This window comes from Narcine bancroftii, chromosome 1, assembly GCF_036971445.1.
Source record: "Narcine bancroftii isolate sNarBan1 chromosome 1, sNarBan1.hap1, whole genome shotgun sequence".
NCBI lineage: Eukaryota > Metazoa > Chordata > Chondrichthyes > Torpediniformes > Narcinidae > Narcine > Narcine bancroftii.
The window spans coordinates 229,551,926-229,696,104 of NC_091469.1; the positions used below are offsets into that span (position 1 = coordinate 229,551,926).

A 144,179-nucleotide genomic window follows, 5' to 3' on the forward strand; every position below is an offset into this window, starting at 1 on the left:
CCCCCGCACCCCATCATTGATGATAATAGAAATACTGTTGGGTCGGGGGTGGGTGGGGGAGGTCCACTTTCCTCTCTTCTCTTTGCTGTGGCCTTTTTGCCAGCTGTGTACTGGCCTTAGTGACCTGCACCACTGAGGTGCCATTTTCTGTCTTTGCTCTCCAGAGCATATCCATGTGGACTGAAACTTTTCTGGGGTCACTGAAGTCCTTGTCGGTGAGCAAGAGTTGGCTATCCTTGGGCAGCTGCTCCAGGAAAATCTGCTCGAAAAGCAGGCAGAGCCTGTGCACCTCAACAAAGGTGAGCATCTTGTTCATGAGTACGGATGGGGCCCTGTCCCCCAAACCATCCATATGGAACAATTGGCTGTCATGCTCGTGCCATGAAAGCCTGAAAGCATCATATTTGCCTTGCTCCAGCGGCTGCTGTAGGAAGTTGACGACCCTTGCTGAGGTCTGCCCAGTCGCTGTTTTCATCAGCCATTTTGTGTCCTGGTTAGTGGGCCGCTTCTATCAAAAAATATCTGAGATTATCCCTTGCCTGCATAGCATTTTGAATGAAGGGCAAATTATGGATTGGTGTGTCCATATTTTTATGAAGTGAATTATTGTGCTTAACATATCAGATAATGGAATTGCCTTTGTCAGAGTTTTCCCAGATAGCAAAAATGCATTTGCTCTTGTGTTTCATAATGACTGGGCTGATCTGATGCCTTTTGCAGTCTCACCTACACTGTGTTTTTTTTTCTGCTCCTTTCAATAGTTTTTGAGCTGCTCTTCTCAACCAGAGTTCAGCCTTAAGCCTCTGCGCTGTCTGAGTCGAATGGTCATGTTCTTTGACTGCATGACGAGCCTCTGAGCCCTTTAGTTTCCTCCCATATCTCAAAGGTATGTTGATGAACTTGCAATGGTGTGCTTGCTAAGATGTATTAGGCCACTGTTATTGATCCCCGGTATACGGGTGAATGGTGGAATCTGGGTGAAAGCAATGGGAATATGGGAACAGTGTAAATGGGTTGGTGGGGACCTGATGGAGTATGTAATGAACTTTTCTTAGGCTCATGCCTGTTTACATGCTGTATGACTTGTTGTAAACTCTATTGGCTAGTGAACAGTTGAGTAGACGTATGCGCAGATTAGAAGATCCAATTTTCATCTGTCTGCTCGCTGGAGTGGGAATTTTGATTAGTCTCATTATTCTGCACTTGAGTGCACCTCAGTTTACATTGTTGTCAGTTTACCAAAATAGGCACTTCATTCGTTGTCTGTGTGAGATTAGACTTGATTGCAATCCCGTTCCTCAAGGGAAAAGAAAAAGAACTTTGTTTCTACTTGCTCCTTCATGATCTCAATGTGTTTTGAAATACTTTATAGCTGCTTAAGTACTTCTGAACTGTTATAATGTGTAGCAAATGGTGTATTTAATTTGTACTCAGCAAGGTTCCACAAAGAGAAATGGGGTAATGATCAAATAATCAGTTTCTTGGTGATAAACATTGGGCAGGACACCAAGGCTAATTCCTTGGCTCTTTGAATTAGTGCCACAGGAGTTTTTTTTTTAATGTGCATTTCAGATTGAAGTGCCAGTTGATGAAGTAGACAAAGATGGTGTGGTCAAACAATAATCATGGCTTTTATTAGCAGAAACTCATGGTACAATAATGAAAGACAATAGATGCATATATAGTTATATCCAAGGGGAGTGTCCTTAACAGTAGAGATAATGCACAGCCAATGTTAGTTAGTACAGCAAGGCTCGCCAGAGGGGGGACAGGCAGCTTGGCAGACATTCACCACACAGGTTCAGATTTCAGAAATCACATACCACTCTGAGATTCCTCTTTCCTCCAGCGCAGCAGAATTACCACTAATTGATAGTGTAAAAAATAAATTTTATTTACGCAGCACAAACATGTAAACAAAGAACTGTAAACAGATGATAAATGTAAACAAACTAACTGTGCAATACAGAGAGAACAAAATAAGAAAATCAATAAAGTGCACAAGTAAGAGTCCTTAAATGAGTCTCTGATTGAGTTTGTCTTTGAGGGGTTTGATGGTGGAAGGGTAGCAGCTGTCCTGAACCTGGTGGTGTGATTCATGTGGCACCTGTACCTCTTTCCTGATGGCAGCAGCGAGAACAGAGGGTACGCCGGGTGGTGTTGGTCTTCGATGATTGCTGTTGCTCTCTGATGGCTGCGTTCCCTGTAGATGTTCTCGATAGTGGGGAGAGTTTTGCCTGTGATGTCCTGCTGTGTCCACAACCTTTGAGCTGAAACTTTAAGATTGTTTCTCTCCCCCCACCCTGTCAATAGATATTGCCCAACCTGCAGAACATTTCCAGGTTTTATTTCTGAGTAAATATTTGATAGTCACTTAGGCCAAGTACAGAAAGGCAGCCATTGCCCAGGAACCAAGCTACAGAGGGTGGAAGTGCCATCAGGATGAGTTAAGAAAAGCTCATTACATACTCCTCAGCTTACAGATTCTGACAACATTTTCTTTTTTCCTCTCTGTTTATCTCATGCCCTCATCAAAGCAGATGTCAGTTGTTTTTCTTTGGATTTGTGTCCTCATCTTTTTGCTGTTGGCACTTTTTTTCCCCCTGCTCCTTTGGTTTGCCATTTGAATGGTTTCCCATAGCTCAGTGAGCAGAGTGATTGGAGTGGCTCCAATGACCTGCTGGGGGAAAGGATTGGGTCAGCCCTGCCATCAGATGCAAGAAAGGCACTGAATGTGGTGGATATTATTCATGAAAGGGAAAGGTTTTCCTGTCCCCTTGTAGCTGCCACTTGCAAGCAGCCAGCGGAAAAGTAAACTACCCAATCTTCCCGTTTAATCTTAAACACATTAGCTTTCTGATCCGAGAAGAAAGTGTTTATTCGGAATTAGAGAAAGTTCCATTTGTATTTACCAGCAATTTCGGAATATCTCACTGATCTTTATTGTTTTCTGCAGAGATTGGTGGGATAGCATCCATTCTCCAGCTGTCTGTTGTGTTAAAGTGGCTGAGCTTGTTTTCTAATAAGAAACACAATTGCTTTGATTGAATGCCATATGATGTGAGATTTGTGGTGATGGGGTTGGGAGCAGTGTCCTGGTACAGTCCATTAAATCTCCTCTACTCTTATGCGGAGAGTTTCAGATTATTAGTTGTGCTATCAAGAAGAGACCAGATGCTTCTGAGCAGCTGGGAATGGAAAACTCGAGGAGAGGTTAACATCTCCCACCACAGGGCGCACTCACAAACTGCCAGCTGACTAGATGGTAAGTTGCACAGCCAGGAATCTCAACCCTGCAGTGAATAAACAAAGCACTTTTGGTGCTCTGTTCATTGTTAAATATTGTGCATAAGGTATTGAATAGAAAAAAATGCCAGCCAATCTGGACAACCCCCCCCCCCAATGTGAGTTGGAAAGAGAAATGAAACAATAAATACATCACCATCTGGCAAAAGAACCAGAGGAAAGATGAGAACAAATATTTTTAAGCAGATAAATATTATGATTGGACTTGCACTGCCTTAAAGGGAGATGAAAAAAGTTTCCTGCCTTAAAGGGAGATGAAAAAACTTATTTGCAAGTATATTTGGAAAGGAAAATAAAATTCAAGGCTATGGGGAAAGAGGAAGGAACTGGAAGCAATTGGACAGGGGTCTTAAGGACCCAGCACGGTGAAGAGTGGCTGAATGTACTCTTTCTTTGCTATTACATTCCAAAAAGATGAAGTCCTGCTCAAGGAAGCACAGAATTCCAACTCTATTCTCTTATTTCCTCTCTCACTTGCACACAGCTCCCTTCACACATCTATATTGCTTTTGATCCATGATGTTGGATTCCATTGAAGAAGAAAAATAGAAACTCTTTGACGGGCACTTGTTAAGCCCTTGATTATTTGTGGACTTTCTGGTAACTTAATGAATAGTTACAACAGGGAAAGGGACCCTTTAGTACGTCGTTTCCACAATGCCTCACTATCGGAGCAACTCACTCATTCCACTCACTTGCCCTTTCTCCATAAACCCTCAATTTTTCCCTCAACGTATATTCTTTCTTGCAGCCTCAGTGGCTGTGGATTCTAAATTACAACAACATGCTGAGTTAAAATGTCCCTATGTCACAATTAATTATTTTCCTCTTTATTTTACATCTGTGGAATCTAATCCTTGATCCCTCCACTAACAGGAGCAGCTTCCCACTATCTACTCCAGTGGTTCTCAACCTTTTTCTTTCCACTCATATACCACTTTAAGTATTCCCTATGCCATAGGTGCTCTGTGATTAGTAAGGAATTGCTTAAGGTGGCTGGAAAGAAAACATTTGAAAATCACTGTTTTAATCGCACGGTTTCAGAACTCCAGATGTAAAATATACAAGTCCTGGTGAGACTTGTTACAATATCAAACCAGCAACCACAAAGAAGGCATATCACACAGGGGTAAAGATGAACAATTACTTCATTAACAAAAATTCACCTTCAAGCTTTAATTCAAAATCCCCCCTTTTATAACAATGCCCATTGGTCACTATGCAAATTTCTATAACAATGTAAAACTAATAAATACCCCAGCCTAAATATAACATATGCATTTAAAGTCTAAGTTATATTTCCAACCAGCCCACAGAAAAACTTAGACACAAAACAAACACAAAATACACAAGACTCACAAAACTTCGATCTCAACTGAAGCAAAGATCATAAACAAAATTCAGTTTGTTTGGTAAACTGAAGCCAAAAGATCTTTGAGACAGAGCGAGCACAAAATTCAAAGTTGTCTTCTTGTGTTGTTTGCAGAGAGAGGAACAATGGCTTGGTACGGATCCTTCTGGCTGCCTTTGGAATGTCCATCCCTTTTGAAATGCCCAACATTCTAAACTGTCCTCCAGACCATGACTCTGCTTGGGCCTCCTTCCATTTCACAGCCACACCCAGTGGTGGTTTGTCTTCCAAGTCCAGAAATTTCTAGATCATTTTCTGCACGTCTAGTCCGTCTCCCACTCTCTCAGCAGTCCACCTTCAGCTTGGATCTTAAAGGCAAACTGTCACTTTCCAACACAAAACCACACAACACATATACCAATACACAACACAGATTTAAAAATTATTTTCAAGCAAAATATTTCCATAACAATTGGGTCTAGAGCAGTGGCTCTCAACCTTTTTACCCACCCATATACTACTCTAAGCAATCCCTTAATAACCACAGAGCACTTATGGCATAAGGATTACTTAAAGTGGCACGTGAGTGGAAAGAAAAAGATTGAGAAACACTGAACTCTATCCATACACCTTGACATTTTGCATGCTTTTTTCAAATATCCTCTGCTTTCACTTTCTGTATTTTGGAATGTTTCAATAGTTTTCATACAACAGTTTTTGTGCATAAGCTATTGTCTGATAGAAGCAGAATGTTTGACAAACAAAAAATCTCAAGAGAGTATTATTTCAGAGTGGCATACTGGCTGAAAAACTTGCAGCCTTGTGCCTCCTTCACTAAAGAAAAGGAAATGGGCCTTGGATCAACGTCATGTCCTTTGAACAAAGCATCAAAGAGTGTCTCACCTTCTCCGCACCACACTGATATCAGGTGAGATGATTAGTTTCCAAAAAGGTTTCATAACCCCTGCCCATTATGAGAAATGTGAAACATCCAAATGATCTCTTTCAGTGAAGAACATAGGCAATGCTTGCAAATGAGCAAAAGCAGAAACTTGAGCAACACAGGTATTTATATCAAAGGTTTCATTGTTTATTTCGCATACACTTCAGCCTGTTGTGACAGAAATGATAATTATACTGATAAAGTGAGAGCAATTGGTAACATCATTTATTTGAATTGCCTACCATTACTTTTTTTTTCTCAAGTATTTGTATTGGAAGGAAATTTGTAGGGTTATCTCTGCATTGCACAATGCTTCACGGACAAGTTTCTCTTGTGTCTTGGTGTGAGCTTGCAGGCGCCTCAGATTGAAGAGACTGCCATCCGTGTGGTACCGGATGTAAACAGCGTCTTCATTGTTGGGGTCTTTCATGGCTTGGTTCAGCATCATGCTGAAGAAGATTGAAAAGAGGGTTGGTGCGAGAACACAGCCTTGTGTTCTCTTTAGTTGCCCATTCAGAGCCAGCTCTTCAGCGCTTGACGTCCTGCTTTGCGGAAACTGCCAAAATGTTTGGCCTGGAAGTCAGCCTGAAGAAAACTGAGGTCCTCCATCAGCCAGCTCCCCACCATGACTACCAGCCCCCCCACATCTCCATCGGGCACACAAAACTCAAAACGGTCAACCAGTTTACCTATCTCGGCTGCACCATTTCATCAGATGCAAGGATCGACAATGAGATAGACAACAGACTCGCCAAGGCAAATAGCGCCTTTGGAAGACTACACAAAAGAGTCTGGAAAAACAACCAACTGAAAAACCTCACAAAGATAAGCGTATACAGAGCCGTTGTCATACCCACACTCCTGTTCGGCTCCGAATCATGGGTCCTCTACCGGCACCACCTACGGCTCCTAGAACGCTTCCACCAGCGTTGTCTCCGCTCCATCCTCAACATCCATTGGAGCGCTTACACCCCTAACGTCGAAGTACTCGAGATGGCAGAGGTCGACAGCATCGAGTCCACGCTGCTGAAGATCCAGCTGCGCTGGATGGGTCACGTCTCCAGAATGGAGGACCATCGCCTTCCCAAGATCGTGTTATATGGCGAGCTCTCCACTGGCCACCGTGACAGAGGTGCACCAAAGAAAAGGTACAAGGACTGCCTAAAGAAATCTCTTGGTGCCTGCCACATTGACCACCGCCAGTGGGCTGATAACGCCTCAAACCGTGCATCTTGGCGCCTCACAGTTTGGCGGGCAGCAACCTCCTTTGAAGAAGACCGCAGAGCCCACCTCACTGACAAAAGGCAAAGGAGGAAAAACCCAACACCCAACCCCAACCAACCAATTTTCGCTTGCAACCGCTGCAATCGTGTCTGCCTGTCCCGCATCGGACTTGTCAGCCACAAACGAGCCTGCAGCTGACGTGGACTTTTTACCCACTCCATAAATCTTCGTCCGCGAAGCCAAGCCAAAGAAAAAAAAAATAGCACAATGCTTGGATATCACCAAGAATGTGCTGATAGTATGTAGAATGGACAGTCAACACTGTTAAGCAGACCACATGCTCTCACCTTTGACAAGGGCAGCATACTTATTTAGCTTGGTTGACATAACAACAATCATGCAAATACATTTGAATGTCAATCCAATATATTAAAATTTTTTTTTAAATTGATCTGTGAAATGATCTGTGTTAAACTTGCTACTCAAGGGAGCAGTAAAATTGTTTTTATTAAGAAGTGCGGGTAAACTGTACCATTCCGATAGTGTGGTTAGCAAATGACTAAGATATTCAAGATCAGTTTTTGAGAACAAGACCAGGACAAAAGATTCAAAGATCTGTTTGGTAATAACTTGAGACTAAATCGAAGAAATACAATAATCTTCTATCCAGACATTTATTCTCTTGATTCCATTTTAAGCAGTCGCTAAACAGTATGTGGCAAGGAGAGAAGAACCTTAATTTTCCTTAACTTAAAGTGAAATAGTGGCAAAAAAGTAGAACAATCAGCTGAACACACAGCCTCATGTGTGCTCTTGTGTCTTAAGGCCCTTTCATGCAGTGAAAAAGCCCAAATGTTAAGGCGAAGATTCTCCACCCTTACGTCGGGAGACTTACCTCTATGAAAGCGCCATGGCTGGCTCCAAGGTGCCACCTGCAATCCCTCTCATGGAAGGATTATTGGCGGAGCGCCGCACTCCATCGCCTCACAGGATTGTTCAGCTGCTGCAAGTGGCTAGCTAGAGGCGGGCTGATGATGTCGCATGCGACCCATCTCCCCACTCTCTCCCACCCACTCACCCCTCTCTCTCCATAATGCCCTCAAGGTCAGAGGCGGCCGTCAGCTCGGGGGTGGCCGGCGGGGGCTGTCAGGACAAGGGTGGCCAGTTGGGGCCATCATGGTGGGGGGTGGCCAGTGCAGGATTTGTCGGCTCGACTGGCCTTTCGGGGCTACTCATCAGTGGCTCAAAATGCAGCAGAGCAATGGCTGCCTTCTCTACCCATAATCCCCCATGCAGCTGGAACTGTTCTGGGAAGCACAGAGTGGTTCCAACTGCGTGGGTGATTATGGGTAGGGAGGACAGCCATTGCCCTACCGTGTACTTATGGCACTAGTCGCCCCACTTCCATCAGCTCCGGAGTGCGCTATGAGCCACCACTCGACATGAATGTGACACAGCAGCATCCTTTTAGGGCTGCTCCGTGACAGGTAAGTTTATATTTTCCCTTCGTGCTTATAGCTGGCCTCCAGGTGGAGGCCTGGCATGAAAGGGCCTTCTGTCACTCAACGCTGTAGGGTCAGCCAGAATATTATCTTAATGAGAAAGCACTCTCCAAACAATGATTACCTGATGAAAAGATAATGAATGGATATTATGTTTTTTTTTGTATGTTTGTTTTTTATTTAATGACTGAGTGTTTTCTCAATCCATTAAAAATAGAATTCCAGTTGGCCACAGCCTGGTGTAACAACAGCAGTCAGATGCTCCTTCATACTTTACATTTTTCCACATACTTGGTTCTTTATTTCACAACCAAAGTGTTTCATATTATATGCCTTTCCTATCTTTTACCTATACTTGTATTAAAATGGCCACAGGAAGTGGTAAATTGGGGAAGAAAGAAGATGTGTCAACTAATCTGACCACAGAGGCTATTTTTCAGTGACAGTCAATACAGAGAGTTGTTAGATGACGATTTTAAAGATATCTTAGATCAGATTAATACTAAACTTGACTGGGATTACCTCCGGATTAACGTTTATCATCTTTGGACCTGGGATTGAACAACTTGTGCAAGCCTGTCGACGAAGTCGAAAATGTACACTCCAAATTAAGTGACAGCAATTCAAAGCTAACAGTGAAAGTTGTTGACTAAAAGGCAGGAGCAGATGGTCAAATATATGTACTCTGGGCTTGACTGAATCTACTGAAGGTGAGAAACTTTAACATTTTTTTTGGATCTACTGAAGGTGGGAAACTTTAAACTTTTTTTTGGAGTTGCTTTGCATGGTTTTTAGGAAGGAGCTGCTCCCATCTCCACCAGAGATTGATATAACTTGTCACCTAAGTCGGCTCTGGAGCAGAGATTGTGTTCGGTCACTCTTCAGCTATGTCATTACAAAATAAAAGATTATCTGATTCGTGAAGCTCATCGAAGAGGGAAACTTGAATATAGTGGTCAACAGATCAGGATTGTTGAGGATTATGGTCCAGAAGTTTTGAAGCAGCGTGCTGAATCCAGAGAAGTAATGCTGAAGTTGTACCAGCATGGTTCCAAGCCTTCCTTGTTGTACCCCGCACATTTCCATGTTACACTTCCCAATAGTGATAAGAAGTGGCTGCGCTCAGTTAAAGAGACTCGTATCTACCCAGATGGTCTCCCAACTACATCGTGCCCAGTGTGAATTTCTACTCAATGACTGAAGCTAATTGATTATTGTTATTTTAAGGTTTCTAACATTTGTAATAGAGTATTTGTTGGGTGAGGACTGATTGGCTTTCTTTGCTTTGGCAACATTTTATGGGGTAATAAACCCACTTGGGTCGTGTCCTGTAAGTATTTTTCTTTATATTAAATTCATTGAGCTATTGCATTTTTTACTAGAAGAATTATATATTCATTTCTCTCAGTAAAAATAGCTCAAATTTTACTTTATCTACTTTTCAAACTGTAGAGAAATTTTAAAAGAAATTTTTTTGAAAGTTGTAGTCTCAACATAATTAATATTGTTTGAAAGTGTTGAATTATATTTACATTAATAAGAATGGAGCTAGCGATAACATGTCCAAGAGGAATATTTGTTTGGGTGAAATGGATCATTTTGAAGAGTGTGCTGTTGGTGCCTTTCACAGCTGTCTGGCTTTGGGCATGGGGGAGGTGGGTGGAGGGGAGAGGGGTTGCTTTCTCAAGGTTGTTATGGCTTTAGGAATCTGTACAAGTTCTGACTTTGACCTTGAAAGATCCACTTTCAATTTATTACTAGTTTCAAATTTTTGCCTCGAGGCTGACACCTGGAGTTGGGATATGATTTGTGTTAATCAACTTACATTATTAATAAAAAAATTGATACTTTTATTAATTTCCTTAGTTGGAATATAAAAGGTTTAAACCATCCGGTTAAGAGAAATAGAGTGTTTTTTTTTTTTTTTACATATTAAACAACTTAAACTTTCTATTGTATTTTTACAAGAAATGCATATTCATAGTGGTGATCATTCTCACTTCATGATAAGGTGGACATGGCAGCATTTTCATTGTTCCTTGCATTTTGAAAATGCGAGAATATTTCAGGGATTTGTAGGAAAGGAATTGAACATAAAGTTTCCTTTTATGAGGATGATGTCCTGCTTTTTATATCAAGCCCTGACACCTCCTTACCTTCCATGTTGTCACTACTTTCTTAATAGTTTTCAGGCTATAGATTAAATCTGCATAAAACTGTTTTTTTTTCCTTTGAATGCAGTGTACACTAATCCTCTTTTTAAGATTGTGGAAAATCAATTTACTTATCTTGGTATTACAGTTACAAAGATTCAGAAGTATCCTTTTAAAGAAAATTTCCTTACTTTATTTAAGCATCTTTAACACAATGGTCACCCCTTTCCATATCTCTGGTTGGTCATATTAATTCTATCAAAATGAATATCTTACCTAAATTATTTTATATTCTTTTCAATCTATATCAATTTTTATTCCCAAATCATTTTTAAAATTTACTTGATTTGAATATATCATTCTTAAATATGGAAGGTTAAACGCCCTCATCTAAACAAAGTATTTCTTCAAATTTCTAAAAGGAACAGAGACATGGTGCTACCTAATTTCAGACTGTATTTTTGGGCAGTCAACATATGTCAACTTATGTTGTGGTTACATTTCATAACCGAGTGGACCATCCAGTATGGGTAGCAATTGAACTGAATTCTGTTAAAAACATTTCCATTTCAGCCCTTCTTGGATTCTCTCTTCATAAATCATTCCTATTAGGCACACTGTGAGAGTGTGGGTGCAGTTCAGAAAACTGTTTGGACTTCATGGTTTTTCCTTTCAAGACCTATTTTATCCAATCCTCTTTTTCCACCTTTTTTGCATAATTTTGATTTTCATGAATGACACAGATTGAGTATTGAATGATTGTAAGATTTTTTTATTGATACCAGTTTTGTGTTATTTGAAAAGCTTTCTGAAAAGTTCAATTTACCAAATACTAATTTTTTTCAGATATGTGCCTATCAGGCATTTTATTCAATATCAGATACCTGATGTCCCAGGGACACCTGACGGGAACATTGTTGATGTAATTTTTAGTTTACAACTTTCTCGCAAAGGTTTAATATCCATTATTTATCATAAGTTGATGGGTTTGAGACATGCCCCTCTAGTTAAAATTAAAAATGCCTGGGAACAGGATTTAGACCTTTCATTGTCGGGCGAGGTTTGGGATTCAATTTTTAAAATGGTTAATACTACATCCTTATGTTTGTTACAATTAAAAGTTGTACATTTGGCCCATATGTCTAAAGTATTCATTCAAATGTAAATTCTTCTTGTGGTAAATGTAAGAGAGCAGAGGCTTCTTTAATTCATACATTCTGGACATGTCCAAGCCTTGAAACATACTGGAGGGATGTGTTTCAAACTTTATCCTTAATCCTTAATATAGATCTAGAGCCTAATCCATTGGTCGCTTTTTTTGGTACAAAGAGGATGATGTTCTTTTAACTCCAATCAAATGTCGCACTCTATCTTTTGCCTCTCTTCAGGCCAAATGTGCAATGCTTCCCCACCCACCCATGCTCAGTGGTTGAAAGACATTATGTTCTATTTAAATTTAGAAAAGATTTGTTAATTAATTAATAACTCAAATATAAAGTTTCAAATGTTGTGGGGGCCATTCTTGAATTATTTTCACAATCTCTGGGCATAATATAAATCATGAATTGCAGTATTTTGTAATTTTAACACAGGAGCAAAGTACATGTTTTTACAGTCCTTCAACACTGATATGGGGATGGGGTTCAGAGACACAATTATCCGCGATATTATTAGATGTGCTTTTGCATTATGGATGCGCTCTATGTGCCTTTATATTTTGCTGAGTTGTGCAAACTGTCACTTTTATTGTCCATTCAATAAAAGTTTTGTACATAAACATTTCTTTGTGTAAAACTAATAAAAATATTAAAAAAGAAAAATAGACTTTATAGTGGGTTCAAATCTCTGATCATGGAATTAACTGAATTACTCTGTATAGATCAAATAATATCCCAATAATTTATTAAAGCATAAGAATTAGATGCAGGATAGGCCTTACAAACTCTCAAACCTGCTCCATAATTTAGAATGGCGTATTTGTTGAATAGCTTCAGATCCATTTTCCTACATTATCTCTTGTCGTCTTTGGTTTCCTTATAGTCAAAAATCTCTCTCTGTTGTGAACGTATTTAATGATCGCACTTGAGGTACTCAAAGGTCACAGACAAACGTCAAGTCAAAAATAAGTATCTGCTCATCTCTCAGTGTCAAAATAATGAACGTCCTCTCCCTCAGAAACCTTTGCCTCAGGATGATTTCAGACTTGATAATACTTATCATCCCTGAATGTTCTTCCCTTCACTTTATACAGATATCCTCTGTTGTTTACTATTCCTGCCCTGGGATAAAGATGTTGACTGTCTACTTTATCTATGCCTTTCATAATCTTGTAAACTTCTATCATCTCCTCTCATCCTTCTCTGCTCACCTTGCCTCATAAGACTTGTTTCCTAATCCAGGCAACATCCTGGTAAATATTCTCTGCACTCTCTCCATAGCTTCTGCATCCTTTCAATAATGAGGTGACCAGAATTGAACACATTACTCTAAGTGTAGTCTCACCAGTTGAAACATGACTCTTGAACTCAATCCCCGACTAATGATGCCCAGCATCTCATAGGCCTTCTTAACTATCCTATCAATATGCACGACAACCTTGAGAGATGTATGAATTTGGGCCCAATGTCCTTCTGTTTCTTCACACTGTTAAGTATCTGTCCACTAATCCTGTACTCAGCCTTCAGGTTTGACGTTCCAAAATGCATCACCTCACTCTTATCCAAATTGAACTCCATCTATCTCTTTTCCACCCAGCTCTACATTCTGTACCTTTTGGGACCTACGACAATCTTTGGCAGTATCCACATCTCCTCCAACCTTTGTATCATCTGCAAACTGACTGACCGATCCTCTGCTTCTTCATCTAGGTCATTTATAAAAATCTGAAAGAACAGGGTCCCAGAACAGATCCCTGCAGAACTCCAACCGTCAGTGTCCTCCAGCCAGAATAATTTCTGTCCACTGCTACTCTCTGCTTTCTAACAGCCAAGGTTCCATAGATCCTATGCCACATGCCTTTCTGAACGAGTCTTTCTTTAGAGATCCTGTCAAATGCCTTACTGAAATCCACATCTACCATCCTACCTTTACAAATTTCTTTTGTTACCTCCTCAAAATCTCAATTAGTCTCATGAGGCATGACATTCCCCTCAACTTGGAACTACTTCTCATTCTGCAGATGTCTTCTGTCATTTTTCACCATTTAAGTGAGGGGGAAGGTGATGAAATTGCTGATGAGGGGCAGGGGGAGGTGGGAATTGGGCCATGTGTTGATTTGGAGCCCATTTTGGGCCACAAACACACCTATAGTTTGCTTGGCTGAGAGTTGTGCAGTATATTGTCTACAACAGCAAGAAAGATGTTTGACCCTTTAAATAGGATTGAGTCTGGGTTTTAACTATATTCAAAGCTGCCTCTTCTGTGAATTAACAAATGCAGTCATGATTTGGACCAAAATGGATGAAAACTTTCCTGGATTTGAATTTTTATCCTTGCTCTAATTTGGGTGAACTGACTGTCAGAAAATATGACTTTAATGTGTGAGAAATTTTCTCACTCAAAACATCATGCATTGTTAATGAATGCCAAACAAAATTGATAATTTCAGTTTCACATGATTTTCACCAAAACAGTATCTGGCATCAAATGGATGCATTTCTGGGCTGAAGTATTTAAACACAACCTTATGGATTGGAATAATAAAGTTTACGGAACATAAATCATATAAACATTCAATTTTCATTGATTAAGTTTCCATGAATGAATGGATTGTGTAGCTAAAGTATTATTTTCACTGATGGGAATATCACATGGAAGAAACATTAAAGTATAAAGCCATTAAGACTTGCCAATTATTAATTACCAGTGCCTGTGTTATGTAATTGTGAAGATAGAACCATAGAATATGACAGCACAGAAAACAGGCCCTTTGGTCTTACAGGCCTGTGCTGAACTCCTATTTTGTTTAGTCTCACTGATCTGCACCCATTCCATATCCCTCAATACTCCTTCCATCCATGAACTTTCCAAATTTTTCTTAAATATTAAAATTGAGTCCATACTCATCAGTTCAGCTGGCAGCTCGTTCCATAAATTGTGAAGAACTTCCCCCTCATGTTCTCCCTAAACTTTTCCCCTTTCACCCTTAACCCATGTCCTCAGGTTTGTGCTTCACCAAACTTCAGATGAAAAAGCTTATTGGCATTTAATCTACCTAATTTAGTATAATTTAGTATATCTCTATAAAATCTCCTCTCATTCTTCTAAGCTCCAAGGAATAATGTCCTGGCCTGTTTAGCCTTTACTTGTAACTCAGTTCCTGAAGTCTGGGCCACATCCTAATAAATCTTCTCTGCACACTTTCAAATTTTATTGACATCTTTCCTGTAGTTAGGTGACCAAAACTGCACCCAGTACTCCATATTTGGCCTCACCAATGTCTTATACAACTTTACCATAACATCCGAATTCCTATGATTGATACTTTGATTTATGAAGGGCAATGTGCCAAAAGCTCCTTTTACCTGTATTATAAATCTACCTGCAAAAGCACTTTCAGGGAATTAGGCATCTGAATTTCCAGATTCCTCTGGTCTATCAAACTCCTCAATATAAAGGCCCTACCATTTACCGTTTAGGCCCTATCTAGGTTTGTCCTTCCAAAATGTAACACCTCACGTTCAGAAGCCTCTGTAATCATTTAAAGCGTTCCTCACTGTCCACTATACACTTCCAATCTTTGTGCCATCTGAAAATGTGCTGATCCAATTTACCAGGTTATCCTTGAGATTATTGATGTACCGTAGATGATAAACCACAATGAACCCAGCACGGATCCTTGAGGCATGCTATTAATCACAGACCTCCAGTAGGAGAGTTGAACATCCACTCCCACTCTCTGGCTTTTCCCAAAAAGCCAATGTCAAATCCAGTTCACTACCTCACCATGACTGTACCCTCCTGACTAACCTCCCATGTGGGACCTTGTCAAGGGCCTTATTAAAATCCACAGAAGCAATGTCACCAACTTTCCTGGTAAGATCCTCAAAAACTCTATAAGATTTGCTAAACACAACTTACCATGCACAAAACCATGTTGACTAACCCTAATCAGTCCTCGACTTTACAAATACTTGTATATCCGATCCCTCAGAACATGCTCCAGTAACTTGCATATAGCCGATGTCAGGCTCACCGGCCTATAATCCCTTGGGTTATTTTTGGAGGCTTTTTTAAACAATGGGACAATATGAGATACCCTCCAATCTTTCGACACCTCACCTGTGGGTAAGGACATTTTAAATATATTAGCCAAGGCCCTTGCAATTTCTGCATTAGCCTCTCTCAAGATGAAGATGCCCCCCCAACCAACTTCCAAGAGTAGCAGTATTAAGCCATCCCCACTCCAGTTTCTCAGGGCCTGGGGATTTATCCACCTATATTCATTTTGACAGTAAGTATCCTCCTCCTTTTAAATCTATATAGGACCTCACTCCTTATTTGCCCCACTTCCCTGCACTCTGTGCCAATTTCCTGAGTAAATACAAATGGCAAGTCCCATTTAATATCTCCCCATTTCTTCTAGCTCCATACGTAGCTGGCCACCCTGAGGATCAATTTTATCCTTTCCTATCCTTTTGCTCTTAATATACCTGTAGATGCTCTTAGGGTTTTCACTTTGTCTGCTAAAGCAACCTCATGTCTTCTTTTCACCCTCCTGATTTCCATCTCATTTTTTCCTGTATTTCTCAAGTACTTCATTTGCTCCTGCTCTACATCCCTCTCTTCTTTGAAATAGATTCCCAACGTCCCTCAAAAACCAAAGTTCCTTATGCCTGTTAACTTTGCCTTTAATCCTTACAGGATCAGACAAATTCTGTACTCTCAATATTTCACCTTTGAAGACCTCCAAATTACTGTGCACATCCTTGCCAGAAAATAACTAAGTCCAATCCACGCATACCAGATCTTTTCTCATTTCCTCAAAAGTGGCCGTTATCTAATTTGGAATCTCAATCCAAGGACCAGACCTATCCTTCTCCATAATTAACTTGAAACTACTGGCATTATGATCACTGGACCCAAAATGTTCACCTACCCATACTTCTGTCACCTGTGCTGTCTCGTTCCCTAATACGAGATCCAGTATTGCACTCTCTCTGGTTGCTACCTTGACACATTGTTTTTGAAAACTTTTCTGAACACATTTGACAAACTCTAAGGCAGTTTGGGAGTCCCAGTCATTATCACAACCTTGTGTTTCCTGCAGCTGTCTGCTGTCTCTCTACAGATTTGCTCCTTCAATTCTCGTTGGCTATTGCGGTCTAAAATACAACTTCATGAATGTGGTCATATCTTTCCCATTCCTCAGGTCCACCCACAAAGCCTCAGTAGACAAGCCCTTTCATCTGTTCCATCTGAGCACAGCTGTGACATTTTCCCAGAGAGCAATGCTATTCCTTCCTGCTCTATCACATCTGAAACTATGGAACTGTGGAACATTGAGCTGTCAGACCTGCAACTAAGTTTCACTAATGACCACAGTGTCATAATTCCACGTTTCAATCCATGCTCTAAACTGGACTGCTTTCTCTACAATATTCCTTGCATTTAAATAGATTCTCCTGCAAACATGATTTCCATAATGCACAACCCTTTGATTTCTGTCTTTATATGCAGTCATAACATTATCTTGTTCCTCCTCCACTCCGCTGCCATTCTGGTTCCCATTCCCATGCAAATCTAGTTTAACCCCCCATCAAGAGCAGCACTAGCAAGCCTCCCCCCTCCAGTTTCGATGCAAACTGTCTCGCCAGTGGAGATCCCACCTTTCCTGGAAGGGTCCACAATGATCCAGAAATTAGGATCATACTTTCTTTCCACTCTCTTACTGCCTTAAGTAATCCCTATGCCATCGGTGCTCTGTGATCAGTAACGTATTGCTTAAGGCAGTATGTGGGTGGAAAGAAAAAGTTTGAAAACCATTGTTTTAATCGTACCTAATTGAGTCGTTATGTGCATGGTTTCATAACTCCAAAGGAAATGGGTCAATGACAATTTTTCTCAAGCAAAATATTTCAGTAACAATTGGGTCAAGAGCAGTGGTTCTCAACTTTATAAATAACACTTTAAGTAATCCCTTACTAATCGCAGAGCACCTATGGCATAGTGATTACCTATAGGGAACGCTGCCGTCGGAGAGCAGCAGCAATCATCAAGATGGATGTTTTGGTCATTCTGTTAGCTCTTTCAAATTCAACGCTAAGCTTGAAGTTACATTTTTAATCACAGCTTTGTTTTAAAAAAAAAGACAGTGACCCTGGATTTGGTTCCCTAATTGTCCAGAATAACTTATTACAGGCATAAATAACTTGAAATCTTGGAGCAAAGATGTTGCATTTCCCTCAGCAGTATGCCGAGAAATTTAAAATCTGGTATTCTTGGAACTTTGGTTCCACAATGCAGATTATATTTGGACTATTGGATGTTAATTCACATTTATAATGTAGTGTAACATCGTAGCTAAGGACAGGGACCAAGGCCTCATAGAGTAAAGAGAAAGGTGGCAAATATCCCTAGATACTGAACTATTGGGAAATGTCTGGATTATTAGAGTTTACTGTATTTACAGACATGGAGTATTATCAAATGTATTGAAATTTCCCTCATTAGGACGTGTTGTGTCATTAAAAAAAAGAACTAGCACAACTGGAACATCAAACAAGAAATGTTTCTGGAACCTTTTTCTCATATGTCGTTCAGTAATAAATAAAATGTGCCTAGTTTTCAAAAAAAAAAAAAAAAAAAAAAAAAAAAAAAAAAAAAAAAAAAGGATCCACACCATCCAGCACCCACTCTGTAATCACTGCTGCCATCAAGGAAGAGGTACAGGTGCCATCAGGTTCAGGAACAGTTGCTACCCCTCAACCATCAGACTCCTCAACAACAAACTCAATCAGAGACTCATTTGACTCTTTTGAACTTAAAAAAAAAACTCTTAGTATTGCACAGGAATTTTGTTTACATTTCTTTATTTGTTTACGTGTCTGTTGAGTTAGTTTTGTTTTGCACTGCCAATAAGAGGTAATTCTGCCTCACCCGTGGAAAAGGTTTCTCAGAGTTGTATCTGATGTCATGTATTTCCACTTTTTATTTTTTAAATTTTTTTATTTCACACTGTGAACCATATCAATCAAAATACATACAAATATTTCCCTCTTAAATATACACAGAGGCATTTTCTCCCCTTTTTTCCCCCTTACCTTCCCTCCCCTATTCCCACCCCCCTCCAAACCCATTAAACATTAAACCCAATAAAACCATTAAAAAATGTCATCACACAATGAAAATAAACCAGAAAATGTGTCATCTACACACTGGATCAAGTCATTTTGTCTCCTTATCCCTCTCTGTTATGTTCCATGTACAGTTCCCAAATTTGTTCAAATAATGTGACTTTTTAATTTTTTTAATTATATGTTATTTTTTCCAATGGAATACATTTATTCATTTCCATGTACCATTGCTGTACTCTCAGGCTCTCTTCTGATTTCCAAGTTGGCATTATACATTTTTTTGCTACTGCTAAGGCTATCACAATAAATCTTTTTTGCACTTCATCCAGTTTGAGGCCTAATTCTTTACTTCTTATATCACTTAGAAGAAAGATCTCTGGATTTTTTGTTATGTTGTTTTTTTGTGATTTTATTTAATACCTGATTTAGATCTTCCCAAAACTTTTCCACTTTCTCACATGCCCAAATTGCATGTACTGTTGTTCCCATTTCCTTCTTACAGCGAAAACATCTATCTGATAATGTTGGATCCCATTTTTTTAACTTTTGGGGCGTGATATATTACCTGTGTAACCAATTATATTCTATCATGCGTAACCTCGTATTTATTATATTCTTCATAGTTCTAGAGCATAACTTTTCCCATATTTCATTTTTTATCTTTATGTTTAAATCTTTTTCCCACTTTTGTTTGGGTTTATAGCTTATTTCATAATTTTCCTTCTCTTGCAGCTTGATGTACATGTTCGTTATAAATCTTTTAATTATCATTGTGTTTGTAATCACATATTCAAAGCTGCTTCCTTCTGGTAATCTCAGTCTGCTTCCCAATTTGTCCTTTAAGTAGGCTTTCAGTTGATGGTATGCAAACATTGTACCATCAGTTATTCCATATTTGTACCTCATTTGTTCAAATGATAATGAATTATTTCTCAGAAAAACAATTTTCTATTCTTTTAATTCCTTTTCTCTCCCATTCTCTAAAGGAAAGGTTAACTATTGTAAAAAGGATTAGCTGATTTTGCGTCAATAATAATTTTGGTAGTTAGTCATTTGTTTTTTTCCTTTCTAAATGAATCTTTTTCCATATATTGAGTAAATGATGCATTACTGGTGAGCTTTTATATCGTACCAGCTTTTCATCCCACTTACAAAGTATATGTTTTGGTACCTTCTCCCCTATTTTATCTAGCCCTATCTTAGTCCAATCTGGTTTTTCCCTTGTCTGATAAAAATCTGATAAATACCTTAATTGTGCTGCTCTATTATAATTTTTAAAGTTTGGTAACTGCAAACCACCATGGTTGTACCTCTCTGTTAATTTATCTAATGCTATCCTCGGTTCCCCCCCTTTCCATAAAAAAATCCTTATTATTCTCTTTAGTTCATCAAAGAATTTGTCTGTTAAGGGAATTGGTAATGATTGAAATAAGTATTGTATGCTTGGGAAGAAATTCATTTTAATGCAGTTTACCCTCCCTACCAATGTTAGCGGTAATTCTTTGCAATGTTCTAAGTCTTCCTGCAATTTATTTATTAGTGGCTGATAATTTAATTTGTAGAAGTGGCTTAAATTATTATCTAATCTAATACCTAGGTAATGGATTGCTTGTGTTTGCCATTTAAATGGTGATTATCTTTTAAATTCTGTATAATCTGCATTACTCATTGGCATCACTTCACTTTTATTTGCGTTGATCTTGTACCCCGATATTTCTCCATATTCCTTCAATTTCTTATGTAGTTCTTTTATTGATATTTCTGGTACTGTTAAGTATACTATGATGTCATCTGCAAATAAACTGATTTTATACTCCTTCTCCTTTATTTTTATTCCTTTTATTTTATTTTCTGTTCTTATCAGTTCTGCCAATGGTTCTATTGCTAAAGTGAACAGTGAGGGAGATAGTGGACATCCCTGCCTAGTTGACATATTTAATTTAAATTGGTTCAATATATATCCATTTATTGTTACCTTCGCCAATGGTCCATTATTTAATGCTTTAATCCAATTTATATATTTTTCTGGCAGATTGAACCTCTGTAATACTTTGAATAAATAATTCCATTCTACCCTGTCAAAGGCTTTTTCTGCATCTAATGCTACAGCCACTGTTGACTTCTTATTTCCTTGAGCTGCATGAATTAGATTAATAAATTTACAGGCGTTATCCGCTGTTTGTCTTTTCTTAATAAATCCAGTTTGATCTAGTTTTACTATTTTTGGTATACAGTCGGCCAATTTGTTTGCTAATAATTTTTCTATTATCTTATTATCTGAATTAAGTAGAGATAATGGTCTATATGATGCTGGTGCTAGTGGATCCTTCCCCGTCTTTGGTATTACTGTAATTATTGCTGGCTTATATGAATCTGGCAAGTTTTGTGTTTCTTCTATCTGGTTCATTACTTCCAGGTGAGGAGGAAAATTAAATGTTCTGTAGAATTCTATTGGGAATCCATCCTCTCCTGGTGTTTTATTGTTTGGCAGCTTTTTAAATATATCTTGTACTTCCTCTATTTCAAATGGTTTTATCAGTTTGTTTTGTTCCTCCTTGCAATTTCAGCAGTTAAATTTTAGCTAAAGACTCTTCTATTTTATCATCTTTCACCTCATTCTCAGTTTGATACAATTGTTCATAAAATTCCTGAAAGTTCTCATTAATCTCCATTGGATTATATGTAATTTGTTTGTCCTTTTTCCTTGATGCCAAAACAGTTATTTTAGCTTGTTCTGTTTTATGTTGCCAGGCTAATATTTTATGTGTGTTTTCTCCTAGCTCATAATACTTTTGCTTTATTTTAATTATGTTCTTCTCCACCTTATACGTTTGTAATGTTTCATATTTTATTTTTTTTGTCAGCCAATTCTCTTCTTTTTGTTATATCATCCCTTCTTGCTAGTTCTTTTTCTGTACATACTATCTCCCTTTCCAACTGTTCTATTTCCCGATTGTAGTCCTTTTTCATCTTAGTTATATAACTTATTATCTGCCCTCTAATGAAGCCTTTCATTGCATCCCATAATATAAATTTGTCTTTCACTAATTCCATATTTATTTCAAAGTACATTTTAATTTGGCGTTCAATAAACTCTCTAAATTCTTGCCTTTTAAGTAGCATGGAGTTTAACCTCCATTTATATCTTCTTGGTGGTATGTCCTCCAGTTCTATTGCTAATAATAGGGGGAATGATCTGATAGTAGTCTTGCTTTATATTCAGTTTTCCTAACTCTCCCTTGAATATGGGCTGACAACAAAAACATATCAATCCTTGAGTATATTTTATGCCTACTCGAATAATATGAGTATTCCTTCTCCTTTGGGTGCTGTCTCCTCCATATATCAATAAGTTTCATTTCCTGCATTGATTTAACCATAAATTTGGCCACTTTATTCTTTTTGCTGGTCTTTTGTCCAGTTTTATCCAACATTGGATCCAAATTAAGGTTAAAATTCCTTACTATCAATATATTCTCCTGCCTATCTACAATCTAGAAAAAAATATCTTGCATAAACTTTTGATCTTCTTCATTAGGTGCATATATATTAATCAAATTCCAAAATTCTGAATATATCTGACACTTTATCATTACATTCCTCCCTGATGGATCTATTATTTCCTCCTCTACTTTGTTTGGTACATTTTTATTAATTAATATAGCTACACCTCAAACTTTTGAATTATATGATGCTGCCACTATGTGCCCTACCCAGTCTCTCTTTAATTTATTATGTTCCAATTCAGTTAGATGGGTTTCCTGCACAAATGCTATGTCTATTTTTTTCTTTTTTTTCAGGAAATGTAATAGCCTTTTTCATTTAATTTGGTTATGTATACCATTAATATTTATAGTCATATAGTTCAACATGGCCATCTCATATCCTGTTTACACCTCATTTCCGCTTCCTCAGCACCACCATCCCCCTTTTCCCCATTTTTATCTCTCAGATTTCCCTTTTTGAACTCAATATATGACAACACATTTAAAACATAAAATACTTCAACAACTCCCACATCTAATATTCCCTTAACTCCAAATGTTCCCCCCCTCCACCTCTGAGTTGCCCCTTATTCCTTGCCAGGCAACCACAACTCCCCTCTCCATTTGGATTGTGATCTTGCTCACAAGCGTCAACTGATTTCACAGTGATGGTTATTCTCTCCCACCCAACCCCCTCCAGAAAAGGCATTTTTCTGCACATATAACAAAGCTCACCCTATTTTTTTTACTCCCTTACTTCCTTTCTTCCCTTTTCTTTCCCTTCTTTAGTTCTTACATATACATTATTTTGACATCTTCATTTTTGTAACAACTCTTCAACTCTCCTTCTGTCCTGCTGGCATTCTGCAAATTCTCGTGCTTCCTCTGGATCCGACAACAGTCTGTTTTGCTCCCCAAGGATAAATATTTTAAGCTCAGCTGGATATCTTAACATAAATTTATAACCTTTTTTCCATAGGATCGATTTTGCAATATTAAACTCCTTCCTCTTCTTTAAGAGTTCAAAACTTATGTCTGGGTAAAAAAATATTTTTTGACCCTTGTATTACAATGGTTTTTGTCTTCTCTAAATTTATTCTTTGCCTGCTCCAGTATATTTTCTCTTGTCGTATATCTCAAAAATTTTACTAAAACTTTTCTTGGTTTTTGATGTGTCTATGGTTTCGGAGCTAGTGTTCTGTGTGCCCTTTCTATTTCCATTCATTTCTGTATTTCTGTCATTCCCAGGACCTTTGGGATCCATTCTTTTATAAATTCTTTCATAGCTGTGCCTTCTTCATCTTCCTTTAGGCCCACTATTTTTGTGTTGTTTCGCCTACTATAATTTTCCATCATATCAATTTCTGAGCTAACAACTCTTGCGACTCTTTAACTTTTTTGTCACTTTCTTCCAATTTTCTTCTTAAGTCATTCACTTCCATTTCTACAGCTGTTTCTCGTTCTTCCACATTTTCTAATCTTTTCCCTCTTTCTGTCATGACCAGCTCTATTCTACTCACTTTTTCTTCTGTACTTTTCATTTCACTAAATTCTAATGTCAACCATTCTTTTAATACTCTCATTTGTTCTTGAAATTTTTTTTATCTATATTCTGTCCATCTATTTTACCTTCTATTTCTCTGTGCAGATCTTGGTCTTCTTCCTCTTCTTCTGTGTCTGCACCTGTGTTTGTGTCTTCTTCTTCTCTTCCTTGTATCTGTGTCTTTTCTTACTTTCCTGATGAGTTGCTTGCCTCACTTTGCTAGGCTTCTTCTTGCTTGGCTTCTTGCTGTTGGTCCTCTTCTTTCTGGGCTACTCATCTGTTGGGCCTCCTGCTGCTGCTCTTCTTTCCTATCACTCCCTTTCCAGTCGCTTTCCTCTTCTTCCAGCTGAGAGCCCTGGTGTCAGGCATCCCTCAAATGGTCATGCTGTGTTTTCCCGCTCCTCAGCTGGGCCCCTTCCCATTGGTGTTCTCCTTTTCTTTAGTGAGCACTCTGCGCCTGCGTGACTCCTTGTGCATGTGCAGTTGCACACTTTTGTTTGGCTCAAAGAGCCATTTTTGCGGTCCAGCGGTTGGGGGAATCGTGACTCTGTGGGGTCATCACCAACCTTGGTGATTAGGTTCTCTTCTCCATGATGGCTCCCTGTTTCTTCATGCGGGTAAGGCCTTCTCCTTTCTCTTCCAGCATCTTTTCTTCTTTTTTTCCCCATTGTTTTTACTTTTTCCTTCTTCGGTGCCATTTTCTTACATTTCTCTACAACTTTATCTTTTATTTGTTATGTTTTGTGTCTCTTGAATTTCGTATTTCCTTTACTTTATTTCTTCTTTTCTGGAGAGGGCTGGTATTCTCCTATCGGCCACTACTCCATCACGTGACTCCTAATGTATTTACTCTTGACATTAAATCTGAAATCTAACCCCTTGAACTCTCTTTGCAGGACCTCATCACCTTTCCTACCCAAGTCATTGGTTCCTGCATGGTCTGGCTGATCACCCTCCCTCTTGAGGATGGCATGAACTCCACTCAAGAAAGCTGGATCCTGGCACTTTGGAGTCAACATTCCATCAGGGATTCTCGATCTCTTCCACAGAATCTCTTATCTGTTCCCCTTCTCTATTGAATCCCCATCATTGCAGCTCTCCTCATGTCAGCTTTCGCTTTCTTAATCACAAGGGCAGCCTCTGTGCCAGATATCCGACAGCCACAATTTGTCCCTCAATGATCATCCTCCTCAACAGTATGCAAAATGGTACAAAGGTTATTTAGGGGAATGACCCTGCACTGCCTGCATGTTCCCATTCCCTCTCCTGACTGTCACCCAACTACCTTCATCTTGCATTCTAGGTGTGATTGCAACCATGTAACACCCCCTCAGCCTCGCAGCTGGATGTGGATTGAGAATTGGCTAGCAGGTAGAAGACAGAGAGTTGGGAATAATGGCTCATTTTCTGAGTGGCAGGCGGTGACCAGTGGGGTGCCGCAGGGGTCTGTACTGGGACCCCAGCTGTTCACAATTTACATTAATGATCTGGGTGAGGGGATTGGATGTAATATCTCCAAATTTGCAGATGACACTAAGCTAGGAGGGGTTGTGTGCACGGAAGAGGGGGTCAGGAAGCTCCAGTGTGATTTGGATAAATTGGGGGACTGGGCAGATACATGGCAAATGCACTACAATGTGGATAAATGTGACGTTATCCACTTTGGTAATACAAACCGGAGGGCAGATTACTATTTGAATAGCAATAGATTGGGAGATGTGGAAGTGCAGAGAGACCTAGGGGTTCTTGTGTACCAGTCACTGAAGGTGAGCGTGCAGGTACAGCAGGTGGTTAAAAAGGCAAATGGTATGTTGGCCTTCATATCAAGAGGGTTTGAGTATAGGAACAAGGATACCTTACTGCAGCTGTACAGGGCCTTGGTGAGACCACACCTGGAGTATTGTGTGCAGTTTTGGTCGCCTTATCTAAGGAAGGATGTTCTTGCAATGGAGGGAGTGCAGAGGCGATTCACCAGGCTGATACCTGGAATGGCAGGAATGACTTATGAGGAAAGATTGTGCAATTTGGGATCGTAATCGCTGGAGTTTAGAAGATTGAGAGGAGATCTCATAGAGACATATAAAATTCTGGCAGGACTGGACAGAGTGGATGCGGAAGGGATGTTTCCGATGGTGGGGGAGTCCAGAACCCGGGGCCATGGTTCGAGGATAATAGGCAAACCATTTAGAACTGAGATGAGGAGGAATTTCTTGACCCAGAGGGAGGTGAATCTGTGGAATTCATTGCCACAGAGAGCAGTAGAGGCAGGTTCATTGAATATATTTAAGAGGGAATTAGATATATTTCTTCAGTATAAGGGAATTAGGGGTTAAGGAGAGAAGGCGGGCATGGGGTACTGAACTTTAAGATCAGCCATGATCTCATTGAATGGCGGAGCAGGCTCGAAGGGTCAAATGACCTACTCCTGCTCCTATCTTCTATGTTTCTATGTTTCCTGTTCCCCAACACGGTCTGTGAGGAGCTGCAGTTGGATTCACTTCTCACAGATGAAGTTATCAGGGATACTATTAGCTTCCCTGACTATCCACTCTTCAAGAGGAGCTTGCCCCTGCCCTGGCTGCTGTTCCACTGTCTATAAAATAGAGAAAAAAAGTTAGAAAAACCTGTCCTTACCTGTGTTTCCTTGCTGAATTCTTTTGTTTCTCGACAGAGTTGTTCTTACTTTAATGAGCTTTGAAGTCTCATGTAGTTGCACAGATTTTCTTTGGTTTAACAGTCAAATTTCCCATCATTTGGGAAATGCACATGTCATCCACCAGGCAGGTGGATTCTGGATCCAACTATTACATGCTGTGCCTTATAATGTGACCAGGATACGTAGCCAAGTAAGCACTTCATAAAAAAAATGCTTGGGGCATTGTATTAAGCCAAAAACATAATGCTTGTTAGTGGTACAATAATAACAGGAGAAAACAATCAGCAAATGCCATGTAACTGGGTGTTTCGAAATGCTGTTTTTCTCATACTGTCTCTTGCAATACATGCATTAAGCACAGGTTCTTCATCAAATTCTGTGTTCAGATAGTTAAGGTATTAACAAGATCAATGTTGAACAATTGGGAAAAATGGGAGAATAAGCATTAGCTAACTGAAACCTTTATGTAAAAATAACATTCTTGCTTTAACATGAATTGCACAGAAAGCTTATGTTAATAATATTAATATTTACAAGCATTTTATCCTTTCCATATTTATGGTTTTAAAATTGCTCGTAATCACATGCCTTCACAACCTTTACAACAAACTATACTGTACATTTCTTAGACCATGTGGAATCTACTCTGGATCTCCTGTCTAAAACAGCCCCAAGTAATCTCGACTGCCGTAGAGCTCGTCGAAAGAACCAAAGACTTGTTGATCCAAACCAAGGCTTTTATTAGCAAAAGACAGGAGCTCTTCATAGGTGGCCGACCAGTCCAGAATGATCCGACCTGGCTAGGGACACAACCCTTTAAGGCCCAGACAATAGGTGTGACTTAGCTCTCAGCCAATCGCTGTAAGCACAGTCTAGATACAGTAACTATATACACTACGTACATTGGTGATAGATCTGTACTATCATCTTTAACAACAGGAGTCACGAACCTTAGGAATTAGACTCCTGCCAAGGCCCCTGGGGTTTGCTTGCCATATGCCTGCCGCCAGCTCCCTCAGGAGATTAGTCGGCACCACCGCTCAACTTGGTCACCAGTCTTGGCTCTGAGATTACTCCTCCCCTTCTGCCATAACTCAGCAGCAGGCAATCAATGGATAAGATGAGCAATATTGAGCCCTGCCTGGTGGATGACATGTGCATTTCCCCAATGTATGTAGCCATGCCCGAAAGCTCATCATCAACCAAAATGAGATGAGGATCCAGCAGATCTGTTAACACCTGCTCAGGGGAAATAAACACAGAAGGATATTTGTTACTGATTTGATTTAAAATAGGGTGCAAGCCTACAAATTCTCACACATTCTGTGTAAGTGTGATTTGCTTGCCACACCCCAGAAGCAGCAACTGCCTCTGCTTCTTTCCCATTTTATTTTCTGATAATTTATAGCAGATTTTACATGGAATTGTGGAGAATAAATGGATTCTCCACTTCTGTTTGAAGTCAATGAGACCAAGTTCTAACCTGTGCAGCAATTCCTCTTTTTATTGCATGAGCTTCATGGCACTTTGTCAAATGACATTTGGAATGTCACATACGTCAAGTGCAAAGGTCTCATCAGATCTCTGTTGTTATGGCATTAAAATCTTTAAATCGGGTTGGTAGGCACAAATGACACTTTAAACATTGGTAGTGACATCCTTTCATTAATCCATATTCATCCAAGTGGCAAAGTACACAGTCCTGATGCAAGCAAATATGATGAGTGTGGATGGATGAAGGTGTCAGTATTGATGCAATGAGCAGAAGGGTCCCACTACTGTTAATTTTGTTAACAGTATAAAATCTATAATCTCGCACCTGTCTGAAATGTATGTAGTCACTGAATTTATCATAAATCCCATTCTGAAACAAATGTGGAATTACCCTGTTCTTTCATCCCAACCCTGTTTGTAAGAGTAATGGGAAAGTAATTGCCAATTCCCTCACAAACCTGGGCGTAGCTACTTTACATTTAGAGCAGATTTTCCCATACGTCCCTTTTGTCAACTTTTCATTCATTCAACATTTTAAAGTTCCACCTCTATAACTATGGCCATGACAGCATATGCCTTGGTAAAAAGAGAAATTAAAGTCTCATTTAATACTTCAGCCTCCATGAGGAGCATTTTTTTTAACCATTTTGGTTCCTGGTTTATTTCATCCTTTTTATTGCTCGTCAGTTATCGTTTAAGTGCATCAAGAAGACTTTTGTATTCTCCATCGTCTAACCTATCAGTCTACTTTCAATTCCTTCAACTTTTGATGCAAGCTCAAGTGAAAGAGCTTCTCTGAGGAATTCTGAGATGCCTAGATTATTTGAAATGTAAACATGTGCTCCAGGCAGTTGTGCGTGCAGTAGAAATTTGCATTTCTACCAGGTTTTCCACAGTTTCCCTGACCTCGAGGAAAAATAGTACGTTGGATTTCACCCAATCACACATCATCCAGTCGGGAGGTCTTGTTTTCAGTGAGATTTTTTTTTTCTGTAGATCTCCACCTGTTGAACATGGTGCTACTTAATTCTATGGTCTCGGCTTGGTTTCAACATGCTCTCATCTGCCATTTATTGTATCTTGCATTTGCCCTTTTTTTCAGTCTGTAGGGATCCATTGCTACTGTTTGCATCAATTCTTTCATGCAACTATCCTCAATTTTTTTTTTTAACTCAAGATCTTCACAGGCATTCCATTTCTTGTATGCGAGTGTGGGAGTTTGTATATAGTGTGCCTGTATTTATGTCTGTTTACTTCCTTTGCTTTAACATTTGAACTATTTACTTCTCTAAATGCTGGCTATATGCAATGGTGCACAGTGCATCTGTGAAATCAGAAAGAGCAAGGAGGGTGAAAAAAGCAAATCTGAAGGCTTTATATCTTAATGCAATAAGCATTCGGAACAAGGTAGATGAATTAGCTGTGGAAATTGAGATAAACAAATATGATTTGATTGGGATTACAGAAACATGGCTGCAGGGTGGGCAAGCCTGGGAACTTAACATCCCGGGGTATACGATATTTAGGAGGGATCGGCAAGAAAGAAAAGGGGGTGGGGTAGTATTGATGGTGAGAGAAGGGACCGACACGATTGACAGAAAGGATATCAACTCGGAAGATGCGGAATCTATATGGGTAGAACTAAGGAATAGCAGGGGGTGGAAAACGTTAGTGGGGGTGGTATATAGGCCTCCAAATAGTAGTGTAGAAGTGAGGGAAGGCATTAAAAGAGAAATTAGAAAAGCGTGCAATAAGGGAACAGCTGTCATCATGGGAGACTTTAATTTGCATAATGATTGGACTACCCAAATTAGTAAAAATACTGAGGAGGAGGAATTCCTTGAATGTTTTCGGGACGGTTATCTAGACCAATATGTCAAGGAACCAACTCGAGAGCAGGCCATTTTAGATTGGGTATTATGCAATGATAAGGGGCTAATCAACAATCTTGTTGTACGAGGCCCTTTGGGTAGGAGCGATCACAATATGATCGAATTCTCACTCGACATGGAGAGTGATGAAATTAAAACCGAGACTAAGGTCCTGAATTTAAATAAAGGGAATTATGATGGTATGAGACGGGAGTTGAGTAAGATTGATTGGGTGGTGTTTATGGGGGAGTTGACTGTGGATAGACAATGGAACGCATTCAAAGATCTAATGGAAGAATTGCAGAAATCGTTTATACCGGTTTGGCATAAAAATAAACCAAAAAAGGTGACTCAACTGTGGATAACAAGGGAAATTAGAGACAGCATTAGGTCCAAAGAGAGAGCATATCAATTGGCCAAAAAAAGTACCACAACCGAAGACTGGGAGCAGTTCAAGATGCACCAAAGGAGGACAAAGGGATTAATCAAGTGAGCAAAAATAAATTACGTAAGTAAGCTTGCGGCAAATATACAAACCGACTGCAAAAACTTTTATAAATATGTCAAGAGGAAAAGATTGGTGAAATCCAGAGTAGGTCCTTTGCATTCGGAATCAGGGGAATATATAATGGGGAATAAGGAAATGGCAGACCAATTAAATTCTTACTTTAGTTCTGTTTTTACAAGAGAGGATACAAATAACCTCCCAAGGATGTTGGGAAACATAGAGACTAATGCAAGGGAGGAACTGAAAGAAATCAGTATCTCTAAGGACATGGTCTTGGGGAAATTGATGGGATTGAAGGCAGATAAATCCCAAGGGCCTGATAATTTACATCCTAGGGTACTTAAGGAAGTGGCCATTCAGATAGCAGATGCTTTAAGAATTATTTTCCAGAACTCGATAGACTCAGGATCAGTACCCATAGATTGGAGGGTAGCTAATGTTACCCCACTATTTAAAAAGGGGGATAGAGAAAAAGGGGGGAATTATAGACCGGTGAGCCTTACATCAGTAGTGGGCAAAATGATGGAATCCATTATTAAGGATGTAATAGCAGAGCATATGACTAGAAGAGAAGGGATCGGACAGAGTCAACATGGATTTACAAAAGGTAAATCGTGCTTGACAAATCTATTGCAATTCTTTGAGATGGTAACAGGTAAAATAGATGGGGGAGACCCAGTGGATGTGGTGTACTTGGACTTCCAAAAGGCCTTCGATAAGGTCCCACATAAACAACTGGCTTCCAAAATCAAGGCTCATGGGATTGGGGGCAAAGTATTGATGTGGATTGAGAACTGGCTGGCAGATAGAAGACAGAGAGTTGGGATAAATGGCTCATTTTCTGAGTGGCAGGCGGTGACCAGTGGGGTGCCGCAGGGGTCTGTACTGGGACCCCAGCTGTTCACAATTTACATTAATGATCTGGGTGAGGGGATTGGATGTAATATCTCCAAATTTGCAGATGACACTAAGCTAGGAGGGGTTGTGTGCACGGAAGAGGGGGTCAGGAAGCTCCAGTGTGATTTGGATAAATTGGGGGACTGGGCAGATACATGGCAAATGCACTACAATGTGGATAAATGTGACGTTATCCACTTTGGTAATACAAACTGGAGGGCAGATTACTATTTGAATAGCAATAGATTGGGAGATGTGGAAGTGCAGAGAGACCTAGGGGTTCTTGTGTACCAGTCACTGAAGGTGAGCGTGCAGGTACAGCAGGTGGTTAAAAAGGCAAATGGTATGTTGGCCTTCATATCAAGAGGTTTTGAGTATAGGAACAAGGATACCTTACTGCAGCTGTACAGGGCCTTGGTGAGACCACACCTGGAGTATTGAGTGCAGTTTTGGTCACCTTATCTAAGGAAGGATATTCTTGCAATGGAGGGATTGCAGAGGTGATTCATCAGGCTGATACCTGGAATGGCAGGAATGACTTATGAGGAAAAATTGCGCAAATTGGGATTGTACTCGCTGGAGTTTAGAAGATTGAGAGGGGATCTCATAGAGACATATAAAGTTCTGGTAGGACTGGACAGAATGGATGCAGATGGGATGTTTCCAATGATGGAAAAATCCAGAACCCGGGGCCATGGTTTGAGGATAATAGGCAAACCATTTAGGACCGAGATGAGGAGGAATTTCTTTACCCAGAGGGTGGTGAATCTGTGGAATTCATTGCCACAGAGGGCAGTAGAGGCAGGTTCATTAAATATATTTAAGAGGGAATTAGATATATTTCTTCAGTATAAGGGTATTAAAGGTTACGGAGAGAAGGCGGGGACCGGGTACTGAACTTTAAGATCAGCCATGATCTCGTTGAATGGCAGTGCAGGCTCGAAGGGTCGAATGACCTACTCCTGCTCCTATCTTCTATGTTTCTATATTAACTTGGATGTTTGCTCAGTGGTAGCTGACTGGCCTTCTGAATTTCTATCAATATATTTTTCTTTCAGGATATTTATAAGCAGCAATAATGTGGGAGAGATTACAAAGGACCAAAGGCTCACATGAGTGAACAAAAATGGAAATGATTGTTGCACAAGTGAATAATTTTTGATTTAATACAATGTTTTTGTGTATATGCAGTTACTTGCATTATATACTTCTCTTTGTTCTCTCAAAATGTTTTGATGTTCCATTCTTCATTTTCGTAGGAGGAGCACTTTTTATAAAGGTCTGAAAGTCTATTTAATAACGTACATGTATCTATTATTTAAACTGCCATATTATTCATGAATGCAGAAATATTTTTCTTAATGTTTCATTAAATCTACACTGCCATTATCTGCAATAGAGCTGCTTGGAAAAACAATACCCCATGTAAATATCTATGTGCACTCAGGCTCAGATCACTATTGTTCAACACTTATCCTAACCTATCACCAAGTTGCCTTCTGCGCCTCCAGAATTCACTACAAATCTGAACTCCATTCTCACCGTCTGCCTATTAATAATCCTCTTCTTAGTGCATCTGGTCGTTGTGGAACAGAGATCATCACATGTGATCTTTTTCATTGTGGTGACAAACTCTCAAAACACCCTGGGTCAGATCTTAATAATTTTGTCAATAACATTGGTTCAAATATGATTAATGGCCTTGCCTATTCACCTCTATTTTTTTTTTCTGGTCACGATTCAAGACTTCTGAGGAATACTAAAAATAAAGTTAAATTTATCTCATTTATTGATTACTCATTCTTGGCCTCAAACTGCCTCTTCTCCTCCTTATTATTTAAATGACTGCGATCTCTGTCCACAATGTGCTTGAAAAAAAATTGATGAGTTTATTGGTCAGTTCCATAATTTCCCAACACTTTTTGCATCTGATACTTCTGCTGCTCGTGACTCACTCCTCAGAATCAGTATTTATTATCATGAATAAGTCACAAAATTCAGTACTTAGATGAAGGGCTCAGGCCCAGAACATGGGTAATTTACCTCCTGTAGACACTGCAAGGCCTGCTGAGTTTCTCCAGCATTTCTGTGTTTTACTACAATCACAGCATCTGCAGACTTCCATGTTTCACAGTATATATTCAGAATCAGAATTTATTATCATGAACAAGTCATGAAATTCAATGTTTTGTGGCAGGATCATAGGCCAAACATTCATATTATAAACATCTTACAACATTACTGTAAAAAAGAAAAATAGTAGTGCACGAAAAGTAAGGCAGTGTATTTGGTTCATTGATTATTCAGGAATCTGATGGCAACGGGGGAAGAAGCTGTCCTTGTGGCATTGAGTGCTTGTCTTTAGGCTTCTGTACCTTTTCCCCCAATGGTAGCAGAGTGAAGAGGGCATGGCCTGGGTGGTGAGGGTCTTTGAGGATAGAGGCTGCTTTTTTTTAAAGACACTGTCTCTTTGATGGAGTGAAATCTGGTGCCTGTGAAGTTACAGGCCGAGTTAACAATCCTCTGGAGTTTATTCTTGCCCTGAGATTTGGCGCCTCCATACCAGGCAGTGATGCAACTAGCCAGAATGGTCTCCGCGGTACACCTGTAAAAGTTTATGAGAGTCTTTGGTGACATTCTGAAGCTCCTCAGACACCTCACAAAGTATAGCTGCTGGCAAGTCTTCTTCATGATTGCATCAACATGGAGGCTCCAGGACAGATCCTCGGAGATGTTGACACCCAGGAAATTGAAGTCCCATTACATGTTAGCACTGTTTTATTAGATTTTCCAAGTGCAACTTAGTTTTATTTTGCAAATATATGTTGACTCTTTGAATTGAACCATGTTCTTTTGCGTGTGCATTAACATCATCACATATTATTGACACTAGAAACTCACGTCAGGGCTACCGGTTTGCACAGAGCCACAACTTCAAAATTGCCAGGTTATTTGAACATTTTCTTTTAGTTTGTCTCTGATTACGGATGTCAGGGGAGGCAGCCCCTCAGTGATAGAAGCACTGGGAGGCCCTCTGCTGAATCGTAGAGCCCCCTCTGTGAACCCACCCCACACAGGATGTAGTGTAGAAGTCATACAATTGTTCTGTGACACACAGAGAATAAGAGAAAATTGGAGATTGAGAAAATGAGAAAACGCAAGGTAAATAGAAATGGAGAATTTTGGAGATAATCAGGCAGAGAGCAAAAGACATCAAGAAAAAGACTCAGGCAAAAATCATACAATAGATGTATAGACATAAGGATCAAGTTTAATTCTACTCCTAGTGAATTGACAGCTTGTGTCACCCTGACGAGCTCCTACACCTGCCTGAAGCAGGCAAATTAGATTCAGATCACACTGCTGGCTTAAGTTTTAAGGGGCTCAGATGAAGTCTGTACTACATATGCAATGGCATTCAAAAGCCTGAGTATTTAGGGATTGCCTGATCTGCCAACAACCCTCAAATATTTTTTAAGGAGTTAAAGGGAATAAGAATACACTTCCTGGGTCTACAAGTGCATGGTGGTCTTTATCAGCTTGACCTCTCTCCACTCCTTCACATCCAGGATTCAGCAGAATCAAACAAAGCTCAGGCACTGCCAGCTGTGGGATCACCTGCACCATTGGAATGATGGGAGCATGGCACACTTCCCTGTTTGTCCAGAGTTCAAAACCTACTCCTTTATGTGTAGGTGCATCCACATCTTAATGTGCATGAAAACATTAAGACATAGTGTATCAAAGAGGGAAAGTGAAACAAGCTAAATGAAGCATAGAATCATATCGATAAATACAAAATAGGGATGAGATTGATATGAAGACAGAGATAGAGGCAGATGGAGATAGAAATAGAGTCTGGGGCAGGCGGAGAATCCAATCAAGTTCAAGTTTATTATCATCCAATTGTACAAGTACAACCCGACGAAACTGTGTTCTCCGGTCCTCAGTAGAAAATACATGGAAACACACAACCAGATATAATACGGATGACACATAAGAAAATAAATAAATATTGTTTAATAAGTAGTCAAGTCTCAGAGGGTTAATGTGAGCAGTCCATTCAGTCATTCGGCAATCTCTCTGCCTGTGGGAAGAAACTGTTTCTCAGCCTGGTGGTTCTGGCTCTAATACTCCTGTATCTCTTTTCCAATGTGTGGTGGTACAACCACAACACTGGGCCACACTCCTACCAGCCCACTGCAGAGGGCAACCCCTGTACCTGCAGGTAGGCTATCTGGGAGACTGGCCCCACCTGCTGGCTGTCAATCACCAGCCTATATAAAGACTCGAGCTGGCCCCTTCCTAAATCTGTCGGGCACGTGGAACCAGAGGCTACACAGATCTGGTGTTCACCTTTAAGCTGATTAAAGCCTGCAGATCAGTCTTCTCAAGTTTTGTGTTTTTTCGCTGCACCACATCGCACCATGTGCTGTGTGTGGGGTGATAGGGGTCGGCAATGATTTGGCATGTCCTCTTCTAAGAGATCACATTGATTGGGGAAGGGGGGAGGTGTGGAAGAGACTCCAGTGATTCTCTGCCCCTCTTCTGATCGAGTGAATTGACCTCAGATCTAATTCTCTGCAGCAGTCGTATAACACTGTGATGCAGCCAGAGAGAAATTGACAAGACGGTGGCTGGTGGTCTTGCCCGCCTTGGTCTTCTGGGGAAGTGCAGTCTCTGTTGCACCTTCCCAACAAGTGAGGAGATGCTGTGTGTCCAGGATGGGTCAGCCCCTCAATTCCCATGAGATTTCAGAGGCTTGAATGTGGAGCAGAAACAATCTGCTGCAGGAGGTCCTGATGCTTTAGCAGATAGGGTTTTTTTTTCTCCCCCGGCTTCATTCCCATTATGCTCTCACCTTCGCTTCACTGGCAGACATCAGGAAGCATACAAAAAGCAAGAATGTGTTATTACATTTAAAACGTTGTTGAAGCATCATTTTATTAGTTTGCTGATGTTCATGGATAACATACCTCGCTCATTCTGAACAGTTGCCCAGAGAACTGGCACTTGACATTAAGGCTTCTTGATATACTTACATTGTTAATCTGCCCAGCCAACTCTTGCCCATCCATTCTCCCAGACTCGCGCACACACTCAGACTCTTCGTCAAGCCTGCAGAAGAGAGAAGACAATGGTATGGACACAAAGTGGGCAACTTTAGGGCTAAAAATATTTGATCTTCTGACTTTACATGAAATGACAAGGGGGGGAAATTAATTCTGATTTCTTTCTATCACATTGTTCTTCATCATTTGTGAAGTATGTAATAAATGCTTCAATTTTCTATTAAAAGAGTATGATGCTACATCATAACTAAATTCCCTATGACTCATGCAGTATACTTTTGATTAACCAAACAACCGGAATTCTGAATATCTGAATTTTTTTTTCGAGTGTAGCATGACATCACAACTTGAAAAAAAATTTACCCACTGTGCTCAAATGGGGGTCTTGTGCACCATTTTGAATCAAAAGAGCTCTCATATACTGGTCCAAGATACAGCTGCAAGAGCAAGATTTCACCCAGCTGCTTAAGTGGGTCTTTGCATTGGAATCAACGGAGCTCTTGTGTATTGTTGGAAGATACAGCTCTGGTAGGCACGCAGAAATCCTAGTATTTGTTGCTACATTTTGTAATAGAGATCACATTTTTTTTGGCATGAATTAAACATTATTTCTTGAAAAACCTGCTGTTGTAGTTTTCAACTGTGGATACAAGTGTTCTGCTGATGCTACTGGTCTGTTCAGAGAAAATACCCGAATGGCCGAAAAATCAGCTTAAACGAGATAGGTCCAGTCCCAAGCATTTTGGATAATCGGAAAAGTACTGTATTGATAATTTCTATAAATGAAGACATCCTTTCTCATCACACAGGGGACTGTTGAAATCTGAAGCCAAACACAATCTGCTGAAAGAACTGAACAGGTCAAGCAACATTAACGACAGTAAAATAATGGTTGATGTTTCGAGCCATCTGACTGGTTCTACATAAAACCCCTGGAACACCTAAACAGTGGAGATGTATACAGGATGCTCTTTAGAGAGTATAGTTCATCCTTCAACATCATCATCACCCTCAAAACTGTTTGGCAAACTGCAAGACCTAGGCCTCAATGCCCCACTATGTAATTGGATTTCCACACCCTTCAGTGAGGTGGGTAAGAACATCTCCACAATCTCCATCAGCACTGGTACTCAACAGGGTTGAGTACTGAGCCCCCTGCTGTACTCGCGTTACACCTATGATTGTGTGGCTCGGTGCAACAACACTGTAATGCGCGTCGAAAGAAGCAAAGACTTGTTGATCCAAACCAAGGCTTTTATTAACTAAAAGACTGGAGCATATCACAAGTAGGTTGACAAGTCCAGAATGATTTGGTCTGGCTAGGAGCAATCCTTTAAGACCTGCCAGTTGGTGTGGCTACACTCTCAGCCAATCACAGTCATCCTACACCACCATCTGGACATATACACATTGGTGATAGAATCTGTAGTATCACAAACACCATCTACAAATTTGCTAGCGATACCATGGAGAGGAGCAGCAATCATCAAGGATCCACACCACCCAGTCCACACTCTGTTCTCGCTGCTGCCATCAGGAAAGAGGTAGGTGTGAGATAAATAAATATTTTTGTCAAATATGGAGCCTGTATTTATGAAATTTTGGTTTTCATGTACGATTGACTCTCTGTCGACCTCACATCTTGGTAACCTCCAATAGACTTTCCTGTAGAAATCTTTTATTTTCTTGGCATTCTCTTGTTTTTTTTTTCTTAGTTTTCTTTTATCTTTTTTAGGGGTGGGGTGGGTGGGAGTATATATAACCACATGTATATTTTTTTAAAAAATAACTTACAATTGAATGTAATGTAATTATATTGTGGTTAAAAATGTACAAGTAAAGTATTCACAAAAAGGTGAAAGGGGTGCAGGTGCCACAAGACTCACTCCACTAGGTTCAGGAATAATCCTACCCCTCTACCGTCAGACTGCTCCGTGACAGACTTCAGGAGGGACTCATTTATGGACTCTTACTTTGTATGTTATTTATCACTGTTTTTTTTTCTGTATTTGCATAGTCAGTTTCTTTCTTTGTTTACATTTCTCTGTTTGTATTCTTTTTCTTGAGTGGTTGACACGACCGACAAATAGAAATTCTGCCTCGCCTGCAGGAAGCAGAATCTCAGGGTTGTGGGTTATGTCATGTATGAACTCTGACAATAAATCTGAAACTTGAAAATTAACTTTGAGCAAAAAACCATTTCTCATGACTGGGCTCACTCCACTGTTTCAGCTCAAAATGTTGTCTGCACCTTTTCCGCAACTGATGCTTCCTGACCCGTTCATTTCCTCCAGCAGGATTGCGCTCAGCATCTTGCGGTATTTTTGGCCTCCGGATTGGGTGATGACTTGTGCCGCCTTTCTTGACCTTCTATTGTATATCCAATTGTATTAACCCTGCCAGCATTACCCCCATGAGATAGCTCTGGGTTTTTTTTTAAACCACAAGACATCTTACAATTTATCGCCAGAGATTTCCATTCTTTGATGCATTTATTTAATGCAATTCACTTTTGTTATACAGCATGTTATTTGATTAGAAAACAAGAGTCGTGTTACTCATTCACATTCCCTCATGAACTTTTGGAAAATATCCTTTATCCCCATCGAGATAATTAATAAAACATAAAAGGAGAATGTTTAAAATGTCAATAAATGACATCATAGAAATAGAAGTAGCCACAGAGTTTAGCTCTACAAGCACAATCTACCTAGCATTCAATTTCGCCTGGTATTACTAAAAAAAAATAAGCCACATTGGTGCTCAAAGTTCAGTTTTCATGCTTCAAAGAGATTCCTTAAAGGCTCCATATTTAGTTGCAACAGGATGCTGCGGCATAGCTGTCAACCCTGAGTAAGTTCCCCGTGACATGAAAGACAACTATAGCCTCTTTTTACCTGTGTTGAACTGTACAATGTTGATGTTACTGTTGCTGTCAACAATTTTCTTTTTTTATGGTGATCAAGGTAACTACAGGAACAAGTACTTTTAATGAGTAATCCTATTCTTCCATATATCCTACACTGTTGTTCCTAGGCTCCTCGTTTTTCAGGGATTCCCCTGTGTCATGTTTTTTTTCTGAACAATGAAGAACAAAATTCCACAGAAGTAGACTTACTGCAGTGATGCCAGCCAGCAAGTGTCGCTCCTAAATGCAGCATTGAATAAATTGGATAAAAAGCAAGTATATTCTTAAACTAATTTGCTCAATCCTGCAACACCTTTGAGTAGACAGTGGCCAAAAGAAAGGATTGCTTCTTTGAACAAGATGATTTTTGTTGAAGTTAAGTAAATTAGCAGATGGTATGTGCAAAGATAATCCTAGTTCATGCCTCAGCATATCCAATTCATTTAAAGAATGAGGGATGTTTCATATCGTGGACGATAAATATAGAGGAACAGCAGATGCTGGAATTTAAGGCAAACAAAAGATTTGCTGGAGGTAGTTGTATGACCTATACTCTTCATTCTGGAAATAAACTCAAGTTGTGAAGAATGGTATGCCGTCAGAAGCATAAAAATAGAAGCAATAAGAGCAGGAGTAGGCCACCTGGCTTATGGAGTCTGCTTTCCCATTTAATAGGATCTGGCCATGAACCCCAGCACCTCCCTTTTCCCCATAACTTTCAATTCCGTACTATGCAAATATCTATTTACCTGTGTCTTACAATGGCGTGAAGCAAGGCTGTGTTCTCGCGCCAACCCTCTTTTCAATCTTCTTCAGCATGATGCTGAACCAAGCCATGAAAGACCCCAACAATGAAGACGCTGTTTACATCCGGTACCGCACGGATGGCAGTCTCTTCAATCTGAGGCGCCTGCAAGCTCACACCAAGACACAAGAGAAACTTGTCCGTGAACTACTCTTTGCAGACGATGCCGCTTTAGTTGCCCATTCAGAGCCAGCTCTTCAGTGCTTGACGTCCTGCTTTGCGGAAACTGCCAAAATGTTTGGCCTGGAAGTCAGCCTGAAGAAAACTGAGGTCCTCCATCAGCCAGCTCCCCACCATGACTAGCAGCCCCCCCACATCTCCATCGGGCACACAAAACTCAAAACGGTCAACCAGTTTACCTATCTCGGCTGCACCATTTCATCAGATGCAAGGATCGACAATGAGATAGACAACAGACTCGCCAAGGCAAATAGCGCCTTTGGAAGACTACACAAAAGAGTCTGGAAAAACAACCAACTGAAAAACCTCACAAAGATAAGCGTATACAGAGCCGTTGTCATACCCACACTCCTGTTCGGCTCCGAATCATGGGTCCTCTACCGGCACCACCTACGGCTCCTAGAACGCTTCCACCAGCGTTGTCTCCGCTCCATCCTCAACATCCATTGGAGCGCTTTCATCCCTAACGTCGAAGTACTCGAGATGGCAGAGGTCGACAGCATCGAGTCCACGCTGCTGAAGATCCAGCTGCGCTGGATGGGTCACGTCTCCAGAATGGAGGACCATCGCCTTCCCAAGATCGTGTTATATGGCGAGCTCTCCACTGGCCACTGTGACAGAGGTGCACCAAAGAAAAGGTACAAGGACTGCCTAAAGAAATCTCTTGGTGCCTGCCACATTGACCACCGCCAGTGGGCTGATAACGCCTCAAACCGTGCATCTTGGCGCCTCACAGTTTGGCGGGCAGCAACCTCCTTTGAAGAAGACCGCAGAGCCCACCTCACTGACAAAAGGCAAAGGAGGAAAAACCCAACACCCAACCCCAACCAACCAATTTTCCCCTGCAACCGCTGCAACTGTGTCTGCCTGTCCCGCATCGGACTTGTCAGCCACAAACGAGCCTGCAGCTGACGTGGACTTTTTACCCCCTCCATAAATCTTCGTCCGCGAAGCCAAGCCAAAGAATGAGATAGATTCTAGTTTCCTTGGGCAGAGAATTCCACAGATTCCCGGCTCTCTGGGAAAAGCCGTTCTTCCTCCTTTCAGTTGTAAATCGACTGCTCTGAATCTTGAGGCTATGTCTCCTAGTTCTTCCTGTCTCATCTGCCAGTGGAACAAATTGTCTGCCTCCATCTTGTGATGACAACACCCTGACATCTATGGACGAGGATAGGAGACAAAATGAGAACGTGTTTAATTGGGGAAGGACTAAATACAACAGGAACTATGGGGAATAAATGGGGAACAGATGTTCTCAGAAGAAAATGCTCAGTGGAAATGTGGAGGGTGATTAGAGACTATTGGCACAATATTTGGATAGGTTTGTCAGATAAGAAGAAAAGTAGGGCAGCTACTCGAGAGGAAGAAGGAAGCATTCATTAGATTTAGGAAGTAACGGTCAGGAAAGGCTCATGTGAATTAAATGGTACCCAGGAAGGGATTTAAGAAAGGATTTAGGAGAGCTAGAAGAAGACATGAGAAGGCTATGGCAAGTAGAATGAAGGAAAAGCTTAAGGCATTCTATGCCCACATGAAGAACAGAAGGATTACTGGACTGAGGGTAGGGCTGAATAGGGATAATGGGGAGAAAATGTGCCTAGAGGCAGAAGAAGTAAGGAAGGTCCTGAATTAATACTTTGCTTCAATGTTCATCAGGGAGAAGAACTTTGTGAATGTGAGGTCAATGCAAAATAGACTGACAAGCTTGAGCATATCATGGTTAAGAAATTGCAAGTGTGAGAGACATTCAAATAGCCAAGTCCCTGGACCAGACCGGATATGCCCCAGGTTCCTACAGAAAGAGATTTTTTGAGGATGTGGCAAAGATCTTTGCATTCTCACTGGCCACAGGAGAGGTACTAGAGGAATAAAGAATAGGAAATGCAGTCCCCTTGTTAAAAGGTAAATCCTGGGAATTATAGACCAAAACCAGAGAGCCTTATATCAGTGGTGGACAAACTATTGGAGACGATTCTTAGAGACAGCATTTACTAGTATGAGAGAAATATAGTTTTCTCAGGGACAGTCAGCGTGGCATTGTGAGGAGTAGGTCATGCCTCATGAGCCTAATTTTTTCAAGTAGCTGTCAAAAGATGAAGGTCAGGTGGTGAATGTGGTGTGTATGGATTTTAGTAAGGCATGTGACAAGGATCCCCATGGTAGGCTCATTCAGAAAGTCATGAGGCATGGTAGTGTGGTGCCCTGTTAGACAGAATCAGACACACTCAAGGCACAACAGGCTTTAATCCACAAAGACTTCTACAGAGCCAGACTGGCTGTGGCTGCAGCAACACAGTGTGAGGCCTTGAGAGGCCGGCCCAGGCTTATATTCCGGAGGGTGATTGACACCCGACCGGGTGGGGCTTGATCCATTCAGGCCAACTGATTGACAGCCGGCCAGATGTTGTCCTGTCCCCTTACACTTCTGCAGGTACAGAGGCTGCCCCCTGCAGTAGGCCGGTGGTGTACCACCACAGGTAGTAGTTGGAACATATTCTGCCTGGAGGTCAGTGACTAGTGGTATTCCATAGGGACTGTTCCTGGACTCCCTGCTCTTTATTGCTTTTTTTATAAATCACTCAGATGAAGAAATGAAGAGATGGGTCAGTAAATTTGCAGATGATACAGGGTTGGTGGATTGGTCGATAGTGTTGAAGTTTATCATAGGTTATAACAGGATATAGATAGGATGCAAAGTAGAGCAGAGAAGTGGCAGATAGATTTCAATCCAGATAAGTGTGAAGTGCTGCTCTTTAGAAGGCCAAACCTGAAGGCAGAGCATGTGGTTAATGGCTGGTTTCTTAACAGTGTGGCAGAACAGTGGGATCTTGGAATCCAGGTTCATAAATCCCACAAGGTTGTTACAAAAGTTGATGGGGTGGTGAAGAAGGTGTATGGTGTGCTGGCCTTCGTTATTCAGAGGATTGAAATCAAGAGCAGTGAGGTAATATTTGCAGCTCTATAAATCTATGGTTAGACCACACTTGAAATATTGCGTTCAGTTCTCATCATCTCATTACAGAAAGGATATTTTGTGAGGGGTGCAAATATATCAGATTATGAGAGGCATAGAGTGGAAATCCAATACCCTTTTACAGCAACTACTGGAGAACATCTGTTCAAGGTGAATGGAGGAAAGTTTAGGGGAGACACTAGAGGTACGTTTTTACTCAAAGACTGCTTAGAATGCATTGCTGAGTGTGTTGGTGGAGGCTGGTACAATAGGATAATTTAAAAGATTCTTAAATAGACACAAGGATCCAAGAAAAATAGAGGGTGTTAGGAAGGGAAAAATTAGGTTGTTGTGCCGTATTCGTCAGTACAACATTGTGGGCTGAAAGGCCTATACTGTGCTATAATGTTCTATATTTCATCCTATCATCCCAGTCATAATTTTATATGCTTCTATAACATCCACTCCCAAAAATAATGGCCACAGAAGGACTCTCCAAACAAATGAAAGGGTTTAAGTCTCAGTCCATCATATCTATGGTGATACAACCACTGGACTGTCTGTGACTGCCTGCACCCATCTACATTCCTACCTGCCTAGGGCAGGAGGAAACCCACTGTACCTGCAGCGAGGTATCCTGGGATGCCGGGTCCACCTACTCCCTGCCAATCACCGGCCCCATATAAAGGCTCCCGCCTGCCCTTGTGTAGGCAGTAGAGCACACAGAGCCAGAAGGGATACAGAACCCAATGTACTAATTAAAGCCTGTAGTACAGTCTTCGTAGTTTCATCTTGTCTGTCCGCCCTGCAGCGCACCACGGTAACCAAGATGGGGGGGAGGGGGTGGGGGGGGGGGGGGGATACAGTTCTTCTGAAGTAAAATCGAATAAAAGCAGAAAAAAGCCTGGAATGTTCAGGAGAGGGTGAATATTTCAGGTCAATTACTTTGTGTAGAACTGAAAAATATTAATGGTTAAACACATTTTAGCTGCAGAGATTGAGTTATTTGGAGGAGAGACTGAACAGGAAGATATAACTGAATGGAGGAGAAATTATTTAATAAAAGGGAAGATGGAGCAAGATGGAGCAAGATGAAAGAGGCTGGTGAAGGGATTCACTTTGGACTATCATCTTGCCACAATGACTCTTAGTTTTAATCCTGTTACTAACCCCATTTCATTCTTAATCTCCTCCCTTCTTCCTTATCATTTTTAAACTTGTTTATCTCTAACTTTACTCAGTCATGAAGAAATGCAATGGAACTGAACTCTTTCTATTTTCAAGAACAACTGCCCAAAATGCTGAGCATTTCCAGCAAGAAAACATCTTAACAGGACAGAGGGGCAAGTGTTTTATGAATCTCTGATCATCTGAAATTATCTGGCTTTTTATATCTAACTGACCTTGCAAATTTTAAACACACATTCTTTTATGACCGGCTGAATTCTCACTGAGTTTAATCACTGAGTCTGTGGCCTTACTTTGCAGATTTTCACTCTGAGAAAAATTATTTAAGGATCTTAAAGGCCATCAAATCAGCCAAACATTTCCCTACTAATTAATATTGCCTTCGCTGTTTTTAATTTCAGCGTTTTAATGTTCACTTTAAAGCACTTGTCTAATTTGATTTGTCCTCTGTAAAGGAAGTTCAATTTCAAACACTGGCTTTCGAGCTTAAGCTGGCATGTTCTCACTCCCCTACATGTATAGGTAGCCAGGGGTGTAGTGCTAATTGTTTAGGTGCCGAAGTTCAACAAAAACAGCGACAAGGAGGTGCCGTGAGACCTGGCCTTGTGTGGTGATACGACCACCAGCCTACTGCAAGGGGCGATCTCTGTACCTGCAGGAAGTCCACCTAAGGGGCTGACTCCACCTGGTCGGCTGTCAATGAGCCAACCTGAATGTGAACCTGAGCCGGCCCCTCCTGAGCCAGTCACATGGGGAGCCATCAAGGCATGAACTGGTGTTCAGACTTTTACTGGAATAAAAAGCCTGTTCTACAGCCTTTTTCTGAGTTTTCTTGTTGCTACCTCAGCGCACCACGCCTTGGCTGTATAATTGAGAGCGATGCATAATGATAAATATTGTGGGGTTGCACTCACTAATTATCATAAAATATAACTATTAACAAGTAAAGATCACTTTTCTCATCATTTTAACATTTCAAATAAACTATTAGGGTGGTTTTAATGCTCAGGATTGTTGATCCATCAATAAGAACAGAAATTTTGCCATTTATCTGCTTGATATGCAGGCATATTTTCTTTTTAATATTAATGGCTATGTGATTAATTATCTTGTAGCACTAGTGTGGGAATGCAGTCCAATTCCAATGTCAATACTATTTTTGCTTTTAAGTTCCAGTAGACCAAAGTGATCAGAGTATGGTCTGTCATTCTGAGCTAAATAATATGCAGAATGAACAATTGAACTTCCTGCTCTTGCTCCCTCTCTCTTCTTCACAACCTCCCTGCTCTCTCCTCACTTCCTTGAATATTTTCTACTTCACTCATTTAACCACCTTCCCGTAGAATCAGCTTCTCGCAACTTTTGGAGTGACCCAAATCTCAACCCACCAGATGATTATTTTCCTGAACAAACTCCATTCTCTCCTTTGACCACCCTCAGCATCTCCTGTTCCTCCTCTGGTCCCAGCCAATGCAGCCCCCTGGGCCTTGGACTCGGCCAGTGCATCCCTGGATCCTGGACCTCACTCTCCGCATGCTCGCATAGTTTTGACTAGAACCAGTGGTCCCTGCTGTTCGGACACCACACACTGGCGCTCAGACAATGCACGTGTGCAGGACAGGGAAAGGATCCCGGTACATCCTGCTCATCTCCCTCCCTCCTGGGGCTGACCTGCTGAGGACAGGAGGGCCACCCAATATGGTTCATCATTGGAGGGCTGAGGATCCTCCTCCACGCCCACACACAGTGGCGAAGTTCAGCCCCGTGTCAGTGCGCCTTCCCCTCACTGCCTGTGCCTGCCTTCCCCGCCTGGCTGCGGCTCCTCCTCTTCCGCTCAGGTCGGGCTGCTCCCCATTCTGACGGAGACCCCCTCGTCTTGCACCCTGACCCACTGAGTGCTTGCCCTAAAGTGGACAAAGGGAATTCCCCTTGAATGAGACACGGACAGAAGGGGGTGGAGGCCCCTTGTGTCCATGCTAGACAAATAACTCCCTTGCCTTATCCCATCTCCCTCCTTCCCCGGTTCTAGCACTCTGCTTGTCACAATTCTTGGCTAACACATCCAAGTAAACATTTCTCCTCTAATCCATCGACTAAATGTTTTCAATGTCTCCCTCTCCAGTGAAAGGCAGAAATCCTAGTGATGACAGAGGTGCTGGAGTGGGCTCCAGCAGCACTGCACCCCTATTGATAGCAAATGCACAGCCAATGCTAATTAATAAAGTGATTAAATAATATTGTGGGCTCTTGGCGGGAATTATTATCAGTCCTAGTAAGCTTAACATCTTGTTCTGTGAATACAGGTATTTCACATTGAGAATAATGCATCACTGCATTTATAGGTGTGACTGATGAATGCTAATAATGGTTGTGCATTTTGGTATACTGTGATTTACTCGGGTTCAAACTCCATCCTTAGTTGCCTGACAGAGATTTCAAAGGAAGGTCAATGGTTTTGCTGAAAGATAATGACAGCTGAGTTATGGATTCAAACACCTCAGGCTTTTTGCTACAAACAGAAGAAATGAAATGGATCATGATTGATTGCCACTCAAGTCTAATATACATTTCTTGATGAGAAATATGCTATCCTTTTAACTGTAAAAATTAGCAAGCTGAGTGCATCTATTCTTTATTAGTCCGATGGATATTTGTTGCTGGCACAATTTGTCCTATCCCTTTTTCCAACTGTATTAAATGTGTTCACAGATGTTTCATTTCATAGAAATAGAGAAAAAAAAATATTTGAACTTAACTGTTTAAATGATTTTTAAAAACTTCTGCAAAGATTACTCCGCTTAACAAAAAATATATGTGAATTGAATTTTGGATGATAAATCATGAACTTTTTTGCAAAGAAAAACCAATGATTTATTGAAAGAGTAGAACCAGATAAGTAAACATAAATCATATATTTATATCATGATTTAATTACAAAGAAACACGCGGCACTGTCAAAAGGTCAGTTTTGTTGTTCTTTTCTTTTTTTGCCGTTAACTATATTACTAATTATTGGAACAAATCTTTGAAGTCGTTGACCCATTGTGACCTGGTGTCTTGGCCAATCTGTGTCTACGGAGCTTTGTTTGTAACATCCAAATTGACTTTGCTAACCATTTTACATTCAGAGTGCTCTGCTAAATATAAAATGGCGTTTTAACATAATTTTTAACTTCAAAGCACATTGGGATGTGAGAATGACCTGTGGAAGGAGGTTCAGGGGGAAAAAAAAGAGATGGCTAATTATCAGGTCTTTGAAGCAAAGGTGGAGCAAGTAAGTGAACAGGCATTCATTTTATTTAATTATGTAACTGTCATCTCCTGGCTGGTAATAAAGGAAACTTGTAAATGTATTAGTGGCTGGAAAAGGTAGATAAAGAACTGTGGAAAATAATTTAGTAGCCCTGTAATTTTGTACAACTAAAATAAAGTGCAGCAATCAGTTCCAAGTAACATATTATACCAAAGCCTATTTTATGATGGTGAATTATTTGCCTGCTTTGTGCAGTACCAACTTTATAATAAAACAAGAGTTTTGAGGAATTACCTTGAGTTATTACACATTGACAAGGTGGATTCAGGAAGGTTATACAAATGAATAATTAAGGATGAAGGAAAGTTCTGAAGATTTCCCTAGTTATTGTTTCCATTAGCGATGCAGGAAGCATTGACCAATGGTCCAGATGTCTGCAAGGCTCGGTCGATGGGGCTGGAATAATTGGTTTATCATCATTAACACTTATATAATGTCAAAGTAAAACCATATGGTGATAAATGAAAATGCCAAAGGTCAAAAAGCAAATGAGCACTCATGAGAGCCAGTTTTATTCTCCAAGCTTATCTGTCCAATTGAACCCAGTAAAAAGCATTAATAATGAGGGAAAGGCGAGCCAGGGATGCTAATATTCAGAATATCTGTACAAATTAGAATTTATGTGATAAGGATAAAGACGTAAATATAAAAACATAAACATTTGCTGACAGCTTGAACAGAGGAAATCACAGGAAAGCTGGAGGGTAAACTGTCTGATGTGACCCTGTAGAGGTGAGGATGGGCTAACAGGATTAGTGGTAAGTTCACGAGGGTAATGATTCATATCAACTCAATGCATTTAAGTCAATTTTAAAATCATAATTTCCAATGAGTTTTACCTCATAATTTAACTGTAAATCATCTTGTTATTTACATTGTATATCAATAACGGCAAAGGTTAATGCTAACAATATTTCCTAGAAAATATCTGCTCCAAAATTGCCATTTGAGAGTGGAGTGAACTTTCTGTAACCCAAATAGAGAATCCTTTCTCGTTTTGTTTTTCTTATGGTTAATACATTAAAGAACAATGCTGAGAGTTTGATTTTTAATCAATATGAAAGCAGAAATTTGAGAGGTTTTTTTAATTTTAACTTAGGTTCAGCATTGGGGATCTTTTTCAATATATTTCTCGGCAATTCTCAAACAATGATTTCCTACTCTGTGAGTATTGATTATTCCATCAGTGAAGTTCCAAGGTTGTTAATTCTGAAAAAAAAAAATTGCTCTGAGGTTTAAAAAGGAAACTTCTGGAATTAATTTTGGAATTAATAACCAATTTTGTCAGATGTATCTTCTGGGTCACAGATGTGAATTCATCATTTTAAAATGAACTCCTACCCACACTTGAGTTTTGAGTACCCTGTCCTTGTGTATTGTAAATATTAGCCTTTAATGTACTTATTAATGCATGTACAGCATTAAGTGAAACTTACTGCCACTCTTTAATTACTCAATCACAAAAACTATACAAATTGGATAAAGAAAATTGTAGGGTTCCATAATTGTATGATGGCATTATATTTTTTTCAAAATCTTTAAGTACTAAATGGTGAAAATGCACGTCTCCTACTAAGGTAAATGGGTTTCATCATTAAACTCCATAATTTGGTTGTGTTTGATGTTTTGTACCACCAAAGAGGGAGTTGCAATGTGTTTTCACATTGCAGCTAAGATGAGTTTTTATAACAATCAATGGCTTCTATGGTCAGATTTATTTTGTTGTTGGAACTTTAGAAATTATCAGATTTGCTAATTCCAACTTTTTAAACTTTCATGGTAAAAATCTAAAGCTGTGGTTCTCAAACTTTTTCTTTCCACTCACACACCACTTTAAGTATTCCTTATGCCATAAGTGCTCTGTGATTAGTAAGGGATTGCTTAAGGTGGTATGTGGATGGAAAGAAAATGTTTGAAAACCACTGTTTTAATTCATACCAAATTGACTTGTTATGTGCATTGTTTCAGAACTCCAAAGGAAATGGGCCAATGACAATTTTTCTCAAGCGAAATATTTCAATGACATTTGGATCTAGAGCAGTAGTTCTCAACCTTCCCTTCCCACTCACGTACCACCTTAAGCAATCTCTTCCTAATCACAGAGAACCGATGGCACAGGGATTATTTAAAGTGGCATATGAGTGGGAAGAAAAAGGTTGAGAACCACTGATCTAACGTCACAAAAGTCATCTTCCCAGTTTTACCATAGGGTAATGTTATTTTCCATCTTTAATCCAAGGATAAGAATTTGATTTGAATAGTGACGTTTATCTCCATATCTGGCCATGGATTATTTGACCCGGGAAAGGGTGGTAAGTAAATATCTCTCACTATGTGTACAGTTTACAGGGTAACATGAGAAGAAAACATGCTGCTATTTCATGAAATATGAATTGTTTCTTTGTCAGCAGTCACTGACAGTCAGCCCATTAATTTCTTGAATAGAGAGTGAACAGGAACAAAAGGTACACCTCTGTACTCCCTTGGTCACTTCCTTTGAAGATTGATTTGTGGCTTAGCCTCTAGATGCAGCCTCAACTCATCCCATTAATCTCATAACTTTTACATCAGCATGAGTTAATTGGAGCTCTCTGGACTGTTTATGGGGAGATGACATCTTTTTTCCCATTTGTCTAAACACCAAAGGCATGTTTTGACTATGGTGGAGAGTTACAATTCCCTACATTCTTATCATTGGAATCTCAGATTCTCTCCAGAGCATTATAATTTATTTTCCTCAATTTTGACTGACTGCTCTAGGACAGACCATGAAAAGCAGAACAGTGACCAATAGTGTCTGTGGGCTCGGTGTTCTTGTATATGAGAAAATGGAGAAAGAACAAATGGCTGATGACAATCCTAAGAGAAAAGCTATACAACTATTCAACAACACTGCTGAAGACATGATAAAAAAGCAACAGATTTACAATACGAATCTGCAGCTTAAAGTCTATAAAATGACATCTCGACTTGCTGTGATTGGAAGGGCAGCCTTTCCAAGAACATTGTTCATATTTCCTGAATCAACAAGTGTTCACTAACATTACATCACCGACAGAGCCCATTTTCACCTTCAATAAGGAGGGTTACATTTTATGTTCACTGCCACTTAAGATCAGCTCATATACAAGACTTTATTAAGTTCCTTGTAAGCCACAAACAACCAAGAGCATGAGGTTCTTGACTGATACTGCACCAAACTCTGAGATTCCTCTGTTCATCTGCCAGCTCATCTCCATGCTCAGGTGAATGTGCAAAGTCTTTTGCCCAGATGGGGAAGTTGGGTACCAGAGGACAGAGGTTTAAAGTGAAGGGGAGGGATTTAATAGGAACCTGATGGATTAAATATGTCACCAGATTGGACATTCTGATTTTCTCAGTGATGCTAATAACACCTGGATTGTGGTTGTAGAATCTGCCGATTATGTTGCCATTTTTCCCAACTCTGGATTTATCAATGACACCTTTGATCTACTTGATCATTCGAATCACCTACCATCACATAACCTTCATGCTTTGCCCCTGGATATGATACACACTGGGGAAGTTGCATAAGTGCACTTCCTGGAATTTATTGCAATTTTCAGTCCCAAAGACTTTTTTATATTAATTTTATTTACAAATTTAAAATCACAAAAGATTCACACATTTTATAGTAATACAAGTCCATTTCAAATACATACAGTATATATAAAAAAAAGAAAAGAATAAAAGAGAAAGAACCCCCCCCCCCCCGCACCGATAAACCTCCCATTTTCCCCCTCTAACCCTTTACAAAGCAAAAAATGAATGGGGCAAGTGCACTCTTTTACTATAAATCTTTTAATATACGGAGACCGGCAATGTCTGAGATTAATTTAAATATTCATACCCACAGTTTGTAAATATGGGCTCCATATTTTCCTAATTATATGATATTATTTCTTAAATTATAAGTAATTTTCTCAAGTGGTATACAACTCCGAACTTCCACATGCTGTCTCTCCATTCCTAAATTTGTATCAGACTTCCAATTTATAGAAATGCATTTTCTAGCTATTGCTAAAGCAATTTGAACAGACTTCACTTGATACATATTCAATTTTAATTTTATGTTTAACCCCTCTAATATCACCCAATAAAAATAACATTGGATCCTGCGGGAATTTAATCCCCATTATTTGCTCCTAATGATTTACCTATTTCCAACCAAAAAGATTGAACCTTAGGACACATATATCCACTCTGCCCTAGAATCAGAATTTATTGTCATGAACATGTCATGAAATTCATTGTTTAGTCGCAGAATTCCAGTGCAAATATTGCTATAAATTACATTTTAAAATAAATAAATTAGTGCAAAAATAAGAGATAGTGAGGTAATGTCTGTTTTTATTGTCCATTCAGAAATCTGATGACAAGAGGGGACAAAGCTGTTGTGCTGCCAGGTGTTCATCTCTAGGTTCCTGTACCTCCTTCCCAGAGATAGGCATGTGAAGAGGGAATGCTTGGGTGGTGGGGGTCCTTGAGAATATTGGCTGCTTTCTTAAGACACGGCCTCTTGTAGGTGTCCTTGATGGAGTAAAGAGTAATATCCAGGATGGTGCTGGGCAAGTACGCACATCTCTGTAGTTTTCTCCTGTCCTGTGCTTTGGCACCTCCATACCAAGGCATTGATGCAACCACTCAGAATGCTGTACATGGAACACCTGCAGAAATTTGCAGAAGTCTTTGGTTGCAAACCAAATCTTCTCAAACTCCTCATGGTATAGACACTGGAAAGCCTTCTTCTTAATTGCATCGACAAGGAGGCCCCAGAATAGATCACCAGAGATGTTAACATCCACTTCAGACCCCTCGATGAGGACAGTTTTATGTTCTCCTGATTTCCCCCTCCTGAAATCCACAATCAGCTCCTTGGTTTTGCTGATGTTGAGAGCAAGGTAGTTGTTGCGACACCACTTAATTAGTTGATCTATCTCCCTCTTGTACATTTCCTCATTAACGTCTGTGATTCTGCTGATGACCGTGGTGTCACGGGCAAATTTGTAGATGGCATTTAAATTGTGCCTGGCCACACAGTCAGGGATGTAGAGTGAGTAGAGGAGTGGGCTAAACAAACATCCTTGAGGTGCACTTGTGTTGATTGTCAGTAAGGAGAAGAAGTTACTTCCGATTTGCCCTGACTGTGGTCTTCCAATGAGGAAGTCATTGGTCCAGTTGCAGGAGGAGGTGCAGAGGCCCAGATTTTGGAGATTGTTGACCAACACTGCGAATATGTTGAAAGTTGAGCTGTTGTCGATGAAAAGTTGCTTGATATATGTGTTGCTGCTGTCTAGGTGGTCGAGAGCTGAGTGGAGAGCCAGCGATATTGCATCTGCTGTGGAGCGATTGTGACGATAGGCACATTGCAGTGGGTCCAGATTTTTCTTAGTTACAAATTAATTGTGGCCATGACCAACCCCTCAAAGCATTTATTCTCAATAGATGCGAATTCCACTGGGCAACAGTCTTTGAGGCAGCTCACTCTGCTCTTCTGAGGCACCAAAATGATTGATGCCTTTTTGAAGTAGGTGGGAACCTCCAACTGCAGCAGTGAGAGATTGAAAATGCCCGTGAACAATCCGGCTAGTTGATCGGCACAGATTTTCAGTAACCTGCCAAGTTTGCGACCCTCTTGAAGGATGTTCCGGCATTGCTCTCAGAGACAGATATCACAGATATATCAGCTTCTTTGGTACTGCTGAGTTCTCCCTAAAGTGAACATAAAAGGTGTTCATCTCATCTGATAGTGAATCATCACAGCCATTTATGGTGCTTAGCCTCGTCTTATAGGCTGGCAAGGATCTGACTCTGTCTCTAGCTTCCCTCGGATTTGGCTCTTTGCTTTCCGCAAGTCATACATGGATTTCTTGTCGGGATCTTGATCACTGGCCTTAAATGCCATCGATTTCATCCTTAACTGGTTGCAAAACATTTGATTCATCTACGGCTTCTCGTTTGGGTACTCCCTGTAGTTATCTATGGGCACACACTCATCCATGCAGATTTTGAAGAAGTCGGTCATTCAAGTTGGAGGATGAGTCTGCCTACCTATTCAAAGCAGGTCCTCCTCTGCCTCCCTCGACCATACTTTCTCCGTCTTCACCACTGTTGCTATAGACCTTAGTCTCTGTTTGTATGCCGGGAATAGAAGTGCAGCCAGATGATCAGACTTGCTGAAGTGTGGTTCCAGAATGGCTCAGTGGGTGTTCTTCATGGCGTAACAGTGGTCAAGTGTGTTGGCTAATCTGATCTTGCAGATAATGTGTTGGTGGTAGTTCATTTTGAGACTTCTTCAGATTGGCCTTGTCGAAGTCCCCTGCAATGATCGGGGAGGCATCAAGATATGCTGACTCATGGCTGCTGATCAGCCCCTCCTGTGCTCAGCCCCTCCTGTGCCAGCCTGATGTTAGCCTGCGATGGAATGTGTACTGTGACCAGGATTATAGTAGTGAACTCCCTTGACAAATTGATTGCCAGGAGTTGCAGGACTGGGTCATAACAATCATGTTTATGTACCACGATGAATTGATGATTACGCATATGCCGCCTTCACTAGATTTTCCTGATTCCAGTGTCCGCTCAGCATGGTGGACTGTTGCTCTGTATCTCAAATGCCCTCAGTCAGCCATCACAAATCACACGGCAATCCCTGATATCCTTCTGATCCTGTAATTTGGCTCTGAGTGCATCCACTTTATTTTTCAAGGATTTGTACATTGGCCAGGAGATGGTAGGGAGGGGAGGTTTCAGGGCTTGACCTGTAGTGCCCCCTCACCACCCACAGTTGCATAGTTGGGACTTCTTTAAACTACCTGTGGGTTAGCTGTTCATACTGTCAAGTTAGTTTCTGTGGCTGTGGATTTGAGTTGTAATAGTTCTGAACAAGATGATGTGATGATTCCCATTGAAGTTGCACACAAAGTGTGCCATCTTTTTTTCCCTTCTTTCATTTTCTAATCTGCAAGGAGAACCCAGTACTCAAATTCCATTACATAGATTTAATGGAAGAAACACTAGGAGTGTTCAGAGTGTATATCAGTCATTATCAGCAGAGAAATGGAGAGTGTAAAGCTCCTGAAGCTGTAAATTGGACTCAAAATGTTGACCATGAGTGGAGGTTGCTCAAAGATTCATGCTGTACCTGCAAGCCATTGGACTCAATAACAAACCTAATGCACAGAAGATTGCACTGCTACTTATTGTGGTGTGACCTCAAGCACTAAAGGGTTTCAATACATTTGTTTTTGGCAAGGTAGAAGACCAGGGCAAGTTCAACAATGTTATCGAGATGTTTGATGGACATTATTCACCAAAGAAAAATGTTATGATCATGCACACAGCTGCAAGGAGAGAGCTTTTATACAGTTTTAATGGACTTGAAATTAAAAGCAAGAACATGCAATTTTGGATTGTTACAAGATTCAATGATCTGTGATCAAATTATGTTTGGGATTATTGATAAGAAAGTGAAAGAGAAGTTGCTGTGAGAGACAGAGCTGATCTGTCAACTCTCAGCTGCAACTGCAGAAACACTGCAGGAACAGACAATGCAGAGGGTCCAGCCTGCATAGCAACAGAGGAAACAGCACCAGTGCTAGACAGTGGTGGATCAGCAGAGCCGACACAGGCACCTGCAGAGTCGACACAAGCACCTGCAGAGCCGACACAAGCACCTGCAGAACCGACACAAGCACCTGCAGAGCCAACACAAGCACCTGCAGAGCCGACACAAGCACCTGCAGAGCCGACACAAGCACCTGCAGAACCAACACAAGCACCTGCAGAGCCGACACAAGCACCTGCAGAGCCGACACAAGCACCTGCAGAACCGACACAAGCACCTGCAGAGCCGACACAAGCACCTGCAGAGCCAACACAAGCACCTGCAGAGCCGATACAAGCACCTGCAGAGCCGACACAAGCACCTGCAGAGCCGACACAGGCACCTGCAGAGCCGACACAAGCACCTGCAGAGCCAACACAAGCACCTGCAGAGCCGATACAAGCACCTGCAGAGCCGACACAAGCACCTGCAGAGCCGACACAAGCACCTGCAGAGCCGACACAAGCACCTGCAGAACCGACACAAGTACCTGCAGAGCCGACACAAGCACCCTCAGAGCCGACACAAGCACCTGCAGAACCGACACAAGCACCTGCAGAGCCAACACAAGCACCTGCAGAGCCAACACAAGCACCTGCAGAGCCGATACAAGCACCTGCAGAGCCGACACAAGCACCTGCAGAGCTGACACAGGCACCTGCAGAGCCGACACAGGCACCAGCAGAGCCAACACAGGCACCTGCAGAGCCAACACAAGCATCTGTGTTAAGAAGATCCACATGTATTATCAAAGCACCTGACAGACTGAATCTCTAAAAAAAAAGAACTGCACACTTAAAAACTTTGCACTGCTGATGTTTGTATTTCTGTGTGAAACTTTAAATTAAAATGAATACAGTATTAGTGTATCATGTTAGATTAAACATCTCAAGGAAAAGGAATGTAGTGATCACTGGAGGGAGTTGGAGACTAGTTTGTTGTAGCATCAGTTGGATTCAAGGTGGATGCCTCCACACAGTCTTGAGTTTTATAGCTAGTAAAGTATAGTTGTTTTAAAATGACTGAAGTTTCTTTATTACAATAAAATGAAACATCACATGGTTGAGTGAGGAATATTTCAATAGCTCAGAAAGAAATAATCAACAAGTAAAGAAAGACAAATCAATTGGCTGGAGTAAGGATCGGCATAAACCCAATGAACCGTGCGAGGTAAGTTTGAGCAGTGATTAATTTCTTTTCACTTAACACCAACCACGTAGTCAAGATTTCTTACAGTGGTTCCAGCTTTGGGTTGGGAGCAGTGATTCATCTTTTGTGTTTAGTGAAGATGAGAAACCTGCTGTTTTTCCCAACCCACATGCTGACCAAAAGTGAAAAGTTCTTTGGACAAATTCAGAAAGAGGCATTGTCAATTATATTTCGAGTGACAATGTTCCATCACTTCTTTCTCTCTGCATAAGCTTTTGCACTGCTCGCTGAACACATTTCCCTGCTTGCCAGGCAGGAGATGAAACCAACCTAAGAGTTGGCTAAATCATATTGTTGAATCATTCCACTGTCAGTTGTAGGGGAATTTTAATTGATATTTCTATTCATCATGTAAGTGATGATCACTAGTCAAAATACTGGCAGTGCACATGACTTTTAATTCAAATTCTTAGTCCATTTAAAATTCAGCTATGTTCCAATATCTGTCAATATCTTCCAATGTCCCTCCTTTTCACAGCAAACTCAGTTTAGGCCATGTTTACCTGACAGCGACATCAAAATTTGAAAGCAAGCACATCAAAGTGTTGCTGAGAAGTAGTATTTTTATAGAATGCACAGACTACAATACCAACATTTGAACATTCCATAGGTTTTAGAAATTCATCATCAGAATTTGATTTTGTTAGCAAGTTTGTGCACTTTTGATGTCAGTTGAAATTCCAACTTTTCACATTGTTTACCGATTCTTCCCTCTTAATTCCCCACTACAAAGAACAGGATGGTGTTGCCCTCTTCTGAAGGATTAACTGTGCTTTGCGATTTAGAATTGGTGAACGATCTACTGAGAAATTGGTAAATGATATGACAACCTAATCTTCTGGACTGTTATTTAGGAAAGCTTATTTAAAGGCTACTTCATAAAACATTGAACTAAAAAATAATTTTGGTGAGATTGTGGGAGACAATACACCTAATTAGTGACCCTCTTGTGTCTCTGGTGATGCTGTCTGGTGGCAGATGACTGCGAGCCCACGAATCAAGTCTTCAACCATTTCTGTTATTAATTCTTCTTATCCACAAGACTTTGCAAATGCTTTCACCATAGGAACTTTGTTCATTGTGGATGAACCAGATGTGTTGGCCAGTTGAATTCTGTCCATAATACTGGATAGAATACAAACTTTTCTGTATTCTCATCTATTCTTTGATTTTGCTGCCCCATCAGTTACATTTTTCAGATAAACTGCTATAGCAACATTCACTGACTCAACATTCAGTCATACAACTGGCAAAACAAATTCAGCGTGGGCGACAAGGGAAGAATTTATCAAAGAAGTGCCAGAAAGCATTTCAAATTTCTCTCCACATTTTTCTTTTAAATAATTTGCCCATTTAATTTAATTTTGTGCAGCTTTCTACATTTTCATCTTGAAATTCCATTTGCCATTTAACAGCATACATCATGACTTTAAAGTTTAAAAGTAAAATTAGTACGTTCATCAAAGCAATAAATATTGGAACAAGAGATGAAAATCGGACAATAACTTTGCTCCTGAATTTCCTCGCATCTCTCTATCTTTCTCAAAAGTTACAGGATCACATCTCAACAGTGGAAAATAAGAGCTTGATTTTTCTTTTAGTGAAACATCTGATGTCCAGTACTGAGATGTAAGTGAATGAACAGAAGGCACCGGGGCATCTGGAACAAGCTACTGGAGGAGGTGGAGACGGATGAAATTAAACCATTTGAAAGACATTTGGTCAGGTACTTGGATAAGCAAGAGCATGGAGGGATCTGAGCCCGATAGGGGAAAATTGGATTAGCCTTGATCAGCGTCACAGTCAGCATGGATGGGTTGGGGTGAAAGGGCCCATTTCTGGGCAGAATGTTTCTAAGATACTTTATGCAGTGAACTCCATTTTCAACCCTTGAATTTTTGACCTTTTGTGTGAGCTGCTACCCAAACTTACTTCATAATATGCGACTCATGTCTTGGAAATCCATCATTTTGGTTCAGTGCGTAATTCAGCCAAAATCATTAAATTATGATGGCTATTACTTCTGGCAAGTAAATTGTTTGATTTGTGTGATGACATCTAATGTTCCATCAGGACCAAATGTGTGAAGGCACATGAGAATCTTTCAGGCCCATGGTTATTTTTCCTGAAAACATTTTAATTGCTTAATTCAATAGTGTTGAAGGGAATACAATCGAGCTGTTTCCAGTGGGTATTTTGCTCTTTTTGCTGGTTACATTCTGATCAAGCACTTCAATTGAATGGTTTTCAATATTGCAGCAAGCACACTGAGTCGTAGGTGGGTAGAATCGCTGCCCATGGTCACCTATTTCATGCTGTAATTCCAGGCTGATAAAAATCCCCAGCCGCAAGCGTTCTGTTTAACATTTGTTATCGACCAGCTGATTGATAATGTTGCTCGCTCTGTATATAGGTCTTCATGCTGATAATGTCTGAAAGTATTCTCTTAAAAACTTGCCCAAGCCAACAAGCACCAAAACTGTTGCCTCCAAAGCAATTTCCAGTGAACCCTTGCTGTCATTCCCTGATTAAATGCTTTCAAGCTTGTCTAGTGTAACAAATGGATCAACCGCATTTTTCCAACTCCCATCTGCTGGTCTTCCTTGTTTGGATGGTACATTTAAGAAATCAATATTGCACTGAGCCACTTGTGGCTGTAAAGGAGATACATGAGAACTTTCCACAATTTGATTTTGTTTCTTTTTTTGCTCTTAAGATAGCATAATTAATTTATTTAATGTCCACTAACTAAATTAGTTTAGGCCACAAGGGTTTAGATACTGGTTCTAATGTGACTACAATTGCAGCGATCCTAATTAACATTTTGTTTATTTAATAAATAAAGGCACACTCGTTATTAAATATATTTTCATTAATTAGAGCAAAGTTATGAATCTACATTCTTGAGGGGATGCACACACGGTCCAGGCACTCTTGCTTAATAGGCCCTCAGCTTATGAATAAGATTTCTTACCATCTACACTCCCTTTGTAATGAAGCATTGCTTATCTCACGCAGATGATCAAATCAATGCTAATTGCACTGACATTAGACCCTGGAGTACAGGGCCCTCACTGAGTTAAGCCATTCAGCGCAGAACACAGTAAAGAAGCCAGTTCAGTGCAGTACGCGCACTTTTGTGCACGAGTGACCATTTTCACACAGTTTGCATTTTCCTGAGACCACCAAACATTAACTGAGTATCGTGGGAGCAGTGACACTGGATGAAGGCTGCAGTGTTTGAGGTTAATGTTCTTCTGGAGGGTGAAGCCAGATCGAGGGTTTTTTGCCCAGGCTTTAAGCAAATAAAAATTATGTACTTGTCCCCACATGAAGTGATTTAAAATAAAAAGTTGCAGGGTAAATGCTACCATGAATGAAATGTTCAGCAGAATTTAAACACAATTAACAAATACTCAGGACTACAATATGGAGGAAATAACTAATTTTGCCTGCATTTACAAATTCTCTGCACAAACCTCGCCTGAAAAATCTGTGTAAATGTAAAAGCACTAAATTAAATGCAGGGATACAAATGAAGGCACCCAGTGCAATTACAAAATATCATTAAATAAATCTTTAAATCCCAAATTCAAAAGAATACCAACAGCAAGACACATGTTTAAATAGAGGCTTTTAGAGGATAACTTCCAGAGGTATAGAGGGCTTAAGCCATCTGCAAGTGATTATATCAGCTTTACAATTCAGAATGTTTTGCAGTGTGGAGAAAGTACAGATTGAAAATGCCTCTATATATTCGGGCAACTTATCTCTTTATGTGATAACAAGTGATATTATGTCCCAAAATTTTCCTTTTTCGGAGCACAAAAGCAAACAATTTGCTTGAAAATATATAGATGAGCACATTGTGAGGAAACATGAAGCTTAAATCTTTTCCTTTGGAAAAAAAGTCTTGTTAATACAAGGAATGCGAAAGGAGCACCGAAGAATAAAGAAGGAAAAATCGGTATGGCAGTTCGTGACCTCAGGATATCTCAAACAGCCTAGCGGCCAGTCAATAATGCTCCGTATAAGAATGTGGATCACAGCAACTTCCCATAAATAGGCAGGTGAAAATTACAAAGGATTGGCTCAATTTTTTTTTGTTGATTCAGGAGTAAATACTTGCTTGGAAATCAGAGCTTACTCCCTTTTGTTTCCAGGAGAGCTGCTGGGAATCTTAACCAAGGGCAGTTGGACATGTCATCCTGTTTCATGGCAAGGCCCTGAGATAGGATCTGAGCCAATAATCTTCTGGTAAGATTTGTACCCACTAAGCCACAGCTGTGCCTAAAGGATTACCCTTTTTTTTGTGCTAAAAGAATAACTTGACCTTAGAACTTCAGGTCATGAAAAAAAGACCTTTCTTGTTGAACCCCAGCCTTTAGGTGATTTAACATTTTAATGAATATATTGAATATATATTAAATATACAGTCCTCATTTAAAGGCTCAGTAGCGGAGAGGGTCAAAAACTTCAAATTCCTGGGTGTCAACATCTCCGAGGATCTGTCCTGAAGCCTCCACATTGGTGCAATCACAAAGAAGGCTAGCCAGCAGCTATATTTTGTGAGGTGTCTGAGGAGATTCGGTATATCTCAAAAAACTGTCGTAAACTTCTACAAGTGTACCGTGGAGGGCATTCTGGCTGGTTGAATCACTGCCTGGTATGGAGATGCCAACTCTAATGGCAAGAATAAACTCCAGAGGGCTGCTAATTTTTCCTGCTACATCACAGGCACCAGACTTCACTCCATCGAGGTGGTGTCTTTTAAAAAAAAGCAGACTCTATCCTCAAAGACCCCCACCACACCGGCCATGCCCTTGTCACTCTGTTACCATCGGGTAAAAGCTACAGGGGCCTAAAGATGAGCGCTCAGTGGCACAAGGACAGCTTCTTCCCCACTGTCATCAGATTCTTGAATAATCAGTGAACCAAAGACACGGCCTTACTTTTCATGCACTTTTTTCTTACAGTAATGTCGTAAGATGGTTACAATATGAATGTTTGCTCTATGATACTGCTGCAAGACACCGAATTTCATGACTTGTTCAAGACATTAAATTCTGAGGTATTCCCTGATTTATGACCTATGTGATTTATAGTCATCTGTACATATGACAAAATTAATTTTTTAAAATAAAAAAATATAAAAGTTACGCGTTCACGAGTGAAAGTTGGTCCTATCTATGGAAAATAATGCCTCTCGCGAGAGATTGGCAGTGGTGGCCAACATCTTGCGAAAGCTGGCTGGTGGCCACCATGTTGTATTTGAAGAACGATAACATGGATACAGTGCATTTCTGACATACGTCCATTTCAAGATATGACCAGTCGGCCAGAATGGAACACGGACGTAAGTTGAGGACTTCCTGTGTCCACAGAGGAACTTTCTTGGATGCATTGAATCACGGCAGTGTGAAATATGAATTGTTCTGGAATGTATATTTGGTTTTGATTGTGCTGTTTTTTTTCTGTCATTAAAGAAACAGAGTCATTCTCAAAATCAGTATAGAATATTATCACCCAGTAAATACCTACAGCAAAGCCACCTTTATATCAAAATGTCAGTTTACTTCAGGAAAAAGAAAGGTCTCTTTCATTGTGTAAATCTCTTGCTGATTGCTGTTTTGGACCCTGTGATGATACGCTGCGGTACATCACTCGGCCAACAGGTGGCCTAGAGATACGGCTCCCGGCCTAATGACATCCGACCACCACGTGAGGTCCCGACCATGCTCTCTCTCTCTCTCTCTCTCTCTCTCTCTCTCTCTCTCTCTCTCTCTCTCTCTCTCTCTCTCTCTCTCTCTCTCTCTCTCTCTCTCTCTCTCTCTCTCTCTCTCTCTCTCTCTCTCTGGGATCACTGTAAGCACAGATAGCAGCTAACTAGATATTTATATGAGTGGAATAAAGCTGTGTTGCCCCAAACAGTGTTTTCCTTTGGTGCAGCCTGCCACAGACCCAAGCTGCCCAGTGCAGCTCGGCCAACAACTTTAAATGAGTCTTTTCTAGGATATTGCCAGCATTCGAATGGGCTAGTGGCAGCACATTCCAGAGTGTGGTCACCTGAACATCAGGATTGGCTGCTGCAAATCATAGCAACAGGGAATAAAAATGGCAAAAGGCCAAATCTGCAAAATCACTTCGAGAGATTCAATTGGTTTGTCAGCAATTGAACTAATGAGCCAAAAGTAATGCTACATATTGAATGAGAAGTGTGGGCACAGAAACATACACGGGAGCAGACTATGGATAAAGAGCAGCTAAAGATGTGGTAAGAATTCGTCAAAAGGAAATAATTGTGAATTCTCTGACCCTGCGCTAGTGGTAGCGATGCCGTTGGCCATGCACACGCGTTCATACTTGCGATCGGGGCGCTCACCCTTGTGCTCCCCAACCTCTCATTTGGTGCCACGCTCAACGCCGCCCTCCCCCGAGGTCGGACTCACCGCACCGGCGCCATCTTACATCTCCAAATGCAACGAGGGCGCCAGTGTAACTGTTAATTTTGCCCGAAGAGTCCTCTGTGGATTCGGGGCTTCACCAATCGACTTCCGTGGATCCTTCCGGAAGGTAGGCCTCAGTTCCTCCGCACTTCCTGCTCTTTTTAAAATGTAATTTCTTCACCGTTTGGCCTCTTGATTTCTTCATTATTACTGTATACAGTTACTTAAGCCTTTTTGGAAAAAGTTTTAAAAGTGTTGAATGTCTTTTCTATTCAGGCATTAATTAGTCAGCTGGGGAGAGGTGGTTTCATATGTCTTCTTCCTACGCCATCTTGCCACACCCCCACATTGCGATGATGTGCGATGACGCAGAAAGCATGTGGTGTCGCAGTGTGCGATTTTCAAATTTGAGGAAGATTTGCTCCACTCATTCTATGTGTAGTGCACAATGTCATCACAGTGTATTGACAGCAGAGGGATTACATGTTAATGAAGTGCAAATAAACTGAGCAGCTTCATTCTTAAGTGCTCATTTTGAAGGATATGCCAGACGAGTATGATACACGTCACAGTCGACAGCGACGACACGTCTCGCCACTTTACATACCGTTATGCTGTCTAAAATCGCGGAGAGAAATGGAGATTTGCAGTTTTGGTCGTTCCTGTGTTAATGAGCAGCGTCAGGATGTCGGAGACCCTTCATAATGGTAAATTCCCACTAAATCTGTGTAAAAGTTGTAATAGAAAGAATGAACTTTTACATGCAGTCATCAAGGATGCCATTGATTTCCACTGACAAAGAGCATGTTACGATTGTGCAAGCCATTGCACCATAAAGTTCTACTTCAAAGTTTTAATTTGCTTTGTCTAATTGTTCACGGCCATTTAGAACTGTAATCCCCTACGGGACTGAACTAGACACTGGGAATAAGTTCAAAATGTTTTCCTTGATTAGCTGGAACCACTGGCTTGATCTCATACACATGCTATGGCTTTCACTTACATTCCTGATTCACCATATACTGAAGGAGTTACTATTGATGTGGAAACTTTATTCGACAGTTGCATTGTTGACAAAATCTCAACAGTTCAAAGTGTTTGCCTAAACTGGTGGTTTATTCCAGTTTCTCAGGCGGTTATACTTGTTTCATAGCAGAGCACATTTCATTTTGAAAACACATATTGATCAAGGGAACTGGAAATTCTAAAGTCTTCCAGATGTAGGAATTTCTTTTCTCAAACATGCCCCAGTCAAATACATCTGATTACAAACCACGCCAAACAAAGACAAAACTAAGCCCGCAGCAAATATATACCTGCAAAATAAAACAAACAAATCATTTGGCTCATTGCTACTAAATTAACAGTTTCACTACATCGTTGTTTCGATCCCATGCCACCATTACCAGACCAACAAGGAGTTCTAATGTTCGAAACCGTTCAGCTTGTGTTTTGTGTACATAATAGCTGGGTAATGATAGTTGTGTCAATGTCATTCCATGCATGTGTAAACAGTTATGATAATCTTGAGAGAACATGCAAAATGCAACTTTTAGTAAATGCGGAAATTGTTTTTTTTTCTTTCTTCATTCACAACCATCAGTTGAGAATGCAGAAGACCCTAAAAAACATAAATGGACATTTTTTTTTTAAATCAGTGGCTTGGCTAGAACTTAGTAAAAGACCAAAACTCTGCAGTTATTGAAGGTAGTTTTATCTGAACCCTTCATAAATAATTCCATTGTTCAGTTCTTTAAGGAGAGTGGCTGTAGCAGCATCTTACGATGCCTGACCAATTAGGGCAGGAGAAAGATGAAATTGGATTCTTTGGCCCTGCAGTTGCAGTTTTGGGAGGGTGGGTTCGATGAATGTGTAGGAGGAGAGAGATAAGTGGAGATGAAGGCTTGGATGCAGAGAGCATAAATATTACACTGAGGCTCCTCAAATGGCAAGGAACAACATAGTCCTTCCCTGGAAGGAAGAAGATGGTTCACTAGTTTGCATCTTGCTGGCATCCACTTTATCCCTGCAGACCTAGGCCTGACGAGAACGATCAGGGCCGAATTTGGAACTAGAGGGGCCATAGAGCAGAAATGACAAAGTTAGATTCCAAGGAAGAGAAGAAAACAAGAATGCTAGTTCTAAGACCTTTAGTAAAACAACTAAAGCTAGAAGCATTAGGCTTGGGCTTGGACCAGAGCACCAATGTGCTCAAACATATACGAGTAGATGAAAATCTGTGGAGTGGATGTAAATAGAAAAACCATCTCTCTTAAAACATTGTTTCAGGTGGATCCAAAAAAATGGCACTCTCTGTACTTTAAGGTGCTTGTAAATTTACTATACTTGGTCAATGAAATAGTCAGCTCGCAGGTGAGGTAGTTTACCAGATCAAGGTCTTCACAAAACCGTTAATCACTCCACAAAGCAGAGCTCACAAATTCAACACACTTTGTCTTTTCCTTTCTGAGTGAATCCCTGGTTAAACATGGCTGTCCAGAAATTAATCCTCTATCAATAGTCCTAGATGCTCTCCCTGCTCAGCCAGTGTGTATTCTGCCTCCGAAGTTCATTGCAGTGGTGTTAATGGATGTAAGTTTTAGAAGACACACAAGTAAATGGTCAATTGAGTCCAAACAGCTGGGAGGCTGCAATTCTAGGCATTGCTCAGATAAATAGAAATGTATAAATTTTGTTTACAAGTACAAATTATAAACACTTACACGAAACATAATATTGAGGCTACAAATATTGGAAGTCTTATTTTCCCATCTTTCATTATGCCACAGGTTGTAAAGTGAGCATTTATTGTCTATCCTTAATTGCCCATGAACTCAGTGGCTTACTGGATATATTTCAAAGAGGGCTGTTAGGAAGCTATAACAATGTGATGGATCTGATTTCACGTGTAGATTAGATGATGAAGCCTGCGTTGTTTCATTAAAAGAATTTAATCAGAGAAGCTGAGACAAGAATCTGGTGCTGGCACTGGGTTTGTATTAGAGATTACATGATTAACTGAATTTCAATGTTCTATTTAGTCTGGAGGAATAGATTTGGTCTCCCCTCACTGCTTCAATAACGTAGGCAGATTGGCATTTGTGCCTCTCTTTACACTTATTTCACATGGATACTGGATGAGGGTAATTCATTCTCATAACTGCAGAAGATCCTGTATTAATGCAAAATTATATTTGAGAATAATCCTATTCTAGAGAGAATAACCACTCCCAGTGCAACGCTGAGATTTAGGCCAATCATTCTCAACCTGCTTTTGGCTATAGCCTCCTTAGTTTATGGGCCCCCATCCCTGTGAAGCAGTCAAGTTTTGGTTTGTTCTGCTCTCCTACCAACCACATAGAAAACATATAAAAATATAGTACAACCCCAATTATCTGAAATTGGATTCTCCAAAATCCTCAGGTATCTGATTTTTAATTTTTTTTTTGGATAAACGAGGATAACTGAAATCCTCATTTATCCAAAAAATTTTTCAGTGCCAAACTGATTGGGGACCTCAGGACCCTGGTGCCAGCAGCAGCAAACCTTGGTCCCCCGGCACCAGCAGCGGCGGACCTCGGGTCCCCGGCAGCAGGGGGGATCCATAAGCTCCCAGGCAGGAGCGGGACCCTTGGGCTCCCGGGGCATGAGTGGGGTCTCGGTGGGGAGGTGTAGGTGAGAATTATTTTAATGCTTAAAAAGTCTTCCTTTGTAGTTTGTTGTTCTTAAAACATTGTTACGAGTGATTTGTTGTGGCTACTGGGCTGTTTTTTAAAAAAGGACGAGTTCTCTGAGAAAAACTGTTTATCCGACATAGGCCTGGTCCCAACCATTTCAGATCATCAGAGATGTGCTGTATTTGGCACGTGAGGTGAAAAGAAAACTAGAGTTTTACTTGAATTTGCTGTGGCCCCAAAGGGGGCCCAAGGACCCATGTTGAGAATGTTTGATTTAGATCATAAGATCACGTTATAGGAGTAAGAATGGGTTATTCAGCTATCTTCTCTGCTCCACCAATCAATCAAGCTGATCCATTCTCCCACTCAGTCCACTTCCCGGCCTTTTCTCATAACCTTTGATGCCTTGGCTAATCAAGAATCTATCAATCTCCGCCTTAAATGCACCCAATGACCTGGCGAGTGCTGACAAATTACCACCCTCTGGCTAAAGAAATCCCTCTCTATCTCTCTTTTAAGTAGACACCATTCAATCCTGAAGTTGTGCCCTCTTGTCCTAGACTCTCCCATCATGGGAAAAAAAACCTTTTGACATGTACTCTGTCTGTGCCTTTCAACAGTTGAAATGGTTCAATGAGATCCTCCCACATTCTCCCAAATTCCAATGAGTCAGGCCAAGAACCATCAAATGTTCTTCAGATGATATGCCTTTCATTCGTGGAGTCATCCTTGTGAACCTCCTCTGAATGGTCTCTAACATCAGCACATCCTGTCCAAAACTGCTCACAATACTCCAAGTGAGGTCTCACCAGTGCCCTGTCAAGCCTCAACATCACATCCCTGTTCTTATATTCCATTCTTCTTGAAATGAGTGCCAGCAGTGCATTGGCTTTCTTCACCATTGACTTAATGGGCAAGTTTGCCTTCAGGGTATCCTGCTCTCCTAATCTGTCTAAGTCCTTCTGCAGCCCCCACTGTTTCCTCAACGCTACCTGCTCTTCCACTTATCTTCGTATCAACTGGAAACTAGGCCACAAAGCCATTCATTCATTCCACAATCTAAATCATTGCTATACAGCATTAAAAAGAAGCGGCCCCAACCGACCCCTATGGAACAGCACTAGCAACTGGCAGCCAACCAGAAAATGATCCGTGTATCTGACCCTCTGTTTCCCGCCAATCAGCCACATCTCTACCCAGTCTATTATATTTCCTGTTCTACCATGGAGTCTTGTTAAGTCTCCTCATATGGGGTACCTTCTCAAAGGCCTTCTGAAAATCCAAATACACAACATTTACTGCATCTCCTTTATCGAGCCTGCTTGCTACTTCTTCCAAAATTACGATTTGGCTTGTCAAGCATGATTTTCCCTTAAGGAAACCTTGCTGGCTTTGGCCTATCTTGTCATGTGCCTCCAAGTACTTCGTAACCTCAACCTTGACAAGGGACTTCAAAATCTTCCCAATCACTGACATCACTAACTGGTCTATACTTTCTTTTCTGCTGCCAATTTTCCAGTCCTCCGGGACTATACCAGAATCAGTTAATCCCTGAAGTTAATCCCTGAAAGGTTATTATCAATGCCTCCACAATCTCTACCTAGACTTCTTTCAAAACCTGAGTACAGGAAATTTAGCTACCCTTGGTCGATTCAGAATTCTGAGCATCTTCTCCCTTGATATAGTAATTGCACTCACATCCCTTCCCTGACATCCTTGGACGTCCAGCACACTGCTAACGTCTTTCACAGTGAAGACAGATGCAAAATACTAATTTAGCTCCTCTGCCACTTCTTTTTCTCCCATTATTATTTTTCCAGCATCATTTTCTAATGGCCCTATATCTACTCTCACCTCTCTTTTACTCTTTATGTACTTAAAGAAGGTCTTAGAAATTTTTTTTGCTATTTTCATACTTCATCTTTTCCCTCCTTATGAGTGTTTTAGTTGCCTTCTGCCAGTTTTTAAAAACTTGGAAGTCTATCTTCCATTATTTTTGTTTCCTAGCTTTTAGGTTGGCTTTGACTTCCCCTGTCCGCCACGGTTGTGACTCTTTTCCATGTGAATATCTCCTCTCTTCTGGTCTGTATTTTTCCTGCACCTTCCCCATTTCTTGCTGAAACTTCATCCATTGCTCCTCTCCCATCCTCCCTACTAGAGGCCCTTTCCAATCTACTTTGGCTGATTCATCTCTCATGCCCCTGTAATTCCCTTTTTACTATATTGAAATATTGGTACATCTGACTTTAGTTTCTCTGTAGATTTGTGATGAAGATTCATTGGATCCCTTAATTCGCTCTGGACAATGGTGGGTTGTTGGGGGCGGGTGTGGGGGGGGGGGGTGAGATTTTTGCAGCACGATTAAATTAAATGTTTATTTACTCAGGGCCTATGCCAAGTGGGGGCATTTACGGGCATGGACCCCCCCCCCCCCCCCCGCCTAATGAGGTGCTGTGCACCCTCCCCCGCACACTGTCAGCCCTGACCCTGCTGCATCACTAGTGTGTGTCAAGCATCACTAGTGTCTAGATTGACACACACTAGCAACTCCATTCGTCCTGGCCATGTCCGTCAGCACAGGTAGGTCCCATGCATCCAACTGTCCCCCTCCCCATCGGCACATTAGTCAACAGCAGACACCCCTCAGTGCCCGCCCATCACCACATTTCAAGTTATGTGCCTACCTCTAACATTGCAATGACCCCTTCTAGCATTCATTCTAGCACCGACCCTGGTATTTACTAAACATTTGCTTTCAGCTCGAGATGTGGAAGTTTTGAAAACATTTTATTCTGGACTGAAGCACTGTGGTGGAGCAGAAGAGGTTACTGTGTTTCTGAGCAGACAGACACCATGTGGCCAAAGTCTCTGCAAAGTCAGAGCTATTTCCATGCTATGAAGTCAACTTCTATCACTGGAGCCCTACATTTTCATCAAGCATGCTCTACATATTACCCTGGAAAATTAGAAGGAAGTTTTCGAATGGTTCCAAATCAGGAAAGGCAAAGATTTCTCCCGAGGCAGCATCCGCTATTTAACATGGAAGATTATTATTTATTTTTCTGTGAACATTACAAGATTGTTGATACAGAAAATTAACAGATTGACAGGAGGCACCAGGCTGATAGAATTCATGTGCATAAGATTAATGGAATTAGCTGATAAACTCGACCATGGTGACACTAATCAGAATACATTGAGGTTAATACAGTAAGTAATGATAATTGATAATTTGGTAAAGAAACTTCCCGTGTACAGCACATGCAAGTCTTACCATATGTTTTAACTTTTTGAAAAGTTATGTGCCGAGAAATTAGAAGAGGATGTGGAAGAGGAAAATAGATTCAGAGGGCGTCTGGATGGTGGAGGCAGAGATTCTCAAATATATTAGAAGTATCTCAGTGTATGAGTCGTAGGAGGCAAGAGACCAAGTGCTGATAAATAGGATCGGGGTAGATAAGTAATTGCTGACTTGCGCAAGTCAGAGAGGCCTGTCTTTGTGCTCTCTGACGCTAATTTGGATTGCAAAAATTTGGATCTCCTTCAAAATAACCATTAAATTGGTTGAAAAGGCCCAGAGTACTGCCATACTTCACACCCCAAAAGAAGAGCTGGAAATTAATTACCATACCATGTTATTGAAAGATGTACAAAGGAAGCTTGACAAGGTAGATTACTCCCTGAAAAACAAAGAACCAGCATGCAGAGATCCAGAATAAAGCATTATTTCTTTCAGGACAGAGGTGAGGAAAAATGTAATCTCTCAGAATATTGTGAGTATTTTGAGTTCTCTGAGTTTGCAGGGAAGTTGGGGGCCTCGAGGAAACAGGCAGGAAAAGTGGACCCAAGGCCAAGATTGGAGCAGCCATGATCTAACTGAATATGGAACAACTTTTATCAAAGCCAGCCTTTGCTTTTGTTCCTTGCAAAACATGACCTGCATCATTTCCAACAGCAGCAGACTAATTAAAGGGGGACATCAACACTTCCCGTGAAGCAAAGAAAGAATGCAGTGGAGAAGGACAGTGCAAAGCAGCAGGCCCATCAGTGCCAAAAGCAAGGATCAGAGCACCAGAGGAGCCGAGAGCTGGCAGGCTACCGTAAGAATGGCTGGCAGGAAGTAAGGGCAGCACAGATGCATAGCAGACAGTACTGGACCCTCATAGCTCCTGGCTCCTAGGTTAAATCCTGAACTCAGCTGCTATTTTGTGTGAAGTTTGCACACTTGTTCTTCCCATGGATTTTTACTGGTGCTTCAGTTTCTTCCTAAATACCAAAGAATGCGCAGATAGATTAAATCGGTGGTTTTCAACCAAATTCTTTCCACTCACATACCACCTTAAGTATTGCCTAAGGCATCGGTGCTCCGTGATTAGTAAGGGATGGCTTAAGGTGGTGTGTGGGTGGAAAGAAAAAGTTTGAAAACCGCTGTTTTAATTGTACCTAATTGATTCGTTATGTGCACGGTTTCATAACTCCAAAGGAAATGGACCAATGGCAATTTTTCCCAAGCAAATATTTCAGTAACAATTGGGTCTAGAGCAGTGATTCTCAACCTTCCCTTCCCACTCACATCCCACCTTAAGCTATCTCTAACTAATCACAGAGCACAGGGATTACTTAAGGTGGGATGTGAGTGAAAAGAAAAAGTTTGGAAACCACCCTGGGTTAAATGGCTTTTTAAATAATCCCTATAGTAGATAAATGGCAAAAGACCCAGGAGGGCTGATGCAAAAAAGAATATTTGCCAACCAACAGAGGACAAAGAGGAGCGTGGAATAGGACTTATAAACTTGCTTTGCTGGAGGCTGGCACAGATTCATGACCCACTTCTGTGTCATGGTACATAACTAAAGTGGTCACTAGTTTAGGAATCCTTCAGGTGCAATGTGACAAACAAATTCATGAGAAGTCAAGATGAGCTGAAGGCCAGGAAAGTAGTGCTCTGTCATATCCACACTTATATCCTCCTCACAAGGAGGTGCTGTTCATCTTCATACTGCTTCCGAGGGAGAATAATATGGGAGGAAGGCCTTCCATAATGAGGTTGATATGGATGCAATCAGTTCATCTTCAAAGTGATTGAAATCATGAGCACAGGAGTACGAAAAGCCCATCTCCAAGTTCTCGCAGCAAGTTTTGCAGAGGAGGGAGCCCACACCCTCCACCTTGACGGTGCCCACACACTCCACCTTGGCGGTGATGCTCACCAAGAATCCCATCATATAGAACTCCTGAGTACAATTGCTACAGAATTCACATATCTTCCTCCCACTGCATAACGTCACCCTGATGGAAGTAGAGGACTGGAATTCATCATGTTTTAAAATGCTAATGAAGAACTATAGATGGGATTTAAATTTAGCATCTTAGATTTTATATTTGAGAGGTAAGTCATGGGTAGCGGCAATATGTTGGGCAGCTCTTCCAAAGACCAACATATCTCCAAGATCATGTGTGCTTTGGAGCACACTCTGGCACTGGTTTCATCCTTCCAAGTGGAAGCCAGGTCCCAGCAGATCAGCGAGACCATATGAAGCACAGTGCCTTCCTCTCTGTAAGTAGCTGGCCCTCCCATCCTCGAGGCTCTTCTTGGCTGGCAAGTGCTTTCTCCAGGCATCAGCTGGTCTGTGTGAAGGTGACCTGGTGACTTTGTGTGAACACATTTTATTATTCGCTGGTGTGAAAGCACCAACATCCTGTGAAATGTACAATCTGTAAGTGACAAAGAGGAGGACATGTCTGCCCTCTATGGTTTCTGACTTTTGCAGAGTTACAATGTTAATAACTCCTATATCTCAACTTTTTAAAAGTGTTAATAGTCAAAGGTGATTGAGTTAGATTACACATTTTATGCCAATATACGGAATTAGGTTAGTTCAACTATATAGAACACATACTGGAAGAAAGTTTCCTTTTTAAAGCCTGTTTAAACACCTGACTGGTAATATGTAATTCCATTTATACTGACTTCCCATCTCAAATCTTATGGAAGCAAATATGCAGATAATGTGAAAATAGGGGGAGTGGTGGATAGTGAGGAAGGTTTTCTTGGATTGCAAAAGGATTTGGTTTGTTTGGAAAAGTGGGCTGAAAGATGGCTGATGGAATTTAATGTAGACAAGTGCGAGGTGCTGCATTTTGGGGAAAAATAACCAAAATAGGACATATGCAGTTAAGGGGAGGGCATTGAGGTATGCAGAGGAACAGAGGGACATGGGGTTTATGGTACAGAGTTCATTGAAGGTGGGTTCCCATGTAGACAGGGTGATTAAGAAGGCATATGGTATGCTGGCCTTCATAAATCATAGTATAGAGTATAGGAGCTGGGAGGTGATGCTGCAGCTGTTTAAGGCATTGGTGAAGCCAGGTTTGGAGTATTATGTTCAGTTCTGGTCTCCAAATTATAGAAAGGATATAGATAAAGTGAAGAGGGTGCAGAGAAGATTTACAAGGATGTTGCCTGGCTTATAGCATCTAGATTACGGAGAAAGATTAAGGAGACAGAGACTTTATTCATTGGAATGTAGATGGCTGAGAGGGGATTTGATAGAGGTATTAAAAATTATGAAGGGAATAGATAGAGTAGACGTAAATAGACTCTTTCCCCTGAGGGCAGGGGAGGTTGGAACAAGAGGGCATAAGTTAAGGGTAAAGGGGAAAAACTTCAGGTGAAATATTAAAGGATGCTTTTTCACTCAGAGAGTGGTGGCAGAATGGAATGATCTTCCAAAAGATTTAGTTGCGGCAGGGTCCCTTCTGTCATTTAAGAGGAGATTGGTTGTGTACATGGATGTGAGGGGTTGGAGGGTTATGGGCGGAGAGCAGGAGGGGGAAGCTAGTGGAGTTGTTCAAGTGAACCGGCGTGGACTTGAAGGGCCAACATGGCCTGTTTCCACGCCGTAAACAGTTATAGGGTTATATGGTTAATAGTACTGTGGGAGTAGAGTTTGATTACTTGGAACCCAAATGAAAAATTGTGGTTTTGTAACATATTTAAAGTGTGTATTAAGCAGCTGACAAAGACACTGGACTGGAGAGCAAAGATCATTGAAAAACAATTTGTTCACAGAGAGAAGCACCACCAGCCGCAGTGACTTCTGTCCTTATCATCTTCAAGATACACTACAGTTACTGATTGAGGTTACTCTGACATCATCACCCAAACCTGTGACTTCAGCCGTCACCGTAAAGAAGCACACATGAACATCATCAACTCCAAGATGAACAACATCTTCAGAATCAGAATTTATTGTCATGAATAAGTCATGAAATCTGAGGTTTTGTGGCAGTGTCACAGTGCAAACATTCATATTATAATCACATTGCAACCTTACTATTAAAAATAGCAGTGCATGGTTCACTGATTATTCAGGAATCTGATGGCAACGGGGAAGAAGCTGTCCTTGTGCTGCTGAGGGCTCATCTTTTGGCTCCTGGACCTTTTTCCTGATGGTAGCAGAGTGAAAAGGGTCTTTGAGGATAGAGGCTGTTTTTTTAAGGCATCGCCTCGTGTAGATGTCCTCGATAGAGTGAAGTCTAGTGTCTGTGATGTCGCAGGCCGAGTTAACAACCCTCTGGAATTTATTGTTGACCTGAGGATTGGTGCCTCTATACCAGGCAGTGATGCAACCAGCCAGAATGCTTTCCATGGTACACCTGTGGAAGTTTTCGAGTATTTTTGGTGAGGTACCAAATCTCCTCAGAAACCTGACAAAGTATAGCCGCTGGCAAGCCTTCTTCATGATTGTATGAACATGGAGGCCCAGGACAGATCCTTGGAGATGTTGACACCCAGTAATTTGAAGTTCTTGACCCTCTCCACTACTGAGGCCTTGATGAGGACTTGGTCGTGTTCCCCTGACTTTCTTCTGAAGTCCACAATCATCTCCTTGGTTTTGCTGACGTTGCGGGCAAGGTTGTTGTTGTTACACTATTCAACGAGCTGATCTATCTTCCTCCTGTACACTTCCTCATTGCTGTTTGTGATCCTGCCAACAACTGTGGTGTCATCAGCAAACTTGTACATAGCATTGGAATTGTGCCTGGCCACACAGTCATGGGTGTGGAGTGAGTAGAGCAGTGGGCTAAGCACAAATCCTTCGGACGCGCCTGTGTTGATGATCAGTGAGGAGGAGATGTTGTTTCCAATTTGTACTGACTATGGTGTTCTGATGAGAAAGTCAAGGATCCAGTTGCAGAGTGGGGTACAGAGGCCTAGAGTATGTAGTTTCTTGACCAGCACTGGGGAGGATAATAGTTTTGAAGGCCGAGTTGTAGTCGATGAAGAGCAGCCGTATGAATGAATTGCTTTTTTCAAGGTGATCCAGAGCTGAGTGGAGAGCCAGTGATATTGCATCTATTGTGGATCGATTGTGATGATAGGTGAATTGCAGTGGGTCTAGATCTTTACTTAGGTGCATGTTAATTCTGGCCATGACCAGCCTCTTGAAGCATTTCATCACAGTAGATGTTAGTGCTACTGGGCGGTAGTCGTTGGGGCAGCTCACGCTACTCTTCATGGGTACCAGGATGACTGATGCCCTTTTGGAGCAGTTGGGAACCGTTGACTGCAGCAATGAGAGATTGAAAATATCCATGAACATTTTGGCTAATTGGTTGGTGCTGATTCTCAGTACCCTGGCAGGTATAACTGTCGGGCCTGACACCTTGAGAGGGTTCACGCTCTTGAATGATGTTCTGACTTCGCCCTCAGAGACCAATATCACAGGGGCCTCAGCCTTTTTAGGGATTCTAGTAGGAACTGTTTGGTTCTTCTTCTCAAAGTGGGCATAGAAAGTGTTCATCTCATTGGGTAATGAAGCATTGTAGCCATCTATAGTGTTCACCCTCGCTTTGTAGGCTGCAATGGCCTGCACTGCCCGCCATTGCTGGTGTGTATCTGTCTCTAGCTTCCTCCAGAATTGCCACTTTGTTTTGGAGATTACCTTCCACCAGCCATACCTGGTCTTCTTGTAGACATCCCAGCCTTAAACGCCCTTGTTCTTGCCCTCAGCAGGTTGTGGATTCCCTGATTAATCCGGGGCTTCTCGTTGGGGAACACCCGGTATTTGCGTATGGCCACACACTCATCCACACAGGTGTCAGTTACACCTGTTGAATATTTATTTTAATCCATGGATGAGTTCTTGAATATGGTCCAGTCCACCAATTCAGAGCAGTCCTGAAGACTCTCCTCCATCTCCCTCGACCACACCTTCGACATCTTCATCACTGGTGCTGTGGTCTTCAGTCTCTGCTTGTACACCGGGAGTAGAAGTACAGCCAGGTAATCAGACTTACCAAAGTGTGATCATGGTATGGCTCGGTATGCGTTCTTCAATGGTCGAGTGTGTTGGTTCCCATGGTCTCACGTGTGACATGTTGGTGGTAGTTTGTCAGAGACTTCTTCAGGTTGGCCTGGTTGAATTCCCCCATAAAGATCAGGAAGGCATCAGCATGTGCTGTCTCATGGATGGTTATCACAGTGCTCAGTCCCTCCAGTGCCAGCCTGACGTAGGCCTGTGGCGAAATGTACACTGCGGACAGAATGATGGCAGTGAACTCCCTCAGCGGGTAGTAGAATGGGTGACACTTGATCACCAGATGTTCCAGGTTGGGGAGCAGGACTGGGACACGACCATCACGACTGTCATGTATTGATAATGACACAAATGTCGCCTCCCCTTGTTTTTCCAGACACTGGTGTTTGGTCAATGCAATAAAGGATCTAACCCTTGGGCTACAGCACTGTGTCCAGAATGCTCATGTTTAGCCATACTTCTGTAAAGTACATCATGCAGCATTCGCGGATAGCTCTCTGGTGTTGAAGTCTGACTTGGAATTCATCAAGTTTGTTCTCCAAGGACTTTACATTGGCCAGGAGGATGGTGGGGAGTGGAAGCTTCAGGCCCTGGCATCTCAGCTTGACCTGTAGCCCCTCCTCTCCATCTATGTGGTTGAGTCTTCTTTACCTGGTCCGTGGGTCTGCTGCTGGTCGTTCCCACGGTGTTTAAATAGTTTGTGCGCTGTCCCTTTAAATCACCTGTGATGTTCGAATGTATAGAGCATCTGCTGTTTGCGACTCCCGCAAAGTTTGAATGGCCCAATCGCTGGCTGTTTAAAATCCCCGCGGACTTGTTGTAGTTGCACTTGCCTGAGCACCGGGTGTTTAAAAGTCCCGATGGAGACTGCTGATTCCGAGGTCTGTCAGCGATCTTAGGACATCCATCTTAATGGGTAAGTTTGATTTTGTGTTTCTGGTTTTATGTTTGATTTTTAGAAGTTCTGAACAGGAATATTTGAGGATCCCCATCAGAGCTGCTTGCAAAGAGTCTCTGCTGTAGGGTGCCATTTTGAAGTCAGTGCTGGGTCTCTGCTGTAGGGCACCATTTTGAAGTCAGTGCTGGGTCTCTGCTGTAGGGCGCCATTTTGAAGTCAGTGCTGGGTCTCTGCTGTAGGGCGCCATTTTGAAGTCAATGCTGGGTCTCTGCTGAAAATGTACCACTATTCCTCAATCATTACTAGGTCTAAATCCTGGATCCCTTCCCTAATGACATTATGGGAGCAGCTTCTCCGGTGCATTGCAGTAGGCTGAGAGCACCTCCTTCTTTTTTAAAAATTATTATTGGTGCACCGTTCACAGAGGCACTGCAATACTGGGTCGATGCGTGGAGTGGACTGAGGAGAATTAAGGATGAGTAATAAATGCTGGCCTTACTGCGAAGCCGGCAACCTGAAGAATGAATGCACCAACAGAAAGCAGCCTTCTCCAGGGAATGAATATTCCTGATCCATGAACAGAGGACTTGTATCCACAACCTTTTGAACATTTTTAAGCAAAGAAATAACTAACTGTGTCTTTGCTCTCGAAGGGTTTTAAATTGGTTAGCTTGCTTTTGTAAGCGGGCTGATCTTGGACAGAACCTTTGGCACTGTCCTCTCCTAAGAGTCACCTCCAGCTGCTGTCTTTCTGTCTTCAACCTTCTGCTTCTCGGACTTTCTGTTTAGTATTCCTCCTGACTGGGGTCATCCCACTATCTCCACAGACTGCTGCCATCGAAGACCTGTGCATTTCACTCTCCCTTCCTTTCTTCTGTAATGAGAATGAAATTGCAATTGATTGGAAGGCGGTTTAAAATATATTTTTAAAAATTCCTTAACTTTAAAAAAAAATGGTGGTGAATATTTGAGAATTATAGTCAATGGCGTCTTTTATGAGATAAATTTATTACTGAAGTGCTACTTATCCTGTCTATAAAATTGCAAATGCAGAGATTATACATTATTCAATGTCTTGAGCTCCATAGAAGGTAGACTAAGTCTTCTGAAACTGCTGTTAATATTCTGGATTTATCTTAAAAGCATGAGTGAAAATCTGTCATTAAACAAACCTCCAAATGGGTTACATGAAGTGCCAACGACTCTTTTAATTATAAATAGGAACATAAATTTTAATCGGTTATGATTCAACAATATGTTTTAAAAATAAACTCTAACTCGCTGTGTTTCATTACCTTACCTTTGCTAACTGACTTCAATTCACCCTCAATATAGCAGCATTGACCTCTCCCATCAAATTGCAACACTTGAGGCACACAACTGCTCTATCAGCAGATCTGACAATGAAAAATGCTGCAAAAGCAATCCCTCTTCTTGCATCATTCTCTCCCTGTCACTTAATTTGAAAGAAAAATAAAGAGCTGCACACTTCAATGCAAGCTGATACCTTGGATGCAATACCACCATATCGAATGGGGGTGTTACCACGGAGCTGCTGTACCACAGCGTTTGATATTACTTCTTCTGATCACATCTTAAATTAATGAAAGATGATTTGGTAATGTTTTTCCCTTTGGAATCTAAAAATAATCTTTGAGCTGGATGGACTTTTCAGGATGGTTATTGAAAGCTGAAGGACCTTTTCTGCTGTTCCTTCCTCCGGTCCTCTTTCAGTCAATCTACTCATGGGAAAAAAAAAATCAATAAATAGGGAGTTTGACTTTAGAACTTCATAATCACAGCAATAGCGAGCAAATCTTTTATTTTGTCTGCAGTCCTGATAATAATAATTTGAATTCCATTGAATGATAAGGGAAAATTAACTATTGAGAAAGCAAACATTTAAGGTGCAGACTGTATGCCCTTTTGGTTTCTTTTAAAATGGTGACTGTTTCAAATAAGTTGCAAGCAATTCACAGTCTTTCGTGATTGTTCCGGACTATTGTTGTATAGTTAACATATAGAGCCTATTTGATTTCACAGGTGGAGACAATTGGCAAAGACCTGAAGAGAATCACACCAAAATACTTCTGATGGTTGAGGTTTTAATAGAGCAGCTGAGACGTTTCACACACTTTTGACACAAATGCTTGTGAGGGGTTTGCAGGAGGGAAGCTGGAAGTGTGAGTGTCAAGAGACCCAGCAGATTTTTTGTTTCAAGTCCGATTAGATTCCGTTATTACACTGGTAGCTGCTCGCTTATGGTTATACGACACCAAAGTACCTATCTGTTCAGAAAAATTAAAATATATGTGATTTCTTCAATTTTCCTTTCATTACTGCCAGTAAGAATTGGTTGTAGGTGGACCCTTATTATTATTGAGGGCTTGCTTCTACTCCAGTGTCAGCATTCAGAGGTGATGGATGAGGCCATATGTGACCTGCAGAATCAGCCACCAGTGGGGCAGAAGGTGCTTCGAGTCACGGGCCATGAGTCCATGTGACCGTGCTCGTTGTACCATTTACCCTGGACTTTTGTGTGCTCTTGACACATGGACCTGAGGATCTTGATATTTATTATGAATGCCCTGCATCCACGGTGACCAATCTTGGGCCAGAGGTTCCCAGGAGTTAGTGGGGATGTTGCAATTCTTCAAGCGTCCCTACAGTCTTTTCCTCAAACCCCCTGGTAATCAATTCCCACAAGCGAGCTCGGAACAAAGGGCCTCTTTCAGGGCATCTGGCTTTAGATGTGGGCTGGTCAGTGGAACTGATGCCAATGCTGGGATGTTAGCCAGGCAGACGATACTGCATTGGTTCTCTTACCTCACCAGTGGTCTAGCAGGACTTTGTGAAGTCTTTGTGGGTGGTACCTTTCAACATTCATGATTCAATTTATTATCATAGTAATAAAACCTGTGTCATATCACATGAAATTTATTTTTGCCTGCTGCAAGACAGACAGATTCGCCTCTGGCAGGAATTGCCTAAGCACCTCTTACAGTCAGAGAGAGAGGAGCAAAAAACAGCCCCCCAGAATCACCAAGTGTCCGTAGATTCACCTTCCACAGCCCCCGCAGCCAGACAGAGTCCTGTCTTTCGGAGAGACTATGGCATTTACTGGATTTAGGAAGCACACAGAGAGTAGAGTGGAAATTTACCTCAGCCGATCCTTCAAATTATTCTCTGACCACAAAAATTATTGGGTCAAATTGCACTGGGCTCTGTCTTGTCCAGACTTGCCATGTATGCCCATTGACCTGAATGCTCTTTATTCTAACATGAAGATTTGACGTTCGTTCCCCAAGAGGCATCGGTGAAATGGAGTAAAGTTCAAGTGACAAGCAGGTTTTAAATGACCCTGAAGGCCATTTAGATCTTGCGAGTTAAGTGGGGAGAAAAAAAAATCACCTTTTAATTCCAACAAATAATTTAAAAAACTAAATTAGCAAGCAAATACTTTAACATGGAAGTATCGGCATAAATATTGCCCAGCTTTCCTTGGTGTAAAGCAGGGAGGCTGAAAGTCAAGCGAATCCATCCTCTCTCCTCAGAATGTCAATGCTCCAGCACTGGGTTCAAGAGTGAGTCCAGTGTCCATGAGGGAAGTCAAATGTACATGAGCTCCACTAGACCTTGGACTTAAAAGTTTGCCTGAGTATGCATAGTTACTGAGGATAAAACAAAGTCCAAAGGATTGACAGGCAATTTGGCCCAATGCATTATTTTCTGTGTCAATAATGCAATTTCTGGCAGCAGGTATCTTCTTGAGCAAGGGCCACTTTACAATGGACTCTGAATTTTTGAGTGGTGAGATAAATTTCAAAGAATGCACTTCAATTCACATCATGCAACTAAAAAAGTTAATCACATTTTTCAGATTGACCAATGGAAAGCAGAATTTTTAATATATATTTTCTTTGGACTCCACACATACGAAAAATCTTTTATGTTCTGCACTTTCTCCATCAACTCATCAGATAAATTCAACGAGCTACTAAATTTGTAATATAAACTGTAAATCATTAAGTAGGAATATTTCTTTAGGCCAGGTTTCAATTTCTCCACAAGCTGCCATGTAATGTTTACCAAATGTTTCTTTAAAGTGCAGATGTTAGAAGGAAAATATTCACACTTCAAAAGAAAATCTAGACTCTGAAAACTGTTGTTTGCCATTTTTCCCTCACACCTGGTTTCTACAGAGACTGCATACATTCTTTTTTTACATTTTGATGCTTCATTATATGAGCTTTTTCTTTCATGGGAACTGACGAACTGTGAGGTCTCATGAATGAGCACATGTCGATAGCAGGAAGCAGACTTTTTTGCATCACTTTGCTCACAAAAAGAGTGAGATAGAAATTTTCTTTCCATCAATAATGTGCCTTTGTATTGTACAATCTGTATTGTCTCAAAATGAGACCTGGAAAGTAAAAATAAATTTTCCTTATTGTTTTCAATGATCGTCTGCCAGCAGTAGCCTTTTGTTCCTATGGTTCAGTTCAACTGAGGGTATTATACTCTTGAGTTGGTCTCCCAGTAATTTAAAGGTAAAGGCTCCATTATTGGAGGTAACTACATGAAATGCTTTAACATTTGAAGACAGACGTTTGAAGACAGACGTTTGAAGACTTTGTCCAGTGGCCCTCACAGAAACTTACAGCACCTGATGTTCCTAGGCGGTTTCCCCTCCAAGCACTGACCAGTCCTGACCCTGCTTAGCTTCTGAGATTAGGCTATTACAAACTGATGGAAGACGAAAATACTTGTAGCTGGACGCCATTAGTGGTTTCATTTGAATGAGCACAATACAGCGTCTGGAGGGGTGCTGCGACAGTCTGGCTGAGCAGGCCTTAATTGATCTCCATGACAGCATAACAGGTGACAGGAGGCAGGTAACCTCCCACTCAAAACAAAAGACAAGGGGTCTCAGTAAGCCTGAGGGGGTGCACAAAACAAAATACTGGAGATGACTGATGCTTCCTCACTGTGACTCTGCAGCCTTTCTAAGGTGAAGCCCAAAGTTAGAAAGGCAACAGATGAACATCCAACAAGACTGTAAATGTTGTTGACACAGAGTTGGTTGTGTGAGGCAGAAACTGCAGTGCAATGTTTATGAGGGTGATCACACACTGTAGATTTGTAAACTACTTGAACTGCATGAGACTTTACTGTTACTTCTGTCAGTGAAGCTGCTGATATCCTGGATCCCTAGGGCCTTGGCATTGGATATGGTAGGATCAAACTCTTTAGCTCACACCCAAACAGGCCACCATCCTTTGGGTAGGACGCATTGCAATTCTCAAGGCCTACATTGCCGAAAAAAGTGGCATAAATTGAGTGCTGAGCACTGCTCAACATTAAGGGGCCTGCAGAGTGAAGCCTGCACTGAAGGAGCTGAGGGCTGGAGGGAGAATCTTCCAGTGGCAGGTTCAGTGCAAAGGAGGGGAGAGGAGCAGAGTGTTCAAACCATCAGTGAAGATGTGCACTCATCTCTGCTGGTGTGTTAGGTCTTTGAGATGTTTCTTGTGTTGAATGCAGTCCCTGAGAGTTGACTACTCTGCTCCCACTCCCTTGACCTACTTCAAGATCTATGCAAACCTCCTTCCATTAGATCAGTGGTTCCCAACCTTTTGCTTTCCACTCACATACCACTTTAAGTAATCCCTATGCCATCAGTACTCTGTGATTAGTAGGGGATTGCTTAAGGTGGTTGTGAGTGGGAAGGGAAGGTTGAGAATCACTGCTCTCGACCCAATTGTTACTGAAATATTTTGCTTGAGAAAAATTGTCATTGGCCCATTTCCTTTGGAATTATGAAACCTTGCACATAACGAGTCAATTAGGTACGATTAAAGCAGTGGTTTTCCACCATTTTCTTTCCACCCAATAACCACCTTAAGCAATCTCTTACTAATCTCAGAGCACTTATGGCATAAGGAATACTTAAAGTGGTATGTGAGGGGAAAGAAAAAGGTTGGGAACCATTGCATTAGATGGAGAGTGCACAATCTGACTTCCCCAGAGAGGAATCTTCATATATGATGGAGGCTTAAACATGATTCCAGCTCATCTTCTGGAGATAAATGTTTTTAATCGAAGCCCTGAATAATTCCAGACACCTAGAAACTACTTCCTGACAAGTAATGCACCTGGAAATACCAGAGGAAGCTTCTTGTCCCAGTAAGCAGTTTGGCTTTCAGTATCTACACAAAAATGCTGAATAAATTCAGCAGGTCACCCAGCATCCATAGGGTGTGCATCAACATTTCGGACCCAAGCCTTTCATCAAGGTACGAGCAGAAAGCAGGCCGGTGCCTGGCTAAAAAGGGTCGCGGGAGGATGGAAGTTGAGGCAGGGGGGATGATCACAGACCAACAGTCAAGAGGTCATAAGTGGATGTGGGTGGGAGGGCAGAAGAGAAAAAAGCTGAGGTGATGGGGGGAGGGAGGGAAGTTGGTGGGAAGCTGGAGGAAAGGAGAGAGGAGTATAGGGAAAGAGAGAGAGAGTCATGGAAGGGGCCAAATGGAACCTGGAGAAGTCATTGTTAATGCCATCTGGTTGGAAAGTGCCCAGAAAGACTATTAGATTTTGTTCCTCCAATTTGCAGATGGCCTCAGTTTTGGCATTACCTGAGGCCATAGACAGACATATCGACATTGAAATAGTATGTGCAATTGAAACGGTTGACCACTGAGAGGTCCTCATTATTGCAGCGGACAGAGTGATGGTGCTCGATGAAATGATCTCTCAATCTGGGTCCAGTCTCTCCCTGATGTAAACCCACAGATGAATCCTACCTCTTTTATTCAGGTGCCTGTCCGCCTTCTGTTCATTACCTTGACAAAGGGTTAGGCCTGAAACATTGTTTCCTGTGGACACCACATGACCTGATGAGTTTTGCTCGCCCTTTCATGTATTAAAGTACAATCACAACATCTGCAGACTTTCTTGTTTGACTTCCAGGGAATGTTACATGTAACTTGTACATATAGTTTGGATATATGCACTTAACTCTTAAGAATCACCTACTGTAAGTTAGACTCTCTCAAAGGAATAGCATGCGCTTCTGATAAATTCTGATATGTTTTATTTACCATGATTTGTACAGGCCAATGGAGATATACCCCAGTACTGAAAGTTCCAGTTTGCCTTTCCGAATGTAGGATAAAAGATAGGTCTATTAATTTCATATCTGAAGTCAAATGAGGCCTGAAATAATTAAGTTTTAACCTCCAAAGGCAGGGCTGTGAGTGTCAAATGTAAACCCCAGAATTGACACATTCTTTCAACATTTTATACAGGGAAATCAAAGGATGTATTCTGGGTTTCCTTTAATTTACAGCAATGGAGGAGAGAGATGGAAATGTGGGGAATATTGGGGTTGGACGGGGAGGAAACTGAGAAATTGCAATTTGGCAGTCCACTTCTCAATCCATTTTATTTTCAAACTGGACTCTAAGCCAGCCTGTCAAAGCCACTGTGTTCCAACCTGTCCAGTTGACCAACATCCATTCAACCTTGTTCAATTGCATAATTTTTTTTTCTTGTGATCTCTGATGGACCTCCACATCCGTCCTCTCATAGTAAATCTTCACTTTGTAGAGAATGGTATTTTATCACTGGAAGCCTTCAGTGATAGAAAAACAGATGAAATCAGTCTGGGAAATGAAACCACAGGCTTATTTATTGAACCTTAACCTCATTTTGACCTTTGTCTTGGGTCACTGATTCTTGGTGTTATTGACATCTAAACCCCAGTACAATACATCAAGGACCTGACTGGATGACATTCAGGAAAGTGAACTGAAAGCATTCACATTCACACGCTTTTTAAAGTTTTGACCTTCATGGCGCAATGTGAAAGATATAATAATTGCATGATCACATGTTACTTCCGCTAAAATGCTTCCAGAAATTTATTTTCTTTTATCAATACTTAATTCCAATAACCCTGAACTCATTAGAAGCATACTCAAGGACCACCTTCTGCAATAAAACCAAATTGATCATCTTTGATCCCTGACTGAAATTAAATGGATGCAATCTTATTGAATTTCATCCCCATAACCTTTATTCATTAAATTAAATATTAAGATAATTGATACATAAAATCTCTCTGACCATCCTATCAGAGGAAATCAATCATCTAGGGTATCTGATTTTATTCTCGATGCAGTCTTCATTCTGCAACAGAAGTAAGATCCCATAAATGAGCAAGAATAGGATGAGACTCCATACGCTTTTGGGGATTATGGTTCAGTTCTCTCAGTGTGGAGTCCTAGCTGAGGCAACAGAAGGACAGAAACATAACCGATGTTGAAGGGGCAGTTTTCATATAATTCAGCACAGGCCTAGTTGCTTGACTAAACTTGGTACTTCTTGGTATGGATAGATAAATAGATTTTAAAAAGAAGAACAAAATAAAAAGAGTATTTTCTCTGTAAGTCAGTGAAAAATAATATAACCTCCCTTATCCATCAAAACCATCATCAATGGAGAGGTCAGAAATCTGATCAATAAGTAGCCTCCTCTGGTATTCCATGTCGTATCACTCAGGGTGATATTTTATGATTTGCAGACTTAAGGTCAGCTTCATAGAAGCAGAGTGGAAAACATAATAAACTTCCAGAGTGATGCAGCGTGAAGTGAGACCCATTGGCCTAACTTGCTCATGCCAACCAAAATGTCCAACCCACACTAGGCCCACCTGCCTGTGCTTGGTCCATATCCCTCTAACCCCATGTAGCCATCTAATTTTTTTTAAACATTCCAATTGAACCTGCCTCAACCACCTCCTTTGGCAGCCCATTACACACTCATCTTCTTTCTTTCTTCTTCTTTGGCTTGGCTTCGCGGACGAAGATTTATGGAGGGGGTAAAAGTCCACGTCAGCTGCAGGCTCGTTTGTGGCTGACAAGTCCGATGCGGGACAGGCAGACAGTCTGTTCTTAAAATTCAAGCCTGCACTCATCACCCTCTGTGTAAAAGCATTACCGCTCAAATTCCTATTAAATCTCTCCCCATCACCTTAAACCTATATCCTCTGGTTACTGATCCTCCCCCAACCACCCCCACCCCCGCTCTGGGCAAAAGATTCTTTGCATGTACCCTATCTATTCCTCTCATGAGATCATCCCTCTTCCTCCTACGCTCAAAGGAATAAATTCCTAGCCTGATCAACCTCTCCTTATATCTCAAGCCTGACTCCTGAGAACATCCTTATACATCTTCTCTGTACCCTCTCCAGCTTGACAAAATTTTTCACATTGCACAGTGACCAAAACCTAACTTAATGTTCCAATTGTGGCCTCACCAATGTCTTATACAACTAGAACATGATTTCCCAACATTTATACTCAATACAGTGATTAATGAAGCCTTGGTGATCACCCTGCCTACCATGTACCTGTATTCCTGGATCCCTCTGCTCTACAACACTCCCCATATCCTTGTCATTCACTGTGTACAGCCTACCCATGTAAGACTTGCAAAATCCAACACCTCATATTTCTCTGTATTAAATTCCATTAATCATTCCTCTGCACACCTGCCCAACTGATAAAGATCCTGGTGCAATCTTTGGCAACCACCTTAGAAACATAGAACACAGAAAATAGGCCATTCAGCCCTTCTAATCTGTGATAACCATTATTCCTAGTGACCTCCCACTCCGTAACCCTCCAAACCTCTTCCATCCATGTATCTATCCAGTCTGTTCTTAAAATTCAAGCCTGCATTCACCACATCAGATGAGAGCTTGTTCCACACTCCCACCATTCTCTGAGTGAAGAACTTTCCCCTAATGTTCCCCCTAAACCTTTCCCCTTTCAGCTTAAAACTATGACCTCTCGTATTCATCTCCCCCAATCTGTGGAAAAGCGTACTCGCATTCACTCTGTCTGTACTTCTCATAATCTTGTAAACCTCAATTAAATCTCCCCTCACCCTGTTCACAATTTCCATTACTGTAAACAACTTAGCGAAGAGAATATGAACTGATCGCCAAAAGTCATAAAGTTAAAGATGACACACTCTTTTCAATATTTTAAGCAATATTAGTGTATTATTTTTGTTTTGTACAATTTTTCTTCACTATCTACAATACCAGACTCTTTAGTGTCACCTGTCAATATCCTAATCATGCGTTGTATGTTTTAATTTAAATCATTGATACAGATGACAAGCGGTAATGGACCCAACAATGAACCCTGTGGCACATCACTTTCGGTCTTCAGTTCGAAAAGCATCCTATCACCATCACCCTCTGTTGTCTTCCATGAAGCCCATTTTCTGTTAATTCTGCAATCTTTCTTTGGATCCCGAGTGACCTCACCTGCCAGAGCAACCCAACCGTGCGGAACCTTATCGAATGCCTTGCTGAAATCCACATATACATCTACAGCTCTGCCCTCGTCAATCTTCTTAATCACTTCAAAAAAAACTCAATCAGATTTGTGAAACAAAACCTTCCACTTACAAGGTCATGCTGACCATCCCTAATCAGCATTTGGCCATCCATTCAAGTGCATGTTTATCTTCTCCCCCAGAATAATCTCTTGTAACTTACCGACCATATTGGTATTGAGAGGAGTGTTTTATATAAAAAAAACTCTGAGAAAAGCTGATGCACTAAGTGTCTGAGGGGCCACGGTTGGCATAGCTATCAGTACAATGCCAGCAGCCGGGACCTGGGTTTGAATCCCACGCTGTCTGTAAGGAGTTTGTATGTTCTTCCTGTGTCTGCATGAGTTTTCCCTGGGGGTTTCAGTTTCATCCTACCCTTCAAAAATGTACCAGGGGTGTAGATTAATGGGGTGTAAATTGGGCGGCACAGACTCGTGGCACCTAATTGGCCTGTTGCCGTGCTGTTTGTCTAAATTAAAAAATTATAAATTTAAGTGGAAATTGTGGAACGGTAAAAAAGCTAGGTTGATTTTAATCAGGACACCACTTAAAACAAGAGCATATAAACAAAAAATGTTACTGTTCAAGGTGGAGGAACTCAGCAGATCCACCGCATCCATTGGTGGAAATGGTTAGCCACCATTTTGTGTCTGGACACTTTATTATGGCCAAAATGGGAAGGGGAGAATATATATATAAAGAGGGGAATAAAGGAGGGGGAGAGCAGTAGGAGAGGGGCCACAGGTGATAGAATATTGGACAGAAGAAGAGGTGGAGCGAGAGATAAAGATCACTGTGTATGGGGGTGGGTTAGGAAGAAACACATTTGAGAGATTGAAGTGAGAATGGGAAATAGGGAATAAAGAGAAGGAAACACTGGAAACAGCTAGAGGTGGGGCTACCTGAAGATGAAAATTCTGTTACTGGTAAATGTTATGCTGGATTCATGGGACCTCAGATATGCCTCTCTCTCACTGTGCAAAACTCGCTGACATGCGTACCTTTTAAAGTTGTGTAGCTCCCCATGTAAACAAGTATCACCACTGTACTTGATCCATGCAGAGAGAAGGGCTGAAAGCAACAGCTCAGCTACATGTGGCAGAAACCAAGTCTCTGGCCACCGAGTGTCACGGTTGTAGCCTGATGTTTTGTGCTCTCAAAACAATTTGAAGGAATTATTTTGAAAACATTCAAATAATTATTTTTTTTAATTAAAACCACACTTAAGAAGGCATTAATTTCAATCAATTAATCAACATATCCATATTTTGATTGAAAGAATTTACTTTCACTTTATCTTTCTGATTAAGGTTGGTGACAACATCAAACAAATTAGGTTGCATTAGGTAAGCCAGCTGTTCAATCCTGAAGAGTTGGATATGAAGTGTATCTGATTCCTTGGCTTTGTAAGTTACACTGGACAATGAACATTGTGCTTCCTGAACACTGTTGGTGTATTTTATGGATTTTGGGCTGCAGATCACGACATCACATCAGAATTTTCCTATCACGTGCCTTTTTTTTTTAACTTGTAACCTATTTTTGTGATTTCCTGTCATAGTTTTAAGCCTACTTCAAGCATACAAAACTACGTCGTTGAAAATTCATTTTTTGTATTTGCACTTGGACTTCTTCCCCACCAATCTTGGTGCAGTCAGTGATGAACATGGTGAAAGGTTTCACTGGGACATTATGCCCATGGAAAAGCGGTATCAGGGTAACTGGAATCTATCAATGCTGGCCGACTATTGTTGGACACTGACACAAGAGGCATCAGATGCTGAGTACCAATGAAAATCAGTGACAAAACATTTTTTGGTCAGTTGAACTAATGCAATGAGTCAGCATCATTATGCGATTAAATATACTAAATTCAGTGAAAGTTAATTTAATGTTTCTTCAATTTCCTACAGGATACAGCAAATCTGAAATTATCTTTGTGTTCAGCTTGAAGTTGTCTAACATAATCTCCAATTTTCTTCAGGAAGCAGACCTTTTGAAATAAATTGTTGTCCAGTGTTTTATGACAGTGCATTCTCAATTTCTATCTCTCTGACTGCTCTGAACTTCTGCGTTAATGTTCAGAACAGTCTGATGCATGAACTGGAAACTAGCCGTCAATTGCTTGCACACTCTCAGTACAATCTGGCCCAAAGAGATTTGAAAGGGCCGCAGTGGCTGACCAAGAGTTCGAAACTGCAAATGTCTGATTAAAAGAAACAGGAGGCAAGATGCCCCCTAGGCCCCCACCCACTAAATTTCCATATGCTTGTGTGTGGACCATTTTGTTTTATATTGATTCTGAAAGAAAGGAATATCTTTTCTTCATAGTAGTTGCTGATTTCATGATGTAAAAAAATAGATACACCAGAACTTAATTGGACATGTTTGCAAACAAATCATTTTTCTCCCTTTCCACTTTCCTGCTGTCATTTATTTTTAACCTTGTGAGATCGGAAGACCATAAACAGGGATGACGGGGAACCAGGATAAGAAAGGTTTGAAGCAGAATGCTGGATCAGCTCAGGTTTATGCAGGGTGGAAAATGCAAGACTGGCCAGGGTGGCATTGGAGTGGTTGAGTCCAGAGATAACAAAGGCATGATGGAGAAAGCTATGTGCTGAAGCAGGACAATGTTTGTGGGGGGCACCACTGAATTAGATGGCCTTTGCACTGAGGGAGACTGGATGAGTGAAAAATGTAAAGAATCAAATTGGTGGCACGGTCAGCATAGCGGTTAGTGCCACACTCGTACAGTGCCAGCAACCAGGGTTGAATCCAACAATGTCCATGAGGAGTTTGCTTGGGTTTCCTCCGGGTGCTCTGGTTTCCTCCCACCCTTCAAAACATATGGTTAATTGGGTGTAATCGGGCAGCATGGACTAGTAGGCTGGAAGGCCTGTAACCATTCCATATATCTAAATTTTAAAATACTGGGATTTATGATGGGTAGCAAATTTTTCAAGGTATTTTTTGGCCTTCATCCATCAAAATGTCAAACAAATTCACTTCTCAATTTCACTTAGTTTTTTTAAGAATAAAAAAAAGACATCTTTTCCTGCACCTTGACGACATAATGTAATTTATAAAGAAAACCCCTAGAGTCCTCTTTATAGACATCATTTATAATTTAGACATACAGCACAGTAACAGGCCGATTCGGCCCTATGAGTCCATGCCACCCAATTTACACACCATTAATCTACACCACGGAACATTTTTTGAAGGGTGGGAGGAAACCAGGGACCCCGGAGAAAACCCATGCAGATACAGGGAGAATGTACAAACTCCTTATAGACAGCGCGGGATTTGAACCCAGGTCTAGTCCCGATCACTGGTGTTGTAAAGGCATTACGCTAACTGCTACACCAACCTTGGCGCACGATGATAATATGGGGTTTTTTTTAAAGTCCATGTCTTTCTTTACACATATTTGGAGAGTTACATTTGACAGTACAATTTTTAAATGTTTAATATTCCCTTTGTTTAATATTCCCTTTGTCACTGGACCCATAAGGGCTGGCTAAACAAGAATGTAAAAGTATACTTACTACATGAGGAACACTGCAGAGTTTTGAAAAATATCCGACGCAAATATTTTTCATGGATTAGGGAATTAGCAACAATTGAAAACTAAAATTGTCTTGAAAGAAATTAAAATAATTCAGTTAAGCCAGTGGTTCTCAACCTTTTTCTTTCCACTCACATACCACTTTAAGTATTTCCTATACCATCAGTGCTCTGTGATTAGTAAGGGATTGCTTAAGCTGATATGTGGGTGGAAAGGAAAAAGCTTGAAAATCACTGTTTTAATTGTACCTAATTGACTCGTTGTGTGCACGGTTTCATAACTCCAAAGGAAATGGGCCAATGACAAATTTTCTCAAGCAAAATATTTCAGTAACAATTGGGTGTAGAGCAGTGATTCTCAACCTTCCCTTCCCATTTACATCCCACCTTAAGCAATCCCTTACCAATCACAGAGCACTGATAGCATAGAGATTACTTAAAGTGGTATGTGAGTGGAAAGAAAAAGGTTGAGAACCAGTGGGTTAAACTATTTAGAGATACAGCTCAGTAACAGGCCCTCTTGACCCTTTAACCGACACCACCCAAATACAATGAGACAAATTATGCAACTAGCCCTGTACTTCTTTGGAAAGGGACTGGAAACTGAAGCATCCGGATGAATTTCACACTGACATGGAGAGAAAGTACAAACAAACATCTTTCTGACATGTGTGTAAAACCAACATTCTGTTTCAAGGATTCCTGCTTCCAGAATTGCTTCCTCCTCCCCCACTGTTTGAATTCTGAGACTTCCTGATGTATCCGGCTTCTGCCTTTTCTGATTTTTCCTTGAAGAAGGGCTCAGGCCCGAACATCGGCAATGTATCTTTGTCTCCTATAGATGCTGAAAAGACCAGCTGAGTTCCTCCAGAACTAATCTAACTTTAGACAATGTGAGGGAAATTCTAAATTCATATACAGTAGAATGCTGATTATTCAAAATCGGATTCTCCAAAATCCTCCTTTATCTGACTGACAGGGAGCGTCGGGGTCCCCATGGTGGCAGCAGTGGACTTTGGGTGCCCGGCGGCAGCAGGGATCTCAAGTTCCTGGGCAGGAGTGTGACCCTCGGGATCCTGGCATGAGCGGGTCCTCAGTGGGGAGGTGTCAGTGATCAGTGGTGGCCAGCATTTTTTTGGGTGAGAATTAAACATAATTTTAATGCTAAAAAAGCCTTCCCTTGTTGTTTGTGGTTGTTTCAACAAGTGATTTGCTGTTGGTATGGGGCTGTTTTTAAAAAAGTGACCAGTTTTCTGAAATTAAAACATTTATCCAACATGGACACAGTCCCGACCATTTTGGATAAACAGTGTAGTATGTAAGGTCTTCATCGTGAAATCCTTGAGTTTCCTCTTTCCATATGTTCCTAACGAAAATACAAATATATTACTGGCAGAAGCATTACGATCCAGCATTAATGTATTCCAGGCATCCATCATTCTCTGTGTAAACACTTACCTCCGACATCCCCCCTAAACTTTCCTCCACTCTTCCTTAAACAGTTATCCTCTGGTATTGACTAAGTCATCTTGGGAAAAACATGCTGGTTATCCACTCTATCTATGCCTCTCATAATCTTGCACACCTCTATTAGCCCTAGCTCACTCAATCTTTCTTCATATGACATGTTCTCCAACCCAGGCAGAATCCTAGTAAATCTCCTGTGCACTACACCTTCCTGTATGGTCTAGCCAGGGTTTTATAGAGCTGCAGCATCACCTCACAATCCTTGAACTCGACCCGCTGGCTAATTACGGAGTTAATGACAAATTGAGAGTAAATACAAATGACATCAAAATAGTGAATCAATTAATTGGACTTTGAAGTTAATAAATGTTATTTGTTCTTTAGTTATACTTGCAGAAATCTGTTCTCAGCATTTTAACTGTGGGAGTAAAACCTGTATCTTCCAAAATAAAATGATCTGACCAGATGAGATGAGGAAAGAAGGGAGATGTGTTTGCAGCATAAATACCAGCTCAGATATATGGGTCTGAATGGCCTGTTTCTGTTTCTTTTGAATCATGGCTGCTTGATTCTAGCTGACTTTATTTTCCACTGGTTAAAATACAGAGGTGTTGGTCACTAATTCAACATAAAAAAAAAATGTAAAGACTAACATTAGTGGTTTTAAACTACAGGCATGTAACGACACAATCAAGGAATTCTGCCGCTACACGGGCTGCCTAAAAAGGAACATGCAGGAGTTTCGAGTCAATTCCTGCACCACGATTTATCCTGCAGGACCCCTACAACCTTTTGGAGGAAGCCTGCAGTGTAAATTGACCCAGGAAAAAGCCATTGCCGGTCATCTACTCTGCGGCACGTCCAGCCCACGGGGCCTGTTGCACTCAGGTACTTGCAGTCTAAAAAGGCTCCCAGTGTGAACAACCGCACAGCCAGTAATGATGCTAATATTTTTCAGCGATTCTCCCGGCATTGCAGTCTGAAAAATGTATTTATGTCTGAATGTTCTACGATGCTGAATTATTTCTTGGAAGTTTGTTTGTAAAACAGCAAATCATAAGAAATTCCAGTACATCTGTAGAAAAATATCTCTTTAAGATACTTTGCCTTGTAATCATTGTTTTGGAGGCAAAAGGAGTTGATGCTGCATGTGTAAAGAGGAAATTAAATACACCTCTCTCATTATTATTTAAAGGCAGTAGTTTGCAGGCATGGAAGGCAAAACATTGGATCTGTGCTTTGAAAACTGAAATCAGAATTTCGTGTTTTTTTATTTTCCATTTCCTGAAATGTTTTCCTGTATGTTTTTTTTTATTGTTATCTTACTGATCTATCGCAATACAAAAATCAAATGGATAAATAACAAAGGCAGCATATATTTTCAAGTTTAGATAAAACAAGTGCTTTCCATCTCTGCCTATTAATCATATTTCCAGCCTTATGCAGATTGAAATTTAGGTTGCAGATAGAATTAAATCTTCTGTACAATCCGGCAATTTTCGAGATTTATGTGACGGCCAAGTGAGTTTACTAAATACGGTTTGAACTCTGTCCAATAAATCTTATTTTTGGAATGTTGGATTGAGCAAGCACTGAAAGACTAAGGATATTACTATTTGTGCATGTTGTACAGAATCTGTCTGCCTCTTCTGGGACATTAACCATAATTCAATTTGACTAAATTATAGAGTTGTCCGAAAGTTCATGCAAAACATCTTTTTTAGTTATTTTTTTAAAGGTTACATTTAATAGTGATCAAATCATTATTCATCGAACAATAATTCAACTTAAAATAGGGGTAAAACACAGGATTCTGTTGACACTGGTGGTTAAGTGAAAAAAATACATAAATGCTGGAGAAAGTCAGTAGGTCAAACAGTGCCTCTATGTAGCAAAGGTAAAGATGCATCACCAACGTTTCGGGCTTAAGCCCTTCATCAAGGTGTGGGGGACCATGAGAGATGTCCAAACAAAAGGGGGGAGGGTTTGGTGGAGGTGGGAGATGATAGGTGGGGGGGGGAACCGTTGACTATCTTTTGCCTTTGATGGATGTTGCCTTACCCATTTAATTCCTCTGGAGTGCATCTAGGGAATTGCAGGCATGGCACGTGCCCTGGGCACCACTTGAAAGGGGGGCATAACTGGAATGCCCCCTCCACGGACAGTGCCGCTGCTGCCGCCACACCGCACATTCAAGGAACACACACCTGTTTCTTTTACACTCGGTACACTCACCCTCCTTCCTTGTCCTACCATTGACTCTCAACTTATACAACACCAAATACAACATGGCTGCCACCAAGGCCAGCTCTCGCGCAACCTCCTTGTCACTATGTATTTTGACACATTGGCCACCCCTGCCATGGACACTATTTTGCATAAATACACCCCTGGAGTTCCTCCAACATTTTGTCTGTTTCTCCACTTCTCCAATGTCTGCAATCTCTTTTCTTTACTGATAGATTTTCTTTCTCTCTCTCCAATCCTTCTTTCCCCCATCCTTCCTAATAGTTTCTCCCTCTACCTGTCTATCCAGCTCTGACAATCTTGGGGTATACCCTATCTCCTGTGAGGCCTCATCCATGTTTTTTCCCGCTTTATATATATATATATATATATATATATATATAATATCACACCCTTCCCTCTGGCCTTGACAAACGGTTCAGACCCGAAACATTTGCATCTGTACCCAGGATGAGGAATTCCACACCAGATCATCAGAGATGTCCTCCTTCAAACAACATGGTTTCCCCCCTACCACCAACAATGCGGCATTCACCTGCATATCCTCTATCACCTGCACATCTACCCTGGTCCCCTCAGCTCCCACATGCACCAAGAACAGGATTCCTTTCGTTCTCACCCACCATCCTCCTCATCCAATACATTCTCCTCCCCCATTTCAGCCACCAACTTTGTGATCCACCACTGGATACATATTCCCCTCTCCTCCCCTCTGCCTTCACGACTCCCTTATTCACTCCTCCCTCCCCACAATTTTCCCCTTTGTACCTACCCCTGTCACCACTGGAGATGCTCCACTTGTGCGCACACCTCCCTCCCTCAAAACCATTCGGAACCCCAGACAGTCCTAAGTGAAGCAACATTTCCCTTGTGAATCCACTGGGGTCATCTACTGCATCCAGTGCTCTTGCTGTGGCCTCCTCTACATCGGAGAATCTGAATGCAGACTGGGAGATCACTTTGTTGAGCACCTCATCTCCGTTCACCGCAATAGCATGGATCTCGCAATGTCCACCCATTTCAATTCTCCATCTCATTCTCCTGCTAACATATCTGTCTATGGTCTCGTGCACTGCCAGACTGAGACCACCCGCAAATTGGAAGAACAGCATCTCGTCTTCCACTGGGCACCCTCGAATCGGATGGCATTAATATCGACTTTTTTTGGCTTTCGTTAACTTCTTCCCCTACCCCCACCCTCAACCAAGCTCTGTCTCTCCCTTAGTTTTCCCCTTTTGCACAGACATGATAAGTTCTCGCCTCTCCCTTTATCATAACCGATTAACACCTTTTGTTGGTCTGGATTCCTCCCCCAGCCAACAGTGTCTGAATTCTGAGATTTCCTGCTACTGGCTCATCCTGCTTATTCCTTGAAGAAGGGCTCAGGCCTGAAATGTCGACAACGTATATTTGCTTTTTATGGATGCTGAAAGACCGGCTGAGTTCCTCCAGCATTTCGGTGTGCTTTTACTGAAACATTAACTGATCATTTGTACCCATGGGTGCTGTCTGACTTGCTAATTGAAGCAATTATGAGATACCTACCAAATGAAATACTGAATCAGTGGTATTACCATTTTGTATGTCTGGGCAGACAGTCATTACAAATAATGCTTTAAACTGAAGAAACCAAGTCTTTATGTCACGATATTACAGAGTAATTTAGCTAAGGATAACATTTTCTTGGAATGAGTATTTGTAACATAAACATTGATACTGCCACTTAACACGCCCTCATTGCCCTAAACATTAAGTAACCTGCAGGTGATTTGTTTGCTGATAGAATAGATTGAGCACAGTTATTGATTGTAAGTATTTTTCTCTTCCTCACCAATGTGAGTTTGACAGTCAGTCCTGTGAAACTCCCTCCACAAATAAAGATAAAAGGTAAAGGTTCCATTTGTGATGCACTATCGAACAGAAAGCAGACACAAAACTATAAAATCTGTTCAACAGGCTTTATTCTACATAAACTTCCACAGAGCAGACTGTGAGAGTTGGCTGTGCAAAGCTCCGAGACTGAGCTCGAGGGGCCGGATGTGGCTTATATCCCAGAGGGTGATTGGCAGCCGACCAGGTGGGGCTTGGTCCATTCATGTCGACTATTGACAGCTGGCCAGGTGTTGCCTTGTCCTCCAGTGCTCTTCTGCAGGTACATAGGTCACCTATGTCCAGGAGATGGTGTCAGGGGAGTCGTTAAACTTCCCTGGATGGTACTGGGTGTCGTAGCTGTACGTTGCCAGCTTGACTCTCCAGCACAAGATCTTATCATTCCTGATCTTGCCTTTGTGGGTGGTGTTGAACATGGACACCACTGCACGCTGGTCAGTGAAGAGGGTGAACCTCCTGCTGGCCAAGTAGTGGCACAAATGGCAGACCACTTCCATGATCGCCTGGGCCTCCTTTCCAATGCTGGAGTGCCCTAGATCAGAACCGTGGAGGGTCCTGGAGAAGGAGGCGACAGGGCGCCCCTCCTGGTTAAGGGTAGCGGCGAGGGCCACGTCGGAGGCATTGCTCTCCACCTGGAAGGGAGAGTCCTCATCCACGGCATGCATCATGGTGTCTGCGATATCCTGCCTGATGAGCGTAAAGGCTGCCTGCGCCTTGGGTGGGAGAGGAAAGGTTGTGGCCTCAGCCAGTGGGGGACCTTGTCCGAGAAGTGAGGAACCTACTGTGAATAATAGGAAAAAAGGTCAAGGCACCTGCGGAGAGCCTTGAGCATGGGTGGGGGGAGGCACGGGTAGTTCCATTAATGGGTGCATTCGTTCTGGATCCGGATCAATGACACCACGTTCCACGATGTGCCCCAGGATGGCGAAGCGAGTGCTGCTGAACACGCACTTCTCTTTGTTATAATTGAGGTTCAGCTCCTTGGCTGTCCAGAGAAATTTCTCCAGGTTGGTGGCCCTGCTGGTCGTGGCCGCAGATGGTGACATTATCGCCTTTAGCTTGTGCCGGTCTACCATCCAATCCATCTCCCGCTGGAAGACTGAGACCCCATTCATGCCCCATATGGAACTCATCGGAATTGGTAGAGGTGCCCGTCTGCCTCGAAGGCAGTGTAAGGCTTGTCCTGTGGATGTATGGGGAGTTGGTGATAGGCCGACTTCAGGTCAATTGTGGAGAAGACCCGGTAGCAGGCTATCTCGTTGACCATGTCGGCTATCGTCGGTAAGGGGTAGGCATCCAGCTAGGCCTACCAGTTGATGATCTGGCTGAAATCCATGACCATCTTCGGCTTGCTGCCCCCCCCTTGACCACCAGGACTTGGGCTCTCCATAGGCTGTTGCTGGGCTCTATGACACCTTCTGCCAGAAGCCGCTGCACCTCTGCCCTGATGAAGTCACTGTCCGAGGTGCAATAGCACCTCTGGCGTGAGGTGTGAGGAAAGACCAGGAGGGGCGATGTGCAGCATGGAGAGGCCGCAGGTTGGCCGGAGATGGTTGGACAGCGTGCTGTTGAGCTTGAGTGGGGGTAGGGGCCCCCCGAAGGTGAGGGTGATGCACAGCAGGTGGCATTAGAAGTCTAAGCCCAGGAATGGGGCGTAGAGTTTGGGCATGTTCAGGAGCCTGAACTCGGTGTATGTCTCCCTTCCCTTTGTCCACTGTCAGATTGGCAGAGCAGCGCTTGAGGGCATTAATAGTTCGGTCCAAGGTGGCAAAGGTGAGAGAGAAGGTGGTGGAGTGTGTTTTGAGTTTTAGGGAGTAGGCCATGCTCGGGTGAATAAAGCTCTCGGTGCTGCCACTGTCGATTAGGCAGTGCCAGTTGATTTTGATGTCCATCATGGAGTGCCCGAGGCCATGAGGGATATCTCTGGTCAGTGTGGTGGCCGCTAGGACCATCTCGGGGTCCTTGATGGTGGAGGCGAGTTGCAGCCGGCGACATCCTCTGCAGATATGGGGTGAATCGCAAGAGGTGACTGTTGGCTGGTGGCACTCTCCATAGGCATGGGGTGTGGTGGGTGGCGATCGGCTGCACCCGGAAGTGTGGGGTGCGTCGGGTGGTGATCAGCAGCATTCGGAGGTGTGGGGTGTGCCGCTAGGGCAGTTTGATCAGTGCCCGTATTGACCATGTGGTCATCGTTATCGGTGCTGTGCTCGATGTAGGACTGGGAGGGCCCGGATGGCTGTAGCGCCTGCGCCTGCTCGGCACAAGATGGCGGCGCCGTGTGGGGGTACATGGCAGCGGCATGGCTAACCTTCCTCCCCGACTGCACTGGTTGCGCTGGGGCAAGTGATGTTACACTGTCAGCGTCGGCATTTGTAACATCATCACAGGCGGCGGAAGTGACGTCTCTCCGTGGACCAGAAGTGATGCCATTGTAGTCCGTGGACATGGTCTCTTAGCGGGGCGGCACTGGTGAGGTCGAGGGCTGGTCCAGGCGCATGGCGTGCACGTGGCAATCGTTGCCGGAGAGGCCGGAAGTAGGGCTGCTTAGGTTGGGGAGGCCGGACGTTGCTGCGGGGGCAATGGTGTAGCCCGGCAATCACACATGGCCGGGACCGGGAAGGATGGGGGCTAGTTGTACAGGGCCGATGAGCTGCAAGCAGGCTTTGAAAGGCATACTTTAGTGAAATGTCCTTTCTTTCCACATCTTGAACAGTACTGATTTCTGGCCAGGTAGTTTTGACGCAATTGTTGATCTGACCCACACCAGGACCCACAGAACTTACAAGGGCATGGGGCATCCACAGCAATGATGTTCTTGTCCACCGTCTGGTTTTGGGGCACAGCTGCTGTCTGTGCTGACCACGTGAAGACCTGGGGAAGCCTGAAGTTGAAGGCTTTGGTGTGCAAGACTGCTGCTTCCAGGGTTCTGACAACCTCCACTGTTTTGACCAGGTAGTAGATATTGTCCTTCATCAGCTTCTGCCTGATGGCTCTCGAACGTAGACCTCCCTTTCGTTCACCCTGGGTTCTGTCAGACACGGTCGAGTAACTCACGTAGGGCTCCCAAGTAGGACTCGGCCGTCTGTCCGGGCAACTGGGCACAAATACTCAGAAGGTGCCTTCCGAAGACCACATTTGTAGGAGGTTTGTACATGGTTTCTAGGGTGTTCATTGCTTCAGAGTACCCTGAGCAGGGCCTGGAAAGCTCGGGGACCCAGCTTTGAGCTGAGTAAGATGAGCCTTATCCTGTCAGAGTCTAAGATCTTATCGGTGTGTGCCTCAATGATCGCTTCAACTGCGTGCTTCCAGATTTTGAAGCGTGCCTGTGCTTCCGGGTGGCGTGGGTCGATTTCGAGGCTCCTGGCATTCAGGAGCTTCTCCATTACAGTTTCAAAATTTTATGTAGAATAAATTGTGATGTGCTATCGAGTAGAAAAGCAGACACAAAACATAAAGTCTGTTCAACAGGCTTTATGCCACATAAACTTCCACAGAGCTGGCTGTGAGAGTAGCTGTTTAAAGCTCTGAGACTAACCCTCAAGGGGCCAGATGTAGCTTATATCCCAGAGGATGATTGGCAGCCGATCGGGTGGGGCTTGGTTCATTCAAGTTGGCTGATTGACAGCCGGCCATGTGTTGCCTTGTCCTCCAGTGCTCTTCTGCAGGTACACAGGTCGCCCCCTGCTATAGGCTAGTGGTGTATGACCACGCCATTATTGTCATGTAATACTACATTTAGAATGTAATGTACATGAAATTGTTTAACTTTTGTCTACTGTGAGGCAGACAGAGAGTCGCCACTTTGTCCAGTGCCCCTCATGGGGATCTGCAGCACCTAGTGTTCCTAAGCGGTCTCCCCTCCAAGTACTGTCCAGGCCTGAGCCTTCTTAGCTTCTGAGATCAGATATTCTCAGGTGTATTCAGGCTATTAGGCTTCTCCAATGTAGCCTTGGATAAGATATCGGGATTCTTTTTAGAAATACAGCGCGGTAACAGGCCTTTCTGGCCCATGAGCCCACGCTGCCCAGTTATACCAAATTGACCTGCAACCCCCTTACGTTTTTGAATGGTGAAAGGAAACCAGAATATCCAGAGGAAACCCAGAAAGATACGGGGAGAGTGTACAAACTCCTTACAGACAGCGCCAGATTCCAACCCCAGTCGCTGGCACTGTAAGAGCGTTGCACTAACCGTGCTGATCTTGTGTGGAATGTCCACCAGGGCATTGTCCGAGTGGCCCACAATTTGATCAGAAATTTATTTTTCCCCTGACCTCAAAGAGTCCAATGATCATCAGCTCTTTCTTGACTTTCATTTACAATAGAAACTGAATGAATGTTCCTTTGGGAGCCCTTGCACAGAGCCACAGCAGCACAATATCCATCCATAACAAAGTGTTAGAGAGAATAATCTGAGCACTCTGGGTGTATTTTGTGCTACGTTTTCCACTTTATTTCCTCACAGTTTACTTGTATTTCCAAAATGTGGTGGCTGCACAAGGAGTAGCCAGCAGACCTGGACAAGAGCCCATTGATGGAGCTCTGACACTGCTGTGAATTACTGGAGGTGAATCTGCAGAGGCATTAAGTGAGCTAATCATGTGCAATAACATGATTTCATCTCCTTCATGCGCAGGCACACTGAGCATCTGATCCACATGAGCACCGGTTCCATTGCATGGGCTGTAGTCTTAGCACCCAACTAATTGTAAATTAACCTGAGTCAGCATCATATACTCCTAAAAATGTTGAAGATCAATGAGGAACTTTCTTGGCTTGCTGAATGAAACTATTGAAAATTCAGCACAGAATGATAGATATGTGAAGTGACAACACGTGGTTAATCTAATCACAGCTTCCTAGCAGTTTATACTAACAATTAACAGGACAGTGATCCAGGTAGTTAGCCATAACCTTTGCAAATGCAATCTGTTCTGCTCATTGTTTTTTTGTTGGAAAACTGAGTAGTAAAGTGAAATGACACTTCCTGGAAAGAGATGGGAGGGAAACGAGATAAAATGAGAAGTACTATGCTTCATCAAAGCAGCTCTAAAGCTGGATGGCAATGTTCTTGCCCAAATATAGTCCAGAATATTTTGGGTTGAGATGTCCTGTCATTTTCTTTTAGGACATGGAGTTGTTCCACCAGCATGCTGGAGATCTTGAGGGCTGGGTCGGTAGGCCATGTGACTGAAGTACTGTCAGGCTTTCTGCTGGAATTCCAATGGGTCCTTTTAAGTTTAGTTAACTGCGGTGAGTTTCGAGTAATAGTTAGGAATTTTGTTGGCAGCTATTGGAGGAGGGAGAGAGGGAAGGACTCATGAGTTTTGCACGTTTTGGATATGCTTAGTACAGAAACTGAACTTTCCACCCAGCACATCACACCAACATCAAGCACTCATTTAGAGTCAACCTACATAAATCTCATTGTATTCTCCCCACATTCCTATCACAAGGCCAGATTCTTCCAATCACTTATTCACTAAAGGAACGACACAGGGATTAATGAACCTATCAGCTGGCATATGGAAGAAGACTGGAATACCCAGTCCAAGAATCTTCATTACAACGATATATGGAGCAAAACCAGAAGAGTAAAACAGGGACCCAAGGAAAGGTGAAAGATGACAGATGAAAGGAGGGGGAGAGAGTGAGAGGAGAGGTAGATTTGGAATTGCTCCAGATTCAAGCATCTGCAGTCTCTTTTATCTCCGTAACCTAAAATATGTGCAAACTAATGAGAATGTGTGATTTACTTTATTTCAGGCCAAGACTCCCATGATGTACACCTGTGCTGTCAATGGAATAAATTTGGATACATCTTCCCAACAGGTCAAAGTTCTTTAATTTAAAGGTGTTACATTTGATTAGTCCATACTTATTGATTACAACCTTGAACAAAGGGGGAGAAAAATGCCAATATTGATACATAATTAATGCATTCCAGGAATTGATCTCAAGATGTCAGAGGCAAGATAAACATACCTATAATTAATAATCGAGCAGTAAATTTCTGATAAGATATTCAACAAAAAAAAAAGATCTGTTTACTTCAAATTTTTTTTTCTCTCCTTGATGAGTTTTTGGAGCCGAGAACCATGGAATTTCCATGACAACCAGTTAGAGTCCAACTCAATGACTGGCATCCATAATAAGCTCTGAATGAACCAAACTGCATTAGTGTCCTATCAGTTACACATGTCAGGTGCAACACCATTGCTATTTCAGAAATGTGCAAAATAGTTAAAGGTTAAGTCTTCCTTCATGTCAGCGCAGCATGGAAAATAAAACCAGTCCTAATGAGAGATGGTTAATACATTGTCCTTTCACCTCTGGGAGTGAGGTTTAAAACCAGGTCAGACTGATTGATGACTGTGTTCTCTGTCACAACCAATTGTAAAAGTCCTAAGTGAAAAGTGCACAAATGGTCTGTTGCTGTTGGGCCAGAGCTGTCAACTCAAATAGTGCACAGTTTGGTCTATATTGGCATTAGATCATCAATCTTGGTCAGAGTGGATGAAGTATGAAATAGGAAATAGAAAAATTAATGCTGTTCAAGTGAGAAACTATTTCCCAAAGAAGGCATGTTGTTGGAAAGCAGTAGAGGGAGTTAATGATGAAATGGAAGAATTCCACCCTTATCAAGACTTTCTTCAACATAAAAATCAAAACATGATATAAAAATAAAGTGATAATAATTATTACCAGCAATGCCCACCTTGATTATATCTCTTAAATAATGATTTAATTATCATCCACAAGAACTTAGTTTTTTTTGATTATCAGATGTTTTGGACTATGGTCCATGACTATGGTTCTCAGACTGGAGGCCTGTGACTAGTGGTGGGCCTCAGGGATCGGTAATAGGATCATTGTTTGTCATCTATATCAATGATCTGGATGATTATGTAGTAAATTGGATCAGCAATTTTGCAGGTGATACTAAGATTGGAGGAGATGTGGACAGTGAAGAAGGTTTTCAAAGCTTGCAGAGGGATCTGGACCAGATGTAAAAATGGGATGAAAAATGGCAGATGGAATTTAATGAAGACAAGTGTGAGGTGTTGCATTTTGGAAGGACAAACCAAGGTGGGACATGCACGGTAAAAAGGTAGGGCACTGAAGAGTATGGTAGAACAGAAGAATCTGGGAATTACCTGAAAGTGCTGTCACGGGGATAAGGTTATTAAGAGAAGTTTTGGCATATTGGCCTTCATAAATCAAAGTATTGAGGAGAGGAATTGGGATGTTATGGTAAAGTTGCATAAGACATTGGTGAGGCCAAATTTGGAGTATTGTGTGCAGTTTTGTTCACCTAACTACAGGAAAGATGTCAATAAGATTGAAAGAGTGTAGAGAAGGTTTACTAGGATGTTGCCCAGACTTTAGAAACTGAGTTTCAGGGAAAGGTTAAACAGGTTAAGACTTTATTCCCTGGAGTGTAGATGAATGAGGCAAGATTTGATAGAGGTTTTTTTGTAAATTATGAGGCAGATAGACAGAGTAAATGTAGGTAGGCTTTTTCCACTGAGGGTAGGTGAGATACAAACCAGAGGTGATGGGTTAAGAGTGAAAGTGGGAAAAGTTTAGGGGATATTTCTTCACACAGAGTAAAAGGCAAAGGTTCCATTTTTGTCAAGTAATACTAGATTTAGAATGTAACATACATGAAATTCTTTAACTTTGTCCAATGCCCCTCACAGATGAGAGACCCCAGCGAGGAACCATCTCATGACCCCTGATTTACTGGAGCCAGAGTGGTGGGAGTATGGAATGAGCTGCCAACTGAGGTGGTGAATGTAGGCTCATTTTTAACATTTAAGAAGAATTTGGACAGGCACATGGATGAGAGAGGTATGGAGGGCTATGGACTGTGTGCAGGTCACTGGAACTATGCCAAAAAATGGTTCAGCACAGACTAGAAGGACCAAAGGGGCCTGTTTCTGGGCTGTCATGTCATGGTTCTATGGTTCTAAATAAAAGAAAAGCCCCATGTGAATGTTGAGAAGTGGTATATCAACAAATACTTCATATATGCCCAATAAGTTCTCATTAGTCAACATCATAGAGGTATACAAAATCATGCGAGGAATACATCCGATGAATACAGAGAGTCTTTTGCCCAGAGTAGTGGAATTGGTAATTAAAGGGCACACTGTAGTTTTAAAGGGGAGAGATTTAACAGGCACCTGAGAGTTTACTTTAAAAAAAAAACACACACAGAAAGTGGTTGGCATATGGAATGGCCTTCTGGAAGAGGAAGATGAGGCAAGTACTATGGCAATATTTAAGAAAAGAAATTGGGTAGATACATGTATAGGACGGTTTCAGAGGGGATATGGGCCAAAGACAGAGGGGTGGAGTCTTATGAGGGAGGGACATTTTGATCGGAGTGAACAAGTTGGGATGAAGGGCCTGTTTCCCAGGGGTATGGGTATGACTCTATCTCAGCCACTGGTGCTTATTAAAATAGATATATTTGATTAACAGTACAATGCAATCTGCACCATTTGGTAATTGATAAAATTGTATAAACTTTATTATGATTTTTAAAATTTCTGGTTATTAGAATATGAATGAGCCTTCCAACTTCCAGTGCTCACTCTACCTTTCAATGAGATCATCTCTATCAAATCTCTTACATTTCCAAAGCTCTTGAAACTCTTACTTCACAAAGTGTTGAATCCTAGTTTTGAACATTTTACTTTGCCCTGCCAAACTCTTACTTTATATCTGCACCCTAACACTGGCTTGATCAATTGTCCAGAAAGGAAGATTTTTTTTGTTGTTGTTGAAGGTCTTGAAGATTGAAATGCAGAGATTCAGCCATCGTTATGTTAATAGGAATAAAAGTTTTCTGCATTCAGGCTGAGTGATCTGAAGGGAATGATCAATTGTAGGGTGGAATTATTGAGAAGTAATTGAAGAGAAGTGAAAGATGAGTGGAGGACATCTTTGGCATTAACAGGCTGAGTTCTGAGAATCCTGTTAATAGAAAAAATGAACCAAATAAAATCACATAGATCCATCAACTGGAGAGTAAGCTAAATGGCAATGAACTACAACATTCCAACTTAGTGAAATACAGTCATTAAGGTTGCTATTGAAATTCTCAATAATTATCACATTTATATCCCTTGCATTCTCTTTTTAAGTGTTTAAAACACACTGAAGTTGCCAGTTATCATTTCACTAATATTATTGTTCCTTTCTACTCTGATTTCTTCTAATTATTTTCCTTTAACTGCACCAAGTCATTGATTTTTGTATCAAATTGCTAAACCAGGGCAGCATAGTTGGGGTAGCGGTTTGCGCAATGCCTTTATAGCACCAGCGAGCAGGACTGTGGTTCAAATCCTGCGCTGTCTGCAAGAGGATTGTAAGTTCTCCCCGTGTCAGTGTCTGTTTTTCCCGGGGGCTTCAGTTTCCTCCCACCATTTGAAACAGACCAGGGATGTAGGTTAATTGGGTATAAATTGGATGGCAGACTCGTGGGCCGAAACGGCCTGTTACCGCGCTGTATGTCTAAATTAAAAATTTAAATGAGATATTTTCTAGAGCTTCAATTTTTGCCTCCCAGGTGTAAGCAGTAACACCCATATTCACACAGTGAACCCATGGATCAGGTACCAACAGAATTGGAACATAAAGGTGAGGCTGAGGATATTGGCTGCCAACAAGGGTAGAAGCCAGATTTCAGATGGCAAACTCAGAAGTCTTCCTACTATCACTGCAGGCATAACCTTTCCACCAAATACTTTTTTATCTTGACTGGTTCTGTACAGAGACATCTTACTGATTGACATGCTTAGCTTTCAATTAATCATTTAGAATAAGATATGTCCAGGGCCAACCTTTGCCTTGGGGATGGTGAATGGGTAAGAGGGGGTGAAGGGTAATGGGGGGGGGGGAAGAGGTGATTTGTTATTTGTGAGGAGCAGTGGCGAGTGAGTAGCTGTCCCATTGCTGTCTCATCTGGAAGCATTCCTGTCCCCTGGGGAGTAATCCATTTCTGGAGCTGTTTGGAACCCCAGAGCTCTTTGCATGGAAGGTGAACTTGAGGGGATGGAATCGATGACAGATCTGAACTTTCTGCCACAAGCAGCATTTAAAATTTGCCTCCCTTCTGCCTAGAGCTGGTCCTGTTTCCATTTAACCGTTACATTCCTACGGCAGAGGATACGTAACAGATCGCAGAGCAACGCAGAGGAGACCAAATCAGAGGCTGATTAAGTTGCTAACCTCTTTCATGGAAAAGATTTATATTCCTGGCTTTTATTATGATTGCAATGCCAGATCCAGCTTCAACAGAGTCTCATTACGTTTGCCCTCATCAGCAACGATGATGAGTCTCACTACAGAGAAGGGGTGTAAATCTCATGAAATGGTATGAGACTAACCACCTGAACGTGGTCACAACCACGTGAGTAAGACAAAGGAGATGACTGTAGACTTCAGGAATGACCACCCTCCACTATACATTGATAGCTCAGTAGTGGAGAGAGTAGCGAGCACCAACTTCCTCGGAGTCACTTATCAAGCGACCTATCGTGAACACAGAGCATCTCACTTGTCAGGAAAGTGCAACAGTGATTGGACATGCTTGTAAGGCTAATGTGGGCAAGGTTATTGGCTACTATCCTGTCAACTCTCTACGGAAGGTCTATCGAGAGTGTCCTAGCCAGCTGCATCACAGTGTAGTATAGTTGCTGTAGAGCAGTGGTTCTCAATCTTTTTCTTTCCACTCGCATACCACTTTAAGTAATCTCTATGCCATTGGTGCTCTATAATTTAGTAAGGGATTGCTTGATGTGGTACGTGAGTGGGGAGGGCAGGTTGAGAACCACTGCTCTAGACCCAATTGTTACTGAAATATTTTTCTTGAGAAAAATTGTCATTGGCCCATTTCCTTTGGAGTTATGAAATGTGCAATTAGGTATGATTTAAAAAGTGGTTTTCAAACTTTTTCTTTCCACCTACATACCACCTTAAGAATCCCTTACTAATCACAGAGAACTTATGGCATAAGGATTACTTAAAGTAAAAAAGGTTGAGAACCACTGCTATAGAGCATTGAATTGGAGGTCAATCTATAGAACCATTACAATGGCAGAAGGGATTACTTGGGTCTCCCTCTCCCCCTTGGATTTGATTTACCAAGATCCTTGTTTAAAGATGGCTCATAAAATAAGTAAGGACCCCGACTACCCACTGTTCTTCCAGTTACTCCCATCAGGAAAGAGATATAAAAGTATTAGAGCCAGAACCACCACGCTGCGGAACAGCTTCACGTGGGAAGTGAGACTGCTGAACGATTGATGAACTACTAAAACACCTCTTCGAGACACCACCATACATTATTACGTGTACTGTAATTGTCTGCAAGTGTGCTACGTGTGGATGTGTGTTTGAATTGTGGATTGAAGAGCCCCATTTTGTCAGGTTGTACTGGTACAATTGGGTGATTAAAAAAAAACTTGATTTGAATTTGATCAAAGTTCCAGTAAATATAGAACTGAGCATTTGGAGGCTGATTAGTGTGAGAATCTGAGACATGACATAATGTCAAACTATTGTTATTTCTGGGTATTAAAACCAGTCCTAGGTCTTGTTATGATTTGTGTTATAACACTGCTTAATGACCCTAGTGAAGTGAAATAATGTTAAATCTCTGCATGCACTGTGAGATCTCTAACAAATTAATTGAACGTAAAACTCAAGCCCCCGCACCATCATAGCTTTGATCCTAGCAGATGTTCTTTGGAGATGTGGAATGGGCCAATGGAAAGAATGGAGGCTGGTCAACAGGTTAAGTGTTTAAGAGAGGATGGGGCTCATAGATCAATATGCAGCCAGGAGGGGAGTCAGTAAATGTACTCAGCTGTAAAATCAGGATCGGGGAGGGTTTGAAAGGCTGGGGAGGGTTTGAGCTAAGGTTGGGACTTGAATCTGGAAGTCTTGGGGATTAGCTTGTCAGTGGACTTGGAACATCCAAGGGATGGGCTAAAAGAAAAGATCAGTGAGACAAGAGATGTTGGTGTTGTGAGGGAAGGAGGAAGTAGTTTGGAGGGCCCCAATAAAGTGCAGCAGTTATCCCAGGACTATGCAATGATAATTACTTTTGGAATAACATGGTTTCATTTGTCCTCTAATGCATACCTTGTATTCCATTAACATCGACCTCCAATTTCTGTTCACCCCCTTCCCCCATTTCTCCCTTTCCCTATCCCTCTGTCTCCTTTCATCCAGCTCCTTCTCTTCCCTTCCCTCTCAGAGCTACCCTCTCACCTTATCACTTCTGTTTTTTTTCCCTCTTCTACTGTTCCACGTAGATGTCTTACCTGTTAGCCTGTGATCTTTCCCCTGTGCCTTCCTCCCTCCTCCTTCCCCCACCTTTTTTTCCCGGCACCTGCCCGTTTTTGCTTAGATGTGATGAAGGGCCCAGGCCCGAAATGTAGGTGGCCCTTTACTTCCTATTGATGCTATGTATATTGTACTCAACCCCAGCAACTGCTAACAAGAATAGCAACTGATGCATAACAGTCAATAATTCTAGTAAGTAACAGAAAATACAATATAGGCAGCTGGCAAAACAGCCAAGAGTATCACAAAGAAAATTTTTTTACATGCAGTAAGTGGTTATAGCCTGAACACAACTACTGAGGGATAGCGGATATCAATTTAGTTCAGAATCAGAATTTATCGTCATGAACAAGTCACAAAATACTTGCAGACATTCATATAAAACAATTTACAATTAAAAACAGTGCATGAAAAGTCAAAGTAAGGCAATGTCTTTGGTTCATTGATCATTCAGGAATCTGTTGGCAGCGGGGAAGTGCTCGTCTTTAGGCTCCTGTACCTTTGTCCCCAGTGATGGCAGAACGAAGAGGGTGTGGCCTGTGTGGCAGGGTTCCTTGAGGATAGAGGCTTTTTTTTTCTTAAGACACTGCCACTTATGGGTCTTCAAAGGGGAAATGACGGATTAGAGCCAGCATGGAGTCGATGAACCTAATGGCCTTCTTCCACATTGTAACCTTTCTGTGATTGTGCGCCAGGTTCACAGTTCCAGATTTGTTCAATGGCCCAGAAATTGTCATTATTGTGTTTCATTCCAGCTCAAGTCAATTTTCGACTACTTAGTGCTTAAAAAACAGCAGCATTATTTGATTGAATTTCTTGATGTAGATTGTAGAAAATTAGCATTTACTCAGAGGAGGCTGACAATGAATTATGCTATGGGCTCTGTAGTCAAACATGCATTAACATACGAAGCCGTGCTTTTGTTCTACTGAAAAATCTTCACACCCACATTGATAGCATAACTGCCTGTGAAGTGTCTTCTGAGGTACCTGCAGATGTAACCTGCAATCACCAATATTAATCCTGTGTGCTATGAACAGGAAAATACTAAATCAATAAATAATTTCTCACAAGCATAAATGTGTTATGATGCCATTCTCTGTCTACTTTTTAAGTGCCAAATCTTCCCCATTTTTCAGAGTTAAATTTTTGATTTAAAAGTTGCTTTAAGTTTCACATTTGTTCTCTGATGCTTTTTGAATCGATACCCAAGTACTTAAACCTCAAGTTCCTCAAGTGCTTGATCTTTAATCTTATATTCCTCAGGGAGTATGCATGCCTTTATTTAGTTGGGTGGGAGTAAACTTTCTTCAAGTGTGTCATTAACAAATTTGATCCTCATTGTTTGAATGTATCAGCAATTCCTGGATATGCTTTGGTAATGTTTCTATCAGTGGGAAGTGTTTTTTAAATTTTGTTTTTTTTTTAAATTTAGACACAGCACAGCAACAGGCCCTCTCGGCACACGAGCCCATGGTGGGAGGAAACTGAAGCCCCCGGGGAAAACCCACACAGACACAGGCAGGATTCAAACCCCGGTCCCGATCGCTGGTGCTCAAAGGCGTTGCGCTAACTGCTACGCCAATCGTGCCTCCCACACAAAGTGAACTACTGTATATGAAGCTGCCTGCAATTTTTTTTTAAAGCCTACCATTGAAATCTGTTCAGTCATTCAGTTTGGACCAAAACCCCTGAGATTTCAGAAATAACACACTTGTGATTAACCATTTTCGGTGTCCTGTTGTGCTATGTGAAAGCAAGTTACTCTTTCTGTTCCTCCTCCTTTTCACATACCTGCCATGATTTTAAAAAATGTAATATTCATCTTTATAAGCCATATGGTGCAGATTAGGACATCCTGCCAAATTTCCAAAATATGAGTGAGAAGAAAAAAAAAGCCCACGTTATTCAATCAATTTCAAAGGAACCAATAATCTGCAATTCAAGTGTAATTTATACATTCCCTTTGAATACAAATAACAGTGGAAATTTTAATGGTTTTAGCAATAAAATGATTGGGTCATGTACCTTTGAAGAAAATTGACATGGAACATAACTTAAATCTTAAAAGGCTGCGACTTATATCCAGAGATGGGTGATTACATCATTTCCTCATAATTGTAACTGCACTAACATAATATAATGTAAGGGATTTTTTAAAAAAGGTTGAATGATGAAATAATTGAGGAAAATCTTGGTTCCTGTCCAAAGAATACCATTTTCTGTAGCATTGTAAAATGCAACAGGTCAGATAAAAGGCATTAGGTACATCAAGTGAGCACTTGGATTGATCTCCTAAAGTCCAAATGTCTATTTTAACTCCCGTATCCCTTGTTTCTCTCCAGAGAAAATATTAAATTCTATAGCCCCTACTACGACAGTTCATCTTTCAGCCCCTCCTGCCTGCCACCATAATGTTAATTTTTGTAGAAAGGGGTTCCACGGTCACCATTCATGCCTGCACTGTACATTTAGACCAGCCTTGGTGCTTCCTCTCAGCCTTTCTCATAACTCCATGAAATGCAATAAACATGGAAAAGCTGAGCAACTCAAGCAGCATCTATAGAAGGAATAAATCCATCGATGCTTGTGTCCACATTCTATGTACCGATCCACAGCTCTTCGGTGAACTAATTTCTCTCCCATTCTTTCTACCTAGCTTGTTGAATGTTTCTCACATTGGTTTCAGATTAAAAGCATTTGATTTTTTTAATATCTTCCTCAAGAAATCAGTGTTTTTTTTTAAATGTTTACCCATTTCTTTCAAGTATTATTTGCACTACATCCTTACAAATGCTGCTCTTTTTGACTAAATAAGATGTTTCGGCTTCAGCTCCTTTCTTGTACCCTTGTTCCTCACCCTTTCTAGTTCATTGTCCTTGGCTGGAGACCCACTTCACTGTTGTAAGTGCCGGCACTTACAACAGGATTCCACTACCAGACTCATCTTCCCTCTCGGTTTTCTATAGGGACCGCTCCCTCCATGACTCCCTCGCACACTCATCCCTCCTCACCAACCTCCCCTCCAGTACTTTCCCCTCTAGCCGTAGGGGATGCAACACTTGTGCCCACACCTCCCCTCTCACCATGGTCCAGGGCCCAAGCAGGCCGTTCAAATAAAGCAACACATCACTTGTGTATCCACAGAATGGATTTACGCCATCCGGTGCTCCGTTTCTAGTCTTCTCTACACCAGGGCGACTGGGCGCAGATTGGGAGATCACTTCACTGGTCACCTTTTCTCCGTCCGCAACATTGACAGCGATCTCCCAGTAGCCAAGCATTTCAGTTCTGTGTCACACTCCCATGTCTATCCATGGCCTTGTATACTATCCCACCAAGACCATCCCAAGACTGGAGAACCATCCCTGATTTTCCATCTGGGCACTCTCCAGCCAGATGGCATTAACATTAACTTTTTCCGGTTTTTGCTAACCTGCTCTCCCCTTCACCCTCCCCCCCACTCCCCTTAGCAGTTCTCCTCCCTCCCTTGCCTCTTCCTTCAACCAGACATCCCTCCTCTCCTTGACTGTTGCTGTCCCCTCCCCTCCCTTCTCTACCTTTTCTACCTCCTGCCTTTGTGACCACACCCCCCCAACCCCTACTCTTTTGCTTGGACGCCTGATGCCAGTTTTCCATACATTGATGAAGAGCTCAAGCCTGAAACGTCAGTTAGGTATTTTGACATTTACTCTATAAAGGACACTGGGTTTCTCCAGCATTGTGTGTTTAACATAATAGAGCTGATTGGTGGCTCTGGTCCTGATAATGGGGACTAGTGGATGTGGGATTTCTTGCCAACATCTGTAAATATCAACCAAATGTTAGTTAAAAATAACAAAAAAAATTAAGAGAGAAAGAACATCAGAAGTTAAAAAGGGAATGGGTTGGAAGGTTATAGCTTCATCTCTTAATTCTAAAGCGTGAAGAATAGCCATTTTAATTCATAAAAAATTTCCATTTAAATTACAATTAACAATTATTGATCCTTTTGTTAGATTTGTTTTAGTAAATTGTCAAATTTATTCAGAATCTTGGATTTTTATGAATATTTATGCTCCTAATATAGATGATGAAAAATTTATTCAAGATGCTTTTCTTGATTTGGTACAAGTAGATGGATACATAATAATTGGTGGAGATTTCAATTGTTGTTTAGATCCAATTTTAGATAAATCTACAAAATATTTAACTAAAATGAAAATGGCTGAAAGATATTAATGGAAGAGTTAAATATGGTAGATATTTGGAGGAAATTAAATTGTAGAGAGAGATCATTAATTTTATTCTCATCAACTTGACTCTTATTCAAGAGTAGATTTTTTTCTTAATTTCAGCTCATTTACAAGGAAGAATTGAATATGTACAATATAAATGTAGAATTGAAAAAAAAAGAAAAAAATAATAGAGAAATGAAAGACTTTCCTTATGCTCTAGTACACTTTGATTAGGACTCCAAGTAACAATCTTACAGAGCACATTTAGATACATGTACTGAGATGTCTCTCCCAGACTGGTTTTCGCACTTTATTAATATTGTGAGCTCACGATCTAGCTTTTCTTGATTCCTTCTTTCCATCCATCCTTTCAGTTTTTAACACAGTCTTGCAAGCAATTTACTACTTCTTTCAAGCAATCATCTAATTTCTTTTTAATTAGCGTCCTTACTTCAGTATGATTTCTACATTCTAACCAACCCTTGTGCATAGATTCTCCATCTATTTCTTTTAAAAAAAATTATTTAGTATTTTTTCAATAAAAATAAACAGACTTTTACAGAATAAGTAATCTAATAATAAAACAAACCCATCCCCTCCCCCTCCCTCAACAGATCCCTTAAACAAAAACATTCAGTAATTTACAATATTACTAAATTCATATTCTTCATATATGGTGTCCACATCTTAACAAAAACTCATAATTATCATGTAAATTATATGTTATTTTCTCCATATAGATACACGACTTCAACTCATTATGCCATTGAACTACATCTATTTCTTTTTCGAGCTGATCTAGAACTGTTTGCCCTGTACATGATCATTTCCCTAATCCTTGGAAGCATTCTATCTCAATTTTATAAAGCCAGCACTTTTGACCCCAAAATATTACAGACAAGATTTCAATGTACATCAGTACAGCAGATGAACAATAGTTGAAAGAAATTGTAAGGATTGGAAGAGAGATTACAAGGTTAGATGGTTACAACAAATATTTTAAGAAAATGACCTTTGGAATGTTCGAGTTTCCTATTCACCGTGATTCATAAGAAATAGCATGGGTTTCCTCGAACAAAGTGTAACATCAGGCATTTGAGATGCTATTGTGCTCCAAGTGGAATATCAACAAGATAGATAATTAATATACAGCCCAGAAAAATATTGGGTACATGTGTATTTATTGGAAAGCAAACTGCATTTCTACAATGGCAAACTTCATAAACAGACTGAGCAAGTAATGCACATTAATAATTTCAGTGCTCATCTATTATTACCAAGTTGAATACATGTCACCTTTTAGATCAAATAATATTTGCATTATTAATCATCTATTTTGACACTACAAACTCTTATTTCTAGTTCTGTTTTAATCGATTAATGATGCCAAATTATACAAATTTTATACCTGTGTAATTATTGCAAATTTGTTGTTACCTCACAGGTAATTAAAAGGCTATTTTGGAAATTGCAGGGAATAGTGTCAAAATGGATAGAAGATGGAAGGGGAAATGATAAGGAATACATATGACAATTACTTTTCGATTAATTGGCTGATAATTAAAAAGTAGCAGTTACTTTATAATTAATATATTGTTCGAAGTTATGAAACTTTGTGAGCAAGTCTACATTTTTTAAAAAAATCATCTTTACCCTTCTCTTATTTTAATATGAATTTGTAGCAGGCTGAGCAACTGCGCAGTTAGACAGACCGAATTGCCGCACCAGTTGGCCAACCCAAGATGGCGCGGGGTTCCCTTCACCACCAAGGAGAAGCCCGCGGTTGACGACACGTGTGAACAAAGGAAACTCTCCGCCTCCGGGTGGCGTGCTGCCTGCTAAGGTGTGGTGCCGCAACGTGCTGATGTCACTTCCGGAGGCCGGCGCACACATCACCGAATGTAGGCGTCCCCCTTCACACAATGTGGTGAATTCAAACAATAAAAATCAGCTGACTGCTTCACCCTTGCATCTCATGGATGACCCTTTATTCTGTAGCCCTGCCATAGCAGATGCTACAAATCTGTTTTCTGGAACATCGGAGTTTACAAGGCAGTAAACCATTCACCATCTTGCATCTGTGGTAGCCCTTTGCTAGACGAAACCAAATTAATTCTAGAGCTTTGTACCCTTCTAATTAGTAACTGCCCTTCTCTTTTTCAGGTATGGATCAGTTTCTCCTGAAAAAAAATGGTCCTTGCCTTTACTATCTCAGAAATACGTTCAGTTTTCTAATCATTGCACATCCGAGGAAAATTGCTTTCATTCCTCTTCTTCCTGCTTGGTCATTGTAAACTTTAAACTAATGACCTTTTCTCACCAATTCCCTAATTATAGTTAATAATTTTCATCATTTAGTACTTTACTTATGCATAATTCATATTTAATATTCATAATTCTTTTTAACCTATTAAATTTCCTAATAGCATCGCACCAATGGAAATACTCTCAAGTCTACTTTCATTGCTACATTGTATTGAAAATGCTTTAAGCCATTTAAGAAAACTGATCAATGCGCATGTTTATAATTAATAATAACCTTCACCAATTCCAAGTACTTAAATCCATCTTATTTCTCTTTCTATTACCATCTGCCTTATACATGTACCAAATCAACTTTAAAAAAAAAATAGGCCTACACCATCTGCTTCATCAATATCACATAAAAACGATGTCCACATTTGGCAAAGAGATTACTTCTAAATTATTTATTTGAATGTAGTAAATTACCATTCCCAAAATGGCCTGTTATCACCTCCAGACACCGAGGTGGCTTTAGCAGTGAACCAACACAGCAGATAAATGTAGTTAACATCATCCTTACCAAGTTGCCTGTGACCCATACAATGGCCTTGAGACACAGTGGAAGAAGTGACCATCAGTTCTGAGGTGATAAAATCCCATCACTCCCCATTAAAAAAAAATCAAACTTATCTGACAGCATGGAGGTCCTAAGATTGCTCGAAATCAATAGAATCACCGATCTCCATTAAGCTGAGGGACCTTTAAACAAGTCCCACAGATACAACAACAACAACTCTGTGGGAGCTTTAAGCAGCTCAAGCAGGCACAACATCTCGGTGGTTTACAACAACAACTCCAGCAGCTGACCCACATGCCAGGTAAAGAAGACCTGACTATGTGGACGTGAGGGATGGGGTGGGGGGGTGGTGGTTGGGCTACAGGTCAAGCTGAGACACTGGAAACTGAGGCTTCTGCTCCCTACCATCCTCCTGGCAAATGTATGGTCCTTGGAGAACAAACTTGAACTTCAAGCCAGACTTCAACATCAGAAAGACATCAGGAGATGCTGAGTGATGTACTTTACAGAAACATGGGTAAATGGTGCAAGCATCTATCACAAGTCCAAGCACTGCACCCTCCATTAGACTGGCATAGGCGTCTGGAAAAACCAGGGGAAACGGCGTTTGTGTCAATCAATACATCATGGTACACAGACGTGACGGTCATGTCCCAGTCCAGCTTCCCCAACCCGGAACATCTGACAATCAAGTGTTGCCCATTCTACCTGCTGAGGGATTTCACCACCATCATCCTGGTTGCAGAGTACATTCCACCCCAGGCTAATGTCAGGCTGTCACTGGAGGGACTGAGCACTGTGATTAACAGCCATGAGTCAGCACATCCTGATGCCTTCCCCATCATTGTGGGGGACTTCAACCAGGCCAACCTGAAGAAGAGTCTGACAAACTACCACCAACACGTCACACGTGAGACCAGGGGAACCAACACACTTGACCACTGCTAATCACAACTGGACTTCGGCAAGTCTGATCACCTGGCTGTACTTCTACTCATGACGTACAGAGTCTGAAGACCACAGCACCAGTGATGAAGACGGCGAAGGTGTGGTCGAGGAAGGCAGAGGAGAGTCTGCAGGACTGCTCTGAATCGGTGGACTGGACTGAACTCAAGCATAGACTTGAATGAATATGCAACAGGTATCACCGACATCATCAAAACCTGTGTGGATGAGTGTGTGCCCACGCGCAAATACTGGGTGTTCCCCAACCAGAAGCCCTGGATTAATCAGAGAATCTACAACCTGCTGAGGGTGTGAACAAGGGTGTTTAAGGCTGGAAAATCAAGATTGTACAAGAAGTCCAGGTACGACATGAAAGGTATCTCTGAACCAAAATGGCAATTCCAGAGGAAGCTAGAGACAGAGACAGACTTGTGCAACTATGGCAGGGAGTGCAGGCCATTACAGCCTACAAAGCGAGGACGAACACTATAGATGGTTGTGATGAGCTGAACACCTGTGTCTGCTTTGAGAAGAATCACAAAACAGTGCCTACTAGAATCCCTGAAAAGGCTGAGGACCCTGTGACATCTGTCTCTGAGGGTACCGTCAGAACATCATTCAAGGCATCAGGCCCTGACCATGTACCTGGCAGTTTAGAGAGAATCAGCACTAACCAACTAGCCAGAGTGTTCACGGACATTTTCAACCTCTCATTGTGGAAGTCGAAGGTTCCCACCTGCTTCAAAAGGGCATCAATCATCCCGGTACCTGAGAAAAGTAGTGTGAGCTGCCTCAATGACAACTGACCAGTAGCACCAACTTCTACTGTGATGAAATGCTTCAAGAGGCTGGTCATGGCCAGAATTAACATGTACCTAAGTAAAGATGTGGACACACTGCAATTCATCTATCACCACAATCGTTCCACTGAAGATGTAATATCACTGGATCTCCACTCTGCTCTGGATCACCTCGAAAACAGCAATTCATGCATACAGCTGGTCTTCAAAGATTATAGCCCAGCCTTCAATACCATTATTCCCTCAGTGCTGGTCAACATGCTAGGCCTCTGTACCTAACTCTTCAACTGGATCCTTGACTTTCTCATCAGAAGACCACAGTCAGCACAAATTGGAAACATCTCTTCCTCACTGATTATCAACACAGGTGCACCCCAAGAATGGATGCTTAGCCCACTGCTCTACCCATTATATACATGATTGCATGGGAAGCACAATTCCATTGCCATCTACAAGTTTGCCGATGACACCACTGTTGTTGGCAGAATCACAAATGGCAATGAGGAAGTGTACAGAAGGAAGGTAGACCAGCTTGTTGAGTGGTGTAATGAAAACAATCTTGTACTCCATGTCAGCAAAACCAAGGAGATGGTTGTGGACTTCAGGAGAAAGTCGGGGGAACATGATCCAGCCCTCATCAAGGGCTCAGTAGTGGAGGGAGTCAAGAGCTTCAAATTCCTGAGAGCCTCCACATTATGCAATCACAAAGGCGGCTCACCAGCGACTACTTTGTGAGGTGTCTGAGGCAGTTTTGTATGTCACCAAAGACTCTTGTGAGCTCCTACAGGTGTATCGTGGAGAGCATTCTGGCTGGATGCATCATTGCCTGGTATGGAGACGCCAACTCTCAGGACAAGAATAAACTCCAGAGGGTTGTTAACTCAGCCAGTGACATCACATGCACCAGACTTCACTCCATCGAGGCCATCTACATGAGGCGGGGTCTTAAAAAAGCAGCCTCTATCCTCAAAGACCCCCCACCACCCAGGCCATGCCCTCTTCACTCTGCCACCATCGGGGAAAAGGTGCAGGAATCTAAAAATGAGCACTCAAGGGGAACAAGGACAGCGTCTTTCCCGCTGCCATCAGATTCCTGAACAATCAGTGAACCAAAGACACTGCCTTACATTTTGTGCATTGTTATTTTTATTTTCCGATATGAATATTTGCACTATATGGTGCTACTGCAAGACATGGAATTTTATGACAAATCTGGATTTTTCTCTCTCAATTCTTTTTTTGACCAGGACGCCACCAAGAAGCTGTAATTTATCAATTAGAAAAATAAATCAATGAAGGTAAGCAGAGGAACACAGCTAACAGAAGGTGGTATCAACGGTTTTGTCAACTGTTTCTTTGAAAACTGACGATACATAGCTACCATCCGACAGGAGCAGTGAGGAAATAGTAGAAATAAACGTTCTGACACAGTTTCTGAGGCTGACGAGAAGGGCCAAGTAAAGCACAAGTCAGCCCAAGATTCACATTCAACTCAGTTACAAGGCAGGATTTTTAAATGTCAGCACCATCAAATATTGATAGCTTTAAAAAGTACGAGTCGTTCAAGAAGTATGAGAAAAGTATTACCTTATAGTGAATAATTTATAGGAAATTTAGAAAAAATATTAAGGAAACAAACCAATATTGGATTCCGCATCCATGAGAGTCTTCAATTGTCAATACATGGCTGATGCCTGATTATAATTTGTTTGGAGTAGATATGAAAATATATCCTGACTGTTCACTTTAGCAGACCATGTCTCTGCTTGATCTTTTCTGTTCAAATTTATTCCCATTCCTTTTCACATTACTCATTGTAGCCTATCAAGAGTACTATTTGTTGTTATGAATCTAGAATACTAAATGATTTGAAACATTTTAGATGCGCATAAATGTTTTGAAAATTGTTTCCCCATGAATGTCACACTTACTTCACTTGAAACTCAAGGTTATGTTAGTTTAGTTAATGGACCTGAATTAAATATTCATGAGATCCAGAAATGTGTGGTGGGGCGTTCAGTCCAGGATGAATGTCAGGATACACCTGCACAAAACCACTTTCCCTAATCTTGCCAAAATTCACGCGAGCGTAGGATTGGCAATTTTACCATGTGGTTCCATTTTGCAGCATAGAATTCAGAACAAATTATTCAGCAATGAAAAGATTAGTTGGTCTCTCCAGATTTTATCATTTCATATTTGCAAAAAAAAAATTTTTGATGCTTTGGGTTTCAATAGCTCATCTGTTTCTTCATTCATAGATGCTGAACTCATTCATTATTAGGTGGATCTGTGAAGTGCCAGATTTAGTCTGCTTTGTCCTTCAGTCATATCAAATTTGTCAGTTGTGGCTAAGCTTTTTTCGCCCCCCATTTAAACAAAGGGAAGAGGTATCTTCATGATGCCTTACAATGCAAAGTAGGGCTTCCTTTAACATTCTTTGGTTGGCTATATGTCTTGTCCCTGATACAGTATTGACATACTGAAGCTGTTAATGTAGTTCAGATGCAACACTGTTCTGAGGCTGATTTTGCTTGCAGATCATTTAATTGGCCTAACCTTATAAACATGCTCAGCTAATTTACTCTAGAAGATTACAGATATGCACCAGAGGCTACCAAATACGAGTAACTACAGAATGGTTTTAAATAAACATCTGATTATTTTTATTTGAAAATCTGTGTTTAATCAGATTAATTCTGATCCACCAGTTGAATATTGGTAGCCATGCTGCTGAACGTTACACATCATGGTCCTACAAAAATTAAGCATCTATAGCTTTTATTCTGTCACATACATACACATTCTCTCTGTATACATCCGTGTTCTGATCTCGTTAATTTTCATCATCCATCCAGTATTTTGAATCCCGCATCCTGAGAACTGCTCAACTGACATTGAGATTTCAAGGTTTTGAGTTTCCTTTTATTGTCACATTAAGAATATAATATACATGATTTTTGTCTGCCATCAGGTGAACAAAATATCATGAGTATGCTGGTGCCCCTAACCATAGGAAGGAGAGAAGGAAAGAGAGTCCCTTCAGAGACACTGACATCCATGCATCCAGCACTCCTGCAGCCACACAGACTCAAACTATTGGCAACCTGAGCTCCAGATCCAAGCCATTGGTACGATCAGGAGGTTTTCTGCTCCCTAGGCCCCAGGGGAGTCCTTCCTGACCTCGGCCCCCTCTTGAATTCTGGTTCCGATACCTGGCTTCATAAGCCAATCCCTAGAAGCCTGCACGAGTCCTTTACCCGCTGAGTGCCTTGCTGATCTGCTGCCGTGGTCACCATCCTGTAGGATTGTCTCCTATGCTGCTCCTTCTCGTCGAAGGATGTTCTCTGTTTCTGGCACCCTGCAGCCCAGCACAGGCAGCACCAACTTGAGCACAGACTGGTGGTTGTAGCATTTTTTTTAAAAAAGTCAGCTCCTTCAACAGGCCACTTGAAACCTTACCATTAGTTTGAAGCCGCTGGCATTAGGACTGGGAAGTAGGACAGTGCAGAGCAGCACTGTGTGTGTGCTCAGTGCTATCCTGGGTCTGCACTAGTGGCAGTGTTGCCCTTATAGCACCTCTGGCAGTGTGGTCACTCTTTTTTTGAGGCCTGATCTCAAAGATACTGGGAGCTTGTGAACAGAACAAAGAGCGGAAATGTATGTCTTAAATAAGCTCTAGAGATTGGGGGAAAGAGAAACATGGAGCAATAGAACAATATTGCCACAAATGTAGAGCACTGTAAAACCTCTATATATAAGCAGTTTTGGAGTTTTGTCACGCATCAAAGCCTTCACATCATGAGATATAGTGTATTTTATTTTTATGTGCATTAATGTATACATAAGTGACTTTAGAGCAGTGGTTTTCAAACTGACCCTCTAAAGTCACATTCCACCTTAAGTGATCCCTATGTCATTAGTGCTGTGATTAGTAAGGGATTGCTTAAGGTGGTATGTGAGTGGGAGGGGAAGGTTGAGAACCACTGCTCTAGACCCAATTGTTACAGAGATAATTTTGCTTGAGACAAAATGTAATTGGCCAATTTCCTTTGGAGTAATGAAACTGTGCACATAATGAGCCAATTAGGTATGATTAGAACAGTGGCTTTCAAACTTTTTCTTTCCACTCACATACCACCTTTAGTAATCCCTTACTAATCACAGAGCACTTATGGCATAGGGATTGTTTAAGGTGGAATGTGAGTTTAGGAGGGCAGTTTGAAAACCATAGAGTCATACAGCTAGGAAACAAACCCATCAAACTCTGTGGCTGTTACTTTATGTAGTTTTATATCTTTGATAAAACGAATGAACATTCTGCATAGCTTCACGTTAAGACTTTCATAAACGATGAATAACAAATCATTTACTATATAATAGATATAAAAAGTATTTGAAGGTACAAATGATATAAAAAGCTTTTAAAGAGATACACAATGGTATTTAAAGAGATACAAAAATTCAAAGAAAAAATTCTCGTGCTCACTCTTCCTTCACATCTTTTAGAATAATGAGCAAGCCATTAGTCTGGATGGATATTACGACATATTACATCACAGTCACTATGGTAATACTACAAACAATTGTTCTCTTAAGGAGACAGACACAAAATTTACAGAGTTAAAAACACAAGGTTTTAACCTTTACAGAAGCTAACGTACCCACCTCTACCATCTTGTCTGGCTGCTCATTCCATATGTCCACCACTATCTGAGTGAAGAAATGCCCCCTTACATCCATTCTAAATCCCACCCTCTCACCATACAGTTAGGCCCTCTCATCTTCGATTTTCTACTCTGCGAAACACTTATTCTTCCCCTTATCAATGCCCCGCAATTTTATAGATCTTAATAAGGTTTCATTCTTAGGTAGAATACAGATGACTCTTACTTGGAAAAGTTTAGATGAATTTGGAATGTAAAAAGTTATATTTCCACCAAGTTTAGCTCTATTATAATTGAATTGGAAGGGGAGTGTATGCCGACACCGCAAAATATATCAGACGCCTCAGAAGCAAAAGCTGAGCTCAAGACTGTTCAGCATTTATATGGAATAAGTGGGCAGATTCTTTAAGGCAAACAATATCCTGGAGGTTGAAAGAGAAGGCTATTTCCTGAGATCCCTAAACAATCTGATGTGTGTTGTGAAAAGCCACTATTTCCTCAACTGGTCTGGACAAGAAGCAAATATTCTTGTGTCATGTAAGGAAAATACAAAATGTATTTTTAAACACAATGCCATCAGAAATAGCTAAATAAATAAATAAATGGTGCCACTGTGGGAGCTGCTGTAATGCCAATAGGTGCAGACCTGCAAAGAACTGGGAGAGGAGGAAGCACTCCTCTGCATGGTTCTAATGCCCAGTTCAACTGCCGACGGTTCCCGGCAGGCTTTAAATGGCCTGCTAATGGAGCCAACTGGTTTATTTTAAAACCCTGTGTCTGCAGGGCCTGGGCCCAGGACTGCGGCACCTATGTTCGGCAGCAGCCTCAAGGGGTTAAGAAGGAGAAGTAGAGGAGATATCTGTACAGGAAGGTGACCAGGGCAGCAGACCAGTGAAGGGCTCAACAGCCGACTTACCTGCACAGGCTGCAGGTGACTTGTGGTCTAGTATTGGAGCCAGAATTCGAAAAAGTGATGAGGGCAAGAAAGGCCTTAGGGGCTGGAGGCTTCCTGATCATGTCGGGGGTTTGGACCTGAAGCTCAGGTTATCGATGGATGGAACAGGAGTCTGGGCAGCTGCAGGACTGCCTTGAGATGAATCCATGTCTCTCGAGGGAATCTCTTTGGCTTCTCTCATACTGTAAGAGGTGCTGGGCAACACTAATGGCAACCAGGGGGGAAGAGTGGGGGGGGGTTATAGCATTGTTTATAGTGATAAAACCAAGACCAAATCATGTTGGGAAGAACAATTCAATCATTCACCTCAAACGCATCAGTATAGAACAGCCAAATGTTTCAGTAGACAGAAGTAAGGTCCCAATTTGACAAGCTTCAGATCCAATAACAACAATAAACTCAATTCCCCTGGCAATTTTTAAATACTGGAAAAATTATTGAATAGATTGATAGTTCATTCAGACAATGGAGTACAAGGACTTTACGTACCACAAGCAGTAATAGTGGAAAAAAGATAGACTTTCATTAAAAGATGTTTATTAGCAGCCAGGGGTAAAACACAGGATTCTGTTGACACTGTAGTTAAGTATAAAACAACACTCAGCAGCTCAAAAAGAACCCTTATATTGCAAAGGTGTAGATACATCACCAACATTTCAGGCTTGAGCCCTTCATCAAGCAGTTGGACATCTCTCATGTTCCCCCACACCTTGATGAAGGGCTCAAGCCTGAAACATTGGTGATGTATATTTGCTACATAAAGGCACTCTTTGACCTGTTGAGTTTCTCCAGCATTTGTGTGTCTTTTTATTAACAGCCTATTAATTGACAAGAGAATTGATAGTACTGTTTGAATAATGAGTCAATGAACAAGATCATTGGATTGGTAAGATACTGAGCAGTTTTAACTTACTGGACAGAGAGCCAGACTGCAGCAAAATGTGGAGTGGATCACTGGAGATGCCTGAGAGCCCGTGGGAAGTGCTGTATGAGAAGACAAGTGCAGTAAGCGTGCTGCCATTTGGGCTAGACTTAGAGTTAACCCATTCAGATTCAAGCACTTGATAGCTGAAGAAAATGGATTACCCGAGGCGGAGTCTGAACCAGGGCTGCCTGGGGATTACAGAAACATGGCTCCAGGACTCCATTCCACACTCAGCGATCCAGGTTGATGGCCTTATCTTTCTCAGGGCAGAAAGAGACACTTCTGCTTCTGGCAAGACTCGAGAAAAGGGTCCGTGCATGTACATCAGTGAGAACTGGTGCAAAATTGCCTCTGTTGTAAACATGTTCTGCTCAGCAGAGCGAGAGTACCTGCTGGTGAAATGCAGACCCTTCTACCTGCCCAGGGAATTCTTGGTCACACTGATTGCTGCAGTCTATGTTCCACCTTGGCAAATGAGGGTGGAGCCATGAAGCTTTATGGTGCTATCTATAAAGGCCAGGTGTCCCACCATAAGAGTAGCTGGTGACTTCAATCACGAAATCATGGTAGAACAGTTTTCAGTTTGTCAACACCTACCAGAGGAGAGAACACCCTAGATTAGGTGCACACTAATGAACCTGCTGTGTACAAGGCTGCCCCTTGCGCCCACCTATGTCATTTGGATCATGCAGGTATATCCATCTTGTTAACTCAGTCATAGAGACTGGTGGCAAAATGAACGAAGCCAGTTCACAGGAAGATCAGGACGTGGCCCGAGACATAGCAGTGCTACAAGATGACAGACTGGAGCTGTTTCAGGGAGGCAGACACCTAAATGGTCATGTAAACATCAAGGTGTACACGAGCTCAGTGACTATGTACATTAATAAATGCAATGACGATGTCACGGAGATCAAATGCTACACAACTCGGGCTAACCAGAATCCATGATCTAATGCAGAAGCCAATGTAATTCTCATGATGCTGCCTTCAGGTCCAGAAAGTAAACCATGGGTATGTATAGAAGATCCATAGGCAGCTGTGCAACATTGACAACATGTGGCAAAGGATCATGACCATAATAGACCAAAGGGTCTGCCCAAGATGGCGGTACCTCTGATCAGCAGTAGCCACAAAGGGTTGCAGACTCTAGGGGAGCAGAGGATTGGCACAGGGCACCAGAAAACATCCCCTGACTTAGGGGAAGACTCACAGAGACAGTGACTATGGCAACAGACCAGTGAAGAGGCTCGGTGGCTGAGGGACCAATGCAATTGGCGGGCTGCTGACGACTCGAGGCGAGGAATCGACAGAGGTTGTGGGCTGCTGGAGACTGGCTCAAAACTGGCTGAAGGGGAACCGGGATGCGAGGGGGTGCCGAGGGGGCAAAAGGGTTTCTGACCGCGTCGGAGGTTTGAATCAGGAGCTGTGGAGGCGAATCAATGGACACTTGGTATGGGGGAAGGAAACTCTTGCTTCACTTTCTGTGACTAAAGGGCACTTCAGGCAATTTCTGTCAATGGCAAATCTGTCTGTCTTACACAGGCAAAAGCAAAGTCGTAATATGACACTGTTTTATTACAATGACAATGAATTGAATCTTGACGACAACCTCGCAAGGTGAAGATATGACATCTCCCTTTTGGACAGACAGAACACCTATGCCTGGTTCAACAAGAAGAACAGGCTGATGCCAAAGAAAGTTCAATTTCCCCCTGATGAATGGGCTCCCTGAATAACCATGGCTGAGGTGAGGAGAACATGATCCAAGGTGAACCCATACAAGGCAGTGGGACCAGACAACATAACCGGTTGGGGACTGAAGGATGGTGCAGACCAACTGACAGACATATTCAACAGGTCACTGCAGCAGTCATTATACCCACAGGTTTCAAGACAAGCCACTGTTATTCCAGTACCAAATAAGGTGACAGTAAAAGGCCTCAATGACTACTACCCAGTGGCAACATTATGAAATGCTTTGAGTGTCTGGTGATGGAACACTGGACCCATTTCAATTTGCCGACAGAGGATCACAGGGGTCTCCCTCAGCCCACCGATGGGATTTAGTAGGACTGTTGTCTAAAGAGGGCTCGTAAAAATCAATGAGGACCCCTACCACCCCGCACACAGCATCTTTCAGTGGATCCCATTAGGAAAGAGGTACAGGAGCATCAGAGCCAGAGCCACCAGGCTGAGAAAGAGCTTCTACCAACGGGCAGCGAGATGGCTGAACGACTGATGAACTGCTCATACAAACACTCCGTGACTCTTATTTATTTAATAATATAATTATTCTAAATTATATTTACGTGCAGCGCATGTTTATTGTTTGTATGAGTGTTATGTCTATATGTATGTTTGCATCTTGTTGCATCGAGGACCAGAGCATGCTGTTTCGTCAGATGATAAACTTGAATTTGAACAATCCAGCAGTTAGGAAGATACCATAACAGAAACATTCTCAAAATGAAAAAGATTCTCTGGCGAGCCTTCATTAACATAAATGGAGAACAACACAACGTTCAGCAAATATGCTACATTGTTATTACAAATATGTTGCACTGGCAAAGCTATTGACAATGGCTGCTGATGGGAGACAAACTCGTGGAGCTTTGTAGTCATGTAAAATTCACTGTAGATATTGAAAATATTCTGCTACATACTTCTCCAGAATTGTATGCAACATTAGCAAGATCAAAGAAATTCACAAAATTGGGCCCCAATTTCCTTTTTAAAGTATTTTTATTGATTTCAATAAAAAGCTTATTCAAACAGAAAAAGGGTACAGTTCAATACATTGATATGAACAGTTGCACAAAACATTCTGTATAACCTTAACATACATAGATTGCAACTCATATCCACAATTCTTTTGGTTTTTTTTAAAAAATCTGATTTAAAGCATTAACAATTAAATCTCAATTATACAATGTTCCAAATATATATAACAAATATTCTCAAAATACAAAATATATTCAAAGCTCAAAAGCACATTTTTAAATAACATATCGATACATAATAGCAAAAACAACCCAGTCAAGGGGGAAAAAGGAAGAAACATGAAGAAATTATAACTAAATTATAAAATTTCCATTAAAAAAGAAATGTATAATTCATTACTTATTTTCACCTTCTTTAATATAATCATTCATTACAATTCTCAAATAATCAAAACAATTATCTGTATATCAAGAAAAAGAAAATAAAACCCTTCTAAATCTAAATCCCCTACCTCTAAACAAGGTTATTAAAAAAAAAATTCTCTGGCACAACTGAATATCACCAAGTAGTATCAGCATTACCTTCTATTCAATGCACATGTGACTACATTCAGAGTGAAGTTACCAATGAGTCAAACATCAGCCAGAGCTTCCCATTCACAAACATTGAAATCATCCAATGAGTGCATTGCTGCTTCTTTAACCAAGATCATTTTTCAGTTTTACATGAAGTATTCAGAAGATTACTTAACCACAATGTGAAGCCGAAACAGTGTTCTTGAAAGAGGAAGCAATACACTTAAGTTGAACATTGATGCCACTGTCCTAACATCGGCAAAAAAAAATGGAGAGGCCTTCACCAATGCACCAATACCTGCACAGCAGAGGTGTGGTTGACCCTGGCATGGTGCTATCTAACCCATAATTCCATTGTATCAAATGTTAAATAAAGATATTAAACAAAATTAGAGCAAAGATCAGCAAACCACATTTATCAATGCATAAAGTAACCAATAGAGTCTCATTTTCACTAAACTACGGTGGCAATCTATTGTATCAAGTCATGGTGTGAGTGTAATACGAAACGACAACCCTATCAGTTCCACTTCTTTAATTCCGCAAGGAATGATCATGTTATGTACTTCAAGAAGGAAGCACTTGGAATGGTGTTTGGAAACACGTAATCCTATCCTGACATATCCTTTGCAGTTCTAACGGATCAAAAGTCAAGACAAGTAACATTAGGCCATAACTCTCCCAATAAAGTTCCCATTGGTTGAAACAAGAATGCACAGGGGAATCCATAAAGAAGCAAATATAAGAAACTTTATTTGATGGTTCTGTTTGGACCATGACATCAAATCATTGGTAAGAAAAGCTGTTAATGCAATCAGAACAAGCCAACAAAAACCTCTGAAGTCAAGGACATGGCCATTGAGAGCTCTTATGAGAGTGCATGTGCAGTGCTTTGAAGAAGGAAAGGATTTTATTTATATTGGCCGGAGGAACAAAAAGAACTGTGGCTTAGAAAGTCCATCAGAGAGCACAGCAGCTTTGCATGCTGTGGTGCACGCATCTAATGAGAGAGTAAGATGGTGGATTACAGTATAGAGCCTGAGTGCAACAGGGATTACAGATGGGGAGCAGCAGGAGAACCTCTCATAGAACTCCCTTCTAAGAGAGGAGAATTTCTTCATGTTTGGCATCCCTCGAGGAGACCACAATAGAGCAGCTGAATGAAGTTAAACAGGATTATGGTGTAGCATGAATAAAAGCTCTCAGGACTGGAGGGAGAACAAATGCTTTTATTAGCTTATAACTATGGGTAGGGTCTCTCAGTAGACTTCAGAAGGGTTCTGGGTTTATGCGGGAAACCAGGGTTATATGTGAGCAGATGGGGCGGAGCCAGCCATCAACACAACACTACTAATGAATCACAGTTCACTGCATTCACCCCTTCTTGAAGAATTTAGGGTCTGTGAATGAAGACAGGGAGCATGGGTTCAGAAAGAGGTTGAAAAATATACAGTTATTTACAAATTTACAGATTTAAGCAGTCTGGGGGTCTGGAGATCCAGGTGGAGCACCGCGGGGCTTGGGACTCCTTGGGTCTCCTGGGCCCCTTGTAAGAGAAGAGGTGGGCTGGGTGTCCTGCTCAATGGTGGAGGGGGATGCACTTTCCTCCTGAACCAGATCCCCTGAGGACCTGACTGGGGGAGGTGAGAATGAGCTCCATGGCTTACAGGGCACTTGAAGCAACAGACCCACTGTTCGGGTGGGTGCCAGGTCCCTGATGAAGACGGTGTCCTCCCTGCCATCCAGGTACTCCACATAGGTGTACATGGAATTGGCATGGAGCAGTTTCACCCTTTACACCAGGGGGTCGGTCTTGCTTCTCTTCATGTGCATCCTGAGAAGGATTGGACCAAAAGTGATGAGACAGGTTGGGGGTGTAGTTCCTGATGCCGAGTGCACATGCACTCTCATAACAGCACCATGTTCTTGACTTCAGAGGTTTTTGTTGGCTTGTTCTGATTGCATTAACAGCTTTTCTTACCAATGATTTGATGTCATGGTCCAAACAGAACCTCAAATAAAGTTTCTTATATTTGCTTCTTTATGGATTCCCCTGTGCATTCTTGTTTAAACCAATGGGATCTTTATTGGGAGAGTTATGGCCTAATGTTACTTGTCTTGACTTTTGATCCGTTAGAACTGCAAAGGATATGTCAGGATAGGATTACATGTTTCCAAACACCATTCCAAGTGCTTCCTTCTTTAATAGGAGCTCATGAGGAATAGCGTTGGTCGTGGTACAGAGTAGTGATCGGATAGAATGGAGCGCCATAGGGAGGACTTCCTGTCAGTGAGAGTCTGGAAGGCCTGTTGACTTCAGGACCAGTTTGACAGCCTTCCAGACCATGGCATCCTTCTTTTCAACCTGCCCACTCCCCTGGCGGTTGTAGCTAGTAGACCTGCTGGATGCGATGCCCCAAGCCAGCAAGTACTGATGCAGCTCGTCACTCAAAGGATGAGCCCCGGTGGCTATGAATATAGCTGGAATACCTGAAGATGACAAAAATGGAGTCTAGGGCCTTTATGACTGACGAAGTGGATGTGTCTGGACATGGAATGGGAAACAGGAGTACTCAATGATAGAGGAAGAAAGTGCTCTAGTTTGTGGAGGGGATAGATCCATTAAAATTGACACTGAGCTGTTTGAAGGGCCTGGATGACTTGATCAAGTGCGCCTTTGCGGGGCGGTTGAAGTGCGGCTTGCACTCCGTGCAGACCTGGCAAGAATTGGTCATTTCCTTGTCATCTTTCATGGAGTAGGGCAGATTTCACGCCTTGATAAATGAACCATGTGGGTGACCCCTGGATGGCAGAGCTCATTATGCATAGACCGCAGTTGGCCGATGTGTGCAGAGGCACAGCTTCCTCTGGATAGGGCACCTGGAGGGTCATTAAGGGCTCCTGGCTGATAGGCAATGCCATAATTGTAGGAGGAGAGCTAGATCCTCCACCTACCAATTTTGTCATTCTTGATTTTTCTCCTTTTGACGTTATTGAATATGAATGCAACTGAGCGCTGGTCAGTGAGGAGCGCAAATCTTCTACCAGCCAGGTAGTGCCTCCAGTGGTTTATGGCTTCTAAAATGGCTTAAGCCTCCATTTCTACAGAGGGGTCCGGAGCTCGTGGTCTTGCAATGTCCAAGAAAAAAATATAACTGGCCTGCCCATCTGGTTGAGGCTAGCAGCCAGGGTTACATCCACAGCGTTGCTTTCCACTTAGTAAGGTACATTCTCGTACACTTATAGAAACTCCCTCCTCTGATGATGGCATAGAGTTTGAATATGTGTTGCAGCAAGATGGCCACTGAGCCTTTTTGTCCCATTTCCTCACTGCCACCATCCGTCGGCATGTAGCAAGTGGGTTCGGGTGAATTCAGGGTAGATGGCTTGCAGCTGGAATCAGGTCTGGGAGCAATGCAGACCGCGGATTTCCCCCTCACATAGCAAATCTTCGCCCAATCCCATGGGAAGCAACAGCTAAAAGGGCAGGGGTAGTGGGAGCAGCCTGTCCTTGGAAGGGGTCACCTGGGTGAATGAATTAACTGGCTTCAAGTTCGTAGTTCTTGAGCGTGGCCCTGTGACTAGGGTGGTCCAGATCTGTTCTTCCTCACGAATGCACCCCATAGTGGCTTCATACCTGCACTTCTTGGCAAGTATCCACAGATCCAGCAGGAAGTCATCGATGGTCTCTCCTGGCCGTTGGCGATGTAGAGCGAGTCGGTGCCTCGCTAGGACATTGTTTTGTGCCTTCAGGTACTGAACCTTCAACACCTCCATGGCAGCATCATATGTAGTGCAGTCCCTGGTGATGGAAAACCCTTTCGTTCCTACCCTCGAAACCAGTGCGGACCTCCTGAGTTCATCGGTGTGGAAGAAGTCACTGGTCATGTTCAGGTAGGCCTGGAAGCAGTCTAGCCAGTACATGAATTCCTCAGCCGCATTGGGGGACAGAGGGTCTATCAGTAGCATACCTGCGTTGAGTAGCGCTTCCATCGTTTAGGGAATAAGCTAATAAAATTTGTAGCGCAAATAAAAGCACTCACGACTGGAGGTAATACAAATGCTTTTATAAGCTTATAAGTATGAGTAGGGTTTCACAGTGGTCTTCAGAAGAGTTCTGGGTTTAGGTGGGAAACCAGGGTTATATGTGAACAGATGGGGGCAGAGCCAGCCATCAGCACAACACACTACCAGTGAATCCCAGTTCACTGCATATGATCACAGAGTTTGGAAGTGCAGTTGGGAGGAGTGAACGAGAATCCCACAGAACTCTTTTCAAAGGGAACAGAGAATGATTATTGGTTGACGTAAGTCTGAATTTTGAATAAGTGCAAGACACTCATGGTTTATTATACAGTACATTCAAAACACCAGTTATAGTTCCGCATTAGTTTTTCATTATACTCATGACTAATCATTATAGCTGAGGTAGTAATTGGCAAATTACTACAAAAACTATGAAAATATTTAAAATACTATTGTATTTTATTGATCGTGCTTAGGACATCTGCGCAAATTGGGAGAAACAGCACAGTAATATTCAAACAAATATTACTAAAACCACATTTTTAAGTTGTCTTTTTCTTCAAATGTATAAAAAAACTCCTAACTACATTTTTAAGTGGCCTGAGATAATGAACACTTAAAGCTAACAGATGGGGTTCTGATCCTTCAATCAATTTCCTAACTCCTCTTGTTCACTGCATCAATGGATTATATCATGTTGGTTGCAAGGTATAGGAGGTCTAGTGGAGGTCTAGGGGAGTGGGGGATGATGATGGTGGTGTGGGTCCAGGGGAGGGGAAGGGTGGAGTGGTGGTGGGTGCCCAGGGTCTAGGGTCAAAAACCCTTTATTGTTCAGTTTTATTCAAGTCAAAACTTCTGCCCTCTTAACCTTTTAGTGTCAAAATTTAGGGATTTTAAAAACAAATCACTTTGCATGTTGCATGTCAAATAAATGATGGCGAATGGAGGAACTTCAAGGACTTCTCCATTCTATTATGGCCCTGTGTCATAACATTGGGTGTACCTTCCCCTCACCCAACATTTGAGATCAGATGTCTGAGCCTATCCACCAATCTAGTAGAGATTATACTTTTAGAAGTATCATCTTCCCAATGAGACTTTAAAGCCAAGCCCATGTTTGTTTTCAGATAGTTGTGGAAGGCATGATATTGCAGTAGAACATGAAAATTTCCTTAATGTCTTAAGCAGGGAGTAACCCTTTTCCAATATTGCTTCAGAACACATTTTCCTTTTTGTTTTGCATTATTGATTCTGCCAGTTTGCGGCACACAAAGCATTTACCATGCTTCAGAGAAGCCACTGGTTTGAACACTTCCCAAAGATCAAGAGTTGCCTCTTGGCAAAGGAAGACATCCAATATAAAATTAATGTTTTTTCTTCAATGCTCTATCACAGCCTGACCCCACTCAAGGAAAAAGGTGTGGAAGACCAAGGCACAAAACTCACGAGATCTGGGCTTTCTACAGCTGGTATCTTAAGGCACAGTGCTCTGCAACCAAATGGAAATAGCTTCAACATATCCAGCTCATGTCATGAAAATTTCGCTGATTTCACTTGCTGTTTATTTTAATTCCAGAGAACAGAAACCTAGCCACTGTAAATCTATAAAATTAAGATATCATTCTCTTGCACAATCTTGGCAAGCACAAGACATCTTTCCTGAGAAGCTTTTCCAGGATTCCAGGTGTGATTAAACAGAGCTCTGAAAAGCTACACTCTTCTGCTCCAGTCCTCTAAATATTGGTTAATGTTCACCAACCATTAATTCCTTTATATATAATCTTATAACAGTCTTCCAACATTTTTCATTTTAAAGAGAGTTTTATTTTCTTTGTAAATTCTTGACCTTTTAGTGTATTAGATGTTCAGCCAAACCAATATTGGGCATAAATTCTTGGAAATACAACCTGCTATTTTTTGCAGAAATGAGTAAGTCATCTCTGTGCTTAAAATTGTTTTTACCTTCATGAAAGTATTTTTTTTAAATAGATATGTGAAGCATTAAGTTAACATAAAATTCAATCGCTCAATGTTTTGCAGATTAACAAGCAAAATGCTTGAATGATTTGTAAGTTTACCATTTTCAGATAAGACCTGGCAAAATCCCCTCTTCAATCTACATAAACAACTTCTGAAGTTGCTTTGCATTATTTTCGATGAATATTCTGGGTTTACTCTCTGCTTTGAAGAGTCTCCCTCTCTTACTCTCCATGATGAAAAATTTGAGATCGATCCTTCAATCAATTTCCTAACTCCTCTTGTTCACTGCATCAATGGATTATATCATGTTGGTTGCAAGGTATAGGATATTGTAATGTGTCAGCATTACTCCCTGCACAGTGACCATATTAGCAATGGTTCAGATCTGCTTTGGAGTTGAAAGGTTGGAAGGCCATGGATTCATAATCCCCACTGGACACATAAGCACAAATGTTTCAGATACAACTTCAACTTATTGTAATATAAGTTACAATAAGTAACTTTTGATGAGATGTTAAACTGAAGAGTGACTTCTCTTTCGGAGTAAATGTCATCAGCCGTTATTTTAAAGAGGAGGTGAGTTATCCCTGGTACATCGGCCAATATTTATCCTTTAATCATCATTTCTAGAACAGATTTTATGACCATTATAGTCTATTTATTGGGGTATCCCAAATGCATCTTTACTGAAACATGTTTTACATTACAATAAATCATGTACTTCAAAGTGTACATCATTGACTTCAATATGCTTTTCGACATGAGAACGTGAAAAAGTCGATACCAAACAAATCCTTCCTTCCTTCTGATCTTAAACTGCAGACAGCATTAGATATATACACATGTTTTGTTGTCCCACTGCATGGTTTCCTTCTCTGCAACTTAAAACACTAAACTTTCTTCTTTTAAATAGTGCCTTGAGATTTCTATATAGAAAAAGTCATGACCCTGAGTTTAATTGAAAATGTTACTTCTCCGCAGAAGCTACCTGCCTTGCTGAGTATTTCTCATGTTTTCTATTTTTATGCCTTTGGCATTACGAGTGAAAAGTTTCCAAGAACCTTTCTAATTCACCCTTGGGCATCTTCTCTTTGGCTTGGCTTTGCGGACGAAGATTTATGGAGGGGGTAAATGTCCACGTCAGCTGCAGGCTCGTTGGTGGCTGACAAGTCCGATGCGGGACAGGCAGACACGGTTGCAGCGGTTGCAGGGGAAAATTGGTGGGTTGGGGTTGGGTGTTGGGTTTTTCCTCCTTTGTCTTTTGTCAGTGAGGTGGGCTCTGCGGTCTTCTTCGAAGGAGGTTGCTGCCCGCCAAACTGTAATAACTGGATACATCCTTAGACACCAGTCAATTATTTCCCCTCCCCCCCCATATAGTTTCAGACCACAGGTCATGCATCCATACAAGAAACACAAAATTGTACAATTAAACAGGAATTATATTTACACCAATACAACGACAGACACCCAAATTAGGTAGGTACTGATTTTTAAAAAAATGTTGACATTAATAAAGCACGCAACTGCAGAAAATAGGAGCAGGAGCAGGCCATTCAGCTCTTCAAACCTACTCCAGCATTTAACATGACCATCGTTCACTTGGCTCCATTTCTACCTTGTTACTGATCCTTGATCCCTTTCATTACACAGAAGTGCTGGAGGAATCAACAAGTCTCAGATATAAAGATGTGTGTGGTGAACCACTGTTGCATATAATTGTCTGGTCAGGTACACCTATTGGCCGATTGTACCTGTGGCCCCACCCCACAGGCCCCTGTATAAAGGTGGCTGTTCCACAGCCCCCTCCTCAATGCAGGACCCTCGAACAGTATGGATGTGCTGTTGCCCTTAAATGAATAAAAGCCTATTGGTTTCTCAACAATAGTCTTTAGAGTAATTGATGGTGCATTAATTTTATTCACTTAAGTTTTTCTCCCCCCCCCCTACCCACCCTACCACAATGGAGCAAATCCTGAAGCCAGAAAAGCTGGAGATCAACCCTCAATTGCCTGAGGCATCCACCAACTTAGAGCTCTGGAGGTGCTGTTTCAAAGCATTTTTGCAGGCTTCCTCTACGATTGTGCAATCAGCTACAAGTGCTGCACTCGCAGGTCAGCACCCTGGTGCATTCCATGATCAGTTACATCATACCAGGAAGCCACCGACATACTCAAAAGACAGAACCTGGGTAAGATCAATGTCGTCTATGCCAGACGCCTTCTCGTGACCCGGTGAGTCCAATGCCAAATATCTTTGGGCTCTGTGAGCACTCGGCAGAGGGCCTGTGAATGCAAGGTCATGTCTGCTGCAAAGTACACTCAGGACCTGATCTGTGATGCCTACGTTGCCATGATCAGGTCGAACTACATCCAACAGGGACTCTTGGAGCAATTGAGCTCAGTCTGCAGAGAGCAGTTCAGCTGGCAGGTACACTCGAGGTGGCTCTCCAGAACATGAAGGCCGACTCGACTGACAACGCAGCCGCCTTGTGATTATCCCATCTGCTTCCATCTTGGGATGTGCCACCACGCCTTCACTCCACTAACAACTCGACCACAGCAGCAGTGCTCTGCGACCACCTCCCGTCAAGTTCCAGCAGTGACCCAACCACAGCCGCGATGCGACAGGAGCACCCAAATTGCTACTTCTGTGGCCTGGGCAAGCATCAGAGGAAATGCTGCCCAGCAAAGGATTCCAAGTCCAAACTCCTTCCTAGCAGCGCCACATGTGGATCATGGGGGGAACGCCATCCTGGACACAGTCATCACTGGGCCAGTAATGCCATGTGCAAACCATGGGGGCTGCCATTATAGGGCAGCATTTCAGGCACCACGAGCTGTGGAGGCCACCATTTTCAGGATCCAGCAGCTCTGTGTGCAGCCCTGGGGGCTGCCATCTTGGACACCATCATCTTCAACATCAGTCATGTAGCCGACCCAACACTGGCCTCCATCACACTCGACCAGGACAGCCCTCATCAACTCATCAAGTCAATGATGGACATACAGGTAAACAGCCGTGAGAGGAGTTGCTTATTTGATAGTGGGAGCACTGAGAGCTTCCTGTACCCAGACCCAGTGCTGTGCCTTTCCGACACAGTATTGCCGGTGAACCAGAAGGTCCCCTTGGCATCCAAGTCGCACACAGTGGACAGCCAGGGCTTCTGCGTAGTGACTCTAATGGTGCAGGGTACTGAATATAAAGACTTTACACTAATGGCCATGTCGCGGCTCTGTGCTGCTGTATTGCTGGGGCTGGATTTTCAGTGTCTCCTTAAAAGCATGGCGATGAAATTCGATGGGCCCCATCCACCCCTCACAGTGTATAACCACCAATTTTCCAACCAACCACTGCACACCACCTGCCCCCGCAACCTCCTATTGTACAGGGCCAACAACCCAACCGCTCACCACACGTGACCTGCGGGCTCTCCACTCTCAAAATTACTCCTCTTCCCCCCTCATTGTTATTCGCCAACCTCACTCCAGACTGTAAACCTGTCAACCCTAAAAGTAGGTGGTACAGTGCCAGAGACAGGTCCTTCATCTGGGAAGAAGTGCAACATTTACCCAGGGAGTGGGTTAATGAAGCCAGCACCAGCCCTTGGTAGTACATAACAGGGAAAAGAATAGGATGGTCATCAACTGCAGTCAGACCATCAAAAGATAACAGCAATTGCCGACATGGTCAACCAAAATGTCCAGTAATCATGTCTTTTCGACCTTCGACCTTAAGTTGGCATACCACCAATTCCACCCTGAGGACCGCCAATATACGGCATTTGAGGCGGATGTCCACCTCTACCATTTCATGCGAGTCCCCTTCAATGTCACAAGCAGCATCTCATTCTTCCAGCAGGAGATGGATCATGTGGTGGATCAGTACAAGTTGCAGGCCACCTTCCCGTACCTCGATAAAATCACCATCTGCGGCCACGACCTGCAGGACCAGGACACCAATCTCCAGAAATTTCCCGTAACAGCCAAGCCCCTTAACCTCACATATAACAAGGACAAGTGCATGTTTTGCACAACACATCTGGCCATCCCTTGGCTGTGTCATGGAGAATGGAGTCATCGGCCCTGACCCTGACCATATGCGGCTGCTCCTGGAGCTTCCCCTCCCACACAGCCTCAAGGCCCTGAAGAGGTACTTTGGGTTCTTTTCTCAATATGCTCAGTGGGTCCCCAATTATGTGGACAAGGCCTGTCCACATATCAAATCCACATCCTTCCCCTTGGTGGTATAGGCTCGAGCAGCCTTCAATCGCATTAAGGATCCACCCCATTTCAGGTGGAAAGCGATGCGTCAGACATCACCCTGGGAGCCACCCAGGCAGGCAGGCCAGTCACATTTTTTTCCACGTAGCCTTCAGGGCCCCAAGATTCGACACTCCTTGGTCGAGAAAGAAGCCCAGGCACCATTATCAAGGCAGTGTGGCACTGGCACCATTACCTGGCTGGTAAGAGGTTCACCTGCTGACTGATCAATGCACAGTTGTGTTCATGTTTAACAATCAGCAGTGGGCCAAAGTCAAAAATTACAAAATAATGAGGTGGAGGATTGAACTGTCCATCTACAATTACGATATTTTGTATGAACTGGGGAAACTTAATGAGCCACCAAATGCCCTGTCCCATGGGGCCTGTGTCAGTGTCCAGACTGATCGGCTGCAAAACCTCCACAATGATCTCTGTCACCTTGGATTTACCAGGTTTTAAAAAATTTTGTCAATGCACGCAACCTGCCGTACTCCATCGATGAGATCTGTCCATGAGGAAAAACTGTCAGGTCTGTGCTGAGTGGAAGCCACACTTCTATCAGCCAGACAGGGTGCAATTAATTAAAGCCACCTTTGAGCAACACTGTGTCAATTTAAAGGACCCGTGCCCTCCACTGACCGCAACGTATATTTTCTCATCATTGATAAATACTTACGTTTTCCATTTGCCATGACTGCTTCGACATACATGACTGCTGCCACAGTCATCAGGGCCCGACGCACCATCTTCACTCTGTTTGGCTTCCCCAGTTATATCCACAGTGACCGGGGGCTTTCCTTTATGAGTGATGAGCTGAGCCAGTATCTGTTGGCAGGGGAATTGCCACGAGTAGGACCACATTACAACCCCTGGGGTAACGGACAAGTGGAGAGGGAGAATGCTACAGTTTGGAAGGAAGCCCTCCTAGCCTTGCTATCTAGGGGCCTCTCAGTCTCCTACTGACAAGAGGTCCTCATGGAGGTACTCCATTCTATCAGATCACTGTACCGCATAAACATGTTTTCCTTTCCCAGGAAATCTGTGATAGGACCACGCTACCAGCATAGCTGATGTCCCCAGGCCCTGTCCTACTACAGAAGAATGTGAGTAGCCACAAGTCTGACCCCTGGTCAAAAGGGTCCACCTCCTCTATGCCAAACCCCAATATGCCTATGTGAAGACACTGGCTCGGTCAGGGACTTGGCTCCCTCAAGGGCCCTGGAGACCACTGCTGATTGCCCCACACTCCCCCTCTCTGTTGAACACACACAATCCACCTGACCCCAGTATGCTACCTCTGCCCTGAGGGAGGATACACCAGACTCATCAGTGTCTACCCACCAGCACAACACTGATGAGTATGTACAGGCACCCGAGACCATCCTAGACCCCACCGCTGCCAGTCCTACAATGGTCCCAGCGAATAACCAGACGACCTGAAAGACTGTATTTTTAACTTTTAATTTGTAACTTTGCAAGTTCCACTTCACCCTCCTGAACTCTTCAAATAAAAAAAAGGGGTGAATGTGGTAAACCACTGTTGCATATAGTTGTCTGCTCAGGTACAACTTTTGGCCAATTGTACCTGTGGCCCCTTCCCACAGGCTCCTGTATAAAGGTGACTGTTCTATAGCCCTCTTCTCAGTGCAGGACAGTTGAACAGTATGGATGTGCTTGTGTCCTTAAGTGAATAAAAGCCTATTGGTTTCTCAACAACAGTCTTTCAAGTAATTGATGGTGCATTAATATGTTAACGACATTTCGAGTCCAAGCTGCTCTTCAAGGTAAGAAATCTTTACCTCCTATGGATGTTATGAGACCTACTGAGTTTCTCCAGCATTTCTGTGTTTTTATTGCAATTACGGCATCTGCAGACTTTTGGGTTTCACCCCATTCCACTTTGAATACATCTTATTTCCAAGAATATAGAAATGCATTTAATTTTGATTATATTTAATGACTTGGCTTCCATTGCCTTTGCAAGTAGAGAATTCCAGAGATTCACCATCCCTTGGATGTCAAAATAAAGCATGGTCTTCATTCTAAATGGCATAATCCGTATCTTGAAATGGTAACCCTCGGTTCAGGACTTTAGGAAAAAAGCCCACAAGGTCAGATTACACCATGTCCACAGTTCTTCATGTATACTATTACAAGATTTAAAAAAAAAACCCCGACTTCCATTCCACAAATCCATATTGACTTTGTCCAATCCTGTTAATGCTTTATAAATAATGTCATTTTTCCAAGCTGTTGGAACTATTCCAATGTTTGAAGAATTTTAAGCCTGAATAAACTTACCTTTGTCCAGTATTTCCATGGGAACAATAGTCTCCTGCTTCACTATTGAAACCACCACTGACTGCAGGGGTGGAGAACAAAGATCTCGAGCTGAGAGCATGGAGGTATTTCACAACTGGATTCTCAACTTCATGACAGCTATGGCTGGTATAGAACATAGAAGTCTTCAGCACAGTACAGCCCCTTTGGCTAACATATTATATTGTGCTAACATAATAAACTACTCTACCAACTGCCTAGAATTTCCCTACTGAATAACCCTCCTTTTTTTTTCTAATAGTCTCTTAAAATATCCTATTATACCTGCCTGCACCCACCACAGTGTGAAGAAATTACTTCTTACATACCCCCTGCGCTTACTCCTAAGCACCATAAATTATCCCCCCGGTGTTAGCTATTGCAGCCCTGGGAAAAATCCTCCGGCCATCCACTAGATCAATGCCTCTATCAGGTCACCCCTCATCCTGTCACTCCAAGGAGAAAAAGACCATGTTCACTCAGCCGATCCTCAGATGGCAATTTCTCTACTCTAGGCAGCTTCACTGAAAATCTCCTCTGCACCCTTTATAGCATCCACATCTTTCCTATAATGAGGTGACCAAAACTGAATACTATATTCCCAGTGGGATCTAATCAAAGTCTTATATACTTGCAACATTACCTCTCGGCTCTTGAACTCGATCCCATGGTTAATGTGGGCCCTCATTTTAAAAAACAACTAAATTGTTTGCATCATTACAGGAAAATATGAATAAAACATTAATCAAATATCCATCGCCAATTATTAAAAAAGTACTTATATATTTTCTCTCCATCCCCCTCCCACCCAAAAGGAAAAAAAAGAAATATCTACCAATAAGATTAGCAAAGACAACCATTACAAAATACTAATTAAGAGGAGTGGATAAGATAGAAGAGGTGGATGGAAAATTATCCATAAAATCCATATATGGTTTCCAAATACTATAAAAATATTCACCTCGATTTCTTAAACTGTAAGTAATTTTTTCCCAAAGGTATACAATTTCGCATCTCATTGTACCATCTACTTAATAACACTTCTCCATAATGATGGCCTTCTTAACTATACTATCAACCTGCCCACCAGCTTTGAGTTAAAACACAATACTGGAGGAATTCAGCTAGTGAAACAGTGAAGTTGATGAAGGGCTTAAGCCTGAAACGTTGGTTATGCATCTTCTTCTTTGTTACATAAAGAGCACACTTTGACCTGCTGAGTTTCTCCAGTGTCGTGTTTTTACTTCAATCACTGCATCTACATCAGCAGCTTTGACTGTCCTCTACACAGAGATCTCAAGAGCTCTCTGTTCATTTACACAATGCTCAGAGACCTTCCCTTAAAACTGTATTCAAATTTAACCTACTGAAATTTTCTGTGTTAAAATTCATCTTCCGCTTCTCAGCTCACTCTGCATTCTATCAATGTCCCTTTGAGACCTATGGACACTCCCCAGACCCCAACACCACCAACATTCGTGTTATCTGCTAACTTCCTTTTCTTCATCCACATAATTTAAAGAAATCACAAAGAGGAAGGGTCCCAGAACAGATTTCTGAAGACCACCACTGATCCATACAGAACCATCTACAACCACCCACAAAGCAAGGCCTCCTTTGATTGCATGCTTCCTTATTTTCTGCATGGACAATCTTATCAAATGCCTTAATGAAATCTATCCAAACTACATCCACTTCTCTACCTTCATCAATGCACTTTGTTACATCTAACATCATAGTCATTAAGAAATACTGTATGGAAACAGGCTCTTCAGCCCATTGAATGTGTACATATGAATACTTGTCCTGCACATGTCTTGTTTGTCTTTGTGTGTGTTATGTCTGGTTGTACATCAGCATGTTTTGCACCGAGGACCAGAGAAATCTGTCTCTTCACATTGTACTTGAATCAGATGATAATAGACTTGACTATCTTGAGTCAATGTTGACCATCACTATCCCAATAGGTTACTAACATGGATTGAAAATATAACTGCAAGTAGGTGGTGTGCTTATTGTGCCTTATCATTTATGTTTTTAAATGACTTTTTAGAATCTTAAAGAATGCCACCATGACATTTATGGCTATTGCTGGACCCAATCACCACATGCACTACTAAATGGAATGGCAAGGATGGGAGTTTATCATGTAAATGCTTCTATATGTGTTGGTGTTTTTTCCCTCCTTTTTGCAGTAACTGTGGCAATTGTTTGTTGTATCTTGAGTACAAGAGATAAATTGAAATGTTCTTTGTTTATTACCAGATATATATTTTGTTCTATCAATTTTCATGTATAATTTAATAGCTGTAAAATTGCTGGATACTAAACTACAAAGTAGATGTCACAATCTCCATTGATTCATATTTGGGCTCTTTCTCCCCCCCCACCCCACCCCCAGGGATTGCCATTTTTAAGTAGGCCATTTGTGAGATAGAGAAGAAAATTGTTTCATTGCTCAAGTGTGTTCAAATAATTTAAGTAGGGAATTGTTTTAAAAGATCCAAGGGGATGGGCTTTAACTAAACTGTTCGACCCTTCTGACAATACAAATGAACTTGTAGATAATGGAGTTGTTAAGATAAAATAAAGGTATTAAAAAGTAAACTATATTCACAAATAACATCCCTGATTTTCATCAACTTAAATTTTGTTAAAAACAAAATCAGGTATGAAAATAGATGCCTATTGTTTTGAAGTTGTCTTCAACAGGCAGAGATAAAAATGTACCACAGCATTAGACAGCAACAGGATGCACACAGAGCCTGACCACTATTAATTATATTTGATCCTGTGAACTTTAGTCTAAATTGCACTTGAATGTGATTGATGACTTTTGCCTTGAAATTCATCACCAGTCTGTTCTGCTAAATGACTATATATTCCTCTCCACATCTGAAACATGATTTCAACTGAAGTCAATGGGGTTGAATTTTGGAAGTGGCCCAGCCACAATTAAATTCCTCCTTCACACTGTTAACCGTGGATGCAGAGGCATTTTTGTGCTGTTTTGATGTTGCAAATTTCAGAAATTGTGGGGTAAATTTTAACCCTCAAAAAGGTAGCATGGGAACAAGTGAAATGTTATTAGTTTAAAATCTGCCCCACCATGGTTCTAACCTTAATATTGCAGATGGGGCAACGGCAGGGCCCAATACACATCCAGGAAGCAGATTGGTCAGTGAAATATTTAAGTGAGGATGGCAGCCTATGATTAACTACATTTGTCAGTTTAACTGTAGCTGAAAATATTTTTCTCTTTCTCTGCAATTCCTCTCGAACCAGCATAGTTGGTGTTGTAATTAATGCAACGCTGTTACAGCGTCAGCAACCAAGGTTCAAATCCCGTGATGTCTGTAAGAATTTTTTATATAAATATCCTCCCCTTGTCTGTGGGTTTTCCCCAGGGGCTCCGGTTTCCTCCCACCATTCAAAAACTTACCAGGGGTGGATTTGGGTAGAACGAGCTTGTGGGCCCAAAGGGCCTGTTATGATGCTGTATGCCTAAATTTAAAATAATATTTCACAAATTTGCTGGACACAATTTGTTGTTTGTTTGTTAAAAATTAAGCACACTATTTTCTTTTGTATCACAGTCATACAGCATGGAACACACCCTTCAGTGCAGCTCATCCATGCCGACCAAGTCCCATCTGCTGCATTTGTCCAATGTCTTTTCTATTTTCTCTAGCCCCTTCTTTTCCTAGCTCTTAGAAGCTAATCAACTGTACTGATGAAATGTTGGCAGACTGAATGTTTGGCCCTACTGTAGGTTTCTTTATCCATAAAGGCTCTCCGAAATGCTGGAGCTCTGCAGCATCTTTTGATAGCAGGTTGGAAGTCAGAAACTTGTGGGCTGAAACTTCGGGGAAATGCCAACTTCTTCAGATTGATGGCAACATGGGTGAAACATGATAGGCTGCAAACGCTGTGATTGTAGTAAACACAGAAATGCTGGAGGAACTCAGCCGGTCTTTTTAGCGTCCATAGGAGACAAAGATAGATTGCTGACATTTTGAGCCTGATCCCTGCTTCCAGGAAAAAAAGGATCTTACCAGGAAAGGTAAGTTGGCACTATTACTAAGAGAATCCAGAGAGTTACTCACTATGCCTTGGCTGTAAAGATCACAGAGGGGCTTTTTGGCACAAACCAAAGCATTACAATGTTGACCATATTTTAAAGATGCGTCATTA

General features: G+C 41.6%; 2 long non-coding RNA genes across 2 annotated transcripts; both read left to right on the plus strand.

The window, feature by feature from the left end:
• The first annotated feature begins 48,735 nt into the window (after positions 1-48,735).
• Positions 48,736-58,381, plus strand: LOC138750019 (uncharacterized). The gene is made up of 3 exons (XR_011349034.1): positions 48,736-48,810; positions 49,886-49,958; positions 58,084-58,381. It is a non-coding gene; the product is annotated as an uncharacterized lncRNA (long non-coding RNA).
• A 4,316-nt stretch (positions 58,382-62,697) lies between these two features.
• LOC138749982 (uncharacterized) lies at positions 62,698-114,954 on the plus strand. The gene is made up of 4 exons (XR_011349003.1): positions 62,698-62,756; positions 102,173-102,238; positions 104,110-104,260; positions 114,669-114,954. It is a non-coding gene; the product is annotated as an uncharacterized lncRNA (long non-coding RNA).
• Positions 114,955-144,179: the final 29,225 nt, after the last annotated feature.